This window comes from Bos mutus, chromosome 14 (genome assembly GCF_027580195.1).
Source record: "Bos mutus isolate GX-2022 chromosome 14, NWIPB_WYAK_1.1, whole genome shotgun sequence".
Taxonomy (NCBI): domain Eukaryota; kingdom Metazoa; phylum Chordata; class Mammalia; order Artiodactyla; family Bovidae; genus Bos; species Bos mutus.
Window position 1 is genome coordinate 56,088,319 of NC_091630.1, and position 144,179 is coordinate 56,232,497.

At 41.4% G+C, this 144,179-nt stretch overlaps 1 protein-coding gene across 3 annotated transcripts; it reads left to right on the plus strand.

Annotated features, from left to right (window-relative positions):
* Positions 1 to 16,693: 16,693 nt before the first annotated feature.
* On the plus strand, positions 16,694 to 101,604 carry CA8 (carbonic anhydrase 8). 3 transcript variants are annotated; one of them, XM_005889172.3, is made up of 9 exons: positions 16,694 to 17,099; positions 18,571 to 18,762; positions 28,874 to 28,998; positions 64,199 to 64,294; positions 69,368 to 69,430; positions 70,922 to 70,970; positions 71,665 to 71,777; positions 80,162 to 80,341; positions 98,067 to 101,604. In XM_005889172.3, exons 1-8 carry the CDS (start codon positions 17,000 to 17,002, stop codon positions 80,294 to 80,296), a joined length of 873 nt encoding a protein of 290 aa, XP_005889234.1. In that variant the 5' UTR covers positions 16,694 to 16,999; the 3' UTR covers positions 80,297 to 80,341; positions 98,067 to 101,604. The 3 variants fall into 3 exon arrangements, with proteins under 3 accessions (XP_005889234.1, XP_070238467.1, XP_070238466.1); XM_070382366.1 differs by having other exon boundaries at positions 80,162 to 80,318; XM_070382365.1 differs by lacking the exon at positions 98,067 to 101,604 and having other exon boundaries at positions 80,162 to 83,426.
* Positions 101,605 to 144,179: the final 42,575 nt, after the last annotated feature.

Genomic DNA, 144,179 nt, shown 5'->3' on the forward strand with positions numbered 1-144,179 from the left:
CCTATTAAAGTTTTAGAAGCATTTCCTGACAAACATATCAGGTTAAACTCAGGTTCTTATGGTGGCCTGGCACAGCAGTAAAAGTGTGGAAACTGAAGCTAGACAGTCCAAATCCTGTCTCCATCACTTGCAGTCTGAATCACACAGCTTTTTCAACTTCTCAGAGACTCGGTTTTCTCATCTGGAAAATGGGAATAACAGCACTACCCAATTGGATTGTTAATTGAATTAACAATGGCAGAATTCTTAGAATGGCATATAGTGATTCAGTGCCATATAAGTATTGTTTAAGTATATTGTTCTAAAGCTATGTAGGGCTTCCTAGGTGGTGCTAGTTGTAAAGAATCTGTCTGCAATGCAGGAGACTCAAGAGACTCAGGTTCGACCCTGGGTCAGAAAGATTCCCTGGAGCAGGGTATGGCAATCCACTCCAGTGTTCTTACCTGCAAAATCCCATGGATAAAGAAGCCTGGTGAGCTATATAGTCCATGGGTCACAAAGAGTCGGACACGACTTAGCAACTGAACAGTAACAACTTCAGGCACTTGAAAATAGCTGTGGATGGGATATCTAAAAGAGAAAATAGAATAAGCTCAGGATAACTTTGAAATAAATCTAAAAACCAGATGCACAGAGTCTTATACATACCTTTCTTAAGAGGTCGGGAGTCACAGAAACAAATGACATGAAAACTGTGACTGTATGTAAATCAGCCCCACCAGGTACTGAGGACCTGCTCTGTGCCAGCCAGTTGGCAGATGCAGAGCAGATTCACGGGGAAGCCAAAGAAGCTCGGCTCAGTGCCCCTCACTTCCATGGGGTCCCTGGCAAGGCCCTTGAAGGGGCTCTAGTAATTTTATAGTCTTAATTTTATATACTTTTTAGGAGGGTCATTTTATTGAAGTATAATATTACATAAGGGCATTAATAGCAGACAGTTCTGCATTGTCCTTCCTAAAGAGCAGACTGTGTAAGTTTCAGCAGTACATCACTGCAGCAGCCTCTGCTTGACCTCGTTTATAGCGAGGCCTCCTTTCTCTCCTCCTGCCTCTCATCCCACCTATGGAAGCAGACTTTGCTCACCAAATGCCTCCTTGAGTTCTGACTGAGTTATGAGAGACTTCTAGTATCCTGTTTACACCTTGATAGGCTTCCCAGGTAGCTCTAGTGGTAAAGAACCTGCCTGCCAATGCAGGAGACATAAGAGGTGTGAGTTCAATCCCTGGGTCAGGAAGATCCACTGGAGGAGGCATGGCAGCCCACTCCAGTATTCTTGCCTGGAGAACCCCATGGACCGAGGAGCCAGGTGGGCTATGGTCCATAGGGTCACAAGGAGTTGGAAGTGACTGAGCACGTAGTTGCACTTTGATAAAGATATAAATGATATGACAGTCATTTCTTCCGGCTGGAATAATGTACTCAAATTCTCAACATTAAAATTGAAGGGCATAGATGTAAAAAAAAAAAAAAATCTAGCATTTGAGCTATAAAATTAAAGGTACTGGGTGGTGGAAACTCAGCTAGAGTATCATCTGTGAAGAAAAGAATGAAGTGCTTTGATTCAGCAGTGCTAATGAGGTCACTAAAACGTCCTGGAGTTAGGAGAGATGGAGTAACCAGGCAAGCAGAGGAGGCCATGGTGCTTAGACAGCTTCCAGCGTGTCTTCCTGTGTGCTAGGAGTCCCGTTTCAGGAGTGTTACGGCATAATTTTTAAAACGGTAAAACCACAAAAATAAAATGAGTATGTGTCAAATATTTTGTTTAACTCATTAATTAAAATTCACTTAAAATAATATTTTTGAGTCATAGAGATTTACATTCTCAAGCTTTAGCCTCGTTGTTGTGTAGTTGCTAAGTTGGGTCTGACTCTGTTCAGTGAAATCAAGACTTTCAGGGTGGGACTCCAAAAGGTTCTGCCTTTCTCAAATTCTGTTAAAGTCTCCTCTGTTATATCATTATCTCGTCTTGAGCACCTAGTGTTTTATTTGCATTTGACTTTCAACAGCCAGTTACAGATTTCAATGAGACTAAGTAAACATTAACACAAGACTAAGTCAAAGGGTACTTTTATATTGTTACACTCTTATACAGGGCATTCAGTGATGGGACACAACTTTCCAGTGTGTGAGGCCTGGGAAGCATAAACAACCCAACTTCTTTTGGCTGTTGAAGCCCTGAATGTATCTCAATCTTTCTTGAAGCCATAGATTTTAAAAATTATATCATAATTTTTCAAAACTTATTAACTGTATAAAATAGGCCTTTTAATGTTTCCTAAAAATATTTTAATCTCTAAGAGGAGCTTTCTTAATTTTATTATTCCAGATATTGGCAAATAACAAACTGCATCTCATGTACTGACACCAAATCACTTCCCAACTGGAATGTATCTAGATTTCTCCTTGGGAACCTCAGTTAGGGTTTTGCCCACTGGTGCTTATCCAATGACTTTATCCACCCATATCCTCTTTCAACTTATGCTATCAAAACATGTATTTCTTGCACAAGTTTTTTGGTTTGCCCCCTCAAAAATCATCAGATCAGATCAGATCAGTTGCTCAGTCGTGTCCGACTCTTTGCGACCCCATGAATCGCAGCACGCCAGGCTGATATCAAAACAGTTATGAAAAGGGAGAAAAGGGAAAGGGGAGTTGCATTTCAGTCTTTTGGAAAAGGAGACAGGTTTGGGTAGTCTTGGTAGCCAAGAAGACCAAAGTTTCTTCTTAGAAGATACAAAGAAATACAGACCCTTACAGAGAAACAAATTGTTTCTTCTCCTTTGGAAGTTCTGACAGGCAGCAGGGTCATTTTCTCTTAGTCATCACAAATGCACAAGGTTTCCATCAACTGGAAACATAAATGGGCTTGGATGTGCTCGCTGGTTGGAACAGCAGGTTCCCATCAGGCTTCTGTTACAGAGAAAAGCTTATCCAAGCTGGGGAAATTCCCAAGGAGGACAAAACTTCAGTGGTTTTAAAAGATAAAAATGTAAAGACTTTCAAAATGTAATAAAATTTTATGAAGTGTTCTATCAAAAAGAACTGATTTAGTTGTACTGTGGCTCAGAGACTCCATGTAAGAATAGGACTTTGACCTTCAAAGTCTGTGATACATGAAACAATACAATTCAGTTACATTTGCTTGGAAGTGTTCCGAACCATTCTTAGCAGAGCCAGAATTTTCATTTTAGAGTCAAATTATGGACTTTCCAAAACATTTGTTCTGGTTTATTTTTAAAACGATGAAAATCTGGTCATGTGAGTCAGTTAACAAGCATTTTATTTGAGTACCTGACTCTTACTAAGTCTGGGAGATTCCAAGATGAACAAAATGTAGATATTGTCTTTTGGGAGCTTATACTCAAGTGCTGGAGAAAGATATGGAAGCAATGATGCTGGTGCAATTGCTTCAAGAATAGCACCTTCTTTGGAAAACTGTGGGAGGTGGGGGAAGGCTTCCTAGAAAGAAAGAATTTATTTTGTTCTTTTTGTGGCCATGTCACACAGCATGGGCATGTGGGATCTTTGTTCCTTGACGAGGGACTGAACCTGCATCCCCTACACTGGAAGCACAGAGTCTTAACCACTGGACCACCAGCAAGAAATAATTTGAGCAGAGTTTTGTAGATGGTGAGGAGGGGGAACAGGAAGATGAGCCAGACAGGTTCTCCATTTGGAGGGGGAAACACCACAGGCATTGTGAAAAACATGGACTGTTGTAAGAGTTACAGAAGAGCAACGCTGATTCAACCTAGCCGAGATAGATTCTGTGGAGTGCACACATGGGAGTTTTGAGAACATAGAACAATCAAGATACGGGGTTGGCCAAAAAGTTCATTCTGTTTTTTCTGTACTCTTTTTTGGAAAAACCTGAATGGACTTTTTGGCCAACCCAATAGACTTTAGGGTGGTGGTGGGGGATAGAGTTGGGAAGAGTGGGCAGCTAATAAGCAACTGCAGTAGTCAGGGTGAGAAACAGTGAGGTCTAATTAGCTAACATCTTGACACTATATGGTGTATATTGGTAGGAATTGAATACATTTTGAATGTCAAATGACTTTCTGAAAGACAGACTTTAGCTCCTCAGTGGTCAGGCAGTAGGTATTTACTGGTTGTCCAACCTGTTTCTTGATTCACAACCTTCTATTATGGGAATAATGGGAGCTATACGATCTCTGAAGCTAGCAGACTGTGTGTGTATCCTAATTTCACAGTTGTTGTTTCTGCTATTTTGGGAGAAGTTATATAAACTCTCTGAGCCTCAGTTTCCTTATCTGTCAAATAGTGGTAATGACATCACAGAATTGTCATAAGGATTAAATGAGTAAGTAAGTTCAATAGTATTTGACTTGTACTTGTCCACACTGCCTATTTCCCGCCCTGCTTTGGTGTGAAGTGTGGTTTTCCCATGTCTGCTTATAGGATTAACATTGATCGCATTTATTTAAGTGATAGCTATAAAAATGAATGAAATTGAGTCATTTGTAGTGGATGAGTCTAGAGTTTGTCATACAGAGCAAAGTGAGTCAGAAAAACAAATACATATTAACGAATATACATAGAGTCTAGAAAAATGGAATTAATGAGCCTATTTGCAGGGCAGAAATAGAAATGCAGACATAGAGAATGGACGTGTGGGCACAGTGGTGGGAGGAGAAGGACAGTAGCATTGACATGTATAAACTTTGCTGTTGTTTCTGTTATTCAGTTGCTCTATTGTGTCCAACTTTTTGCGATGTCATCGATTGCAGCCCGCCAGGCTCCATGGGGTTTTTTCAGGCAGGAGTACTCGAGTGGGTTGCCATTTCCTTCTCTAGGTGATCTTCCTGGACCAGAGATCAAACTCATACCTTCTGCATTGTCAGGTGGATTCTTTACCACTGACCCACCAGGGAAGCACCAATATATACAACACATATATATAACATGACCCCATGAACTATAGAGTACATGGAATTCTCCAGGCAAGAATACTGGAGTAGGTGGCCTTTTCCTTCTCCAGGGGCATCTTCCCCACCCAGGGATCAAACCCAGGTCTCCCGAATTTCTGGTGGATTTTTACCAGCTGAGCAACAAGGGAAGCCCTATATATAACACTTGCTAAGTCACTTCAGTCGTTTCTGACTCCGTGTGACCCCATAGACGGCAGCCCACCAGGCTCCCCCGTCCCTGAGATTCTCCAGGCAAGAACACTGGAGTGGGTTGCCATTTCCTTCTCCAATGCATGAAAGTGAAAAGTGAAAGTGAAGTCACTCAGTCAAGTCCGACCCTCAGCAACCCCATGGACTGCAGCCTTCCAGGCTCCTCCGTCCATGGGATTTTCCAGGCAGGAGTACTGGAGTGGGGTGCCATTGCCTTCTCCAATATATATATATATATATATATATAACACTACTGCCAGGGACCAGCCCCAGCTGATCCAGGGTATTCGAAGGAGAGACGGCCTAGGCGACTATTTATACGCTAATTAGAGATATAAAGAATAATAGAATGAGGATAGCTCAGTAGGAAAATTCAGTGGAGAAAAGAGGCTGAGTAGCTTGGTTTACGCGGGAGACCAATAAAACTTCAAGACAAGAAGTTTGCACCACTTACGTAGGCCGCAGGCGCCCTCTCGAATAGCGGAAGGTGCCTCACCCTAGACACCTTCTCAAGTGGGTCTTAGAAGCCCAGGCATAATTACTAAGCGTGGTGGGTTCCGCACTCCAGATGGAGACTCAGCTGGAAGTTAAAGGGAAGAATGACATGGGGAGACCAAGCGCTGGTGAGCAAGGCCCGTAGCTTTATTTTCAACAGGGGCTTATATACCCTAAGTTACACATAGAGGATAATAGGGGGTGCAAAGTCAGCAGTCTTTGATTCTTATCAAAAACCAGGGTTTCTTTCCTGCAAATTTATCGTATACAAATGGTTTAGGTGATTTACATCATCTTCTGGCCAGAAGGCCTACTAACATTTTATGACTCTTGACAAGGACTTATCAACAAAGACTTATTTTCTCTAAGAGTAATTATTTTAAGGTTTGGCGCCATCTTCCAAAGATAAAATTGCATTCCTATAGGGCGGATGTGTAATGGGTTTACAACAAAGGAAAGAATTTATTACCTTAAGGGTCTAAAGTTACTAACACCAAGGCCACTACTTATTTTTTCTATATACCAACTATTGATTAATACATATTCAAGGATACAATTTACGGGATGTGAAAACTTGGCAACAAGCATTGACTCATCAATGAAATCCTTTACTAGTCTTATTCTGACAGTTTCTAACTCTCTGAGAGGCTCTAAGCTATTTGAATATCTTAAGCTTCCCGTGCCTCTGGAGGCTGGGAGACTGTAAACAATCCTATGCATAGCTGCAGGAGTCCGGGTAAACTTGTCAGGCGAGTTAGAGAGCCATCTGAGGGGTTTGGATTTAAACACTCCTAATTGCCCAGGAATTTTATTAATTGGAGCTGTAAGTTAACTCTTTGACAGAGAGAGCGAGATGGTGGTAGGGGACAGCCCCCAGTAAAGTCAGAGGTGAGAGCACAAAGCAATAAAGTAGGCAGACTCTGGTTTTTTTGGGGGGTAGATGCTCGAGAATATCCGGGCGGACTCCTGAGGCTCAATCCCGCCTTTGCGTATGCCGAGCCTCCTTCCTCATGACCTTTGTCACGAGTGGAATGCCTCACCGGCTCCCGGCACACTACCATGTGTAAAATAGATAGCTAGTGGGAAGTTGTTGTATAGCACAGAGGGCTCAACTTGGTGCCCTGTGATGACCTAGAGGTGGGGGATAGGAGGGGAACGGAAAGGAGGTTCAGGAGGGAGGGATATACGAATACATACAGGTGATTTACGTTGTATGATAGAAACTAACACAACATTACAAAGCAATTATTTTCCAATGAAAAAATAAACATAACATTTAGAATTTTGGGCAGCCTTACAAATATGTAAATCATAGAGACATTCCTGAATATGAGTACAACAACAATAATAATAGCAAGATGGACAATAATCAAACTAATCATGACAATAATCAACTCAAATATAACATGATCTACAAAAATAGCCAGGTAATGTACACCAAATGTCAGTTTCTTATAATTACAACCACAATAATTACACTATTTGAGTGCTTATCAGTGGCAGATACAGTCCGTTTTGCTATAATGTGATACATGTGTTCCTAAAAAACACTGTGCTCTGCAAAATTGGCAAAAATAGTCACAAGGCTTCTGGGGAACATGGGGTTGGGGTACAACATTCAAACCCTTCATCAGGGACATACTGAAAAAAACCAAAGGAACTGAATAAAATGGAAGGAGATTTTTAACACTTGTTTAAGGTTAAGAAATGCATAAATGCTAAAAATAAGTGTGACATTTTAGCTTGGAAAAGACCTGACGCTTTTCTTGTGGAAGTGTTTGCAGCGTATGACTTACTTCGACGGGGTGAAAAGAAGGTCACCTGAAGTCTGATGGACAGCTGTCAGGTCAGATGTAGCTGGCCGATGTCTGAGTTTATGCGTGTATGGTCCCTACAAGTCTCAGGCCAACTGGGTGCGGTTTTTTCCGCTTCTGCCTCGTGTTTCTCACAGAAACGAAAGTGGCCTGAGCAAACAGGGACGTCTTGGTGTGCTCAAATTGTTCACTAATATGTCAATTCCATCGGAAAAAATCTGCATTTTCACAACAGTTATCCTATTAATACTAGGACTGACTGTTTTAGTTTAAGTCCTTTACCTATTTGAACTTAGGTGATCCTTCAACACCTGCTTTGGTTTGGTACTATTATTGTCTTCATTTTATTAATGAGGAAACTGAGGCAAAGAGAGCTTAAATGACTTGATCAAGATCAAAGCTTGTTACACAACACAGTCATTATACTATCCCACCTTCCAACATAGTATATTCTGCTCAGGATAATAATCTATTTAGTAAGATACTTGTCTCCATCAGAGTTTTCAAGAGTGTGTGCATATACATGCTCAGTCGTGTCCAACTCTTTGCAACCCCATGGACTGTAGCCTGCTAGGCCCCTCCGTCCATAGGATTTCCCAGGCAAAAGTACTGGAGTGGATTGCCATTTCCTTCTCCAGGGGATCTTCCCAATCCAGGGATCAAACCTGAGTTTTGTGACTCTCCTGCTTTGGCAGGCAGATTCTTTACCACTTGCCATTCAGGAAGCCCCTGTTAGATGAATTAAAGTGAAAGTGAAATCCCTCAGTCGTGTTCGACTCTTTGCGACCCCATGGACTGTAGCCTACGAGACTCCTCCATCCATGAAATTTTTCAGGCAAGAGAACTGGAGTGGGTTGCCATTTCCTTCTCCAGGGCATCTTCCCGACCCAGGGATCGAATCCATGTCTTCTGCATTGCAAGCAGATGCTTTTATCACCTGAGCCAGCAGGGAAGCTAGATCAACTAAGGAAGCACTTAATTTATATCCCATTGAGAGATGGTTGCAAATGTAAATGGATGAATAACTAATGACATTCTGAATGGGATTTTGGTAAAAGAGTGGCTAAAAACTGACTCTAAGGTAACAGGTAGGAAATGGGTATGGAATAAGTCTTGGCTATAGAGCTGGTTATACTTGGTTAACTCCTGCACTTGTTAGCTGTGTGAACAGGGCAAAGCACTTAATTCTCTGAGTTTCAGTTTCCTCATCAATAAAAAATACCTTTTGTCATATCATTATGAATTAATGAGCAAATCACATTACATATATAATATGTAAAAGGTGATTAGTAAATCTCCAGCTAATAAGAGACGACCCTGAAGTCCATGAGAAGAAATCAAATCAGTCAGCAGGGCAAGCTGGAGGTTGGAGCAGAGGCTAAGACAAATACAAGAACAGACAGGGGAGAGGTCAGAGGAGCAACAGAGATGGACCCATACATGGTCGCAGAATAACTTACACCTAATCAGAGTCTTAAATTATATACAGAATGTACAACACAAACAGTGAATCCTAATGTAAGCTATGGACTTTTGTTAATAATAACGTGTTATTATTGGCTCATCAATTGAAACAAATGTACCACCGAATACAAGATGCTAATAATAGGGGAAACCAGGCTGACGTGAGGGGGTAGGTGGCAACTGTCTGTACTTTCTGCTTAATTGTTTTGGAATAAAAACTGCTCAGAAAATAAAATCTATTAATTAAAAAAAGTTTTAGTTTTGCACGGCTCTTTTCCCAAGCTTCCTTCCTTAGCTTGCCTGATCCTTCTATTTTTAATACTCTTGACTCTGGCTGCCAAGACTGGTCTAGCACTTAATTTTCTGAGTTTCAGTTTCTTCATCTACTAAAAAACACCTTTTGTTATATTACTATGAATTAATGATCAAAATCACATTACACACACATAATAAGTCTTAGTTACTCTGTCATGTACAACTCTTTGTGACCCCATTGTCTGTAGCCCTTCAGCTTCCTCTGTCCATGGAATTCTCCAGGCAAGAGTACTGCAGTGGGTTGCCATTTCCTTCTCTAGGGGATCTTCTCAAACCAGGGTTTGAACCCGGGTCTCCCACATTGCAGGTAGACTCTTTACCAACTGAGCCACCAGGGAAGCTCCATATATAATATATGATTAGCAAATCATCAGCCCATGAGAGAGGATCCTGCAGTTTGCCCAGAGACAGGATGCAATAGAGCTGGCATGCAAATTTAAGTTGTCTGGCTGTTCTCCTGGTTGTGGAGACAGAGCATGGTGGCTGGGTTCACCAGCTCTGCAGGCAGGCAGTTTGGCCGTTCTGAGCATAGGTTCTAGAGAGAAACAGACCTTAGGTCACCCACCTCCTCTGTCTGTGACCACAGACCATCTGAGCCTTTCTTTTCTCATCTGAATGTGGGATGATATTATTGAAACTGTTATGAGAATTAAAGGAAACAGTCTATGAGAATGCTTGGCATAGTGTACGATACACTGTTACTGCTGTTTCAGTTCTTTATGCTGCATAATAAACCACCCTGAAGCTTAGTGGCTTTAAACAATGATTTATGATTTCTCACAAGTCTGTGGGTTAGACATTCCAGCAGGACTCAGACGGGCACTTTTCCTGCTCCACATATTGTCAGCTGGGGCCACTCACCTGGCTGTACTTGGCTGGGGCTACTAGGGGCTGGAAGGTCCTGCTCACCTGTGCCTTGGTATTGTCACGTGGCTAGCTTGGGCTTCCTTGCAGCAAAGCTGGCTCAGAGTAGAGTTTCTTCCATGATGACTGGTTCCTAACAGCAAAATTGGAATTGGCCAGTCCCCTCAGAGGCTAAGTCCTGAACTTGCCCAGGGTCATGCCACTACAGTCTCCTGGACAAAGCATATCACACAGCCAGCCTTGAGTTGGGGGAAGGGTAACAGGAGTTGCCCCTCATGTGCCTCAGGACAGGAGTGACAGCAGCCATTGCCGGAGATGATTGCAGTGCTCCAATATTCTCCTGTGAATTGCCCTGTCATTTTACACGACAAGCATAGCTGCATCTCCTACTGCCAACAGCATGTTGAGAGGCAGAGGGAGGTGTCACTGTTGTTGAGGGAACGGAAGTACAAGCATGGCCAGCGGGCTACTCTAACCTAGCCGCTGCATCATCCCTTCATGTCAAGAGGGCTCAATATATTTTTATTTTATTCTATTTATGTTTAATTTTATTTATATAATTTTGGCTGTGCCTTGTGGCTTGCAGGATCTTAGTTCCCCAATCAGGGATTGAACCTGGGTCTCAGCAGTGAAAGTGCTGCATCCTAACTACTGAACCGCCAGGGAATTCCCCTCAATACATGCTTAGTATTGTTGTTCTGCCAACAGTGTGTACCCACCTATCATCTATTTTGTATTTTATTTCATGTCATGAGACTATTTTGAGACTCTTTTTTAAAAAGTCACTAAAACAGAAACATAGAGACATACCATTTAAAAGTATCATTTTACCTTTTCACTGACAACACAGAAAACCTTCTATTAACACCTCAGAAAAAGAAAATAAACCTGATTGAAAAGTAAGCCCAGGCTGGCTTCTATATTCGAGTTTTTGCTGTTTGTTTTTCCTTTGCACTGGAATGCCCTTCTTACCTGGCTTCCTCCTCCCTTCTGTGGGCAAAAGAACACTTATTTATCTTGTAAAACCCAGCTCGCATGTCATTTCCTTTATGAAGCCCCTATTGACACACCTGCCACCAAGTAAACTTGGTCACTCCCTTCTTGCGGCTCCACTGCACCCTGAAAGCTTCCCCTGTAGCAAGCATAACTTTATTGCACTAACATATTGATAAAGGTTCATCAGAGGGAGCATGGGGGCTAATGTCTGAGTCCTGCCATGAGGGGATACAGAGAGAAATGAGACGAACCTCTTGCCATTGGGGAGCTCATTGTCTGTTGGGGCAGTTATACAATATTAATTTCAAACATGATCTTCATTTCAGGGCTAGAGATCTACACAGGGTTGTTAGGGACACACTTTAACCACTTGAGTAGGGGATATCAGTTGGCACAGTGGTAAAGAACCTGCCTGCCAATGCAGGAGACCCAAGAGACACGGGTTTGATCCCTGGGTCAGGCAGACCCCCTGGAGAAGGAAATGGCGACCTGCTCCAGTATTCTTGTCTGGAAAATCCCATGGACAGAGGAGCTTAGGAGGCTACAGTGCTTGGGATCACTCAGACACAACAGAGCACACACACACCATGACACAGTAGAGGCTATCATTTGGCAGACTACTAGGAAGGCTCTCTGCAGAAAGTGTTACCTGCTATAAAGAGAGATATGGAGCCATCAGTATAATGATCTCAGACGTCCCGACTTCAGCCCCTGTCATTTTGGAGGAAGCTTTGCATCCCAGGTGTGATTGGTGTGATCTCAGAGAAGTGCGGGGAGCAATGGCCCATGTTTACTGTAAGAGATGGGAGGGTTTCAATGTATAAGGATTTTCTCATGGTCTGGTAAGGATCCCACGTAGAGCCAGGGCTGCTAAAAAATTTGCAAGGAAGAGATAAGGGCATTGTTTAAGGCTGTTTGGTTTCCTTACAGGTCAGAGAAGCACTTTAACTACGAAAAAAAAAAAGAGAGAGAGACAGATGTAAAACAGCATTTGGGCCAATGAAGATTACCCTTGTACTTACCTGAATGACTGTAACAGTCAGCTTTTGCTAGGGTATGCTGCTGTAACAAACAGTCCCACAATCTCAGTGGTGTATTTCTCATTGACATTACGTGCTGACTTCAGAATGGCTGTGGTTCTGACCCCCATGTTTTTCATTCCAGGACCCAGACTGACTGAAGGAGCAGTGCTTTTCTTGGCCTGGGTCATCATGGGGCAGAGAGACAAACACAGTAACTCCTGAAGCTTCTATTGGGAAGTGGTATGTGCGCATCACTCATATTTAATTGGTCAAAGCAATGAGGTGCAATGTCACAGAAGGGACAAGAAAATGACAGGAATATAATTTACACAATTTACCACAGCTACACAGAACCCTAAGATTAAAAGCTGATGGTTCTGAAGACAAGAGACCAAGAATATATCATACAAATTAGACCGATAAGTGCAACCTGAAGCAGGAAAAATATGAGAGTAATCTGCTAAAGAAAGAAATATGAAAAAATCAAGGATTTCCCTGGTAGTCCAGTGGTTAAGAATCTGTCTCCCAATGGCAAGGGACTTGGGTTCTATCTGGGGTTGGGGAACTTAGATCCCACAATCTGCAGGGCAACTAAGCCTGCTCAGCCCAACTACTGAGGCCACATGCTCTAGAGCCTGTGCTCTGCGACTAGAGAAAGCCCAAGTGCTGCAATGAAGATCGAACCCACACCACCGCCCCCACCCCCCAAAAAAAGAATCAGAACTTGCCTAAAAAACAAAGCTTAAAAACTTCAGAAATCAAAAATGTATATAGTGAGGAAAATTTTGATGTCTTTACCGACAAACCAAAAATCAGACTAGCAAACAAAGCAACCAGAGAAGTGTGTTGCTTCAGACACAGGCCCACTGAAGCCCACCTGTTTTGAGGATCATGGATGCGTTTTGGCAGGTCACACAAGGCATTTAGAGGAGAAAATGGATCGAAAACAAGCACTTCCATGATTAGCATCATCGGTTGCGCTGGCAGTGCTACTCTGTCACGCAGTGGCCACCAAAAGCTCTACTCAGCTTTTTTGCTTTACCTCCAATGCTGTCTTTTCCCAGAAACTTTCCTTGATGACTCCTTTGTGTATGAATTGCATCTTCCTTAGATGTGATGGTACTTGTGTCTCTATTTAATATATTGCCTTTATTATAGTTAATGATTTACTTCTACCTCCTCACCCCCAAGACAACTGTGAATTCCTTGAGAGCAGAAACAGGATTTTATACATTTTAGGGTCTCCCATAGTGCCTAGTACAGAGAAGTGCGCACCAAGGAACACAAATCATGGTTGTTGAAGTTCAGAAATTGAGGATCTTGTTTGGAGTCTCTTGACAGGCAAATGCTAGCTCCATTCTTGAGGTGTTCCCAGAGCATACGTGCATAAAAGAAGAAGGTAATGATTGTTAATGACACTTCTAGGGCTCAAACTCACCAGTACAGTAAGAAAGCCTTGGTAAGATAGGCAAAAGGGGAGAATAGATTGGGAGCAAAGGGTTGTGTAAGTGAGAGGTTCTGTGAAACAATACCAGTATCTCTTTGTTCTTGTGCCATCAAGATTATTTTGTTCCTTTTAGGTGTTTCTATTTTTCTTTTCTTAGTATAAAATAGTAATTAGTTACATAGGTCTTAGTTTCAATAAATTGTTTTAGGATGTGGTTTGATCTCAGTTATGCAAACACTGGAAGAGAGCAATATACAGTTAATTTAAGGACTTAAATATATTAGGCTGAAATGCATTATAATGATACAGAGGGCTATGTAGAATACTTATGTTCATAATATAGAGCACGAATATTTTTAGACTTTCTGATATTAGGTTTAGGTGTGCTTGTTCTATTTTGTAAATCAAGGAATTGGCCTATATCTTTGATCTATGTGTTTAAGTTTTCATGGTGACAGATACCTTATAATAACTAGAAATAGAAATTCCATCTTTAGTGATAATACAGTATGGGGATCTGAGAAGAGAAGGTCTTAAGGTGCTATTAATTAGCAGAAATCTGAAGCACACAGTCTCAAAGCAATTAAGGCTGTTAATTGAATATGTGGATGCATGGTGGAATGGCTCATATGTTGTTGGGGAGGGTACCCTAGGCTGGCAGAGAGCAGTTACATTATACACATTAAGTTGAAAAATTCACAGAGAACAAATATGGGTAAATATACATTTGTCTAGTAGTTAACTGGATTTATGAATGGTGATACATTGTGGGGTATATGCAAATTTGTCTTTGAGAAGCAAAATCCAGCATTAACTATTCAATCTTTCAGCCTATCTGTGGGGAGATATGGCATATGACATATGGCATACCTTTTACTCACGGAAAACTGAGCTTTTCTAGGAGATTTTGCTGTCTTCTGGTTTGGCAAACATCTCTATAATTCACATGCTCCTTTAAATGAAATTGGTGGTCACACAATGGCTGCCACCTAGCATCCATGCAATTTTGGGGGCAGAGGGGAGTGGACATTGTTGATGAGCTCAAGGTCTCTAAGAGATCCTATTATCAAGATCCTCCTGGGTTCTTTGAGTTGCAGCATTTGATGAACCTATGAACCTACTTCTAAAAGGAAACTTAATTGAAATGCTCAAGACTGTGAAACTCATTATCAGACAAATGCAAATCAAAACCACAATGAGGTACCATTTCACGCCAGTGAGAATGGCTGCTATCCAAAAGTCTACAAGCAATAAATGCTGGAGAGGGTGTGGAGAAAAGGAAATCCTCTTACACGGTCGGTGGGAAGGCAAACTAGTACAGCCACTATGGAGAACAGTGTGGAGATTCCTTAAAAAACTGGAAACAGAACTGCCATATGACCCAGCAATCCCACTGCTGGGCATATACACCGAGGAAACCAGAATTGAAAGAGACACGTGTACCCCAATGTTCATCGCAGCACTGTTTACAATAACGAGGACATGGAAGCAACCTAGATGTCCATCAGCAGATGAATGGATAAGAAAGCCGTGGTACATATGCACAATGGAGTATTACTCAGCCACTAAAAAGAATACATTTGAATCAGTTTTAATGAGGTGGATGAAACTGGAGCCTATTATACAGAGTGAAGTAAGCCAGAAAGAAAAACACCAATACAGTATACTAATGCATATATATGGAATTTAGAAAGATGGTAATGATAACCCTGTATGCGAGACAGCAAAAGAGACACAGATGTATAGAGCAGTCTTTTGGACTCTGTGGGTGAGGGCAAGGGTGGGATGATATGGGAGAATGGCATTGAAACATGTAAATTATCACATGTGAAACGAATCGCCAGTCCAGTTTCGATGCATAATACAGGGTACTCGGGGCTGGTGCACTGGGATGACCCAGAAGGATGGGATGGGGAGGGAGGTGGGAGGGGGGGTTCAGGATGGGGAACACATGTACACCCATGGCGGATTCATGTCAACATGGCAAAACCACTACAATATTGTAAAGTAAAATGAATAAATAAATAAAACAGATAAAAAAAAACAGAAAGAGAAATAAAATGTTCTTTTTAGAAGAACTTAAGTAGAAAGTGGTTAATATTTGGGACAGTGCTCACTATTTTTTAAGGCTATATCTATCTCCCCCATTCCCCTCTGTCCCGTCCTCCCCATCCCCCACCCCCGCCGCCCCCGTGCATGCTCAGTCGTGTCCCAGTCTTTGTGACCTCATGGACTGTAGCCTGCCAGGCTCTTCTGTCCATGGGATTTCCCAGACAAGAATACTGGTGTGGGTTGTATTAGGCACACAGTCCTAAAAATGCGAGGTTAACCTGTCCTAGGTAGGAGGTTGAAGTCATTCACGCTGGATTGAGGAGCATATTCAAGAGATGACTTTTCGGAGCAGGAAAGTTCCTGTTTGTTATGTAATATGTGTGTTTCATTATTTACACGATTTCCCTGGGCGATTGGGAGCTGTGTACACAGCCAGCTGCGTCCGAAGCAGCAACCCAGGCTTGAAATAAAACTAAACAGCCTTCTTTTATTGCCTTTCACTCCTTATGCCTTTTTTAAATGGAAAAATTTCCCTAAATTACTTCTCTAGATAAAAACAATTTTTTTCCCTTAAATATTTGTAGGAACTATAGGCTTCCTGGAAAATTTTCTGTACTCGTTTCCACTGGTCTCTAAGGATGAATTAAATTAAAAAGTGAATATTCAATGATAAAGATTCGGAGCGGGAAAGTTTTTTGGTTTTGGTAAGGGGTTCTCAAGCCCTCTCTCATCGGGGTAATTCATTTCTCTTCTCCCGACCCCCTTCGTTCTTTGTGGTATTTCCTGGAGTCAATGACAATACATAAGGGTAGGGAGCCCTGGCCAAGGCTCTGCGCACTGGGTGCTCAGGGCAGACCCCGGGGTTCTAGAAGGAAGGCGCGGGAGCGGGGTGTGTGCGTGTTGCGGGGAAGAGGGGTCCGGTGTGTGTGTCGTTGGGGGCGGGGTCCGCCGTTTCCACGGCTTCGGCCCGGAGCCCCGGCCTTTCCCTGCGGTCCACCGCAGGCCCGGCCCGAGCGCAGGGGCGGTCCCTCCCGTGCCAGCCCCGCCCCGGTCGGGTTTATAACCTGCCTGCTCGCGCTCCTTGAGCCGCAGCTTCTCTTGCGCTCCTGCTGCAGTCGGGTCGAGAGTCCCCGGCCCGCCGCCCGAAAGACTTCCGCCTGGCACGCGCGCGTGCTCGCATCCACATTGCCCTTCACCGCACGCTGTCACACTCATCCCCGCTCACACTCATCACCCTCTCACACACGCGCGCTAACACTTACGGGAGCGCTCCCCCTGGAACGCGCGCTCACACTTCACCGCTCACACCCACTAGCGCCCCGGAGCGCTAGCCCTGCAGGGGCGCGCAGGCACCGCCGGCGAGAGCCCGAGGGGACTCACGGCCTCCCCATGGCTGACCTGAGCTTCATCGAAGATTCCGTGGCCTTCCCGGAGAAGGAGGAGGATGAGGAGGAAGAGGAGGAAGGTGTGGAGTGGGGCTACGAGGAAGGTAACCCGCTGCGCGTCCTGAGGCTGGCCCGCGGGGTGGGTCCCGCTGCTCTGGCGCGCTCCCCGCGCCTCCGCCGCCCCTCTTTCTCACGTGGGTCCCCGGCCCGTTTAGGGGCAGCAGGTGCTCCGGGTAGAGCGGGCTTCTCTGGGAGCCCGACCTTGGTGCCGGGCAGCGGTTGGCATCTGCCCCCGTCCGGTGGGCGAGCCCGAAGGCTGCGTTGGTGACAGTTCCATCTGGCTAGTAGCCAGAAGAGCAGCCTTAACTGTTACTGAACACCTTGAGAATGCAGCGTTACTGAAACTCTTATTTTCTTTATTTGAAAAAAAAAAAAATTCTTTGGTTTACAGCGTTGGGTTAGTTTCAGGAGTACAGCAAAGAGATTCAGTTATACAAACGCATATATTCACTCCTTTCCAGATTCTTGTCTCTTATCGCGTCCGTGAAACTGTTTCTTGCTTGCCTGCGGGGAGAAAGTATCTATTTGAGCTACTGAGTTTTCTAGAAGGATGCTGACACCTTTCAACTTTTTCTGAACAAGTCCTAAGTTTTTGGGCTGAATCAGTGGGCCTGGCAAGATGGGGATTGACCTTGTATAAAAAAGTTTAGTTTCCTAAAATGTATCCCTGAAGGTGTAGGACTCCTGATGGAGCTAACAACTGGTGCTGATGTTGACTACATATCTGCAACAAATGTAGAGTTTATAACTTGCATTATGCAAATATGGAAAGAGTATTATCTATATTTGCATGATATATATATGTATATAGGAGTATGTGTGTGTGTGCTCAGTTGCTAAGTGATGTCTGACTCTGCAACTTTATGGACCACAGCCTGCCAGGCTTCTCTGTCCATGGGATCTCCCAGGCAAGAATACAAGAGTGGGTTTCTATTTCCTTCTCCAGGGGATCTTCCCAACATAGGGACAGAACCTAGGGATCGCATGTCTCCTGCTTGGAAGGTGGATTCTTTACCACTGAGCCCCCCAGGAAGCCCTGTATATATGAATATGCACACTTCAAACTACTGTTTAAGAAATTTTTACTCACTAGCATTAGATTTTTATTTTTTGACTCACACTAGGAACACTGAAAGTTACAGGAATTTTCCAAGTACTTAACATAATTGCACTAATGAACAGAGGAAATTTTTGTGGTATTGTTTCTTTTTCCAATCACTTAAAGATGATCTGAATTTCCTAGAGCCATAAATTAGTACCTCTATGTAGGCAAATAGAACATTTTGTTAGTCTGGGACTCTGAATGTGATATTTGATAACATTCGATCATTCAACCTATGAATGCAAAAATGCACACACTTTGTTAATACCATGTCTTCTATAAAGCGACAGTAGTCATAGCTTTCTTAATAATGGCAAGGATCATAAACAATGTTTAAACTAGTTTTCACATGTTAAAGTTTGCTGTAACTTATTTTTTCAATCCATTCTAAGTTTGCTTCATTTTGTCCTCAGGTGTTGAGTGGGGCTTGGTGTTTCCGGATGCTAATGGAGAGTACCAGTCTCCGATTAACTTGAATTCAAGAGAAGCTCGATACGACCCCTCACTGCTGGATATCCGCCTCTCCCCGAATTATGTGGTCTGCCGGGACTGTGAGGTCGCCAATGACGGGCATACCATTCAGGTTATCCTGAAGTCGAAATCAGGTATTTTAGATGTTTCTGTGTGCTTCTTATTAAACTAGAGGTCATTGCCAAACTAATTTAGCTTGCAGGACCTTAATGGTAGGACTAACCTAGCTCTATTGTCAGGATACCTTTATATACTGTAGCATGCTTTTTGGGGGAATTATTTTCTGAAACATTTTGCAAGGATGAAATTATGAAGGTGTCAGTTGGTTGTCCCATGTTATATGATGTTATTGGAACAACCTTAGTTGGTCAAATTCCAGCTCTGTGAAATTTGAGGAAAAGTATATACAAATGTATGATGCTGAAGCTCCAGACAACTCATTGGTAAAGTCCTTGATGCTGGGAAAGATTGAGGGCAGAAGGAGAAGAGGGTGTCAGAGGATGAGATGGCTGGATAGCATCACCATGCAATGAACATGAACTTGGTCAAACTCCGGGAGATGGTCAGAGACAGAGAGGCCTGGAGTGCTGCAGTCCGTGGGGTCTCAAAGAGTTGGACATGACTGGGCGACTGAGCAACAACATACACAAGTATACGAATCTTCGTTTTGTCCAAAGTGTTAATTAGCTCAAATCATTTAGATAATTATAATTCTGTCTTACTGCTTTGTAAAACTGAAGATTAGCATTTATTGATATAATTTGGCATCCAAGATAGACTTTTCAAATTAAATTTACTATATTAATATATAATTATATATAATATAATTAATAGTAATATAAATGTAATTAATATGGCAAGAAGAATTTTAATTAATAGCAGTCAAAATCAGTCTCTAAACTCAGTGAAAGATTTAAATGGCAAACAAAGCTCTTACTTTTTATTTTTTTTAACTCTCTTCCTCCCTTTTGAACCTATTTGAGATGGATCTGAAATGTTTTTTAGAAAAACTATTGGATAATTGCCAAGGAAATTGCTTTTTTGCTTAAATATAGGGGGAGAGGAGAGCAGAATATTTTAAAATAAGCATTAATTTCTGGCTTTTCATAGTGAATACTAACTATACTCCATGGGAAGAATGTAAAATTAGGAATGTGTTGAAATATTGGGAAGTATTTAATAAACAGAGACCAACTGTACTCAAATTAATTCTGAATCGATAAATTTGATATTTCAAGCCATAAAATCTTTCAGTTTAATGTTAGACAGGGCAGGTATTGATTTCCAACTATGAATATTTTATTCATTGTGAATATTCCTGAGCTTTAATTTAGAGTCTTCCCAGCTACTCTGAGTCTAGACGAGGTATGGATATTTCCCAAAATAGAATCTAAGGTGTAGTCAAAGAGACAGAGTCAGATATAAACTCAAACTTAAGTCAGGTTTTTTGGGGGGGAGGGCTATGATGGGACATCATGTATTAATTTTAAAATACGTAATAAAATTATTGAATGCTGACTGTCCTGACATAAAAAACATATTAAGGTAATGTTGGTATTACACTGTAAAGTGTATTGGTTTATGTTGACATACTGTTTCATTTCTGTAAATAAACATTTACGTATCTATACAGCTAACATGCATTTCACATCAGGGCATCATGGTGACTGAGTGTTGGTTTGTATACAGATGGGTAAGATGGTTCTTGAAGATTCCTATTAATGACAACATAGTCCTCTATGGTGTCAGTGTAAATGCAACCTGGTGTTCTAAAAGTGTCACAAGAGTGTAGAGGAATGAACAAGTCCAAATGCTATCAATTAAGACAGTTTGTGTTCATTCCTGCTTGAAGATCAAATTTACTCCATCACATTGAGTTTGCCATGTTTTTTCTGGTGCCTTCTCAAGCATTCACAATTTTCTGTGGCCCCCTACTGCACCCCCAAACAGAGCCCATCAAGCATTGTTTCGACTTTTCTGCCCACACGGTCCTCCCCTGACCACTGAGGAAGAGTTGTCTGTGTTTCTGTCTGGGCCTGTTTTGGCGCACACACTCTGACCCCTTCCTCCATCCTCTTTGAAGACCTTGCTCCATCAGATGCCTGTCTCATTTCTTCCACTACAGTCAGTCATTTCTTCATTGTTTCTCCCTTTTCAGTGTTTCTCCATACTTAAAAAAAAAAAAGTAAGAAAGAAACATGTGTCTGGAGCAGTTTATATTTACCCAGGTTCTATCCTTGGGTCGGGAAGATCCCCTGGAGGAGGAAATGGCAAGCCACTCCAGTATTCTTGCCTGGAGAATCCCATGGACCGAGGAGCCTGGCAGGCTACAGCCTATGGGGTCACAAAGAGTTGGACCTGACTGAGCAACTGAGCACATGGAAGTTTTGCCCCTCATCGTCCCTGTATACTTAAATTATAGTTGTTATTTAAATTAGCTCAGTGTTTTTATTATTATGACTGTGCAAATATTGTTTCCAGCTGAGGCTATGTTGTTTCCTTTATTGAATAATGTGGGGGGCCCCACCCCTGGTGTTAGTGTATTTTTGTTTGATTTTTTGTTTATCCATCATGGTTTCATTTCCACACTCTCTGACGGCTGGCAGGCACATCTTCTCCCAAGACATTCAGAAAGTCCTTTGAAGTCCTTCTGCCCCTCATATCCACCCTTCTCTCCTCCAGCCCACCTGGACTGCCATTGCCTGCAGCATCCTAGATCTCAGGCCTAAGAAGTCCATTGACCGTCTGTGTGTTCAATCCCATGTTTGCTCGATGATGTGATCCTCTTTTGAGACTGTTGCCTCCTTTCAGAGAGTTTTTGGTTTATTCCCTCCCACAGTTCATCTCCTAGTAATTTGCTGAGAAGAAGGCCTTGTGAGAGTAAATATTTAGAAACCTCGTGTGTCTGTGTGCTGGTGCTTGGTGGGCCCCAAAATCAAAAGATAATTGTCTTTTATTTCTCAGGAACTTTCTTATATTATTTAATTGAGAAGTTTTCTGTTTTTTTCCTCTTTTTCCATTAACTCTTTTTTTTAGTCTTTTTTCTTCTATTTTGTTAGATTTCCTCAACTTATATCTTTCTATTAAACTTCTACTCTCTTGTATTTGTCTTCTAATTGTCGTATATTTATCTCTAATCTGTTCTTAAATTTTTAATTTCTAAAATGTGGTGCTTATTCTATGAATTTTAAAAATTAAAAAAAAAACTACCAGTGTTTATTTCTTGATTACAGGATCTTTTTTTCTGTTCTCCTGTGTTTCTGTTTTATTTTGGGGTTCTTCTTCTGTTTGTTTTGGTCTCTCTGTCTTATGCTGGAGGTTCTTCTCAAATGTCCAGTGATCTTTGGCTTTGTTCACGTTTAGTAATGGGTCTAAAAGTCGAGTTAGAGGCTCTGCATGTGGGCAGAGATTGAGGTCTGGTGGCTGTCACAGTAACGTCGTTATGTAGGAGCAGGCTGTGTTGTTGCAGGAGCCTTTGTAGGTTTATGGATTTCTCCGGGAAGCCGTGTGATGGCTCACACCTGGCTGTCCGTATTCTGGTTGTTGGTCGCAGGTGAAAAAAGAACCAGTGGGTACATCGACAGTTAATGAACCTACATTGACACCTCATCAACACCCAGAGTCCATAGTTTACATTAGGGTTTGCTCTTGGTGTTTTTGAGCTTGAACAAATGTTTAATGACATATGTCCACTATTGTAATATCACACAAAATGGTTTCACTGCCCTAAAACTTCTGTGTTCCTTTTGTTCTTCTGTCTCTTTCCCCAGCTCTTGGCGATCACAATACTGTGGCCATCCTTATACTGGCTCTGTAGTTTTGTGTTTTTCATGTCATGTGGTTGGAATCATACATTTTACAGGCTTCTGCTTGGCTTCTTTCACTTGGTAGGAATGCATTGAAGTTTCCTTGGATCCTGTTTTTTTTTTTTTTTCTGACCAATCCCCAGCACAAGTCCATGTCAAAGAGAAAAGGACTAAGAGTCCTCTTAATCCCGAGGAAGGCTTCATTGGCTGAGATTGGAAATGAAATCCCACTTTTAATAAAAAATTTGCAGAATAAGTACAATTAAAAATTTTTGGGGGGGGACTTCCCTGGTGGTCCAGTGGTTGAGTCTTCACTTCCAATGCAGGGAGTTGTGGGTTTGATCCCTGGTTGGGAAGCTAAGAGCCCACATACCTTGTGGCCAAAAAATCAAAACATAAAATGGAAACAGTACTGTAACAAATTCAATAAAGACTTTAAAAATGGTCGATATAAAAAGTCTTAAATGTTTTTTTGTTTTGTATTAAAAAAGAGTACAGAATTACTAAAAGAAGTTACAACAACTGTAGTATAATTTAAATACTTCCACTTATTAAGTGAAAGCTTCTAGCATAATCCTTATGGTGTAGTTTCCTTAGATAAGTGTGCTTAGTCGCTCAGTCATGTCCAACTCTTGAGACTGCATAGACTGTAGCCCGCCAGGCTCCTCTGTCCATGGGATTCTCCAGGCAAGAATACTGAAGTGGGTTGCCCTTTCCTTCTCCAGGGTATCTTCCTGACCCAGGAATCGAACCTGGGTCTCCTGCATTGCAGGCAGACTCTTTACTGACTGAGCTATGAGGGAAGCCCTTAATAACCCTATCTGGGGTTTTAAATTTGAGAGATGTCATGAGCACAAATATTTCACTCCAGACCTCTTGCTGGAAGTTCCCAAACCAAGGTCATTGATAAGCTCCTCATCCCATGATCAAAGGACCACTTTAAAATCCTTATAGTGCTTTAATTCTGCTGCATTTGCAGTGGGATTTTTGGAAACTCTTTCTCCTGTTGGTCTCTATGACGCACCAGCTCTGGATGTTTCTTCTTAATTTTGACTACCTTTCCTCTGCCAGTTCTTCATCCCCCATTATCATTAATTGATGGAATTTCTCAAAGTTTCTTCTTCGACCCTCTTCTTGAGAAGAAAATAGTCTGATTGTGTAGGTGATACAATAAGGCAGCAGATGAGATTAGGAAGGTGACTGAATCACAGATTCACTGAATGGGTTGACCCCCAGGAGGCCACCATTCCAGCCCCCGATCTCAGACCCTCTGGCCAGTAGCTGCATATCTTCAGCTTGAACAGCTCAGGAAAAGATATTCATGCCTCACTGAGAGAGGATCCATTTTGCTTTCGAGTGAAACCACATCAAAAAGTCCTGGGATCTCCGTCATCTCTTCTGTTGTGGAATTCTGGACCTATACAGAACACATGTAATTGTACTTTCTTCTTTTTTTTATTTTAAAAATTTTATTTTAATATGTATTTTTGGTTGTACTGGGTCCTCCTTGCTGCTTGCAGGCTTTCTGTGCTTGTGGCAGATGGGGCTACTGTCTAGTTGTGGCGCATGGGATTTTCATTGCGGTGGCTTCTCTTGTTGCAGAACACACACAGGCTGTAGGGCGTGCAGGCTCAGCAGCTGCGGCACACGGGTGTAGTCTCCCTGCAGCACGTGGGATCTTAGGCCTGGCATCGAACGTGTGTCCCTACGGTGGCAGGCGGGCTGGACCACCAGGGAGGTCCTGCAGTTGTACTTCCACATGACGTTCTTTAAAATACTGACTACAAGATCATACCATGAAATTGCTATTTTTCCTTTCCAGACATAATTAGTTCCTTCAGCTGGTCCTCAAATGATAGCCCTCCCTCCATGAATACATATTTATTGATCATTTACTACCTGAAATACAAATTATCTTATCTCTTCTTAGAGAAGTTCGTGTAAATGAGGACAACTAGGAGAGCAAAACTTGAATTTCTTTATGATCATATTTATTATTAGCTGACTCTGGGGGACTTAAATTATCTGGACTGTCATCTTCATCTGCTTCACTTTGCTTATAGACCCTGTTTAACTGGCCTCCTCTCCCTCTTGTTTGATGTTAGCACTGCATTTATGAGCTGATGATATTTATTCTTTAATGTGAAATAAAGCTATAGGTTAAAAGCTAAGGACTGTTAAACATATTGATTGTTGCTTTGAAGACTTCAAATGTTAAAAGAACTGATTAATACTATTTTTTTAGAATGTTTTATGAATACATTTGGGATTCCTTAAAAATTAAACTGAGGTCATAAGATCTTTAAACCTATTGAGAAGTGCTCTTTGATGACCTAGAGGGGAGGGAAGGGAGTGGGAGGGAGGCTGCAAAGGAAGGTGATATGTGTGTACTTACAGCTGATTCACATTGTTGTACAGCAGAATCTAATAGAACATTGTGAAGCAGTTATACTTCAATAAAAAATAAATTAAACTTATAGAGAGTGAACTTTAGGGACCTCTCATCCTTTGGGGGATGCATCAGGGGTCATTGGTGTTGGTCTTCCTGAATTTGGGGTCATGACTCCATCAGGCTCTGTCTCCCGGTCATGCTGTCTTTGTCTGGCTATGGCTGCAGCTTTCTCAACAGTTGGGCTTGCACTTTGCTGATCTACCATCTATGCAGACCTAGGAGTAGTATTTTAATCCCATTTTTTCTTTGGCTGTGCCTTGTGGTATGCAGGATCTTAGTTTCCAGACCAGGGATGGAACTGGTACCCCCTCTGCAGTAGAAACACAGAGTCCTAACCACAGGATCACCAGGAAAGTCCCAGACTTGGGAATAATATTTTAAAATGCAAAAATATTAGCCCACTGCTTAAAAACTAGTGATGATTCTCCAAGATAAACTCCAGCCTGTCTGCATGGCCTGCCATCTGCCCACCCCAGCCCGGCCAATTTCATACCTTGAGGCCTGCCTTTGGCCATTGGACAACTCTGACTTTATTCTCTTGGCACCCATTCTGGCCATTTCCCACCTCTGAGTCTTTCTGAGCCTCTTCTTTCTGCTTCTAAAGTATAGTTTCTCACTTCTACACTTAGCAAATGGCAACCCACTCCAGTACTCTTGCTTGGAAAATTCCACGGACCGAGGAGCCTGGTAGGCCACAGTCCATGGGGTCACAAAGAGTTGGACATGACTGAGTGACTTCACATAACATAACATAAGACTTGCTTAGCTGTCACCTCCTCCGTAAAGTCTTCCCTGACTTACTTTCTAACTGCTCGCCTCCCCCCACAACCCCCACCTTTGGTTTTGGCTTGGATCCTGCTGGGTTCTGACTGCCTTGTGCATTTTCCTCTGCTCTTATTTTTTTTTCTTTTTTACTTCTGTCCTTAGTCATGTCTGATTGTTTGCTACCCTTTGGATTGTAGCCCACCAGGCTCCTCTGTCCATAGTATTCTCCAGGCAAGAATAGCAACCCACTGGAGTGGGTTACTATTTCCTCCTCCAGGGGATCTTCCTGACCCAAGGATTGAACTCCTATCTACTGCATTGCAGGTGGATTCTTTACCTGCTGAGGCATTGGGGAAACCCCTTTCCCTTCTGCCCCGATGGAATCACTTTTAGTTCCTTCAGCACTGAGAATGCTTTGCCAGTGCAAGGCTATATCCTTCCTTTTACACACTCAGTGGTCAGCACATGGCCAGGCATGGAGTCCATCTCAAAACATGTGTGTTGAACTCGAATGAAATGAGGGGGACTCAACCTTTGAACTCTCTGGCAAATCTGTTTTCAGCAAAGGATTATAGAAGCTTAGATAGTTTCAGGGGAGTGTGTATGTGTCACGTCTCTATGGGATTCTCAAATTTTGCAGAAGCTTCTGAAAGGAACTCTTTTATGTCTATAAGTGTAATAGCCATGCCTATCAGAGAAAAAGCGTTCAAGACAACGGAGGTGGTAGCAATGGTAACAGTGTATCCTGTGTCCTTTTCACAAGTTTGTTATTCTCAGGAAATGCAGCACATCATCAGTGTGAGTTTCATGTTTCATTGTAATTTTATCGAACGTGATGATACCACAACTAATAAACCTGCCATCAGATCAGATCAGATCAGATCAGTTGCTCAGTCATGTCCGATTCTTTGCGACCCCATGAATCGCAGCACGCCAGGCCTCCCTGTCCATCACCAACTCCCGGAGTCCACTGAGACTCACGTCCATGGAGTCAGTGATGCCATAGAGTGACAAAATATCACTCAGCAAAATTTGATATTCATAAATGCAGGATAAGTGTTCTTCTCTTGGTATGACTAGTTTCTTGTAGAGCAAGTAAATGGTCCAAAGGAAGAATAATGCTTTGAGAGGATGCTGCCAGATGGGTGAAATAGAGCTGCTATTTATTTGTAGTCTGTAAACACAATCATTTGTGGGGGATGAACGGGTAATGCTTTTACCTGGAACCTCATAAAATTCTGAATTCAGGATATGTCAGTTTTTATGGCTTTGCATGGCCCTGTGATTTTAGTGTGGTTTAACTTTGGATTATTTGTCTGCAGCTTGAATGGTACCAGAACCAATTCTTGGCTGACAGATTCCCCTTTGTCACCTCTCCCTGGGGACCAGGCTTGGTTAAAACGCTTCCCTTCTTTGTGTTCCTTTCAACCCCATAGAATGAAAGACCCTGAGGATTTGGTTTCATTAGAATTTTCTTAAGCATGAGGACCATGTAATGACCAAAAGTGAAAGTGTTAGTTGTTCAGTCTTGTCTGACTCTTCGACTCCACCAGGCTCCTCTGTCCATGGGATGCTCTAGGCAAGAATACTGGAGTGGGTTGCCATTCCCTTCTCCAGGGGAACTTCTCCACCCAGGGGTAGAACTTGAGTCTCCCACATTACAGGCAGATTCTTTACTGTCTGAGCTACCGGGGAAGCCCTGTAATGACCAAATAAATATCACAGTAGAAGTCTGATCTTCATAAATATATACATTTGCATTTCATCCTAGCGGATGTAAGATCCATGAAGCCAGTGAGTTTTGTCTGTTTTGACAACATCCATGTCTCTTAAACACCATATACCTACTACAGTGTAGGTGATCAAAAAGTATTTGTTGAAGTATTTTTCAGTGAAACCCCTGTGGGCCCGGAACTTCTCCTCAATAAAACATACATCTGTGCAGTTTGGATTTTCAGGGCATTTAAAAATATCATCTCAATTTCCAAGTTTTAATCTGAGGAAATATTGGCCACTAGGCAGGTGGGAGGTACAGGTGAAGCTCAGAGCTCTCTTTTCTGCCCCTGAAGTCACTAGCAGGATCAGCTTCATCCGCTGCTGTAAGAAAATACTAGTGAACTGCTCTGTAACGGTTTCAGAAACTCTGTGTGTGTGTTTGTGTGTGTGTGTGTACCTGATGAAAATGTTTTGGGCAAAGGTATTTTTAATCCTTTTTGTTTCACAATGCTCCCGTTTCTTTTTGCTTAGCCTTGTGGAGCTAAGCCTCATCCAAGACAATTTTCTGCTCTTTTTTAAGAGTGGAGTGTTAGAATCGTGCCCCCCCCATCCCACCCCATGAATGCCCCAAAGCCTTAGGTCGGGTCATAGACACGTAGGGTGAAGGGTGCTTCCGTTTCAGATGGTGCAGGCTGGGGGGCAGCAAGCAGGAGACTGATCTCGATCTTAGGGAGACAGCAGCGAGCAGTGGCTTGAAGTGGGATCTTAGTTCCCTGTCCAGTGTTTTGTTGCTTCAAGACTAGATGTATTTTCCATCATCCTTCAGAGTGCCCTTGTTTGGGACAGAGTTCTAGGTTATCTCCAGAAGTGAGACACAGAGACAGGGACCCATAGAACTAAAATTTAACATTTTAAATATTGTGAATATTTTATCACAGTTTTATTTTATTTGCATTTATGTGACACTGGATGATAGATAGCTTTTTAAAAATTGTGATTTCATTGCTAAAAAACCAGGTTGGCTTAATAATAATTGGCTTCATGGGTAATTATGCCAGCTAACATCTGTTCTCTCAATTGAAAGTGTGCTTGTGTATGGATTATCTATAAACAATGTTTAATTTAGTGATAAGTCTATAGAAAATTATTGGTCAGTCTGAGACTCAGGTCATATTCTTGTCTCCTGATCAATGCTAAGTTTAAGTCTCAGGGGAAACTGTGATAGCTGCTGTGTTTATTTCCTGTCTGCTCCTATGCCTAAAATATATAAGAAGTTAACATATACATGTCATTCTCAAGTATTTTAGAGTTTCTGAATGTCTGCTGTATCAAGATGATAGTATGAATTCATCCCAAAGTAGTTATACTCTCCTCATTTTGGCTATGTGAATTTAATCTGTAGAATTTATGAGACCTCTTGGCAAAAAATGTCCCCAAATGTTTATAATGCTGTGCCAATGAATGTGTTTGAGATGTAATTAAGTAGAACTTATTTTCTTTTTCCAGTTCTATCAGGAGGTCCATTGCCTCAAGGACATGAATTTGAGCTGTATGAAGTTAGATTTCACTGGGGAAGAGAAAACCAGCGTGGTTCTGAGCACACAGTTAATTTCAAAGCTTTTCCCATGGAGGTAAGAAGAACAAATCAGCTTGAACAGCACTAAAACTTTGTTGTTCATGTAGAGTATTTGGTGATTTACTGAAAATGATTTAGTTTCCAAGTAGCTGTGTAGTTCTTGAATTTGATCAATTTGTATTAAAATAAAAAAGTCCTCAATAAGCTTTTGGCAGCAGAAGAAACTTCCCATTAGCCTTAATGGGCCTGGAGAATGCCCATGGGCTGTTGGTTACAAAGGTAATCTATGCTGTTAAGTTTCATCATTGTATTATTATTATTGTAAAAATTCTATAGATTCACCAGGTCACTTTTGTGGATACTATGAATGGATGATAAACAGAAAACAACTTTTGGAGAAACTTCAATGGTAATTAAAAGTCTAGTTTAGCTCTGATTAAAATTGGTGAGTTGATTTATTCATCTCAAGTAATTAGAGGGAGAGAGAGAGATTTGTAGAGAGTTATTTTGTCTGAAGAAGTCACTCTCCTACTTACCTTCTTAGTCAACTCCTGCTCTTCTTCAATATCTAGTTAGCATGTCATTTCTTTATGGGACTCTTTCTGAGTTCCTTCCCAAAGCAGAATTAATTTCTCCCTTCTCTGTGCTCCTAGTTTCCTTGATAGATGGCTGCTGAGGCATTGATCTCATGCATTGTAACCGTTAGTGTTTAAAGAGTCCTTCTCATTAACTGTGGGCTCTTGTTATGGATTGAAGTGTTTGTGATTTACCACTGCCCCCCTCAATTCATATGTTGGAAACTGTACCCCTTCATGCGATGATATTAGGGGGTGGAGCCTTTGGAAGGTGATTAGGATTAGAAGAGGCCATGAGGGTGGGGCCCTCATGAATGGAATTAGTGCCCTCGTGGACTCCAGAGGGAGCTTGCTTCTTCTTGCTCACTGCTGGGTGATGGACACAGGACCATCTCCAAGCCAGGAAGCAGGCTCTCACCAGGTACCCTGATTGTGGACTTCCCAGCCTCCAGTACTGTGAGAAATAAATTCTGTTGTTTAAGCTACCAGTCTATAGTAATTTGTTATTACAGCCCAAGCTAAGACAGTCTCCTTCTCACTCTCTGGGTTCCTTCCAACATTGAGTCCAGTGCCAGGAACATCGAGACAACGCATGTTGGTGCAGTTGACAGGATGCCTCTGTTGTTCATATTTCTTTCTATACGGACCAAAGTTCTCTCCTGGGAAATAGCCCATCAGTGACAAGTAATGGTATATGTGAGGGGCCATCAAAATGCCAGTCTTCCTATCATTCCCAGCTGCATGTACTGCAGTGTGGAATTGCTCATGACCAGATGCCACATTCATATCTACCTCATTGCCTGGAAATCACTACTGTTTATATAAGTGATACATATACCTTAAAGAATGAAATCAGAGAAAATATTTTTCAATGTTGCTTGAATAATCATTAAAGAAGTTTTATTTTGAAAGCTCAAAATATCCCTTCCTTAAAAAAACTCAGGGTCTTAAAGAAATATTAAATGAAAAAATATTATGTGTTTTGAGGATGGAGGGAAAAAACCAATTGCAGTGTGTTGAATAGCATGTGTGGTATGTGAAGTGAAGTGAAGTTGCTCAGTCGTGTCCGACTTTTTGCAACCCCATGGACTGTAGCCTACCAGGCTCCTCTGTCCATGGGATTTTCCAGGCAACAGTACTGGAGTGGACTGCCATTTCCTTCTCCAGGGAATCTTCCTGACCCAGGGATTGAATCTGGGTCTCCCACATTGTAGACAGACGCTTTACCGTCTGAGCCACTAGGGAAGTCCTAAGTGGTATGTGATACTGAGGACAATAACAGGAGATACTTCTTTAAGGCCTTGATGGGCGACGTTGGGTCTTCAAATGTTATCTTTCCTAGGGGCTTTTTTCCTCAGTGCCCACAGACATCCTCTCACGTCTAGTGCCTTGAAACAGTTCCACCCCATCTCTGTGTCACCTCTTGCTGCTGCCCTATCCCCATCCAATGTGAGAAGGAAGAGTTCATGCCAGAACATATGAAAGAAGAGAGAGGACCAAAGACAATTCCAAATAAATCTGCAGAGTAGCCGAGGGCTGTGGAGGGACAGGAAAACACTGGGCTGTCATCCTGCCCTCTTCTTTGTGTTTGAAAAGCTTCTCCATTTCAACCAGCCTTCAAAGATATATTGGTCTAATCAAAAATTTAGGGAGAGATGGGAGTCCTTGGAAAAGCACCAACTTCTGGATGAAGATTCAGTGACTTTGTGACACACAGAACTTACAGCCTTGGGGAGTTTTAATCGCTTAAGTGAGTCAGTGATATATGCTTTTCTCCCCAAAGTCAAAAAGAACTTCTGGATCAAATGTTCAGACTGGTCCTGCTACTTGATGAAAGTTTAACTGTCCTGGTCCATTAAGCGCAGGTAATGGTTTGTGCTGAGTGGAGATTAAATTCTGGTTTCGTTTCTGCAGAAATATTTTTATGTTTAGAATGATGGAATTACTGACTGTAATTTTTCCAAAAATAGATGATGAATAATATTTGAATTCTGTGTTATCCCAGATTATCTCTGATCCAGTCCTGAGAAAAGTACTTCTATAGGTCATCTGATGTTGGTTTTTAGTGCTGGGTCCTGATGAGTGTGTCAGTGCCGTGGGTTCACAGAGTTAGAGGGAGGTAACTGTGAGTCAGGTATGTTTTGTTTTGTTTTGTTTTAATGGAGGCTGTGAAGGGTAAGCTGGGTTTTCAGGAGGAGAGGGCTGACTCAGTGAAAGAGAGAAGGACTCCACTTAGAATAGTTGAGGAGGGAATGAGATGCCTAAGTGGAGATAGGTGGATAAATTGCCACCATCCCCCTGTCCTGAACTGCCATCCATTTGGAATATAAAGACATAGCCAAAGGAACAGTAGAGAGTGAGGGGACCAGGTACTGTTTGGGGTACATGATTTAAAAAAAATTTTCTAGGATACTTTTTCTATCTTATTTAAAGTTTAAGACTGACTTTAATCTCCAAAAGATATTTCAATATATATTTCCTTTTTGTTTATTTTACTTTAATTTAGATGGACGGTTTATTCAACAAACATTGTAAACAAATATTTACCTTGTCTGTTGCATATAACATGGGGATAGCTTTTAACGGCAATTCATCAAGCTTGCCTGTTGACTTTTAAAAATTATTTGTGTGTGCTCAATAATGTCCAGCTGTTTGTGACCTCCTGGACTATAGCCTACTGGGCTTCTTTGTCCATGGAGTTTTCCTGGCAAGAATACTGGAGTGGGCTGTCATTTCCTACTCCAGAGGATCTTCCCCACCCCAGAATTGAACCCTCATCTCTTGCGTCTCCTGCGTAGGCAGGAGGATTCTTTACCACTGTGCCACTTGGGAAGCCCGTTTAAAATGATAAATACAGGCCTAAAAGCAATCCTGAGTGTATGTTTGATACTACTAGTAGTCAGCCACATCACTTCAAAAATTAACGCAATTTGTGACATTAGACAATTTAAACTGCAGCTCTTGTGCTCAGCAAGATGGATCAAGCGTGTCCTTTCTGCTTTTCCTACTTGAGATTTGCAGTTTTCAGAAACACGCATGCTTTCACGGCTGCCTGACATTTCTTGCCATGTTTTCATCTTGTAAACCAAATTCCATTATGAAGACTCCAGATTTCTGCTTAAATGACAGTGCTTAACAAGAGAAAAGAAAATTGTGCTGCATTTTTCTTCCTGTTACCTAAAACATAATGGGTTTGCATGTATTAACTATTTTTACAAGCGTCTGGGTGATGTCTACCAGCTTGAATTCTTACCGTGTGGATATTTTGCGTCATGATATTTAATCAAGACAGCAAATGTGAGTAGAAGGTTGTTGGTTTAAGCCAAGTATGGGATCCAGTCAAATTAATTCCTGTCTGTTTGTCCTTCTCGTGGCTGTAGAAGCTTCGTATTTTCTTTGGACGTCATTGGATGTCTTAGCTCTTGATGATCAACTTTAATACTCTATGAATTTTGTGATTAGCTCTATCCTTGGTGCATCCACCATATCACTAGAATTATTTATTGTATTCATATTAATTTCGTTTCAAATCCAGTTAATGGAGGAACTTCCAGATATTTAAGTTCAAATTCAACTTTCAGGATATGAGTTGTGTTTTAGTCATTTTATATGTGGAGACCGTCATGTTCTTTGCCACTTCTAACATTTAACATTTGCCACTTAAACATTTAACTCCTGGTAAATTGCGATTAATCTTCACACAGGGATCACTACACTCATACTTTTATGGGAGAGTACATTCCAGGCATTCAGGTTTTGTGCCAGAGCAGCAAAATTAAGAAAAAATCTGGGGAATGGAGAGATCAATAGTATGGCTAAGTTTTATTTTTTTTCCTTCAAATAATAATATTAGCTCTCTGCTTTCCCTATCATTTTGCAAAGAGAGAATCTCTAATTTAATAACTAAATGTAGGAAGAGTAAGGTCTCAGGATAAACACCAGCCTATACGTTGAATAGACTGAACTTTTATTTATTTATTTTGATTTCACATTAGATATTTCTTTTAAAAAATTTATTTATTTGAATTGGAGGATAATTACTTTATAATAGCATGATGGTTTTTGCTATATATCAGTATGAGTCGGCCATAGGTATACATGTGTCCCCTCTATCCCGACCCGCACCTCACACCTCCCTCCCCGCTCCATCCCTCCAGGCTGTCACAGAGACTGGCTTTGGGTGCCTTGCATCACACATCACACTTGCACTGGCCATCTCTTTTACACATGGTAGTGCATATGTTTCAATGCAATTCTCTCAAATCATCCCACCCTCTCCTTCTCCCACTGAGTCCAAAAGTCTGTCCTTTACATCTGTGTCACCTTTGCTGCCCTGCATGTAGAATTGTCGGTACATGTTTTACAATGTGTGTTGATTTCTGTCATACAACAAGGTGAATCAGCTGTAATTATACGTATATTCTGTCCCTCTTAAGCCTCCCTCCCTTCCCCCCACCTCACCCCCCAGGTCATCACAGGGTACCTGGCTGGGCTCCCTGTGTTATACCACAACGTCTCACCAGCTATCTATCTACTGAACTTTAAAAAACCTCCCTGGGTTATTTCCATTTTCCTCATTTCACTACAGATGAATGGTGGTTTTATCAGAATGGGCACCGATCCTGCCCACACACCAGCAGGAGATCGGAGCTCGGGTTTGACTGTCGTCCCCTTTGGACCTAAAAGTTTACCCTTTGAGAGTGAATTATCCAGAGACACAGCTATTGTAGGGCCGACTCTTATCTTTATTTACACTATAGATAAAAGAAGCTCTTGCTCTGTGTACTCTCAAGGGCTCAGTGAGAACTGAGCTACATACCAGCTGTCTATGGAAAGTTGAGTGCATAAGATAAAGATCTGTTGTATGAAGCAGAAGTCCTTTTTTAAAATCAAAAAAAGAAAACCCAGCTTTTTGGCCACATGGTGTGGCATGGGATCTTAGTTTCCCGACCAGGGATTGAACTAGTGCCCCTTGTATTGAAAGCGAGGAGTCTTAACCACTGGATCCTCAGAGAAGTCCTGAGCAGAGTCTTCAGTTGTGAAGAGTCAGACCCTGGTTGTAAAATAGGCCAACAAAACACTATGAAGAATGTATCTTATAATAAAGTGCCAATCCTGAATATTATACCCCGTCCCCTCAATGCCCCAGATCTCCAGATATCCCACATTTCTTCTGTTGTTTTCAGGCAAACAGTAGTGTCTACCATTTAAGTGTTCTTTGAGTGAGTAACTCCTGACCTTTGGGTTGCTGCCTTTCAACTCACTTGCATATTCATTTGACAGAAAGATGTTGATTTTTATTCATTTCCTGAGGAGATAGCAAGAAGAGTTTCATTGGTTAATAGTGAACTGATGATCTTCTCAAGTTATTTGATTTCCACAGGCATCCCAAGTTGAGCTTTAAGTTTGTCAGTCTCTTCCAAAATAGACTTCCATCGACTTTCCAAGGAAGTATAACAGGACAACTTCAGTGAGTTAGACCATGGTGAGGATTAGACATACAAGGCATATGGTCAAATATTTTATTTGTAGGAAGAACTTTAGAGATCACCTAGAAAAGTTATACTGAAGTAACTTTCTAAACTCTTATTAACCTCAGAGAAATCTGAGGCTCCCAAAGGTTGAGGGTCACAGAGCACTTTATAGGAAACCATGATGTAGAAGCGTGTCCTTTGGTTAATTAAATGTTCCATTTAAGAATTATCCTTTACTACTGGTCTTGCCTTTGGTGACTTAGATGGAAGGAGACAACACCAGAGTCTATGTCCCCCTTTCCACTGCCCCTGGCATTTATGTCTGCATGCACCCACATTTAGATGTAGGCATGTTTTTGCTTTTTGGTTGTTTTTTTTTTTGGCTGTGCTCCAAGGCATGTGGGATCTTAGTTCCCAGACCAGGGATTGAACCTGCATCCCCAGCACTGAAAGGTGGATTCCTAACCACTGGACAGCCAGGGATGTCCAAGGTGGGCTTGTTTTAACCTTGCTCTATTCTAGTGAAACTGTGACCTTGTGCCTGGGCCTTATGGGCTATGAAGATAAAACTCAGAGGGCCTTTGTGAAGGTACAGGAGTCTCCAAGGAGCAACCTTGCAACCTCCTGAGAATTGGGGTGGATTTAATGGACCATCAACTCCCCCCACCCCTCCTGAGATGCTCCCAAAGATCTGGAGAGGAAGCTGATGTTGCAGGAAATGGCAAAGGACACGCAGGATCTGTGAACTGACTTCTGTTCTGAGAGATGCTTTTTTATTTTTTCACCAAAGCCAAGTCTTACTACGAAAAGAAGCTCTAGTTTGAGAGCAGTTTATTTGCCATGATAGTTAATACTTGGGATTGTGGTTGCTTTATGGGAAATAAAGGGAATCTTGCCAATAAGAAGAGTTAAGACTGACACTAAAGGAAGCAATTTCACATTTGAATGTTCAGCTTCTCTGGGTGGTGTTATCGTTTTGACCAGAAAAAATTCTCTCAACTATAATGATTATGATCATTTGGGTATCCAGGAATTATCCACAGGACTAGTAGATTGAGCCTCTTGGATAGTCAGATGGAAAAATTAGAACCTTGTGCTGTGGCCTCTTCAGTGGTCTTAATGGGGAACTCCCTCTCACATTTGGGTAAAGAAAAATAAAAACAGATTTTATATTTCCTGAATTCTAATGAACACTTGCCTTTTTAGTCCATAAAAATCATACCCCCTGCTCTGATTCAGCATGTTTATTTTTTTTTCCATTTATTAAAATGCATTTAGAGCAGAAATCTCAGTTTACTGAGTAGAAATTAAATTATAGTGCTGAACAAACAGAAATGTTCTTTTGGCTGCACCACGTGATATGGCAGTTTGCCATTTCCTCTTTGAAACAGAATTGTGTAAGGTTAACTTGACCTTAAAGTAGTTACTTTGAACCTACCTTCAATTTTACATTTATAAGGATTTCTCGTAGTAGATTATTCATTATCATTGTTTGAGAATGTATGGGAGGTTTTTCTTGCTAAACTAACTGAAAGAAGGATTAATATTGTAGCTGGTTTTACCATGTAAAGGCAAATTTGTGCAAAATAAAAATTAGTTCCTATAAATGAATATGATATATAATGTATTTATAGGTGGCTATATACTTGCTCCATGTAGACATTAAAAAAAATGTTTATTTATTTTTTTAATACAGAAGCTATCCTTTTTGGAGGGGGCTGTGCTGAGTCTTCCTTGCGGCACACGGGCTCTTTATTGCTGAGCGGAGATTTTCTCAAGTTGGGGTGAGCGGGGGCTACTCTGTAGTTGTGGTGCACAGGCTTCTCACTGTGGCGGCTTCTCTTGCTGCAGAGCATGGGCTCTAGGTGTGTGGGCTTCAGCAGTTGCAGCACGGGACTCAGTAGTTGTGGCTCAAGGGCTTAGTTGCCCCGAGGCACGTGGGATCTTGGATGAGGGATCAAACCTATGCCCCCTGAATTGGCAGGTGGATTCCTAACCACTGGGCCATGAGAAAGTCCTTAGAAATATTCAAAATTGGGTTCTAACAGATCTAATGGAGAAGGTAATGACAACCCACTCCAGTATTTTTGCTTGGAGAATCCCATGGATGGAGCCTGGTAGGCTGCAGTCCATGGGGTCGCTAAGAGTCAGACACGACTTCACTTTCACTTTTCACTTTCATGCATTGGAGAAGGAAATGGCAACCCACTTCAGTATTCTTGCCTGGAGAATCCCAGGGATGGAGGAGCCTGGTGGGCTGCTGTCTATGGGGTCGCACAGAATTGGACACGACTGAAGTGACTTAGCAGCAGCAGCAGATCTAAATCCTCTAGTAAAACACATATCCTCTTAAATAGCCTTCCAATAAAAAATAGACTCTTGTTTGCTCAAACTCATGTCCATTGAGTTGGTGATGCCATCCAACCATCTCATTCTGTGTCACCCTCTTCTCGTCCTGCCCTCAATCTTTCCCAGCATTGGAGTCTTTTCCAATGAGTTGGCTCTTCACATCAAGTGGCCAAAGAATTGGAGCTTCATCTTCAGCATAAGTCCTTTCAGTGAATGTTCAGAGTTGATTTCCTTTAGGATTGACTGGTTTGATCTCCTTACTGTCCAAGGGACTCTCAAGAGTCTTCTCTGGCACCACGGTTTGAAAGCATCAGTTCTTTGGTGCTCAGCGTTCTTATGTTTATATATCAGTCCAAATTTCCCAATTTATCCCTCTTCCCTCTTCCCCATTGGTAATCATAAGTTTATTTTCTATGTCTGTGACTCTACTTCTGTTTTTAAATAAGTTTATTTGTACCATTTTTTTAAGATTCCACGTGTGAGCAATGTAATATGTATCTTTCTTTGTCTGACTTAACTTCTCTCAGTATAATAACCTCTAAGTCCTTACATGTCACTGCAAATGGCTTTATTTTGTTCTTTTTATGGCTGAGTAATAGTCCATTGTATATGTGTACCACACCTTCTTTATCCATTCGTCTGTTGATAGACATTTAGATTGCTTCCATGTCCTGGCTACTGTAAATAGTTCTGCAGTGAACACTGGCCTATATCCTTTCAAATTTTAGTTTTCTCTGGATATATCTAGAGGAAGACTTTTGAAGGCATTTATTAGAAAGCAGATATGTTAAGATGTAGTTGATTGTCAGCCAGATGAAATGTTTGTCAACTAGTATGCAGAAGGCACTGTGCTAGGTACAACCCTATTACAGGTAGCTGTAGGCTAGCGTAAGTAGGATAACTTGGCCAACATTAGGATCAGTGAGAGACAGGACAGGAGAGTTTAGATGGTAGGGAAGAGTTGGGAAAGGTCTTTGTTCAGGAAAGCAACCGGAGAACTTGACTCCGGGGCTGCTGCCTCCAGTAACAGTGGAGCCTCGCGGGAGGGGTCAGGATGCTGTAGCTGGAAGTCAGAAAACTAGGATCCAAATGCAGGCTCTGCAGCCTTGAGCAAGCTAGTAAACTGCGTGCAGCCTTGATGTTCCTGTCCTTAGATGGGGCTTGAAACTAGATCAGAGGCTGTGCTGTGCTTAGTAGTTTAGTTGTGTCTGACTCTTTGTAACCCCATGTAGCCTGCCAGGAACTGCTGTCCATGGGAATTCTCCAGGCAAGAATACTGGAGTGGGTTGCCATGCCCTCCCCCCAGGGGATCTTCCTGAGTCGGGAATTGAACCCATGTCTCTCACACTGCACGGATTCTTTACTGTCTGAGCCACCAGGGAAGCCTAAGATCAGAGGCTGGCAAAGAGTAAACCCTTCAGTACGTATTTCCTATCATTAGGAAGAGATGGGGGATGTCATTGTGGTTGTGATGATAAAAATCTAGTGAAAATACCGTGAGAGCGAAACCAAAAGCTTTTTTTTTTTTTATTTCTACAGATAAGAAATGCAGAGACTATGAATGGAGAAAAAAGTTTGAAGTCTTTTTTTTTTTTCCTTTAAAACTCCTGTGTGCATGCTAAGTGCCATGGACTGTAGCCTGCCAGGCTTCTCTCTCCATGGAATTCTCCAGGCAAAAATACTTAAGTGGGTTGCCATGCCCTACTCCAGGGAATCTTCATGAACCAGGGATCGAACCCACATCTCTTACATCTCCTGCGTTGGCAGGCAGATTCTTTACCACTAGTGCTGTTGTAGCCACGAGTCCCAGGAAACAAACTCACTCAGAAGGACAATGCAGATAGTGGAGTGCAGTTTATCACACTGGAGGGCCCAAGGCAGAGTCTCCTCTCAGCCAAGGACTCCGACCAGTTTTTGTGAAAACCTTATATACCCGAAGTGTACATGCACAAATCCACCTCCCCAGATTGCCTGACAATCAAGGTTAACCTGTGATTCATATGCCTTAAGGCTAGGTAGTTAACAGTGGACAATTATCAATAGGCCTGTGGTCATACCCCAGTAAGCATAATAGAATGTATGATTCTATTCAGTTACACAGATAATTAGGGTATTCTTTTAGCAATGAAGAGCCCTGGGGCTCTTCCTTCCAGGGGGCCTGGTTTTCCAGTTGGTATGTCATTTCCATAGATACTGGACATATAGCTCAAAGTCCACAGTCTGGCCCAAGATGGAATCCCGCTTTCAAGATAGAACCTGTTCTATTTCCTCCTTCAGTGCCTCCCCTGAATATATCATCTTCTACAAGTCCAGTTAGTAGGACATTTCCTGGTCATTTTTCCTGACACATCTCTTTATGCTTGCTATATGTGCACATGCACTAGAATTTATATTATTGGCTTCTTTTGTAGTAAAAAGCAAGCAATTATTTCCTGCATAAAATAGTTGAGTAACAGTGTGATAAAACTTCTAATTGAATAGAAGGATGCTACGAGATTTTTAATTTCATGAGATCTTAATCAGTATAAAAACCGCCTACATTTTCCTAGTTTTTCTTTTTGGATTTAAGAGCGATAGATCAAAATGACACAGTAAAGTTATCAGTAAGATAATTTTGCCCTGGCCACTGCGTTGCTGTATTTGAATACATTTTTTTTTTTTCTTTTAGCTTCTTAAGGCTACACACAACAGAAACTCACTGTCTAATCTGGAGCAATGTACCATGAATCCTATGGGAAACTGGACTTTCTGATTCTGTTGTTCCCTAGCAGGAAGACTGCTCTGGTTGTAGTCACGTGTTTCGGGAAATAAACTCACTCAGAAGAACAATGCGGATAGTGGAATGCAGGTCATTACACTGGTGGACCCGAGGCAGAGTTTCCTCTCAGCCAAGGACCCCGACCAGTTTTTGTGAAAACCTTATATACCCTAAGCTTAGGTGCCCAAACCCACCTCCCCAAATTCCCTGAAACTAGTCTGAACAAAGGAAAAAGAAGTGTACAATCAAAGTTAACCGGTGATTCATTTGCCTTAGGCCTAGGTAGTTAACAATGGACAATTATCAATAGGCCTGTGGTCATACCCCAATAAGCATAATAGAATGTATGATTCTATTCGGTTACACAGATAATTAGGGTATTCTTTTAGGTGATGGAGAGCCCTGGGGCTCTTCCTTCTGGGGGCCTGGTTTTCCAGCTGGTATGTGGTTTCCATAGATACTGGGCGTATAGCTCAAAGTTCACAGTCTGGCCCAAGATGGAGTCCTGCTTTCAAGATAGAGCCTGTTCTGTTTCCTCCTTCTCGGTGACATGGATTGCCAGTCAAGGAGGGCTGCACTCTCATTCCATTCACCATGGTGCTGGCTGTCAGACTTCTCTATGGGTGTTTAACCTCAGTTCCTTCATTGTTACATAAGGGTGATGGAGTTTTTCCCACCTTTATGAAACTTAGCGAGAGGCTGTAAAAATTAATGGTGTGATACTGGAAGCATAATTCACTGAATATGGTGGTGGAAAATATTGTGTCAACTTATTCACAACCTAAAAATTGAGAGTTATGTTTTATTTGGTGGAAATTTTTAGGACTTCAAACTCAGGAGGCAGCATCTCAAGTGACCCTGAGAGAACTGCCCCAAAGAAATGAAGGCAGGAGCCAGGTTATATAGAAGTTTTGGAACAAAGAACAGGTAGCCTGAGTGTCAAAAGATGATTGTTAATTAAAGGAAAAGCAGATATCCCAAGTTAAGGACTTCAGTGCTTTTCTATGTATGGGAAGATGCAAGAGTCTGAGCTCACTGAAATTATTCCTTTGATTTGCACCTCAGCTCTCTCCGGCCAGTGTCCTACGTTTCACATCCTGAGTTGCCTCAGGGCTCACCTTAGGGAGTTGCTGCAGTCAGGTGGCTGCTAGAGGGCAGGTATTCTTTCCTTCTTGAGTTCCCTCAGGGCTCACCAGTTCACCATCCCTGGGGTGGCGCAATCGCTGATGCTGTAATGTCTTTGTTTACTGATATGGCAGGAAGTATTCCATTTCTCAATTGTTTTTAATTACAAAATCTGGTATTAAAGTGTTTCCTAAAAGCATTGTAAGGGCACAGTTAGCTCTGTTGGATGCAAATGTTGTAACTTGGGGCGGTACAGTTTTTTTTTTTCCCCTCTAAAAAACCTTGAAATGAGTAGATAAAAAGAAATCCAGATTTTAAACATTAAGTATAAAAGGAAAACATTTGTAATTTTTAGACCTGGCAAATGATGGACCTTTTTTCTTTTTTTTATCAATTAATGTTTTCACTTGGGAACCCTAAGGCAAGTGTATTTTCTAAACCCAGCTTACTGAATCACTTAGAACTCTGAATGAGAGAGATTATTCAGTGGAACCAATTTATTTGCCTTCAGAGTTAATGTACATCTCATGGATATTTCTTCTTGGGTCTATAAATTGGTGAGTTCTCCCGGGAGATCCTATAAAGAGATCGCTTCTCCCCAGCCTGAGCTCTGAGCAAATAGGAAGTAGGCATCGTTAGGGTCATCAGATAATGGAGAATAAAGCCTCACCTTTGTTGTAGATCAAGGACGTCAGAGATGTAGCTTAGTATGAGAGAGGGAAGGGTCGGCCAACTCAGTCATAGGCAGTGGGGCGGGGGGGGGGAGTGAGAAGGGAGGGAAAGAAGGTGGGTAAGGAGGTAGGGGTTGTGGGGAAGAGGTTCTAGGTTGCTTTATTAGCCTGCTTTCTAAGGGTAGCTCAAATTTCGTAAGAGGAATAAAGAGAAGGGAGGAGTTAGTTGAAGGGGTGGAAGACAGGTCAGCTTTGTTTAGGGAAAAATCTCTCTTTATGGGAACAAGGAACAGGGAAGAGGTATTTCCTGTTAATAAGACTAACTCTTCAAAATTCTCCCAAGTAGCCTTTACAGTTCTATGGCATTAGACACGAGCAAGAGACCAGCTGCATCTGGTGGTCGGTGAAGGAAGTCCGGCTTCCTTTTACTGAAGGTTTGTTCACTTAACCATCTGGGACCACATCCCTTCCTGCCTGTGCTCCATTATACCTAATGTAGTCCCACAGTTTTCTTCTTTCTAGAAGGAGTTGAGGACTTGGAGTGAGCAGGGATTTTGAAACATGTACAGGATTTATTTATTTATTTTTCTTTATAATTTACTTGGGTGGATTTTTACCCAATTCACCATCTCAGCTTGGACCAGCTTTTAAACCAAAGAGATGATGACAGTTTACAGATGCTTCACTTTTCAAAACTCGTGACCCATGCCCAGGACTTAAATTGTTAATCCTGTTCCGAATTTGCATTGTATGACTCTGGAAATATTTTTCAATAATTTTTAAACGCAAATATCACTTATCCACCTTGTTATGGAGAACAAATATTACAGATTTTTATCAGTGGGCATTGTTGCTAATGAACTTACCAGCCCTGATGTGCTTTGTGTTGCTAACCTTGCTGTTTTCTCGCTGATGTAGAACTTGACTGTATTAAAGAGCTTGACTGTGTTTGGTCAGTGGCTTGGGTCATAGTGGGGATAAAGGCTGTAGTGATCCTGCTGCCCTCTCCTCAGCTGAGCTCAGTGGGTTACTTTGTAGCTCGCGAGCAAGTGAAAAGAAAGATATTGCTAACGTTTGAGTCTGCTAGGAAGGCAAGATGGTAGAGTTGATGTATACCATTCAGTTAGCAGACATTGGTTAAGTGTTTGTATTTAAAGCCAGGCAGACCCAGAGAAAAAAATCCCTGATTCAGGCAGATCCCCTGGAAACAGGAATGGCAACCCACTCCAGTATTCTTGCCTGGGAAATCATCCCATGGACAGAGGAGCCTGGTGGGCCACAGTCCCTGGGGGTCACAAAGAATCAGACATGACTGAGAGACTAACACTTTCACACTTTTCTGTGAGAAACATAGAAGGTAAGAAGACAGGCTTTGTTGTTGTTTTATATTTTAATTTTATTGGAGTATAGTTGATTTACAGTGTTGTGTTAGTTTCAGGTGTATGGCAAAGTGATTCAGTGATACATACATTCCTTCTTTTTCAGATTCTTTTCTCATAGAGGTTATCACAGAATATTGAGTAGAGTTCCCTGTACTGTGTAGTAGGTCCTTGTTGGTTATCTACCCTGATATATTGTAATGTGTGTGTGCTCATCCCAAGCTCCAGATTTCTCTCTCCTGCCCACTTTTCCCCTTTGATGACCATAAGTCTGTTCTCAATATCTGTAAGTCTGTTTTTGCTTTGTAAATAAGTTCATCTGTATCTTAAAAAAAAAATATTAGATATCATGTATGAGTGATACATGATATGTGTCTTCATCTCATTTCATTTAGTATGATAATGCCTAAGACTACCCCTATTGCTACAAATAGCATTGTTTCATCCTTATGGCTGAGTAATACCCCATTGTATATGTATACCACATCTTCTTTATCCATTCATCTGGTTGGATGTTTAGGTTGCTTCCATGTCTTGGCTATTGTAAACAGTGTCACAGTGAACATTGGGGTGCGTGTATGCCTTTGGATTATGGTTTTCTATGGATACATGCCCAGGAGTGGGATTACTGTATCATACGGTAGTTCTGTTTTTAGTTTTTCAAGAAGCCTCCTTACTGTTTTTATAGTGGCTTCAGCAATTTACATTCCTACCAACGGTGTTGAAGGGTTCCTTTTTCTCCACACCTTCTCGCCAGCATTCATTGTTTGTAGTTTTTTTTGATGTCCGTTCTGACTGGTGTGAGGTGATTCCTCATTGTAGTTTTGACTGGCATTTCCCTGATAGTGATATTAAGCATCTTTTCACGTGCTTTACAGACATCTGTATGTTCTGCTTTGGAGAACTATTTAGATCTTCTGCCCATTTTTTGATTGAGTTGTTTGTTTTTTTGACATAGAGCTGTATCAGCTGTTTGTATATTTTGGAGGTTAATCCTTTGTCAGTTGTTTGATTTGCAAATATTTTCTCCCCTTATGTGGGTTTTCTTTTCATTTTGTTTATGGTTTCCTTTGCTGTGCAGAAGCTTTTAAGTTAATTAGGTCCGGTTTGTTTATTTTTGGTTTTAGGTACTGCTGTGATTTCTGTTAGAGTGTTCTGCCTTTGTTTTCCTAGATAGTGTTTGTTTTTAATGATGTTGTTGTCTGGTTGGAAGAGGCAGAATTAAGATAGAAACATGTGAAATGATGAACTTCCCCAGTGGCTCAGTGATAAATCATCCGCCTGCAAAGAAGGAGACACAGAGGACAAGGGCTCAATCCCTGGGTCGGGAATATCCCCTGGAGGAGGAAATGGCAATCACTCTACTATTCTTGCCAGGAAAATTCCATGGACAGAGGAGCCTGGCGGGCTAGAGTCCATGGGGTCATAATGAGTCCCACACGACTGAGCACACATGCATGCGGGGCACGCATGTGAGTTGATAACTCTAGAAAGGTTGTGAGTTTCCCTTGCGGCTCAGCTGGTAAAGAATCCACCTGCAATGTGGGAGATCTGAGTTCGATCCCTGGGTTGGGAAGATACTCTGGAGAAGGGAAAGGCTATCCACTACAGTATTCTGGCCTAGAGAATTCCATGGACTGTATAGTCCATGGGGTCTCAAAGAGTCAGACACGACTGAGCGACTTTCACTTTCAGAAAGGTTATACAACAACGAAAAACAGTTCATGATACTCATAGGAAACAATTCCTTCATGTTTGCTGCTGTGGTTGGTGCTGATATAGGATAATACATAATAAATAATCTAGGTCTAGAAGAACTTTCTATTTCCAAGAAGATGTGACCTATTAAAAATGCCTGTTATATAGGAAAATAGCTTTAAGGGATAAAATGTAAGTGGGGACACACATCATGGAATAATGGATTTTTGCTGCCCTCAGAGAAAACTGTGGGAAGGAGTGGATATTGGAAGTGGGCTTTTGATGGCTGGGCAGGAGTTTGCTGGATAAAAATGACACGGATGGAAAAAAAAAAAGAGGTGGGTATAAAGATGTAGGAGAGGACATGGGCTGGGGCTTGAGGAGTGATTGGAACAGCCAGCATGATGCTGTGAAATGGAACTCAAGTAATTGAAATAGTGATGGCACAATTAACAGGAAAGAGAGGGAGTCAGCAAGTGAGGGACCATGCTGGGGAGAAGCTAATAAAATTGGATTAATAAATGACATTATTTTAGCAAGTGCCATTTTATCCTCTTACTGCCTGCAGTGCTTTTAATCCCAGCATTCTTTCAAATTAAGTAAAGAACAGTAGTAATTGGGGTCACAGTTCTTTAAGAAATTGTGAAGATGCCCTTTGCTGAAGGTAGTGTGAAGAGGAAAATATTTGAAGCTGCACTAAACCTTGTGTAATTTGAGTCTTAATTAGAGCTAATATTTCTCTACACAATGGAAGAATGAGTTAAACTAAAGATGACTAGATTTCAGTTTTTACTTGTTAATTGGAGTTGATTTGTGTTCTCGAGGGAGAACATTTTCAGTGTTGGACTTTCCATTCCTTCTCTGTAGTCTGATGGTCTGAATTTGTTGATTTTCACAGGGTCGTGTGCATTTCTGTCCGGGTTTTCTGGGTAGCACCCACCAGAACCTCTCCACTTTGGTGTTTTTGAAAAATATTTATTTGGCTGTGTTGGATCTTAGTTGGGGTGCACAGGATCTTCATTGCAGTGCTCTGACTCTCTGGTTGTGGTAAAAGGACTTAGTTGCTCCTCGGTCTGTGGATATTAGTTCCCTGACCAGAAATCGAACTGGAGTCCCCGCATTGGAAGGCAGATTCTTAACCACTGAACCACCAGTGGAGTCCCCCATTGGTGGAGAAGGCAATGGCACCCCACTCCAGTACTCTTGCCTGGAAAATCCCATGGACGGAGGAGCCCTGTAGGCTGCAGTCCATGGGGTTGCTGAGAATCAGACACGACTGAGTGACTTCACTTTCATTTTTCACTTTCATGTGTTGGAGAAGGAAATGGCAACCCACTCTAGTGTTCTTGCCTGGAGAATCCCAGGGACAGGGGAGCCTGGTGGGCTGCCGTCTATGGGGTCGCACAGAGTCAGACACGACTGAAGCAACTTAGCAGCAGCAGTAGGAACCTCCTTGGAATTGCTGCATGTTGCTGTTGTGAGTTGCTGGTTCCAGAGTCTTTCTCTTCCTTGGTCACACTCTTTCTTTGGTATCACTTTTCAACATTGATGTCTATATCTCATCAGTGTGCCTGATGGCCTCTTCAGTTCAGTTCAGTCACTCAGTCGTGTCTGATTCTTTGTGACCCATAGACTGCATGATGGACAGGCCTCTCTGTCCATCACTAACTCCTGGAGTTTACTCAAACTCATGTCCATTGAGTTGGTGATACCATCCAACCACCTCATTCTGTGTCGTCCCCTTCTCCTCCTGACTTCAATCTTTCCCAGCATCAGAGTCTTTTCCAATGAGTCAGCTCTTTGCATCAGGTGGCCAAAGTATTAGAGTTTCAGCTTCAACATCAGTCCTTCCAATGAACACTCAGGACTGATCTCCTTTAGGATGGACTGGTTGGATCTCCTTGCAGTCCAAGGGACTCTCAAGAGTCTTCTCCAACATCACAGTTCAAAAGCATCAATTCTTCAGCATTCAGCCTTCTTTATGGCCCAACTCTCATATCCATACATGACTACTGGAAAAACCATAGCCTTGACTAGATGGACCTTTGTTGGCAAAGTAATGTCTCTGCTTTTTAATATGCTGTCTAGGTTGTTCATAATCCTTCCAAGGAGTAACCGTCTTTTAATTTCATGACTGCAGTCACCATCTGCAGTGATTTTGGAGCCCCCCAAAATAGTCTGCCACTGTTGCCACTGTTTCCCCATCTATTTGCCATGAAGTAATGGGACCGGATGCCATGATCTTCGTTTTCTGAATGTTGAGCTTTAAGCCAACTTTTTCACTCTCCTCTTTCACTTTCATCAAGAAGCTCTTTAGTTCTTCACTTTCTGCCATAAGGGTGGTGTCATCTGCATATCTGAGGTTATTGATATTTCTCCCGGCAATCTTGATTCCAGCTTGTGCTTCTTCCAGCCCAACGTTTCTCATGATGCACTCTGCCTAGAAGTTAAATAAGCAGGGTGACAATATACAGCCTTGACGTACTCCTTTTCCTATTTGGAACCAGTCTGTTGTTTCATGTCCAGTTCTAACTGTTGCTTCCTGACCTGCATACGGATTTCTCAAGAGGTGGGTCTGGTGGTCTGGTATTCCCATCTCTTGAAGAATTTTCCACAGTTTATTGTGATCCACACAGTCAAAGACTTTGGCATATTCAATAAAGCAGAAATAGATGTTTTTTCTGGAACTCTCTTGCTTTTAATGATCCAGTGGATGTTGGTAATTTGATCTCTGGTTCCTCTGCCTTTTCTAAAACCAGATTGACCATCTAGAAGTTTACGGTTCATGGTTGTTGAAGCCTGGCTTGGAGAATTTTGAGCATTGCTTTACTAGCGTGTGTTCTCTTAAGTTTCTGTATTTTAAAAATTAAAAGAAGTGGCAGAAGTAAGAAAGATACTGACTTTGAAAAAACAAATGAAGATGCTTCAGATTATGTGGCTATTTATACTTACATCCATCTCAATTTTAATGAAGACTTCATTTCAGAATTTGTGGGGGATCATATTTGTGCAAACACCATGGAAGTTTTCTTTGTATGATGAGAATTTGTCTTACTTTCGTTACTGATCCAGGTGAGCTAAAAACTTCTGGAGAACTAGACTTTTTGCTTCTTGATTCTAGTTAAATTTGAGCCCTGTTGGTAGGCAAAATTATCCTTGATTGTTTGAGTCTAATGTCAGAAACATGTAGGTGGCATCTCTTACTGAATAAATATTGAGCCCCGCGGGGACAAAGATTTGAGAGAATGGAGATGACTCTGCCTTTCTCTCCCTGACCTTGTTTTTAGAAGCGTGGGAAAGATAGTATGTGCAAAATGGGGATGACCAGCTACTATAATTTTCCGGGGGTGGGGGGAGGATGTGGGGGTGGGGAGGGGCAGGCGGATAACATTCAGTGAGCATGTACATAGTATTATTCTTGTCAAAAATGAATGGAGATTTTGAATGGGAGGCTTGGGAAGCACTGGGTGTTGTTAAATGATGTGGGGATACCAGGAGGGAAAGAGAATGGGGGGAAGATGTCTATATCAGCTGTGCACGTGTGCTAAGTCGCTTCAGCCTTGTCCGACTCTTTGCGACCCCATGGACTGTAACCTGTCAGGTTCCTCTGCCCATGGGGTTCTCTAGGCAAGCGTACTGGATTGGTTTGCCATTTCCTCCTCCAGGGGATCTTCCTGACCCAGGGATTGAACCCGAGTCTCTTGCATTAGCAGTCGAATTCTTTACCACAAAGCCTCCTAGGAAGCATCTCAGTGAGTACATAGATATATAAAAATATTTTGTTCATTAACATATTTCATTTCTCTGAAACATATATGCCATCTGTAATATATACTTTTAGGGAACATTTTTGTTTGTATTATTTGAATATCTATAGGTTTTTAGAGAATGAGTTGGATGGCCAAAATGCTAAGGGCTTGGAGTAGTAGGAAGTATATACCAGTTTAGACATCAGTGACTACACAGACCAGTCAATCAAGAGTGTTTTAAAGTAGAGACTCTAGCCAGTCCTGGAGAAGCTAGCCCAGGGGTGAAAATCCTCATTTCCTAATTGGTACCCCACATCTGCCCCCTTAGCCTTTAAAGCATTTCAGCTTTGCTGATTATACATTTTGGAATATGCGCAACACGTTATCATCTTGTTTTGGAAATCCTTTTCCCCTATGTCAATATGAACTGCATGAAATTGCAGTGCTTTGCCGTGTAAACGTAGGTGAAGTTTCCTATCTGAATTGTGCTTTTTCTGGTTCACACCCATTGATGTCTTTCCTGTTCCTAGTTGACCTTTTTTGACCTAGGCTGTTTTGGTCCAAGTTCCACCTCAATCAAGGAAATTGATACTTCACCTTATCATGGCATTGAAAAGGAACTTGGGCTCCGTGTTTTAGGTCAGTAGCAAGTCAAAATCCAGTTTTCTAGAATGGCCTTGAAAATGATTTGATTCGTGGTTGGTTCCCTAGAGCCCTGCTCTGTGTTGGCATCAGAGTCTTATGCTGAAGACTTACCTGGGAAGCACGGTCCCCTTTAATGAGCCCTGAGAAATGATGTGGTTTAGGATGAGTTTGCCAAAGAATGGTCCTTTGTCCAACTCTCTTGAGCAACGAGTGAGTTGGATCAATTTGTTAAGATTTTAAAGTAAATAACAAGACTTATATAAATAAGGAAGCACTTTGTGGGACTAGCATAGGTGTTGATATTTACAGAGCTTTTTTGTCCATGAGATTAGGGTAGCCTTTCTGTGTCCTCATCTAGTTGTGGGTAGGTGGGGAGAATGCCACCATTTCTTGGGGAATGGTTTTGGTAATACTCTGTTACATATATCTCTATGTATACATTTATTTGTGTAACTTGTCAAAGTTCACTCTTCTCACCATAATTCGAAGATTCAGGATGCTTCTTCTCTTGTGGCTCAGCTGGTAAAGAATCTGCCTGCCATGTGGGAGATCTGGGTTTGATCCCTGGGTTGGGAAGATCCCCTGGAGAAGGGAAAGGCTACCCATTCCAGTATTCTGGCCCAGAGAACTCCATGGACTGTACAGTCCATGGGATCTCAAAGAGTCGGACACGACTGAGTGACCTTCACTTTCATTTTTCATATTGTTGCAAAGTTTTATGTCTTTTGCATTATCTCATAGCCATGGAGTTAATGCAAGATTCAGTTTACTGCAGTCCTCAGGAAATTGTGGGGACTGTGTTAACACTTTTGAAGGTTGTCCATGTGCCAGGCATATGCCATATCTTATTTAATCATTAAAACATCTCTTAGAGGTAGATGTTATGTCTGTTTTTCAGCTGAATAATCAGGTCAAGAGGCATTAAATAAGCTGCCCAAGGTTACATTGGGAATGGCTGAGCCGTGGACCAACTACCGTTGTTTTCTGTATACAGTCTGTGCTTTCTCATATTTCTAATGAAATGGTCCTGATTTTTGCTCTAGATAATTGCCATTCAGAAAGTGAAAGCCTCTGAGTATGCTGTGTTCACAGATGAGTACCTTTTCAGGTACAGTGAGGAGTAAAATGGATTTTCTTTAACATTTTCAGATATATGCATTTTATTATAAATTGTAATCTTTTGAATATTGTAACTGGATTTAAAAAAAGCTTCCTGAAAATTAGATTATCAGACAGTGGACTGGGGTATGTAAAGTTTGAGGGTGAAAATTGGCAATGGTATTTCTCAAAGAAATGAAATAGTTCTGAATTTTAAATCCAATTAAAGTCACTTTTTATGCATTCTTACTACTAAAAAGAGCTTATTTCTGTAATTTTTATCATCAACTCACCTGAAACAGTTAATACATGATAAACCAAATTTGCCACACTTTTCCAAGATTATAGAAAGACATATTCTTTTAGTGCAAAGAGTTTGGACTGTTCCCAAAGAGTTTGGACAGGGAAACATCTCGGATGAACTTTCCTACTCAGGCAACATGACAGAACTGCAAGGTGAAGTCTTTAGTGAATTTGAAAAGCCAGCTTCAGAGGCAAAGAGGCAAGCTAGCTAAGAGACCTGGGCCATAATTCTAGCAATGGTCATGGATGTCTAAAGAAAGGAGTTGCTCCTAGGAAGAAGCTGGGTGGTTGGACCTGGGAGACTGTAAGGAGATGGAAAATGTCCAGACGTAATTCTTGGTTGTTTGTAAGGCAAGAGATGGACAGAAGAGTTTTCTGACTTGAGTCTGCTAACTGAGTTGGGAGCAGAGGGAGACAGAGGTCTGAGGGGTGGTGGAGGAACTTCAGTTATGAAATGCTGACTATAAAGTATCTCAGTAGGCAGTTAAGTAGCAGGATCTAGACTTGGGGTGGAGATTTTGGTTAAAGATGTTGACCTTGAAATCGTGGGCATCTAGATGACAAGTGAAGCCATAGGGTCACCCAGCAAGAATATTCTCAGTGAGAAGAGAAGAGGTGAAAGGATGGAGCCCTAATAGTGTCACCCCTCTGGGTGGTGGAGAGGGGTGTCAAGAGAAGGAAACCAGGAAAGAAAGCCAAGATGAAGCTGGGGTTGAGGAGAAGGAAACCTGCAGAGTGTGATGCACCGAGTACATAGAAAGGGGTGGTTCGAGAAGATCAGGAGGGTCTCAGATGCTCCAGGGCAGTCAGGTCAGCCCAAGCCCGATGTGTGAGGTAGAAGAGAGTCCGCATGGACTCAGGGAGAGCAGTGGCACTAAAGTGACAGGATGAGAGATGGATTTCGGTGGATCATGGGGGAAGTGGCGATGTGGAGAATAGAGAAGTTTTTGAAAAAATCTGCTGTGAAGAGAAAGTAGTAGGAAGGGATGTGAGGTCAAGGAAGTGTTTTTTTTTTTTTTTTAAGATGAGAAAAATCTGCACATATTTAAGTGATGATGACAAAGGAGCTAATAGAGAGGGAGGCTTGAGGCCAAAGACTCAAGGTCCATGGAGGGGGCGGGGAAGAACAGAGCAGAGGCAGATGTTGAGTAGGCCATGAGACCAGAGGAAGGAGACAGGGTGGAGAGGGAGCTGGAGGGAGATGCGGAGGCAGGAGGGGGGCCCTGGCAGGAAGGAGAGAGAGACGGTTCCTTTCGGATGATTTAATTTTCACTTCCAGGCAGGAGACTTTGGTGTTTGAATATTAATGGTGCTCACGAGGATGTAGGGCTGAATCCTCCTTGGTGCCATGGTTTTGAAATTTGGGAATTTAAGCACCTTTGGGCAGGACGCCGAGTTTCTGTTTTTTCATAGCTCCCTCCTCCCTGCTCCATTCCATCTTTTCCCCATTTATCAGCCTGCTTCCTGGAGGCCTTTGAATTGCTGACTGACTTTGGTGACCTGCTTTTCTATAAAGCATTATTAATTATCGTTAAACCTTAAGAAAGTAAATAGTGAGTTCAGGCAGTATAAAGAGAAAATAACCAAACGGAAGGTAGATAAGCACATCTTCCTTTTCAAAGACCGAGCTGTTTAAATACAGCCCTGCCCACCTTTCCACTGGCAGCTCCTCCTTCTCCCTCTGCTAATTGGCTCTCTCCAGCACATACCTGATACTCACCAGCAACTTTCCAAATGAGGTTCCTTGTTCCTGTAATGGCTTTATACGTGAGGTAGTCTGATCCCTCTTTTACAGCTGAGACCCCAGGGCTTAGGTAATTTTTGCAGGAGCTCATAGTGAGAAAGAGTGTTCATTCATACTGAGTGTGCGCTTGGCACCTTGTGCCCTTGGCAGTGGGCACAGCCTGGCTGGATTCTAGCTGCTTCCTGGGTAGTACACTCTCCATTCTTCCTTCCTGGTTTTTCTTGTCTCTACAGAGAACATTGTTTGTCGTTCCTCCATGTGTCTTGTGAATAATCATGCTGTGAGTTCCACTCTGATCAGTCTTCTCTTTGGAGGAAAGAGCTGGCGTAGAGGTGGTGGAGCCACCTGGGCCCGGCTCTGGCTCTGTCACTTGTCAGCTGTGCAGCCCCAGGCAGGCTACTCCCTCCTCTGTACCTCCATTCCCTTCTCATTCAGGTGTGGTGTTGGCAGCAGTCATAGCATCTACCATGGTGGAGATAAAAAGCAGAGACATTGCTTTGCCAACAAGGGTCAGTATAGTCAAAGCTATGGTTTTTCCAGTAGTCATGTATGAATGTGAGAGTTGGACCATAAAGAAGGCTGAGCACCAAAGAACTGATGCTTTTGAACTGTGGTGTTGGAGAAGACTCTTGAGAGTCCCTTGGATAGCAAGGAGATCAAACCAGTCAATCATAAAGGAAATCCACGCTGAATATTCATTGGAAGGACTGATGCTGAAGCTGAAGCTTCATTACTTTGGCCACCTGATGTGAAAAACTGATTCACTGGAAAAGACTCTGATGCTGTGAAAGGGGATGACAGAGGACGAGGTGGTACTTAGTGGACATGAGTTTGAGCAAGCTCCAGGAGATGGTGAAGGACAGGGAAGCCTGGCGTGCTGTAGTCCGTGGGATTGCAAGGGGTCGGACACGACTGAGTGACTGAACAACAACAACAACTGATGGAGATGATCATGGGGGCTGAGCAAGGTGATGTTTGCAAGGAAGGTGCCTAGCAGAGCAGATAGCACCAGTGCTCATTAAATAAACTGTTGTTGTTGTTTAGTTGCTAAATCGTGTCTGACTCTTTGAGACCCCATGGACTGTAGCCTACCAGGCTGTTCTGTCCATGGGATTTCCCAGGCAGGAATACTGGAGTGGGTTGCCATTTCTTTCTCTATGAGATATTCCTGACTTAGGGATCAAACCCAGTTCTCTTGCATCTCCTGCATTGGCAGGTGGGTTCTTTACCACTGAGCCACCTGGGAAGCCCCATAAAGTAAATACATATCCTCAGAGCATCCTCTGCCACTTACGGGCACAGGTACCCTTTCTGCTCATCTTTTTCTTCTGATGAGCTGTCAATTGCATAGTTTTATTTATTCACATCCTGGCTTCTTGTATAAAACTATTTGAGGTCTTTGTATTTCCAATGTTGAAAGCAGAGTACACGAAAATCCTTGATGTTACTGGTGCTCAGTAAATGTTTTAATAAATGCCATGGTTATTTCAGAGCTCTGTTGTCAAATGTGGTTTTCATTTGGGGGCAGAGGGGCTCGGATGACAGATGCAGTCTCTACATGACTTACATTCTATAATGCCAAGAGCCTTTGACATGGTCTCTTTACATTCTTTGCTTTATAGAATGACACATGAAATGCAGAGAATTTAAGTTACAGCCGCTTAATTGCAGCCATAACTCGAAAATAAGACAGAGGATATTTCTTGGAAAACCAAGAAACCAATGTCAATGAATCATGTTAATTGCTTCTGATCTCACATTAAATATAAAATATTTCAAAATGATGTATTTTTTTCTTTGATTCACATGACTGCTCCAGTGAGCCTTTCCCAACCTTTCACAGTGAATTGCTTTAAGTCAGCTTCTTTTTTTGCAGGGGAAAGAGTCATAACCACTCAAAGCTATAGTTTTTCCAGTAGTCATGTACGGATATGAGAGTTGGACGAAAAAGTAGGCTGAGCACCGAAGAACTGATACTTTCAAATTGTGATGTTGGAGAAGACTCTTGAGAGTCCCCTGGACTGCAAGGAGATCAAACCAGTCAATTCTAAAGGGAATCAACCCTAAATATTCATTGGAAGGACTATTCCTGAAACTGAAGCTCCAGTACTTTGACCATGTTTTTTTGAAGAGCTAACTCATTGGAAAAGACCCTGATGCTGGGAAGGATTGAGGGCAGGAGGAGAAGGAGGTGACAGAGGATGAAATTGTTGGATGGCATCACGGACTTAATGGACTTGAGTTTGAACCAACTCCAGGAGGTGGTGAAGGACAGGGAAGACTGGCGTGCTGAAGCCCATGGGGTTGCAAAGGGTCAGACACAACGTAGCAACTGAACAGCAACACCAGCCACACTACAATGCTCTGCTCCTAAGAGGGCAGCCAAATCAAAGTAAACAAAAGGAGATAAGCATTCAAAGAGGAAATCATTCTGCTTTGGAAAAAATCTTTTCATAAATTGCACGGAAGTAATGCTTTTCTTTTTTTAACATTAAAATAATTGAAATATAGTTGATTTACGAGTGCCATTTCAGACTGAGGTTTCTGAACCCTAAGAACATATAAATAGCTTTTGGTATTAATATATTAATAGATGAATTTGCTCTGAAATGTTCCAACACAGCCTCCTATTTCTCTTTTAATGATATCAGAAAGTATATAATTAAATTTAGGCAAACATAACAAGTAGGTGACAGAGATAGAACTTCAGATAATTTATTTTCCATTTCTTGCTTTACGTGCTTTGTCGCTATTCTGTCTACACCTTGAATGTCCTTCTCTGAATAATAACACTGTAATATATTGACAATGACATCTTAAGTGCCGGCACACCTGAAAATAATATACACTAAATCTCAATTTATCTACAGATGGATGACTGCACCGTATAATTAGGAGTGGCTCTGGAGGGAGGAGGTGCTTTCTTTGCTGTTTTTCAGTTATTCAGAGCTCTCATTTTGTTATTCAGACATTTCACTTTGTCTTCTTTCTTTATTAAAATTCCAGATTTTAAAAATACTTATATTTATTTATTTAGCTGTGCCAGGTCTTCGTTGTGGCATGTGGGATCTAGTTCTCTGACAAGGGATTGAACCTGGGCACCCTCCATTGGGAGTGTGGAGTCCTAGCCAGTGGACCGCCAAGGGAAGTTGGTGGGAAACAGTTTGACTAAAGATGTAACTTTCAGTTCTTCCCTAAATCTAGACTCATCCCTCTTTTGGGCAGTGGTTTAGGGTGGAAGCTCCAGTTCTCCCTTCCCCTTTGTATCTGGTGATTCATATTTGTCTTCATCTCCATCATCCCTATCTCTGATCTGTCTACCAGAAGCCTGTCAGGGAGTGGGGGCAGATTTTGGGTAAGTGGCATGACAGTGAGGCCAGCATTCCAAGTGAGTGGAACAGAAGTGGAATGGGGAGGGTGTCATGAGGGATCAGGAGTCACACTTGATTTGAATACTTGGAGGATAGTTATAATAGGACGGGGAAGGATAGGGTTAGAGAAATTTAAGTCCTGTATGGGTAGGCTTCCCTGATAGCTCAGATCGTAAAGAATCTGCCTGTGATATAGGAGACCTGGGTTCGATCCTTGGGTTGGGAAGATGCCCTGGAGAAAGGAATGGCAACCCACTCTAGTTTTCTTGCCTGGAGAATCCCATGGACAGAGGACCCTGGCTGGCTACAGTCTATCGGGTCACAAAGAGTCATACACAACTGAATGACTAACACTTTCACACTTACACTTTCATGGGTAGGAAATGAGGAAAGTAGATATTTTGAACAGAGAAATATGATGAGAGTGGTGTCAGAGACTGGTTGAACTTTTAAAAAAAATATTCACTTAAAATATTGTAATTTATTTATTTGGCTATGCCGATTGAGCTTTGAAATGCATTTGTGTTAGGGGTCAAGAGAGCCCTGGTGAGTTGAAGATAAAACAGTAGAGGTCCCCGGGCATTGGGAGCTCCATGGAGGAAACAGCAACAGGGACTGGATGTCAGTTTTGGAAATGCTCAGCTTGAGGAGACATGGAGCCATTGTAAAGGAAAACTGCATCAGGCATTGAAGGTAGAAGACGTGAACCTGTATGAATACAGGGCCGGGAGAGGAACATGTGAGTCATAATTGCCTTTTCAGTTTTTACTGCTTTTTCCATTCCTCACGATTTACTCTTTTGTACTTTAATGCTGGCATGTTATTTATGTTAATAATAAACCTCATTTATCTTGAAGATAGCTTTCTGTTAAGCTGCCACGAACTCTTCAAACTTATTTTTCTTGGTGACAAATAAATGATGATAAGGCTATGGCCTGTCACAGTTTCCTAACTTTGGACAAATTTATCCATTGCTGTGAGTTAAGTACATTAAGATGAACGTTTCACAGATTCTAATGGCCTAGTGGCATCATCAAGGCAGGAAATTGGAATTTGTGAGCTCTTTAGCAGAAGAGCAGACAGAGTTCCTCTAAAACAGTTAAACGAAGCTTTACAGTTTTTATCCTAGGTCAGATTTTTTAAATAGGAAGGGATGAGGGTCATGATGCTGAGAAAATAACAATAGGTTTTTGTTTGTCTTTTTTTTTTTTGGCTGTGCTGGCCCTTTCCTTGTGGACTTTCTCCAGTTGCAGCATGTGGGCCTCTTTTGTGGAGCATGAATTTAGTTGCATTTGGGATCTTAGTTCCCTGCCCAGGGATCAGACCTGTGTCCCTGCATTGGAAGGCGAGTTCTTAACCACTTGACCACCAGGGAAGTCCCTCAGTTGACTGATTTAAACCCTATCAGAGCTAAAAATATTGAATACCTTCATAGCTACATCTAGACTGGTACTTGACCAAGCAACTGGGCACCAGAGCCATGGTGTCACACAAAGTTAACCATCAGATACCCTTAGAAGGGGCTTCCCAGGTGATTCTAGTGGTAAAAAGCACCAATGAAGGAGACATATAAGAGATACGGGTTCAGTCCCTGGGTTGGGAAGATCCCCTGGAGGAGGGCATAGCAACCCACTCCAGTATTCTTGCCTGGAGAATCCCATGGACAGAGGAGCCTGTCGGGCTGCAGTCCACAGGGTCACAAAGAGTCAGACACAATTGAAGCAACTTAGCACAAAGGATGCACCCTTAGAATAATTTTCTGTCGGAACTTTTGTTGTAGCCACCTAGCTTATCTTCCCACCTCCCATGCCAAATACTTCCATCTATCCCTATTCTGCTAAGAAGACCTTTGAAGGAAAGATGTCAGTGTGGGGGAGTTTGGTTCTAAGCAGCATAAGTAATAATCATAGTCACTGCAATAATATATTGCTTTAACATTTCCCAAAGCACAGTTTTGATTAATCTTTAAACCTCTGTGCTATCTGAAGCCCTCTAACTTTCCAGCCCCATTACCCCCAAAGTGCTCTCAGTTCATCACAGGCACTGAAGCACAGTGACTTTGCTCTGTGAAACTGAACCAACACTAATATAAGGCAGAACAGAAGATGAATACTTACCAACCCTGGATACTCACTGGAAGGACTGATGCTGAAGCTGAAGCTCCAGTACTTTGGCCACCTAATGCGAAGAGCTGACTCATTGGAAAAGATGCTGATGCTGGACAAGATTGAGGGCAGGGGGAGCAGGGGGTGACAGAGGATGAGATGGCTGGATGGCATCACTGATTCAATGGATATGAACTTGGGCAAACTCTGGAAGATGGTAAGGGACAGAGAGGCCTGGCATGCTGCAGTTCATGGGGTCACAAAGAGTTGGATGCAACTGAGCAACTGAACAGCAACAAGAGGATAGGAATGAAGAAGGGGCCCTGGGAGATGATGAGTTGATGTGAGTAGTTCAAGATTTTCAGATCTGGAAAAACTTCATTAAGCTGGGGAGGAAGGAAAGGGGAAAATAGGCCGTGTTGGGGCTAAATTGGATCTTCTCTCCCCACCCTGCATCCCTCCATCCCTTGCCAACCAGTTCATGTGTTCAAGTCTTAGCTCCTGATATAGCAGAGTGTGATTGTATTTGCAGACAGGATCTCTACAGAGGTTATTAGACTAAAATGAGGTCATTGGGGCAGGCCCTAGTCCAGTGTAACTGGTGTCATTACACGAAGAGGGAATCTGGCCACAGACATGCACAGAAGAAAGACCATGTGGGTCACAGGGGGAAGGTGGGTGTTTGCAAGACCAAGGAGAGAGGCTTCAGGAGAAACCAACCCTGCCCACACCGTGAGCTTGGACATCAAGCCTCCAGAACTCTGAGAAAATAGATTTGGTGGTTAAGCCACTTAGTCTGCGGTCCTTTGTTATGGCAGCAAACTTACACAGGTTGGAGTGAGGCAGGGCTCAGGGAACACAGAGGGAGCTAAAGCCGAGAGGTGGCAAAAATGTAGAGTGTGTGATTGATGAGGACTGAGCATTTAAGTCAGCAGTAATAGTTAAACTGGTTTTCAGAATGTGCTGGAAATTTTCCTGGTACTTCAATTAACTATCTTCTAGTTTTGTGGAAAGGGGATCTCTGATTATGTTTTGTTTGGTCTTAATGAGGCAAAGCCATAAAGAGTCCACCTGCCAATGCAGGAGATGCTGGTTCAAACCCTGGGTTGGGAAGATACTCTGGAGAAGGAAATGGTAACCTACTCCAGTATTCTTGCCTGGAAAATCCCATGGACAGAGGAGCCTGGTGGGCTATAGCCCATGGAGTCGCAAAGAATCAGACACAGCTGAGCAACGAAACAACAAGAGAAAGCACCTCCACGAGAAGAGAGTTTCTCATAAATCCCAGACCAGAGCTTTGTTTCTAAAGCTTGGGTTCCTTGTGGACTGTGAAGGAAGACTCTGTTTTGCTCCTTAACTACCATCCCGTCTCCAGTCATTATTTAAGATCCAGATGGTAGGATGAAAGCCAGGTGGCAGAGATTCTCTTGCTGTTTTCGTTCTCTGTTATTTTACTGCTCACATGAAGGTCATAGCAATCTTCTGTTATCCTTTTTAGCTTGGGTTGGTGAAAGTGCCGGCATTTCCCTTAATTTTTCTTTTCTTTCTTTCTCTTCCTTTCTTCTTTTTTCCATACTCTGCAGCTTGGAGTATCTTAGTTCCCTGACCAGGGATTGAGCCCACTCTTGGCAGTGAAAGTGTGGAGTTCTAACCACTGAACTGCTAGGAAGTTCCCTCTTTCTTTCTATAATAGATTGTATTTTTTTTTAGAACAGTTTTAGATTTACAGGAAAATTATGAAAATAGTACAGAAAATTCTATAAAATTGGGCTTCCCAGGTGGCGCTAGTAGTAAAAGAGTGACCATGCAGGAGACAGAAGAGATGTGGGTTCAGTACTTGGGTTGGAAAGATCCCCTGGCGAAAGAAATGACAGCCCACTCCAGTATTCTTGCCTGGGACATCCCATGGACAGAGGAGTCTGGTGGGCTACAGTCCATGGGGTTGCAAAGAGTTGGGCACATGACTGAGCGACAGAAAGTTCATATCTAACTCAGATCCAGTTTCCCATGTTTTTAACATCTTGGTATGGCACATTGGTCGTAATTCGTTGTCCAGTCTTGATATGCTAAGTCCTTGTTTTATTGTTTCCTTCGTTTTCACCTAAAGTCCCTTTTCTGTTACAAGACCTCATCTGTAGCACCACATTACATTTACATTCTCCTGTTTCCCTGGATTCCTCTTGGCTGTGACATTTTCTCAGGCTATTTTTTTGTTTGTGATGACCTTGACAGTTTTGAGACATACTGGTCAGATATTTTGTAGAATATCCCTCTGTTAAGATTTGTCCGATGTTTTCTTCATGGTTACACTGGGGTTATGGGTTACTGGGAGGAAGAACATAGAGATAAAATGTCGTATTCATCATTCATGTCCAGGGTGCCTGTGTCAGCATATCTGATGACTTCTCATGTTGGTCTGCTCACCTGGCCCAGGTGGCATTGGCCATGTTTCTCCACTGTCAGGTATCCTGTACCATACTCTTTGAAATAAAATCACCATGAGCAGCACACACTCAAGGAGTGGGGACCCTCCATTTTTTAAACACAAAAACATGTGAAGTAGTTTTGGAAGAACGGGTGTGAGTGATGGGATGTTACTGAATTAGGAGGAGCGCCAAAGGAACAGAAAGGAAAACAGAAGAACTGAAAGCAGCCAACCTCAAAACATGCGTTTTTAGTTTGTTTCAGAAAAAAATGCTCCTTACTGTTACCATAAGAAATAAGAAAATCATTTATTTGAACTTTGTAATTTGTGAAATCAAGATAGATTTCAACCTTGGCCTTTTTTTCTTGTTGATTTTAATTATGGCAAACAGTTCTTATCTGTTCCACTGTACACTTATCTGTACCACTGGGACGCCAAAGATACTGTTGCAGCCAGAAATGGAAAGATTAAGTTGGTCTGTCTTTCCTTATTAATTGAAGAGTTATAGAACATTGCTTTCTTAAAGGCAGTGCCTTGACAGTTACATTTACTGGGCAGTCCAAGTTCAGTGCAAAGAAACAGAGGAAAACAATAGAATAAGAAAGACTAGAGATCTCTTCAAGAAAATTAGAGATACCAAGGGAGCATTTCATGCAAAGATGAATACAATAAAGGATAGAAACAGTATGGACCTAACAGAAGCAGAATATATTAAGAAGAGGTAGCAAGAATACACAGAATAGCTGTACAAAAAAGATCTTAATGACCCAGTAACCACAACTGTGTGATCACTCACCTAGAGCCAGACATCTTGGAGTACAAAGTCAAGTGGGCCTTAGGAAGCATCACTATGAACAAAACTAGTGGAGGTGATGGAATTCCAGCTGAGCTATTTCAAATCCTAGAAGATGATGCTGTAAAAGTGCTTCACTCAATATGCCAACAAATTTGAAAAACTCAGCAGTGGCCACAGGACTGGAAAAGGTGTTTTAATTCCAATCCCAAAGAAAAGCAGTGCCAAAGAATGTTCAAACTACCACACAGTTGCACTCATTTCATATGCTAGCAAAGTAACGTTCAAAATTCTTCAAGCTAGGCTTCAATAGTACGTGAGCTGAGAACTTCCAGATGTTCAAGCTGGATTTAGAAAAGGATTTAGAAGCAGAGATCAAATTGCCAACATCCATTGGATCATAGAAAAAGCAAGACAATTCCAGAAAAAACATCTACTTCTGCTTCATTGACTACGCTAAAGCCTTTGACTACGTGGATCACAACAAACTGGAAAATTCTTAAAGTGATGGGAATACCAGACCATCTCACCTGCCTCCTGAGAAACTCAGATGCAGGTCAAGAAGCAACAGTTAGAACCGGACGTGGATCAACAGGCTGGTTCCAAATAGGAAAAGGAGTACGTCAGGGCTGTATATTGTCACCCTACTTATTTACCTTCTATGCAGAGTACATCATGCGAAATGCCAGGCTGGATGAAGCACATGCTGGAATCAGGGAGAAAGCACATTGCCGGGAGAAATACCAATAACCTCAGATATGCAGAGGACACCACCCTTGTGGCAGAAAGCGAAGAAAAACTAAAGAGCCTCCTGATGAATGTGAAAGAGGAGAGTGAAAAAGCTGGCTTAAAACTCAGCATTCAGAAAACTAAGATCATGGCATCTGGTTCCATCACTTCATGGCAAATAGATAAGGAAACAGTGGAAACAGTGACAGACTTTATTTTCTTGGGCTCCAAAATCACTGCAGATGGTGACTGCAGCCATGAAATTAAAAGACGCTTACTCCTTGGAAGGAAAGTTATGACCAACCTAGACAGCATATTCAAAAGCAGAGACATTACTTTGCCAACAAAGGTCCGTTTAGTCAAGGCTATGGTTTTTCCAGTGGTCATGTATGGATGTGAGAGTTGGACCATAAAGAAGACTGAGTGCCGAAGAATTGATGCTTTTGAACTGTGGTGTTGGAAAAGACTCTTGAGAATCCCTTGGACTGTGAGGAGATCCAACCAGTCCATCCTAAAGGAGATCAGTCCTGAGTGTTCATTGAAAGGACTGATGCTGAAGCTGAAGCTGCTATACTTTGGCCTGCTGTGTAGAGCTGACTCATTAGGAAAAACCCTGATTCTGGGGAAGATTGAGGGTGGGAGGAGAAGGGGACAACAGAGGATGAGTTGGTTGGATGGCATCACGGACTCGACGGACATGAGTTTGAGCAAGCTCTGGGAGATGGTGAAGGACAGGGAAGCCTGGCGTGCTGCAGTCCATGGTGTTGTAGAGTCAGACACGACTGAGCGACTGAACAACAACAGCCAAGTTCATGAGAGCTTTTCATAGCCTGACCTGTCCTAGGTTCTTGTTTTTGTTGTTCAGTCACCAAATTGTGTCTGACTCTTTTCGACCCCATGGACTGCAACATATCTTTCTCCTCTGTCCTCCATTATCTCCCGGAGTCTGCTCAGATTCACGTCCATTGAGTCCGTGATGCTATCTAACCATCTCATCCTCTGCCGCTGCCATCTCCTGTTGCCTTCAGTCTTTGCCAACATCAGGGTCTTTTCCAATGAATGGACTCTTCACATCAAGTGGACAAGATATTGGAGCTTCACCTTCAGCATCAGTCCTTCCGATGAATATTCAGGGTTGATTTCCTTTAAGAATGACTGGTTTGATCTTGCAGTCCAAGAACTCTGAAGAGTCTTGTCCTGGGTTATTTCTATAAAATCATAGACAGAGGGCCTCATTACTTCCCTCTAGTGGTCAGCTTTATAATTTTGAATTCTAGCTGGGAAAACAAGAGAAGCTTCAAATTTAGAGCGATCTTCCTTGATAATTTTCCTTCATATTTTAATATGGACGCTAAAAGGACAAGGTGTCTGAATTTTAGTGTGTCTTTTTGGATGAATTCTTAAATGAGGCAGTGTTTTCAGGAGGTAAGTAATTATAACTTGATTAAAATGTAAAGCGATGATTAGTATTCTCGGCAGAAGGTTTGCCTAACTACTGTTATACTGAGAACCTCAGCGGCCATTTGATTTTAACCAGGGAGTTGAATTTGGCTTCTTTTAAGTGTTTTATCAGCCCTGTAGAAGCAAGTGCGTATTCTAGATAAACCTGGAAACCACAGAGCTCTATAGGGCTAAGAGTGAGAGAGTCCTCTAGAGTATTGTTTGACATTCCTTCACAGATAAAATTTTATCTGCAGTGCAGGAAATGCCCTTTTTTAAAAAAGAGCTCCACATTGGCATTCATTACTTTACCATGCTTTAAAAAATGATGCAGTGCTTTTCATAGGATGCTATCTCTTCATATTCTTAGAAAGTTGAACTAATTTACAGAATGTGAGACTGGCTTTGTGTCATTCTTGATGGAGATGGTGGGTGACACAGTCCTGGAGTGTATAGGTACAAATCCTTTCAATGAGTTCTTTGTGACCAGACCTGGAGTTTCATTTCAGGAAGAGCCAGAGGGGATGTCTCTAAGGAAGGCAACGAAATCAATTTGAAATCTGCAAGTCCCCTCAGATGTGCTCCTGATCAGGACAGAAGCAGAACTTGAGAGGCACTGAGCCCTGCTTCTGTTGAGAAGTAAGAAGGAAGGAATTCACACAGAGAACCAGGATTCAACCAGTCATCTCTTTGTATCTGTCTGTAATGCTGTTGTTGCATACCATACCATATGGATAGGGTCAAGGAGAAGTTGATATATCTTTGTTTTCCTAAACAGAAGTGCCTTTAGTAACGAGGTTGCCTCTCTGTCATTGCTCATCCAGCTCCACCTGATCCACTGGAACTCCACCTTGTTTGGCAGTATTGATGAGGCTGTGGGGAAGCCCCATGGAATCGCTATCATCGCTTTGTTTGTCCAGGTAAACGGTCTCCTGTTAAGATTACTACATTGTTCAGAGATGCTTCTTTTCTAATTCATTGTGCAGAAGGTTTTTTGTTCTCTCTCAGTTTTACTACTTAGAAGGGACATTAAGTGCTTATACAGAGAACATTGATAGTTTAAAAATAGAAAACTTGGGGCTTCCCTGGTAACTCAATGGTAAAGCATTTGCTTCCCAATACAGGAGACATAGGTCAATCCCTGGTCCCGGAAGATCCCATCTGCCTCAGACCATCTAAGCCCGTGTGCCACAACTATTGAGGCTATGCTCTAGGGCCTGGGAACAGCAACTTTTGAGCCCATGTGCTGCAACTACTGAAGCCCGAGGGCCTTATAGCCTGTGCTCTGTAAGAGAAGCCATGCCACGGCAGTGAGAGGCCTGGGGACCACAGCTTGAAGGTAGCCCCCACTCAGAGTAACTAGCGAAATCTGTGCAAAGACCCAGCACGGCCAAAAATAAAGAAATAAAATAAAGAAAAAGAAAATGTGGTCTCTGTGGATCAAGTTCAGCCATATTCACTGGTAGAAAATGGTTCAGTGTGTTATCAGAAATTTTTTTCAGAATGGCATTCAGAGTCATTGGAGAAATGAATGAGAAAATGTCTCCTAAAGGCAGAGTTCATTTTATTAATGAAAAAGAGTTTCAGGAAATGTTTTTGGACCCTGCCTCACTGAAAAATCTAAGAAAAGTCCATAGTATAATCGTGCAGTAGATTCCTTTAGCTATTTGTTATGAGTAATTTTTTTTCTAAGATGATTGGAAGAGCCTTGTAGAAAAACATGGATGAAATAAGACTGACAAAAACCTTGGTGGATATAGAGTTTAGATATGAACTCTTTGGTGGGCAAAGAACATTATATGCATTGAGTGAAATATACTCCTGGAGGAGGAAATGACAACCCACTCCAGTATCCTTGTCCGGAGAATCCCATGGACAGAGGAGCCTGGTGGGCTACAGTCCACGGGGTCGCAAAGAGTTGGACACAACTGAACATCTAACATACTTACAGTAAAATGTACAAATTGGACCGTATGCTTTCAAAGGTAAGATTTTAGTTTTTCAGGTGACTCTTTTAAACTTTGTCGTATCGTCTTCTTGATGCAATAAAAGATTTAGAGCTGAAAGAGACCCTGGAGGGGGTTCCCAGGTGGCTCAGTGGTAAAGAATCCTCCTGCCAATGCAGGGCATGAAGGAAGATCCATATTATCTATGTGACGATGCCTTTCTCAGGAAAGAGCAATATCACAGAAACTGAGCACAGATGTTCACGGAGGAAAGAAGGGCTGATCCTGAGTGTCAGCCGAGGCAGAGAGGAAAGGACCACATCTGGGCCTTGCACTTAGGTCAGAGGCTGGGAAAGCGGAGGGGAGGTCCAGGCAGTGAGGATGGACTTGGCTTTCAAGAAACTTGACTCAAAGACAGAAGGGGTGATAACTAGCGATGATGTGCCCAGCTAGGTTCAGTTTGTTTCGTTTTGAGATCCAAGGTGGGCCTGTGTTTTTATTCTGAGCAAAAAGAGCTGGTGCAGGACTTCCCTGGTGGTCCAGTGACTGAGACTCTGCACTCCCAGTGCAGGGGGTCCGAGTTTGATCCCAGGTTGGGCAACTAGATGCCGCATGCTGCAACTGAGAGTTTGCTTCCTGAAAAAAAAAAGATCCCTCATGCCACAGTGAAGATTGAAGATCCTTCCTATCCCAACTAAGACCCAGTGTAGACAAATAAATAATTACATATAAAAAAAAAAAACTAGTGCAGATGTAGTTTGAAAATACTGCAGGAAAGGAGATGATTGATGTAGAAGAGCCCCAGAGGAAGTGGGGGGTGTCAGATGAGAGTTATATGGATGCACTGACCCCGGACAGGAAGGGCCCACCCTTTCTCCAAAACAGAGGGCTAGGAGGAAAGGGTGGGCACCAATGGCAAGCACGTTTAGGTGAAGAAAGACAGGAAATTAGGGGAGTTCATGCCTGATGACCTGTATTATCTCCCAGACACGCACAGCAAAATTATTTATAGAGCAGAGGAAATGTGGGTGTGGGATTGAGTTTTGAAATAGCTCAGGAGGTGAATGACAACAGACTTGACTGTCAGGGTGGGAGACCAACTTGAAATTGAACATCACAGATAGTCTAGGACAGCAGACAGTGGGCTAGTCTCTTCATCCACTGTGAGGTGCAGAGAATTCTAGCAAATTAATTGTGGCATCGATGGGTTGCAGAGCAGTTGATTTAGGAGGGCAGAGGGACTAGAGGATGGAGAGATGTCTTCCAGGGTAGGCAGGAAAGGAAAGAGACAGAGCCAAGAGGGACCCCAGGGCTTGACTCCTTGTGATCAGTGAATAGGAAGAAAGAGAAGAGAGGAGAGGGATGGATGGGTGGGCAGGTACAGTCAGAGGGGATGGTCTGTGGAGTTGTGGGTGTCAGAGTGGAAACAAATCCAGGGCACATTCTCAGGATTGGTTGACAGAGGTGGGATGGAGCTGAGGGACATGGAGTGAGGGGTCAAGAGAGAGGCCAGGGAGGGCATAGGTCACACCCAGGGATGCTGAAGTCCTCTGGGGTGACTGCAGGAGGGAACGACCATTGGTTGTTACCAGTGGATCAGTGAGTGATAGTGGAGCCAGGATAGTATGGGAGGAGGGCAGTCCACTCAGAGGGGGCTGGCCTTGGGCTTGTGAAACAGAAGACCCATCAGAAGGTAACAGCCAGGCACTGGCCAGAGCTCTTAATCTCATCTTTGAGGGAGGCTGCACAGTGTCCACTCATAAGGCTTGGAGTGAAGACCTTGAGCAGATCCAAGGGGTTCACAGAGACCAGGAGGTGTCAGGGAGCTTGTCAAAGATGTGGCATCGTCCCATTCCAGAGGGTGTGGTGGGAAGTGAGGGGATTAGCCGTAGAAGTTGAAAAATTCAGGGCTTTGCAGGGCTGAGGTTCTCGGAGAGGAAACTGACCGGAGGGCTGGCATTCTGGGCAGTGGTGAAAGGTGGCGAAGGGCAGAGGTCAGAAGTTACCTAGTTGCGGGTGGACTCTTGGCCCCAGGTTGCGTTGTCACCCACACTGTTGTAGGATTTTAGGGACTGGGCTGTGCAGAGCATCATCTATATTTTCTTTTTGGTGGCTGTAACCTCTTCAGGCAGGACTTTGACAAAGAATGGAAGGAACGAGATGGAGCGATAGCTGGAATTGGCTGCAAAATATAGTTATGTCCACAAAGTATAGAACCTTTATAGATAGAAAGAGGCAGTAATAGTTATTAAATGCTGTATTTGATGCTGTGTGGCATTCTGAGTAAGAGTGATCTGGGTAATAATCACTGAGTTTCGATGCACCCTGCCCTATTCTAAGGTTTTTGTTTGACTGAGTCTTTTTTTCAACTCCGTCACTTTAGTCCTCCCTGCTGTATAGAGAAGAAAGCTGAAGGACAGAGAGGTTAGGTAAACTTGCTCAAGACTGAAAAGTGAGTCAAGGTCGGAACCCAGCATCCAATGCAAGTGACCTTGTTCCTGGGCCACTAAACTGTGTGGCCTCACAGTGTTCAGACGTGGGCTGTTCAGAGAATTATGCTCTGATCAGAGATGCGTGAAGTGACGACAAAGCCCACCTGTGGGTGTAAGCATCCAAATACTACATTTTGCTTAAACCAGTACAACAGAAAGTGGAAGTGTTAGTTGCTCAGTCATGTCTGACTCCTTGCAACCCCATGGACTGTAGCCTGCCAGGCGTCTCTGTCCATGGAATTTTCCAGGCAAGAATACTGGAGTGGGTAGGCATTTCCTTCTCTAGGTGATCTTCCTGATCTAGGGATTGAACCTGGGTCTCCCACAATGCAGGCAGATTCTTTACTGTCTGAGCCACCAATACAGCAAAGGAGTCTGTTTTTCCCTGAAAGTGGGGTGCAGGCATCTGCCTACAGGTCCACACTTTGACACCAAGGAGTACATTTTGCCTAAGATACACACACACACACACACACACAGAGTAACTTAAGAGAATTCATTTTTTATTTCTAGAGCCTATCTCAGGAATTGCAAACACTTGGAAAATATAATCTTGATTATTTGGAACTCATTGGCCTGTGTTAGGTTGTATGAGTTTCCTGTCGCACCTCTTTCCTTTGATCCCCTTTGACCTAGTGTTTTTCCAAGTTGGTTCACAATGGAGAGAAGCCGGGCGAGTGGACATGGTGACAGCTCTTGTAGGTCCTTGTGGATCATTCTCCAAAAATTTATGTGCAAAAGAAAAAGCAAACCATAACAGGGATTGTTTATCTGACATAAGTGGTCTCTGTTGTGACTGCCTTCCATTAGCATGGACAGAAACTGTTGAAACTTGACTGAAAAGTAGAAATGAGATTACACTTATAATTTTTAAAGTTAGAGTCAAGAATACCTCACATCATATTCTTTTTAAAATCTCAAATTCCTTGGGACATTTTATGCACTGAAAATATGTAATGATATATAATGCTTTAAAATAGAAAGCTACAAACAGCATATTCTTATTTATTTAAGAATAAATAGGAGATTACAGAGTTATGTCCAATGATAAGAAATAAGTGTCTCAATTTCAGTGACTTTAGCATATGAAATCACATACTTATTTTTTGGAGTTAATAAAAAATTTTCAACATGAATACAGTCATTATAATAATGATCTAGAAATGCTAAAAGTAAAAATAGAAGGCTTTGGGCGTGTGTGAATAGTTCTAATTTAGAAATATCCTCAAAACTTTTATGTTACAGTGTTATGTGATTAGATATATATATAAACATAAATATGTTAATAAATATATAAATATAAATGTGTAGGACAGTGGGTAAAATCTATACCTAGCAAGGTAAATTTAGAATAGATTCTTGGAAATGCCCAGGAACATATCTAATACTTTCTTGTACTTTAATTGCCTTTAGTAGATGTTGACCTATTTATTAAGAAGTAAGTCTTGTATTCCCAAGAAGGACTTTCAGGTGAACTTGAACTTCACTTCAGTTGGTTATTTTACTTACGTATTTAAATGCTTAGTAGCTATGGTTTATACTTTATACGTTGCAGATCGGAAAAGAGCACGTGGGCCTGAAGGCTGTGACTGAAATCCTCCAGGATATTCAGTATAAGGTAAGTCATTCTCTAAAAGAAAATAAAAATACTGGTTAGGTAAGAGCCTTCCATGTCTATCCTCAGGCTTGGAGATTCCCTAAAAGGACTCAGACAAGCCGTTAGTCTCCTGGTTGTGGTTTATTCCAGTGGAGGAATACAGATCAAAAAAAGTCAGCACAGTGAAAAGGTGGGTGGGGCGCAGTCCTGGAGAAACCAGGTACAAGCTCTCAGACGTGCCCTCCCAGTCGAGGTGCCTGGGGGCACAGCTGATTCTCCCAGCAGTGATGGCACAGCACTTGTGAAGCGCTGCTAGTCAGGGAAGTTTACCCGAGCCTTGGTGTCCAGGGATTTTATTGGGGGTCAGTTATGCCTGGGCAGTGCCTCAGGGACTGACCTCAGCTATGCTGACTCCAGCCCTCCAGCCCCCACCCTGAGCAAAACCAGGCTTCCACCATAAATTACTTTGTTGGGATAAACTTATCTGGTCCAACTGGTACAGCCTGCCCAAGGCCTCAGGCACACAGAGCCACTCTTATCAGGAGGCTTATTCCAAGGACTCAGAGACGATCTCCCAGGAGGCAGCCAAGGGCTAGGCTTGAAGACAGGACTTTTGGGGGGAATTGTTTAGGATTTGAGCAACCCAGGCCTCCTGTGTACATCTTTCTGCCCTCTGGATATAGGGAGGTAGTATAAATGAAAGAAATAAAAATTGTGGCGACCACACTTCAGAGTATTTATGTGAAAAGAGAAGCAACACAAGCTCACATAAGTCATAAGTGATACCTCCCTGAGAAGGTGACTTAAGGTTGATTTGCCCCAGTGGCTCAGCAGATAAAGAGTCTGCAGTACAGGAGACACAGGAGACCCAGGAGACCCAGGTTCGATCCTGGGTCAGGAAAATCTGGAGAAGGAAATGGCGACCCACTCCGGTATTCTGGAGTCCATGGGGTTGCAAAGAGTCGAACACGACTAAGCAACTGAGCATGTACCTACTGTGCTGCCAAGAAGGTTAGAAACTGAGAGCAGAGTTTCAGGAGGAAAGTCATTTCTAAAGACTCCCTGGGTCAAGGCCCACATCGCTACTCCAGGAGCAGGAAAGGCAGTGATGAGGGGCAGACGGACACTGGACGGACAATTTTAAGTTTCACACCAGGAATTATAGGGAAATTCCTGAGCTGTGGCCATAGCAAAAATAGTTACAGACTCAGAGCAGGAACGTCCTGTTGGAACCAAGCCGTGTCACTCCAGTGAGAAGACAGATTGACACACCCACAAACCTGTGGGGTCTGGCATTCAGAAAAGACTTCAGGGCTTTCGCTGGTGGGTTCAGTGATTAAGGATCCATGCTTCCACCGCAAGGGGCATGGGTTTGATCTCTGGTCAGGGAAGTAAGATCCCACATGTACAGTGTGGCCAAAAAGAAAAGACTTCAACCTCGATTTTTAGTGCTTATAAATGTTCTTATTCTAAAATTTTGTGTTAACGTGGGGTACATTTTCTTTTTTTCAGGGGAAGTCCAAAACAATACCCTGCTTTAATCCTAACACTTTATTACCAGGTAAGCATTTATTGGGTTGCATAGGGTGAATTTTAACTGTGGCTGTGACTGCATTGTTTTTCTCAGAATATACACAACTGTGTCTTACGAGTTAGTAAGCTTTCTTTATAATTAATGTTCTTTGTAGTTGTTACCAGTTTCAGATTGTTCTAAACTTGGGAGTAAACTTTTTGAGATAATAAACATTTTACCACTGAGCTTCCCTGGTGGCTCAGACAGTAAAGAATCCACCTGCAGTGCAGGAGATGAAGGTTTGATCCTTGAGTCGGAAAGAGCCCCTGGAGAAGGGAATGGCAACCCACTCCAGTATTCTTGCCAGTATTCTGTCCAGCCTGGTGGGCTACAGTCCATGAGGTCGTAAAGAGTTGGACACAATTGAGCACACACACACACACACACCTGGTATAGTATATCAAGTGTTTATATATCTAGTTTATATAACCATATTTAAATATGTATAGGAATTCATTGATACAAAATCACTATAAATAATAGAGGATACATCATGTTCTCCATTGATTGTTTTCTTCATATGATTAGTTTTAAAATATATATGTGAGGCTTCAGTTTAAAAATGACATCTTTCTGAGACATGTTATCTGGATGGTTTGTAAGTTTGAAAATGATTGTTGGACTCTTCCAAATTATTTTTCATTAACTCATCTTTCCGTGATTGGTCCATGTGGTGGCACAGATCCCTTGCTGCGTGATTACTGGGTCTATGAAGGCTCTCTCACCATCCCGCCCTGCAGCGAAGGTGTGACCTGGATATTATTCCGATACCCTCTGACAATATCCCAGCTACAGGTGAGAGGAGGGCTTTAACCTTCCAGGACGAAGTTTTGCATTAAAGGGTAAATTTTCTCTCTGTAAAAGGGAAATGTCTGTTTCATGTTCTTGCTCCTTTCGGCTCAATTAGATCAGTCACATCTCTTCAGATAAAGTTAAATGTCTCGAGCCAGTAAAAGCAGTTGAAAGGTTAAGGATGAACAAAACCCAGCTCCCATTTACCATCTGTACTTTAAAAGTCAGTTTTTATAGAGTAAATAGAAGTCAGTGAAATACCCAAACTATTCATTAGTCTAGTTACTGTTTCATGTGGGATTTCTCAGGTATTGGAGAGGAGAAAGTTCTTGGAGGTGAGGTGAGAACACTGGTTATTTCTGTAACTCACACTCGGGCTTTGTAATAGCTCTTTCTTGGCTTGTACAGGAAAATTCTGTATGGAGAGGGTGGGGGACCTAGAACGAATGCCCTGTAAAGTTCTGGATTGTTCTCTAGCCACTTTTGGTCTGCTGTCCCCCACCTTGGGTTCAGCATAGGTGCTCTAGATGCTAATGCAGCGTGTGAGGCACCAAGGTGAATTGTCACTGGGATGTCACTGGTGGGGCAGGATGCATGCTCACTACAATGTGTTTCAACATTGATTTTGACGTTATTAGTATCATAATATTTGATACTAAATGTACCATTTGTTAATGCTAAGAAGACAGCATTATTAATGATCACTCTCAAAGACTTAGGCAATATGCTAAATAAATAAGCCAAGTTTCCTTTAGAAATTCTTTGCAAACTATTATACCCCTTATATTTTATAACAAGTTCAAGTTTATTCACTATTCAGAAAAGCTTTCTTTTGTTTGTCCTTAAATCTTTAAAACACCTCTTTGAGCTCTGAACAATTTCTTCTTCTTTCTCTTTTTCTGAGGATTGACTTTAAAAGATACCCATTCAGCATCTTCATTGTTTCATTGTTTTAGAAGCTTTGATCACACCACCTTTGGGCCTTCCTGGTTTTCATATGACAAATCCCAATTCCTTTATCTGGTCAGTCTTTTTTTTTTCTTATGAGAAACTATTCCTGAGTGCCAACCAGACACAGAGGATCCAGAGATTAAAACACAGTGTTTATTCTTAAAAAGTTCACTGTGGAGTTGAGGAGGCACATGTTCATACAGGCAACTGTGTTGTGTCATGAGTAAGGTGCTCTGGAAACACACAGGGCAAAAACCCAGCTCAGACTGGAAGGTCCAGGGAATAACTCCTGAAAAATATTAGGAGTGAGTCTATTAAAGGAGAGGCAAGAAATTAGAAATTTGAGTTGAATGTTAAGAATAGAGGTTTGGACTAAAGAGATATAGACGAAATTTAACAGCAAAGATGGTAGCTGCTGTAACAGATATACCCCAAAGCTTCAGTGACTGGGGACTTCCCTGGTGGTCCAGTGGTCAGGACTTTGCATTCCAATGCAGGGAATGTGGGTTCTCTCCCTGGTTGGAGAGCTAAGATCCCACATGTTTCAGGGCCCAAAAAACCAAAGCATAAAACAGAAGCAATATTGTAATAAATTCAATAAAGATTTTAAAAATGGTCCACATCACAAAAATCTTAAAAAATTTTCAATGACTTATCACAGTAAGAATTTATTTTTTTTTTTACACTCTTAAAATCTAACAGATGTGTTTTTTCTTCACAGTCAAGGCTTTTCTCTGTGTAGCCACTCAGGAAATGGGGTTGCAAGACACTCTGCCATCTTTAATACCTCTCTTCTCTTAGGTGTGGGAATATAGTGAGCAGGAGGGGAAAACATGTGGAGGATCTGAAGGGAGACTGCTTTCTAAAGAGTAGACTGAGAAATGGAGAACACCATTTATGCTTCCATTCTATTGGCTGGAACTTAACCCACGGCCACACCTGGTTGTAGGGGAAGCTGAGAAGTGAATTCTAGCTTCGTGTCCAGGAAATAGAAATGAATTTGATGATCTGTTCAGCTCAAGTTGAGAAAGACAAGAGAGCCCAGCTGAATGCAAAACCTCAGTGCAGATGGAGGAGACAGGGAGTCAAGGGCTTGCCCATGGGCCTTGGGGACAGCCAGGAGGGAGTGATGTCCTGGGATCCAGGACAGGAGAGAGGATTTCCAAGTTGTGGAGAAGGGAGGTAAACAGTGACAGATGCTACAGAGAGTCTAAATAAGATGCGTGCATCTCATGCAGGTAGAAAATACAGTAAGTGCCCTACATACGAAGCTTTAGGTTGTGAACTTTCAAGATGCGAACGAGGTACTGCACTGTAAGGTTAAAAATGTTTTCTTTCTTGTGTTTGTTTATGTATTATTTCTGTGAAAAGTATAGACCTATTATAGAGCAGTACTATGTAGCCAGTTGTATTAGTTGGGTATACCTGGGCTAACTTTGTAGGACTTACAAACAAACTGGACTTCCCAACATGCTCTTGGAACAGAACTCTTTCCTATGTAGGGAACTTACTGTAACTATGCTTTATAAACATATGCCCAGGAGGCCACTGCTTGATTCTCACTCTTCACTTCTCTTTTTAAAGTTAATTCCATTTATGTATTTTATTATTTTGTCTGTGATGGGTCTCTGTTGCTATACATGGGCTTTCTCTAGTTGCAGTACAAGGGTTTCCCATTGCAATGGCATCTTTTGTTGCAGAGCACAGGCTCTAGGGGGCTCGGGTTTCAATAGTTACTGCATGTGGAGAAGAAGCCAGTAGTTCTGGTTCTTGGGCTCTAGAGTTGAGGCACTGTAGTCATGGCTCATGGATTTAGTTGCCTTTTGGCATGTGGGATTTTCCCGGACCAGGGATAAAACCCACATCCCCTGCATTGGCAGGCGGATTCTTACCCACAGCCAGGGAAATCTTCACGCTTGACTCTTGTTTCTTGCCCCAGTGTGTTCACTGGTGGATCTTGGTGCTTCTCTGTTGCTGAGCTTTGGCTTCTGTTCTCCAGTATCATTCCTCCACCATCCCTTTCTTTATGCTGTTCTGGCTGCTCTAGGTCCACACCCCAGCCCATCCAGCCAGTTTGCCATGGAGAAAGCCTTCATCTCTTTTCAGAGTTGCCATCATGCAAGAAAAGATTCATGAACAAGGAATGTCATTGCCAGTTAACTGAATCATTAACTGAAGTGAGATGTTTCTGTGGAGCACTGAGCTGAATGGGACCCGGGATAAGAGTTTCAACTGTGTTAGTCACAGCGGAGGGGTCAGACTGGCAGAGGAAACAGAAGCAGCTCAGGGTCTGCAGTCACATTTGTTCAGCAGTTTAGGGGCAATTTTCTAAAAATAGGTCAAATCTTTAATGAAAAATAAACTTTTCCTCTGTAACCACAGTAAATGTCTATTTATTGAAAGTCAATTTGAATGAACCTGGCTGAGCCACAGAAAATTCTCAGTTCCACTTAGAATTCCACAAAGGATTCTCTCGCTAGCACAGTATTGGGGATGTTAACCAATAGTCTGTAATGTGATGATTTACTTCCATGTCATCCAGTAAATTATGCAACAACCCAGAGGCAACTCATCATGCCTTTTGGTCTTGCAGGCTTCAAAGGGAGCCATCCCCCTGAGCGAGGTCAGTGACAAAGTCTAACCTTAACTCACTAAGTCGTGCTCCTCAATTACTGGGAAATAAGCTGTGTCTTCCTCAAAGGGAGCCAAAGCCAAAGGAATGTGTATTTGAAGGAATAATTTCAACTGCTCTTGGAAATGGATAACTTTCCAGTTTCTTTTCAAGAAAAGAAGATGTAGGTGCTGTTAGTGCAGAACTCCGTTGCAGCATCTGTTCAGAGAGCAGGAGTGTGGAAATGGACACACACACACTCACATGTACATTAAATTGCAATTTAGAGTGATTTAGGGGAAAAAATGATAATCTTAGGAGAAAATGAATCAGTTTGTCCTTGATTTGAATGTTTCACTGTTGCTGCTCATATAGTTCCAGAGAAAGCAGAGTCCAAAATAGAGAAGGTCCAGAGAGGCAGCAAAAATGAGAGGAACTAAGGGTAAAGGTGTGATTCTAGAATCAAAACCAAGAATTGAGAAGCCTCACCTTGTTGGGCTTGAAGAGGAGGAGAGAAACATAGAGACTGAGGCAGAGAGAGGATTGATATAGAAAATAACAAAAAGAATAGCAAATGGCAGGTGGATGGCTACTAAGTTGATTTTTTGAGAAACAAAGCTTTGTATTGAAGAAATAATGTGTCCTCTTATAGGGGTAACATATGTTACTAAGTAGCTGGGTGTTATGGGCTTCCCTGGTGGCTCAAACTTAAAGAATCTACCTGCCAATGCAGGAGATGCGAGTTCCATCCTCTGCCTGCTAGTCCAGGAGGAGGAGTTGGTACCTATAGTGTAGTATTGACAGCTGAGCCCAGCGTGAACCATTTACATCTTCCTGAGCACTAGAATCCTAGTGTCTGGGACTGGGAGCCCCTGGTTGGTCGGTTGACTTTTTCGTGTTGTTCTGGTTAGCAGACTGTATGCTACGGGAAGAAACCCACACAACTGGATGGATTTGGATAAGTGTAATTTAAAACATTTAAAAAAGTGATCTGTAACTATTGTCACTGGCTTGTCAGTGACAACGCAGGAGATGTGGGTTCGATCTCAGGGTTGGGAAGATCCTCTGGAGAAAGAAATGGCAACCCACTCCACTATAGTCCATGGGGTTGCAAAGAGTCGGACATGACTTAGCGAGTAAACAACAGCAGCAATTCATGTATTGTTATGAATTTCCTGGTGATAAAGGAAAATAAGATGAGAACAGGGACTTTTATGTGTTAGTTTTCTTTTAACATGATGACACATGAGATGTAAATCAAAACAAGTCTATTACAAAATGTGTGTAGGACCCCTGGAACTACTAAAAGCAATGTGTGCCAAACTTCAGACCCTAGAAATTAGCCTGTTAACTGCTGTCATGAAGAAAGCAGTTTTAAAGCTGAACTTTGAGTGAGCCATCAAGGTCAGACATCAGTGAAGGCTGGAATGAACGTTGTAGACCGGTGGGCGTGCCACCCAGTTCAGGGAACAGTGGCTGCTCAGCTTTCTACCTTCACGGGTGAGGACGTGTCTCCCAAGTGTTAAATCTCTCTCTTCTCCATCTCTCTCTTTTAAATTGGCTGAACACACATACCATGTTTAAGTAGAGGAGCATTAAAAATCGATGAACTCGTACATACTGATTGATAATGATGGCCCCTGTATGGCCCTGACATTTGAATTTAGCTGAAGACTTTTATCTCGGAATATTATTCTGCTTCTTTCTCACTCTGTCTCATTTTGGTGCAATAACAGAGTGCGCACTCGAAACCATTTGAAGTGACTAAAGGATTCTGAGGGGTGGTTACTTCAGAAAAATTGGCATTTCAGAGAGATGTGTTTTTTCCCCTATCTTTGTTGATGTTTGAAGTCTTCAAAGCATCACTCTGATCAGAGAAAAACATTTCTTGTGAAGCAGTTCTCTCTGAGAAGGCAATGATTGGAGACTGGCCGGCTGTTGACTCAGATCTCTTCTAGAAGAAGTCGTTTTCACAGAAGGTATTTCAGGCTGAGGCCTGGGGCTTGAAAGATTTAGCTTCAGTTCAGAATACGTAAATACAAAGTTAACTCAGCTTTGCAATAAGCTTCAGAGTCAATAAGAAATGGAGTATTTCTTGAAATACCTCGAGGCAGTCAAGTTTTGAGTCCACAGTGCTCAGTGGTGACCCTGTCCTGGGTTTATAGGTTCTGATTGCAGCTCTTACATATGATCACACACACAGGGAATGGGAGGAAAGAGAACCTTCTGTTTCTCAGTCAACTGGTTTATTATTTCTAGTCTCCTTTCTTGCGTACAACATTGTAGCTAAATAATCATCTCCAAATGCAGAAGCTTGGACTTCAGAAGTCATGTGGTTATTGATGAACATTCTCTGTGTGCTTGGAGCTGTGCTGAGTGTTCTCATGAATGATCTTATTTACCTCATATCACCCCGGAACACTGTTATCACCTTCATCTCTGTTATTCACAGGTGGAGACTGAGCTTGAAAAGGAAGAGCAGTTGGGTTGTTTGGGTCTTGGGTAGCAGAGACTGGACAAGAACCAGCCTTTGGATGCAGTCTGTCCTTGAGCTTCATCTTCTTTTTGAAAAATCATAGGCTCCTCTGACTAAGAAGTTTCCCTTTCACTCCATCTCAGGGAAATCTAAGAAAAATGCACCTCACAAATAATTATAAGGGATTCTCATGAAGACTTGGCTCTAGACATTTTTCAGGTGCAACAAGCAATATGAGTACTGCCATATTCCCTCCTGTAAACCCATGAGAAGGTCTAGTGAGAAACCATTATATAGATTAAAAATCTCATGGCTTATATGACTGGCACTTTTTTATATAAAAACAGCATGTGGATGTTATTTTAAAAAAACAGGACAATCCTAATAGGATCAGGGTTAACCCATTTAGGGAAATCAAACAGTGTTTGAAGAGATAGGAAAATAGAACTTTAGAAGGCAAATTTCTTTCCTTTTTATAATTCTATTTATTTATTCATGGCTGTGTTGGGTCTCCATTGCTGTGCAGGCTTTTCTCTAGTTGCAGCAAGCAGGGGCTGCTCTTCATTGCGGTGCAAGGGCTTCTCATTGTGGTGGCTTCTCTCGCTGTGTAGCACAGGCTCTGGGGTGCGCTGGCTTCAGCAGTTGCAGTTTCCGAGCCTTGGCGCGTAGGCTTGGTAGTTGTGGCACATGGGATTAGTTGCTCTGTGGCATGTGGGATCTTCCCGGGCCAGGGATAGAACCCGTGTCTCCTGCATTGGCAGGCAGTCTTTACTGCTGAGCCACCAGGGAAACTAGAAGTCAAATTTCTGACTTGGGTTCTGATCTAGCAAGCCATTTAATTTTTCCCAGCTCTGATTTCCAATTCATATGTGAGTGGATTGAATTAGAATCTTGTGAGATTTGACTCTTCTGGAGTCAGAGAACCTCTTAGGAGAATGCACCAGTGAAATTTTATAGGAGTCCCATGGGTCCTCTAAAGTCTGTGGATTTCTAGGTTTTTATTGGAACCCTGAATTAGTAACTATCATGTGGGTTTCCCCCTCATGATTGGATTAAGTCTGTGTCAGTGTTTTGTGAACCTTTGTGGGTAGAAGCCTCTGAGTCACAGACAGTGATGCTTTGGTCGATTGGTGCTATTCACGTCACATTTGCTCAATGTCCTGGGTTATATGCTGGCTCTAGGGTCTACTGATGACTAGAATTTCTGAAGAGGTGGCTGTGGGACTGGGAAGAGGGCACGTGGCCTTGGAATTGTCAGACCCAGATTATCTGGAATCTTCCTTAACCTGTCTGACCTCAGTTTCTCCTTTTGTGTAAAGAATGAAGAATGTCTCATGTGATTTTATGTGGCATTTAAAGGAAATAACAGATGATTTGACAAAGGTAAATCAACTGCTAGATGGCAGTGAGCTTGGCAAAAGCTCCTCACGTGTTTGCTGGTTGCTCAAACACTTCCAGTGGGTGGTGTCTGGCAGACTATGAGTTCTCAGGAGGTACAACTTGGCCAGTGAGGGAGACTGCCGTGAGCTGATGGGAATGGTCTCTTGGGACTGTGGTAACCAATAGTGCGTAACTGGAAACCACGGGATCTGGGGAGGCTGCCTGAGAAGGGAGATAAACTTGAAAATCACTGTTGTCACAGGAAGAAGATGGGCTTAAACTTTTGAAAAATCAGAGGCATTCTTTGCTCTTTGGAGGGCTCAACAAGCAGCAAAGGGAGTTTTTTGATGAAAAAGCCTCCATCTAATATATTTAACATATAATCAGTTAGCATATAGTAACACCATGATTCAGTATAGAGATATACTTGAGAAGCATTTCAGAACATTTCTTCATTTGTTCACTTTTTCTTATTATGTTACGGCAGACATGGAAGTTTTTTTTTTTTTAGGTATTACAGATTATCTCCTTTTTATTTTTATCTTTTTTATTTTTGGCCACAACAGGCAGCATGTCGGGATCTTAGTTCCCCTACCAGAGATAGAACCGGTGACCCCTGCATTGGAAGTATCGAATTCTAACCACTGGACTGCTAGAAATATCCCCATAAGAGCTATTTGAGAGAGATGTATATCCTTTTTGCATGAACAGATCCAGCAGGTTTTGACAGTTGTTTGGGTTTATCTGGAGGCCTTCCTATCTCTGCTTCTGTTGTCTTCTTTCCTCTTGTAGAGGTTGTGTCTAATGTCTTAGCTCTGGAAGAATGAACTCAGTTTTTCTCTTTTTCGAAGCTTAATTTTCTCTTTTTAAATGCTTGTAATTTATGCATATTTTAAGTTATCGATGAGATTCCCATCTTGCTTATGGCCGGTTGACAATTAATCTGTTCTGTTCTGCTTTTATTTTCAGATTGAAGAATTTCGAAGGCTGAGGACACACGTGAAGGGGGCAGAGCTCGTGGAGGGCTGTGACGGGATTTTGGGAGACAATTTTAGACCCACGCAGCCGCTCAGTGACAGAGTCATTAGAGCTGCGTTTCAGTAGCCAGAGAAAACAGGAGCTGAGAGTACGTGTGGGTACTTCATCTGGGTACGTGTGGATTAAATGAGGAAAACAGGCACACCGTTGAGCCTGCACGTGAAAGCAGCTCTCATGATGAACCTGTTAATTTTGCAATGTGAATGCACTTCATTGAAATTTAGGACACATTCTCAAGCCCCATTCATTACAAGTCAGGTGGTTTGTAAAAATTTCACACCCTTTAGGGAAAAATCTACATTCCTTATGTTTTTCCAGCAGTGCAGCCTTTCATTCTATTGATAGGTTTTGCTTTAATATCAGCTTTCATAAGGGAAGGCACTTGAGGCAGGGTAATGATGATACGCAAGTACTTCTTCTTTGGTACTTTGCTGTGTTGTCGTAGCTTGAAACTGCAGCTGTTATCTCCTGATGAATGGGGAGCATGAAGGAAGGGGCTGGGAGTTGTTGAGCCTCAAAGCTGGCCACTTGTCCAGTGCAGATTGGTCATCTTGCTTATTGGGGTAGGTAGTGAGGGTAGATCAGGCCAGAGTGATAATACTTACCCTGTGTAAGTGATTTTATTCGATAGATCAAGAAGCACTTGGTGATTATATAAATGCAGCATGTTTCTTTACTGATGGAATATTCTAATAATCTATACATTTTAATATATTGGATTCAATGTATGTGTTACTTACCCTTAAGGAGCTAACAAAATAAACATCACAAACAAGGAAAATATAAAATATATATAAATGCCTGTGTACTGGGTTACTTCTTCACTTTGTAGATTGACCAGGATCACATACCTAGGTCAGTGTGTTGCTATGAAACCGCTGCTTCCCGTGAGAGCAAAGTGCCTATTGGAACAGTTTCCGAGGAGTCAGCACAGAGCTCTGACTGTTTAGTGGTCTGTTGGGAGTGTGTCTTCTCACCCTATGTCAGTGTTCCAGTGGATGGGGGAGTCACAGAGGAACTGAAATCTCTGGCCTCCAGGAGCTCACAGTCTGGGACTTCCTTGGTGGTCCAGTGGTTAAGACTTACCTTCCTGGAAGAGTGTGTGGATTCGATCCTGGTCAGGGAGCTAAAATCCCACATTCCTCATGGCCAAAATAACAAAGTGTAAAACAGAGGCAATATTGTAACAAATTCAGTAAAGACTTCAGAAATGGTCCACATCAAAAAATATTTTAAAAAACAGAGCTTAAGCCTGAGATGGTGAGCAGGACAATGTAAAAACATTTCAAAAGTACAGTTACAAATTGTAATAAATTCTGTGAATGAGAAGAACAAAAAAGTGGAGTGGAGGAGATTTTGGCTAGAGGGAATATCTTTGCAAAGATCCTCGAGGGTCCCCTCTCTGTGGAGATGGTAAGACTTTGGTGCGCTGAGATACCTGAAAGAAGCCCCCTGAGTCTGCGGTGTGGAAATGAAAGGGAAAGTCAGGCGGGGCCCTGTCTTCAAGGGCTTTGTCAGCTGAGTTAGATGTCTTTATCTCATTGTCAATGTGTTGACGTCTAAGGGTTCTCAAGGGAGTGGCCTGACCCCTGTATATTCTCAGTAGATCACAGTGGCTGGAGAATGAATGGACTGGATTACTCTGGGCCAGGCTGGGGGAGTAGAAAGGTATTTTAGAAGTCCATTGGGTAACCAAGGTGCAAGGCATGGAAGCTTGGGTACCAGACTAGGAACAGTGCAGATGGAGAGAGGTTTATGTTTGTGAAAGAGTCTTGAAAGTGATATCTAGGGGTAAGTTGCATGTGAGTGAGAGGAGATGGAATTATCAATGATAACAGCTGGGGTTTGGGGCTTTAGAAACCGTAGGCAGAGTGACAACAGGGAAGCTGGATAGGTTCTGTCTGAGATGGAGAGATAGAGAGGACTGAGAGTGGCTTGTCAATCACAACAGTGGGTGGACCCGCCACGAAGGAAGCTGGAATTTCAAAAGTGGAGATCAGAAAAGAGGTCTGAACAGAATGTGGGAGTTGTGGGCATAGATTATGTGTGTCTGCATGTGTGTGTACAAATAATGTTCTAATAATACATGGGGATGACCTCACGTGTTCATAAAACCTTATGTGTTGCTTTATGATAAGTTAACCAAAGCACCAGGAAGTTAGGTCATTTGCCCAAAGTTGCTGAGCAGTGGAAGTGGAAGTTGGACTCGGGCAGCCTGACTGACAGAGCCCTCTGTCATAAGCAGTAAGGGTCAGAGATCAGGGAGCATCTCCACACTCGGGCCCTCAGGACAGCAGGAGGATGAGGGATGTAGGTTGCACAGGGCAGAAGTGGAGTTTGAAGGGAGGAGGCGGCGATACCTTGTAATGAATCAGCTTCCCCCTAGCTATCTGTTTTACTCATGGTAGTGTACATGTGGGGCTTCCCTGGCCGCTCAGCAGTAAAGAAGCTACCTGTAGCAAGGGACCGGGGTTCAGTCTCTGGATCGGGAAGATCCTCTGGAGCAAGGCACTCCTCCAGTATTCTCATACATATAGTGTTCAGTATGGAGTGGAGTGTACCCACTCCAGTATTCTTTCCTGGAGAATGCCATGGACAGAGAAGCCTCGTGGGCTGCAGCCCATGGGGTCACACAGAGTCGACACAACTGAAGTGACTCAGCAGCAGCAGCAGCAGCAGCAGCATCGGTGGCGTATATGTGTCAGTGCTGCTCTCTCACTTCATCCCACCGCCTCCTTTCCCCTTGCTGTGTCCACACCTTCATTCTCTAAGTCTGCGTCTCTATTCCTGACCTGCAAATAGATTAAGCTGTACCATTTTTCTAGATTCCATATATATGCATTAATGTATTTGTTTTTCTCCTTCTGACTGCACTCTGTATGACCATCTCTTGGTCTGTCCGTATCTCTACAGGTGACCCAGTTTCGTTCCAAATGAAGGCTTTTTTTTTTTTTAAACGAGAAATACTGGAACTTTCTATATGAGGGGTGGGGAATGAGCCAGTAGGTAGGCAGGGCTGAAGATGCTGTTTCTCGAGAGGCTAATCCTAGCAGTAAAGTCTGTGAAAAGTTGCCAGGGGATGGAATTCTAAGCACAAGTGGAGGTTGACTTTTGTTAAGGGAATAGACACGTTCCATGCATTCAGAGGAAGGAAGGAGGTGGTGGTTTATAGACAGCATTTTGTGACTTGCTTTACCGTTTAAGGGGGATTGGGGAAGAGCTGGGAGTCGGGGAGGGAAGCTGAAGAAGCTGGGAGCAGAGGGTGGGGGGAGGGGTGCAGGCAGGACTCATTGGAGGGCAGGCAGAGAGGCACAGTGAGGCTGGTGAGCATGAGTTTGTGAATTTATCCAGTGCAGGTTTGGTATACTCTTCTGTGAATATCAGTAACCATAAATGACATTTTTTATGAAATGAGATGATTGGCTTGAGTTTTTGATCCTTATCTTGCCCTCCATGCAAATTGCCTCTCTAAATATCTAAATAATCATCCCTATGTTATCTCTGTCTTACACACACACACACCCTTAAATGTTTATGAGGAGATTGCATCTATTTCAGATACATATGCTTCGTATTCATTGTATGATAAGAAGACAATGTGTAATTCTCAAAGTTTTCAATTAATTACAGTATAGATATTTTAAGAGAGAGGATGGATTGCTATCCTTGTCTTGGTGGCTGAGATTCCTGAAAGGGGGTCATTTTTCCCCAGATTCTTAAGAATGGTGAGAAATTCTCTCAAAGATGAGTTCACTTCTGACTGTATCCTTTCATGAATACATTTTTGATCCTTTTATCTTGAAATGTGTAATACAAATCTAGTCATACTTCTACATAAAAATTATATTGGGAAATCAGACTTATGGATGTGTGCTTTTTATTTGATATTTAATAATGCCCTAAGGCAGGTAATTCAAATTTTATTAAAGTGAAATGATTTGACAGTCAGACTTTGAATTTAATGCATGAATGTTTCATTTAAGCTCTTAGAACTGAGAAGGAAAAAAACTTTTTTTCTGATAGCTTTCTAAAAAAATGTTCAAAATAATTCAGATTTATTTTAGCTATGCTTTACTAAAATAACTTTAGTTTGGGGATTTAAAATGACATTCATTTTTACATGACGTGTCTAGACATCTGGAGGGTTTTGATAACCGAGACTTATTATTCCCATGAATTACCTGGGACTTTTTATATTACCATTTAAGAAGTATGAACTATGGTTTTGTACTTGTTTGAAGAGTTCACATGTAACTCATCCAGATCCAAGGCTAGTTCACATTTCTGGGAGCCAGTTTACCCATCGAACTTATGGGTGTAGGAGAACCAAACCGTAGGCACAACAAATCAGAAATAAGACCAAGCTTTCTGACCAGTTTCTTTGCTGCCCTTGGCATAATAATGTGACTTCAAAGACCCAGAAAGGGACTCTGCCCAAATATGTGGGTAAATTTGACACAGGGATCTTTCAGAAATACTTTTTTCTTCTTCCGTTTTTTCGTTTTCTAATCTATTGGGAGCACACTTACCATTTCCCCTTTTAAGGGAGGGAAAGGAGATGATCTAGAATTTTTTGACATTGGTTTTTACAGAAAACAATTATGATTAGCTATAGTTACTGCAAACATGTGTGCAGTTTAACAATATTTGAGTCACAGGGGATTCAGGCAAATATATGAACAGTCAGGATAGCTTTCTAAAAACGGACTCATATTTAATGAAACAAACAGGCAAGTAATTATTTCATTGGAAGGTTAGTATTATAGTGTTTGATGCTACCTGTGACATTTATTACATCTAAGAAGACGATGTTATAAATTGCAAAAGCACACATGGGGAAGAGTTGAGTACAGTCTGAACATGACTTCAGGTTCTGTCATAATATTGATATTAACCTTCAAATGAAATAATTACTTGCCTGTTTGTTTCATTAAATATTAGCCAATTATTAGAAAGCTATTCTGTTTAAAAATGTGCCTATTTCCCCTGTGACTCAGTTTAATTGTTAAGCAGAACACATGTTTACAGTAACTATAGTTAGTTATAATTATTTTCTGTAAAAACCAATGCCACAGAATTCTAATTAAGGGGAAACTATAAGTGTGCTCCAAATATATTAGAAAAAAAGAAAAAGGTAAGAAGAGAAAAGATAAGTAAGTATCTCTGAATGATTCTTGTGTCAAACTTACCCTCATATTTGGGCAGAGACCTTTTCTGGGTCTTCGAAGTCACATTCAGACTATACTGAATTCTTCCTCATGTATACTTTTGCAGTTAATAACGTTGTCTTCTTAAGTTTAATAAATACTATAGCTAGCATCAATTTCTTATCAGTTTTCTTTTATAACCTGACAAAGTTGGAGGTTAGAAAAGGCCAAGCCATTATGGAAAAGGAGGGGCTGTGTGGGGAGGGATAATGTCAACTCTGAATGACCAAGTAGGCAAAAGCTATTATCCTTCCAGGATAAATGGAAATCTCAGAGCCATATTTTTAGTCAATAGAACTTGGACTTGACTCACTCTAATAATTTAATATGATATACAGCATTAGGGTGAGAAATGAGAGCTCAATGGATATAGCTGTTTTCTATTTACTATATCATATAGAATTGTCCAAAAATGAATGAATTTCCTAAAGGACTTCAAAATGATTTCAAGAAAAGGCCTATTAAAATACCAAGGGTACTCAGCCCATCTATTATGTGTTTATTGTATGATATAAAAGTTGTTATTAACCCAAGAATGAAAAATATCAAAACTGTATAGACATTTCTTCAAGATGACCAAAGAAGGAAAATAATCCTTACTTCCATATCTGTCTCTTTTTTTGTGTGTATTGAAATGTTAATAATTTATTGAGGGTAAGATTGCTGAAATGATTTATCCCTCCCCCTTCACTTGAATTTAAACAAAATTGTATTTGGGAGGAAGAAAAGAAAACATTTTGCAGTCATGGGTCAGCTTTTATGTTGAACATTAATATGTTAGGATACCCTAAGTAGAGTAGATTTTGTTATTTTAAACTTCATATATTTTCCATAAGAAAGACACCAAGACCAGGTTCATCTCACCTAAACATGTTGTACTGTGTCTCTTTCCTCATGGATGCTCATTATTGGTATTTCCTCAAAGCAATTTTTAAATTTTGTTTTTCCAGTTTGGAGCTTATTAAGAAAAGATTATTCACAAAGAAGCATTCATTTCATTTTCCACTGTCAGTTCTTTCCAGCTCTTATTTTCCATGATGAAGTTCATAGATACTTTGTTGTTATTCAGTTGCTCAGTCATGTCTGACTCTTTGCAACCCCATGGACTGCAGCACGCCAGGCTTCCCTGTCCCTCGCCGTCTCCTGGAACTTGCTCAAATTCATGTCCATTGAATTGGTGATGCCATCCAAACATCTCGTCTTTTGTCGTCCCCTCTGTCAAAACTTAGGAAAGCATGTTTGTCATAACCCAGGAACTATGAAAACCCAGCACATAGAGAGACCTTGCCAGAGGGCACTTGCTGTTGGAGTCGTCATGGTTCAGCCTAGTGGGCCTCCTCTCTTTGTAGGTGAATCACCTACACCCTCAGCCTCTGTTACCCCGAATGCAGATAACCCTCATTTATATGCCTGCACCAGGGCTCCCTGTTAAGCTCTGGAATTGGATGCCCAGCTGTTTGCATGACTTTTCTTCTGCATGTGCCAAAGACCTATATACTGAGTTTCAGACTCAGTATATAAAAGATTGAATTTATGATCTTCCTTTTTTTTAAAAAAAATTCTTTTGTTTCTATTCAAATCCACTTGGTTACTTTTGTGTGTTTTTCAAAAAATATTGATTTTTATTTATTTATTTGACTGCGCCAGGGATTAGTTGCAGCACATGGGATCTCTTTTAGTTGTAGCATATGGGATCTAGTCCCCTGGCCAGGGATGCAACCCAGGCCCCCTGCATTGGGAGCATGGAGTCTTAGTCACTGGCCCACCAGAGAAGTGCCATGATCACGATTTGCAGACTAGCCTTTCTTCCAGTTTCCTCATGGTCCATCCATATTGCTGCAAATGACATTATTTCATTCTTTTTATGGCCGAGTAATATTCCATTGTGTATATGTAATACATCTTCTTTTCCATTCCTCTGTTGATGGACATTTAGAATGCTTCCACATCCTGGCTATTGTAAATAATGTGGCAGTGAAAACTGGGGTGGATGCATCTTTTTAAATTATATATGTATGTATCTTTTTGAACTATCTCTCAGTGTATGCCCAAGAGTGGGATTGCTGGGTCATATGGTAACTCATATGGAAAGCTCAGCAGCGGCCACAGGACTGGAAAAGGTCAGTTTTCATTCCAGTCCCAAAGGCAATGCCAAAGAATGTTCAAACTACCGCACAATTGCACTCATCTCACAGGCTAGTAAAGTGATGCTTAAAATTCTCCAGGCCAGGCTTCAGCAATATGTGAACCGTGAATTTCCAGATGTTCAAGCTGGATTTAGAAAAGGCAGAGGAACCAGAGATCAAATTGCCAACATCTGCTGGATCATGGAAAAAGCAAGAGAGTTCCAGAAAAACATCTATTTCTGCTTTATTGACTATGCCAAAGCCTTTGACTGTGTGGATCACAATAAACTGTGGAAAATTCTTCAAGAGATGGGAATACCAGACCACCTGACCTGCCTCTTAAGAAACCTGTATGCAGGTCAGGAAGCAACAGTTAGAACTGGACATGAAACAACAGACTGGTTCCAAATAGGAAAAGGAGTTCGTCAAGGCTGTATATTGTCACTCTGCTTATTTAACTTATATGCAGAGTACATCATGAGAAACACTGGGCTGGAGAAAGCACAAGCTGGAATCAAGATTGCCGGGAGAAATATCAATAACCTCATATATGCAGATGACACCACCCTTATGGCAGAAAGTGAAGAACTAGAGAGCCTCTGGATGAAAGTGAAAGTGGAGAGTGAAAAAGTTGGCTTAAAGGTCAGCATTCAGATAACAAAGATCATGGCATGTGGTCTCATCACTTCATGGGAAATAGATGGGGAAACAGTGGAAACAGTGGCTGACTTTATTTTTTGGGCTCCAAAATCACTGCAGATGGTGATTGCAGCCATGAAATTAAAAGACACTTGCTCCTTGGAAGGAAAGTTATGACCAACCTAGATAGCATATTCAAAAGCAGAGACATTACTTTGCCAACAAAGGTCTGTCTAGTCAAGGCTATGTTTTTTCCAGCGGTCATGTATGGATGTGAGAGTTGGACTATAAAGAAAGCTGAGTGCCGAAGAATTGATGCTTTTGAACTGTGGTGTTGGAGAAGAGTCTTGAGAGTTCCTTGGACTGCAAGGAGATCCAACCAGTCCATCCTAAAGGAGATCAGTCTTTAGTATTCGTTGGAAGGACTGATGTTGAAGCTGAAACTCCAATATTTTGGCCACCTGATGCAAAGAGCTGACTCATTTGAAAAGACTGTGATGCTGGGAAAGATCGAAGGCAGGAGGAGAAGGGAATGACAGAGGATGAGACGGTTGGATGGCATCACTGACTCGATGGACATGGGTTTGGGTAGACTCCCAGAGTTGGTGATGGACAGGGAGGCCTGGCGTGCTGTGGTTCATGGTGTCACAAAAAGTTGGACACGACTGAGCGACCGAACTGAACTGAACTGAACTGATGATAACTCTATTTTTAGTCTTTTAAGGAACCTTTGTATACATTCTCCATAGTGGCTGTACCAATTTACATTCCCACAAACAGTGCAGGAGGGTACCTTTTTCTTCACACTCCTCCCTTATTTACTGCTTGTAGTCTTTTTATGATGGCCATTCTGATCATTCTGATCCTTCAGTTTTAATTAAACAAACATGCCAGTTAAAACTAGTTTTGGTAGCATACAATGCTAAAATAGTCTAGACAATGCCCAATATCTTATACAGAATCTGAAATATTTGTTGGATAATATGGAGGTTTCTCCTATCAAGAGATTTGACACTATGTAATATCATTCTCAGGCTTCCCTGGTAGCTCAGCTGATAAAGAAACCGTCTGCATTGCAGGAGACCCTGGTTCAATCCCTGGGTGGGGAAGATCCCCTGGAGAAGGGATAGGCTACCCACTCCAGTATTAATGGGCTTCCCTGGCAGCTCAGATGGTTAAGAATCCACCTGCAATGTGGGAGACCTGGGTTTGATCCCTGGGTTGGGAAGATCTCCTGGAGGAGGGCATGGCAACTTACTCTAGTATTCTTGCCCAGAGAATCCCCATGGACAGAGGATCCTGATGGGCTACAGTCCATGAGGTCCAAAGAGTCGGACACGACTGAGCGATTAAGCACAGCAATACCATTCTCAGAATAAATTAATTGTTAAACTAATAAAACCATGTTGGTTTTGGATGAGTCTATTTTCTATCATGTCTGTATAGTCAAAGCTGTGATTTTTCCAGTATTCATTTACAGATGTGAGAGCTGGACCATAAAGCAAGCTGAGTGCTGAACAATTGATGATTTTGAACTGTGGCTCTGGAGAAGACTCTTGAGAGTCCCTTGGATTGCAAGGCGACCAAACCAGTCAATACTAAAGGAAATCAACCCTGAATATTTATTGGAAGAACTGATGCTGAAGCTGAAGCTCCAGTACTTTGGTCACCTAATGCAAAGAGCCAACTCTTCGGAAAAGACGCTGATGCTGGGAAAGATTGAAGGCAGGAGGACAAGGGAATGACAGAATATGAGATGCTTGGATGGCATCACAGACTCAATGGACATGAGTTTGAATAAACTCTGGGAGATGGTGACAGGGAAGTCTGTGGGGTCGCAAACAGACACGGCTTATCGACTGAAAAAAAACAAATTTTCTATTACATTGCTTCTTTAAATGCCTGCACAATTTCTGAATTCTTATACTTTTAGTGGTTAGAAACTCATAAGTTTTGAGGGCTTGTCTGTAGAATATATTTTCAAAGACATCTTAGAAGCATGGAGTTGAATTGGATCTCAGAAAGTTATTTAATCTAGTCTTCTGCCTGAAGAGGCCTTCAGCTAAATTATTACAGATGGTTGATTTCCATATCTAGGAACAAGCAAACAAACCTTCATTGTATGAGATAACTACTTCAGAGGTTTTTTATTTTAACTCCTGCATAATGCAAAAGGAAAAATAAAAACAAAAAACCTCAAGAAATAGTCTCCTGGTAAAGTATGAACTGAATTGGAGCACCATTTTGATAGTAATATTTTTTATGGTTTACCATAAATGAATATTTTTGATGAATGTATTCCAAGATTTATGTTTTTCTTGTGTTAGCAGCATGTGAGATTTCCAGTAACCTATATGGTACAGAGAAACTCATGTAATTTTTCACAAACACGAATGAATGTTGATTCTAATTTTAGTCAGGGTACAACCAATGGTTCTCTAATGGTATCTTTTATTTCAATAATAATTATATTTAGTGGGTCCCAGCAATAAAATCACTGTAATGAGGAATAAAAGATTGTAAATATGAATAACAGTGTTATTAATCATCTAAATTAGTCATTTATGGCACATTTCTGGACCTGAAATATTTCCATAGGAAATAATGCTAAAATCCACATTTACTTATAATTAGACATAATACAAACCTTCTCCTTAAAATAGTTGCTCAAATCCCAATTCAGCTTAATTTCATTGACTTTGATTTCTGGACTGAAAGCATTAAACTTGAACCTAGTGAAAAATGTGTAATATGTGCATTCGATTAAGAAGTAATTAGATACTCAATCACCCTTACAACACACTTGGGATTAGGGAAGAAGGAAGAAAAATGTGACTCACTGTTGTGTATAAAACAGTTTTGTTAATGAGTTGAGTGCTAATTGAGATTGAGAAAGTGTCAAAAAAGCATAAGGTAGATTGGCTTGGGAAGAACTTTAAAAGCTAAGTTTAGTGGTTTATGATACTTTGGTGCAGAAGAGTTGGATATGACTTAGCAGTTAAACAATAATAACATGTATGCAATATACAAAGCAACCTGATGTGTTCTTGAGTTTTGGTTAAAGTTTAAAAATGCGTTTATTATTTTATTTTGACTGTGCTGGGTCTTTGTTGCAGTTTACAGGCTTCTTGCGGCAGCTTCTCTTGTTGCGGAGCACGGTCTCTAGGTGTATGGGTGTCAGTACTTGCGGCTCCCAGTCTCTGGAGCACAAGCTTAGTACTTGTGGCACACAGGCTGAGTCGCTCGGCAGCACATGGGATCTTCCTGGACCAGGGATGGAACCCATGTCCCCTGCACTGGCAGGCAGATTTTTTACCATGAACCACCAGAGAAACCCTACACCTTCATTCTAAGTAACACATTCTAGTGAGCGATGACAGGAAAGAATGAACGCTGTTTTGTGTTTCAGACCCTGGGCTATATTTTATCTCATTTAATCCTCACATTGATCTCGTGAGTCATGTTCTTTCATTTCCATTTTAGAAATAAAGACCCTAAGTCAGAGGGGTTGAGTAACTTGCTCAGGTCACAGACAGTACACTGCAGACCCAAGGTTCACACCCAGGTAGGTTTCACTGCAAACCCTGAGCTCTTTTCACTGCACATTTCAAATAACAAAGGGCAGATAATCCTTGCATATCTTTGCCTCCTTATCTCTCTTTTAAAAAAATTTATTAATTTATTTATTGGCTGCACCACAAAGCATGTGGGATCTTAGCTTCTTGACCAGGGGGGATTGAACCTGTGCTTTATACATTAGAAGGTAGAGTCTTGACCACTGGACCACCAGGGAAGTCCTTCCTTATCTCTTTAGATAGGTTCCTAGGATTGAGATTTCTAGGGAAAAAGGACATCCAAGCTTTCATTTTTGGTATCACATTGCTAATATCCCCAGTTGGTGCTCAGTCACTCAGTCGTGTCTGACTCTTTGTGACCCCATGGACTGTAGGCAGCCAGGCTCCTCTGTCCATGGGATTTCCCAGGCAAGATACTGGAGTGGGTTGCCATTCTCTTCTCCAGGGAATCTTCCCAACCCAAGGACTGAACCCACGTCTCTTGTGTCTCCTGAATTGGCAAGTGGATTCTTTACCAATAGTGCCACCTGGGAAGCCCCAGTATCCCCTAAGTGTTAGCCTAATTTATGCTTGCATCATGGGTTCAAGGTGTTTTTGCCCTTTTAAAAATCAGTCACTTTATACTTTTCACCCCTTTCTCATCTCCTTTTTTACTCCTCACTGTCTTGAAATGTGTTCATCTCCATTACCTATTGAAATTTCTGTGGCAAGAGTCACTCTTTGATTTTCTTTCTGTTCTTTGTCCCTGTGTCTCCAAATAGAATACATGTTCGCGGCAGAAAATTCAAATAACACACAAAAGAATGAAGCAACAAGCGTCTCTCAAACCCTCCTCTCAGTGACGAGCACTGGGTTGAAAGTGGAGGCCCCCGGTGGCACAGCGGTGGATGGATGGCTTGGGTTCCATTCTGACTCCACCACCAGTTAGCTGTGTGACCTTGACAAAGTTACTGATGTCTCTGAGTCTAATTCTTTCTTTTAAAAAAATTCTTTAATATTTTTTATTGTAGTATAAAGACTCTGCTTTTGGAGATTTTTTACTGAATTATCTTACTTAAAGAGGGACACGGCAGTGGGTTATCAATTGGCTGAACCAAACTCCTTGGAACAAAGGTCAGCCAAGCAACTCTGCAACTTCTAAGAAGGACATGCGTGCACATGTGCTTTTTTATTTTTGAGAGCTTTTCAGGAAGTTCTTCAATGGTAATTTGATTTGCGCTCATTCCCTAGGGTGTCTTCATAGAAGATAATTTAAGGTTCAGAAATAGTCACATGAAAGATAGCATCTGTTATAATTATATTGAAATAGCTGATGACTTAGAAGACTTCTCAAGATTATGGCCTTACTTCAAGGTCTCATTATGAACAGTGATCATTGGGTAATAGAAAATTTCCTTTTATAGTTAAACTTTCTTATTATTTATATATAGATAAATGAGTATTTGGAAGAAGTCCTAAGGAGGGAGAAAGTCAGCCTGATTACCTTTGTATATTCCAAATGTCATTTCTTTAGATAATTATACCAGATAAATTAAAAAAAATTTTTTTTTACAATATTGTGTTGGTTTCTGCCATACAACAACGTGAATGAGCCATAATTATATATATATCCCCCTCCAGTTGAGCCTCCCTCTCCTTCCCCCATCCCAGCTCTCTAGGTGATCACAGAGCACAGAGCTGAGCTCCCTGTGTTTCATAGCAACTTCTCACCAGCTATCCGCTTTACACATGATAGCGTATATATGTTGATGCTATTTCTCCATTTGTCCCACTTTCTCCCTTCCCCACTGTGTCCACAAGTCCATTCTGTACATCTGTGTCACCTTTCCTTCCCTGCAAGTAAATTTATATTCTGATTACCAAATGATAGAATTATTAGAGAAAGTTTAGAAAATATACATGGAGAAGGCGATGGCACCCAACTCCAGTACTCTTGCCTGGAAAATCCCATGGACGGAGGAGCCTGGTAGGCTGTACTCCAAGGGGTCGTGAAGAGTCGGACACGACTGAGTGACTTCACTTTCACTTTTCACTTTCATGCATTGGAGAAGGAAATGGCAACCCACTCCAGTGTTCTTGCCTGGAGAATCCCAGGGACGGGGGAGCCTGTTGGGCTGCCATCTATGGGGTCGCACAGAGTCGGACACGACTGAAGCGACTTAGCAGCAGCAGCAGCAGAAAATATACAAATGCATAAAAAGGAGCTTATGTATCAAATCATGCTAATCCATTAAATAGAAAGGCTTTTAGTTTTGTTTCCACCATGAAGTGTGTTAAAATAACAGGAAAGAGTTTTTTTTTTTTTTAAGTGTCAAAACTTACAAGAATAGAGAAAGCAAAAGAAGAGACGGCAGGAATGGTATTTTGGAAGCAGGTGGTTGTGCGGGAATGGATTTATCACACACAAGGAACAAGGCTGTTTACATGACAGTATCTCTCAAAGTCCCAGGAATTGGTGGCAACGGATGTGTCTAGAAGTTGAAGGAGGCTCAAATCATCCGGACTTGTTAGTAGTTGTTGGAGAAGCAGTTACATCTCTAGGAGCCCTTCTAATCTGTGGTGAATCCCCGTAAGTCCTTATGCTGTGATGAAGGGAGAGTTCCTCTCTTAGAGCACTGAGGCTCGATTGAGGGTTGGGAAACCTTTCTGAAGACTGGGGGATTAAGTAACATCTTTATTGTGCACCTCCTCCCCTACTCATCCGTCAGTACCCTGGCAGGAAGACGTCTACTCAAACAGCAGATGTGCTTGACCAAAGTAATCCAAGAAAACAGATGTGGAATCCAGGAAACAGGAGATCCCCAGAATGATGGTGAAGTGAGGTGGCCAGCGTGGAGGGTGTGAGTCTGGATATTAGCAGGCGAGAAGGTTCTAGAAGAGCTTCCTCCAGAAATACAGAGTTGATAGACTGCATGATATGTCTTAACTTCTTGAGAGGAGAGTCAGACAATTGTAGGCAATTTGGGATTGAGTACTTAGGTGAGGAAAGCTTGAGATAACGATTCATTCCAGAGAAAACAAAAAGTTGTGCAAGAAAGGAAAATGAATGATGTATTAATACTGGTAGTTCAGCTCTGAATAATATTTTCGTGTTTGCTAAGTTACTTCAGTGGTGTCTGACTCTTTGCGACCCTGTGGACTGTAGCCTGCCAGGCTTCTCTGTAAACTGGAGTGGGTTTGAATTCCCTCCTCCAGAGAATTTTCCCAATCCAGGGATCAAACCTGCGTCTTTTATGTCTCCTGCATTCTCAGGTGGGTTCTTTACCATAACACCACCTGGGAAGCCGGATAATATTTACATCATCACAATAAAAGAAATTGAATATTGATCCAACCAAAATTGCTCTATACTGTATTGGGAGGTTGAAGGGAAGGGTTTACAGTGTGTGATGTGTGTGTGTGATGTGTGTGTGTGTGTGTGTGTGTCTAGAGGGGTGGTGGCTGACAGAAGGAAAAGAGGATCTGTCTATCTGTCTTTTGTCTAACTGATGTTTTGGACCATGGTAGCTTAATTTTTTTGCTTCCCTCATGGCTCAGATGGTAAAGAATCTACCTGCAATGCAGGAAACCCAGGTTTGATCTCTTGAGTTGGGAATATCCCTTGGAGGAGGGAACGGCAACCCACTCCATTATTCTTGCCTGGAGAATCCCCATGGACAGAGGAGCCTGGTGGGCTGCAGTCCATGGAATTGCAAAGAATTGGACACAACTGAGTGATTAAGCACAGCGCACACAGCTTAATTTTTAGAATAATTGGATATATTCTTAAAATGAAATTGAATTACTTTCATAAACTTGGAATCTCCACCTCTAGAACACCCTTTCCCAAATGTGTTCTGCAGAGCAGTGTTCCCTCGAGGTGTTTGTTAAATCAAGAGGTGACTGTTCCCGTACATTTGGGGAATCCTGAATATGATGTTTTCCTTTTGGAGATTAACAATGCACATTAGCGTATTAGAGACAGATGATTTTGTATGAAAGAATCATGTTTTACTCAATTTGATCAGAGTTTTCACTGTTTTTTTGACTATAGATCCATTTTTTCCCACCTAACTTCCAGAGTTATGTGAAACATATTTGAGCAAGTGGCAGGGGGGCCTACGGTTTATTTTCCTTTTTCAAAAAATTCATGCATGCTGACCTTTAGGCTTCCTTTAAAAAGCTCCAAAATTCTGAGGCTTGACAATGTGGATCATCAGTTAGTTTTATGTCAGTCACTTTGATTTATAATTTTTTGGGTTATAGTTGTCAAATGTATATATAAACAGCATCCTATTTTACCTTCAAAATCATATCTTTGAGGCATAATCTTAAAATATTTGATCATGGCTCACTATCTTATTTGAAATTTAATTTGGAAATATATACCCTAGCATTATTAATGTTTTCTAATAAATTGTTCTATATAGGGAATACCAGACCACCTGACCTGCCTCTTGAGAAACCTATATGCAGGTCAGGAAGCAACAGTTAGAACTGGACATAGAACAACAGACTGGTTCCAAATAGGAAAAGGAGTACATCAAGGCTATATATTGTCACTCTGCTTATTTAACTTATATGTGGAGTACATCATGAGAAAACATTGGGCTGGAGGAAGCACAAGCTGGAATCAAGATTGCCGGGAGAAATATCAATAACCTCAGATACACAGATGACACCACCCTTATGGCAGAAAGTGAAGAAGAACTAGAGAGCCTCTTGATGAAAGTGAAAGAAGAGAGTGAAAAAGTTGGCTTAAAGCTCAACATTCTGGAAAACTAAGATCATGGCGTCTGGTCCTATCACTTCATGGGAAATAGATGGGGAAACAGTGGAAACAGTGGCTGACTTTATTTTTCTGGGCTCCAAAATCACTGCAGATGGTGACTGCAGCCATGAAATTAAAAGACGCTTACTCCTTAGAAGGAAAGTTATGACCAACCTAGACAGCATCTTAAAAAGCAGAGATATTACTTTGCCAACAAAGGTCCGTCTAGTTAAGGCTATGGTTTTTCCAGCGGTCATGTATGGATGTGATAGTTGGAATATAAAGAAAGCCGAGTGCCGAAGAATTGATGCTTTTAAACTGTGGTGTTGGAGAAGACTCTTGAGGGTCCCTTGGACTGCAATGAGATCCAACCAGTCCATCTTAAGGGAGATCAGTCCTGGGTGTTCATTGGTAGGACTGATGTTGAAGCTGAAACTCCAATACTTTGGCCACCTGATGAGAAGAGCTGATTCATTTGAAAAGACCCTGATGCTGGGAGGGATTGAGGGCAGAAGGAGAAGGGGAAGACAGAGGATGAGATGGTTGGATGGCATCACCGACTCAATGGACATGGGTTTGGGTGGACTCCGGGAGTTGGTGATGGACACAGAGGCCTGGCATGCTGAGGTTCATGGGGTCACAAAGAGTCAAACACCACTGAACGACTGAAGTGAACTGAACTGATGTGAATATATACATACATGTGTGGTCATGTGTATGTACATATATACAAGGAAATCCATACATGTATCATGTATGAACAATTTTAAAGTATAGTTTATTAAAAAAGGAAATTGCGTAGTTTTTCTCTAGTTTTTTTTTTTTCTACAGTGAATGTTCTTACACATAAATTTTTATATAATTAGGTGATTGTATCTCTATCATAAGTTTCAAGAAGTGTAATTCTGGGTGAAAAGTATATGCATAATTTTAATAGATATTTGTTGCCCAAAAAACTGGACTAGTTCATGTTCAACAACTGTATGAACCAGTTGTGTTTCCCCAGCCCATCTGTTGTAACACGAGTAGATGTATTGAATGAAAATCTTAGCTGATATTATTTTCTAAATAAGAAGACTCTTAGTTATCTCAAAATGTCTGCTTGTTTCCTGTGTTATTCTGTATTTATTATTTCTTCATTTATTCAATAGAATTTGGGGACTAGGAAGAAGTGGTCTTTGTGCTTAGTTACCACCTGCAATTATTACACCCAAAATTAATGACAACAACTAAAAGCTTTATTTATTATTTTGCATGACATACAAATTTTTTGTTTAGAAAACAGTTCAAACATTCATTTATTTGGCTTGAAAATACATATTTCTATGAAATTTTGCATTAATAGATTCTGTCAAAGAAAGAAATGTGGAAAAATTGCAGAGGTGACAGACATGAGCATGAAGATATTTTTGAAATTTCCATGTTTTCTTACAAAACTTCTCATTGTTGCTGTCTCCTGTTGGACTGTAGAAAAGACTTTTCAGTTTGCTGTGGAAGAATATCAGTAACATAATTGACTCCTTCTTTTTTGCCTTGAAGGAGGAAGACAATGGTCCTATGGTGTTCTTGGATAAGAAACGGAAACTTTGAGCTGCAGCTTCGGTTTATCCTCAGAGCCTGCATTGTTTTCTTCGTCTAAGCCAACTGTGATGGACATCTGCGACAGTTCCCTGTACACGAGCTCTAATGAAATGTTAGAAATGGCTGTACATTCAAATGGAGCCCCATATTCTGTATCCACATCACTGCTGCTAGTATTCACATTTTTGCACTTACTGTTTATTGCTTATGTGTAGAGGAAATGAAACTAGTTTTCAGAGTTATTGTTAATATGAATGCATATATATCATGTATTAACACTGAGACAGGAAAAATACATTTCCAGCATTTGCAGTCCTTCATTTCCTGTCTCCAACAGAAAATTCACTCATTCGGAGAATAATGTAATTCTTGATAATAAAATGAAAGTTCTGATCAAGAGCAGCATACAGCTTCAAAATGGAATGTGAAGGATTAGTAAAAATCTTATCCTGTGTTACTTTTCAACCCTCATACCATGATTAATGTCAGGGTGATTTGTTATAAAACATAATTTGGGAGTTAATGCAAGAACATAATACTTACTTTATATATTACTTTCTTAGACGATTTAATTGAATATACGAATCTAATCGTACTTGACATATGAGAAGCTGTGGTTTCTAGAAATTTGAGAAAGGGGTAAGAAATAAATTGGATAAAAAGCAGATACTTTATTTTTATTTTATAGCTTTATTTTCCATAATAGAAACATAAATTTAATAGTATGGCATAATAATTAAGTGGTGTACATTTTATGTCTTTAAAATATTTTATTCTATAGGTTTCACATCAGTATATTGAGATATTTCTTTCGAAGATGATCAATGTCTTTATTTTAATTAATATTAAGTGCTACTGGCAAATTTAAGCGTATGCTTAGATGCAATTAGATGTGGCAGAACGAGATAATTTATGTAAAGCAGTAGAGTGCCTGGCACAAAGCTAGTACTTAGTACATGTTATTAGTCGTCATTATAATTATTCTTGTAAAACTAATGACTTCAGTAACATAGACCCAATTTTGAGGGATTTCATGATACAAAATATCAAAGTTAGAAATAATACAGATGGAATTAGGAAGTATGTGTTGAGAGATTTTAGATGTGTTGGGTGGAGGTTGTAATAATGAAAAGCATTAAATGCAAATAAAAAAAATCACACCAAATATCCCCGAAAATGGAAGCCAAGATGGTTCATGGTGGAGGCTTGGGCAGTGGAGTCATAGCTCTGGAGCTGTGGGTGGGGATAGTGGTTTGCATCTTGTGGATTGACTCTCCTGCTTTTCAAGCAGTGTTCTGGGTCAGGCGAAGCCTCTGGTTTTTGTGGCTTGTCTCGCCCAGCATGAAACTTCCACCCTATGAATAAGCTGAGGTTAAGGTGAGCAAGGTCCTGGTATTCTCAGTCTGCCTCTGAGTGGAAAACCTCTGCTCTGTGAGTGGGGGTTGGGTGGAGGAAGGGGGCTTAGGGGCTCTTGAAAGTTAGCCTCTGTAAACCTTTTAAGGATCCTTTGATTGAGGTTTGAGGGAAGAAGGAACCCCATCTTCCTGGCCATACCCACCTAAAATGGGTATTTAATCCTACTAAACTGGAATGAGTGTGTTTATGGCTCAGATTCCAAATAATCTTACTGAGATTCAGGAGAGTTTTCTTGAATACGTTTTTCTCCATTTGTTGCATGTCCTTAGGAAAATTTCTGGACACTTTGCATTTCTTCTCCTTTTTTTTTTAATTAAAGTTTTTCTTCTGGACTATTTTTGAAGTTTCTACTGAATTTGCAACAATATTGTTTCTTTCTTCTTTTTTTTAAATGTTTTTGTGTTTTGCCCATGAGGCATGTGGGATCTTAGCTTCCTGACCAGGGATTGAACCTGCACCTCCTGCATTGAAAGGCAAAATCTTAATCACTGGACCACTAGGGAAGTTCTCCCCTCACTTTTTAAAAAATGTCAGGTATGGTTATATCACTGGGAGCAGGCCTGTGGAGCTTCTCATGTGGCCATTCTGGCTATAATGCTCTGTCATCTAAGATGGTACATTACTGAAAAGCTTAGGCTGTCAAGTTCCTTTTGGAATTTTCACTTGAGTAAGCAAAATTGTGTGTCAAATACCATCATTGTGATTGAGGGTAGACTCATGCTTTTGGATACCTTAAAGTTTCTTGGAAGTGAAGTTGACATAACAATAATAGTCATTAACCTACTGTGTTTATTACTTACTCTGAAATTTTCTCCATTTTATTTTTCTATTTAATTAAGAGCAATTAATTAGTATGTGCTGATTAATGACTTTCAAGTCTGACCTCTACAAGACTGTGCCTCAAGATAGCATGTGCATGAAGAGGCACCCCAGAAACCTCATTTTCCTTAGAATGCATGCACTTCTGTTAGAGTATATTAATATAGCAGATATCGCTATGATAAAAAGCAACCTCTACTTTTTTTCATACAGAATATTATTTGTATCATAGTGTAGAGTATTATGTAAAAGATGAGGCATTCTACATCAATGATGTAACACAATCCCTAAAGAGAGGCTCACAGAAACATTTGTTCCTCTTGCTGCATTCCCTCCTTTGTTTAGAGGTGTTTTCTTCTGCTTTTTTTTTTTTTTTTTTTAATTTTTGGCAGTGTTGGGTCTTCATTGCGGTGCTCAAGGTCTTCTTTAGTTGGGGCACACTGTTCTAGTCGTCCCTGCAGTGTTATTCACCAGTCAGGGCTAGATGTGGGATCTTGGTCCCCTGACCAGGAATGGAAGCACATCCCCTGCCGTGGAACGTGGACTCTTAACCACTGGACCAGCAGGAAGTCTCTCCTGTGCCACTTCTGTGTGACCCTGGCAACTGACACTCAGGTCATGTAGTGGTAACACATGACCCTTCACATGGGTTTTTCTTTTTCTTTTTTTTTAAGAATAATAACAACATAGAAGAAAAAGTTTTATTGGAAACTTTATGTTGTGTTTGACTTATATTACACTTTAATAAAGTATACTAGAAATTTTCTAATTCTGGTTATATAGGAATACCCATTTGGGGATGATGCTATTGAGTTTTAAGAAACTTTTCAATTTCTAAAACTTCAATGAATCTGCATGAATGACTGACCTTGTAAGGCTTTTACACATCTACCATCCAATGCAACACTGTAGTTTTAGTGAGTCAATAAAATTAAGGAATTTCTTAGCGCTGCTCCAAAGACCTATATACGCTTGTGTCATTCCCTTTTGGTCTGGATTCATTTCCAGAATGACTCTACCGCAAAATTCCTTTGATAAACTTTGATTGCTTTCAATTTACATTGGAATTCAGTCAACTTCAATAGGAATTTTCTTCTGAAATTATATTAGAATCTGGCCCAAAGGGATTTAAAAAAAATGCATAATAAAGTCTATACATTGCATGAAAAACATGTTATCTTTTATAACATAAAGATGCTTCTTTGTGGCATAAAGAAAATCTGCAGTGTTATTATAGCAAAAGACTGGGATGAAAATTAACTCCTGGAAATTTCAATCATATTAAATAAATTTCCTAATAGAAGCTGTTTTCAGCAAATCTTGTTTGAATAAAATAATCTTAAGAAAATCTTTATAATTAACATGTTTCCCCTTACTCTTCTACTCATACTTAGAAATGATCTGTATATGATATAGTTCCAAAAATTCAAGAGATATGTTTGAGGCCCTATTAGACAATTCACTTGCGTGTCTAGTGAAGTCTCTTATAAGGATTTTGCCTCTTAAGCTCAATAGTTACGATGGTCAACCTCAAATTTTCATACATAACCAGAAACGTGAAGCAGTTTGGAAAATACAGGGACTAGGTAAGAAAAACCTATACTTCCACAGATCTTGGTTTTCTATATCCACAGAAAAGAAATGTGAATGCAGTTTTTCTTGTGGGTCAATTGGCTTTTCTAGGAGGAGGAATTAATGCTTCCAAAGCACCAAGGAGGTGATTTTCTCATTTACATAAGTGTGAGAAATGTTCTAGGTGGTACCCTCTTGTGCCAGATAAGTACAGGAGAGCAGTTAACTCCAAGGAGCCGGGTATCTCCCAGAGCCTGGGGCCACGCTTACTGTTAGTCCTTGCATGAAACTGTTTATTGGAAAACATTTCATGGACGTTGTGCTGCTGCTGCTGCTAAGTCACTTCAGTCATGTCCGACTCTGTGCGACCCCATAGACGGCAGCCCACCAGGCTCCACCGTGCCTGGGATTCTCCAGGCAAGAACACTGGAGTGGGTTGCCATTTCCTTCTCCAATGCATGAAAGTGAAAAGTGAAAGTGAAGTTGCTCAGTCGAGTCCGACTCTTCGCGACCTCATAGACTGCAGCCCACCAGGCTCCTCCATCCATGGGATTCTCCAGGCAAGAGTGCTGGAGTGGGGTGCCATTGTCTTCTTTGATGGATGTTGTACACCTATTATTTCTCAATGCAGTTCCCACCTTTGGGCTCCAGCCTTGCATCTCTCTGTTCTCAAAATCCCTTCCCACCCACTCCCCCCAGAAGACTAAACGGTCCATTCTTGCTAACGTCTACGTCCTTGGCAAGAGAACATGTATTTTCAAAACCATCCTTGGAGACCTTTTCTTATTTCTGAATTACCAACAATTGGTCTGTATTGTTTTTGCCATCTCATGCCTTTGTATTAGATATATTTTAGTCATCATAATCACTAGGTTGGGAGTTAGCTTAAAGGAGACAAATAACATTTAAGCCCAAAGAAGCTTTATATTTTCCTTTCTAAATCATATTTTAAAAACTGGCCACATAGGTTGATGTAATTGTTTTCTGGGGTTTCTTAATTCTGTCCTCTGATTTAACAAAGGGCAACTTTCTTTCCTATTTTTAACCAGAGAGAAAAATGTGTCAAGTATTCATATGGTCAAACCTATGCATCTGATGAAGAATTATTTTAATTTTGAATTCCTCTAGGATATTTCCAGCTTTCCTCAACAGTGTAAGTCTCCACAACCACCTTGGGAGGCAGAAGATGAGTAGCCGGAAGCTTGGTACAGCTTCTCCAGCTGATATGTGGGAAGAGAACCACAATAGTCAGTGGAGGCCAAGGGCACCTCCCGGGAGGATGTGGTGTCTAATAAGAGAATGTATCTGGGGTGGGTGCAGACATGAGAGAAGCCAAGTAAAGGAGCAGAGAATTGCAATGAAGCCAAACTCCCTGTGGAATGTGCAGATACACGTTGCTAACAGCTTAGATAATAGTTCAGTTATAAAACAGAGACCTAATTCTTTTTCAAGGCATATCCATAGTAATCTGATCCATATATTTGAGTTGTTCTGCAGAAACTAGGATTCTAACTCACCCCCTTGGAAGGTGGTGACTACACCCTCACCACAAGCTCATAGATTCCAGACTTGCTGGAACTGAAAGGCAAAGGATTAAGATTCATGAAACATTGCCCTGTTTTCTTACTACCACCCAATGAAAAGAAAGTCCACGAGCTGCAACCTTCAATCCCCAGACCCTTTAGAAACCCTTCCTTGAAAACAATCAGGTAGTTCAGGTCTTTTGGGCATGAGTTGCCCATTCTCCTTGCTTGGAGCCCTGTAATTAATGGACTATTTTCCTACACCATGGGGGCTTTCCTGGTGGCTCAGAGGTAAAGAATCCACCTGCCTATGTAGGAGACATGGGTTCAGTCCCTGGGTCAGGAAGATCCCACATGCCATGGAGCAACTAAGCCCTTGCACCACAACTATTGAGCCCGTGCTCTGGAGCCCAGGAACTGCGACCACTGAGCCTGCGTGCCCTGGTGCCCATGCTCTACTACAAGAGAAGCCACCACAGTGAGAAGCTGCTGCTAAGTCGCGTCAGTCGTGTCCGACTCTGTGCGACCTCATAGACATCAGCCCAACAGGCTCCTCTGTCCCTGGGATTCTCCAGGCAAGAACATGGAGTGGGTTGCCATTTCCTTCTCCAATGCATGAAAGTGCAAAGCGAAAGTGAAGTCGCTCAGTCATGTCCAATTCTTAGCGACCCCATGGACTATAGCCTTCCAGGCTCCTCTGTCCATGGGATTCTCCAGGCAAGAGTACTGGAGTGGGGTGCCATTGCCTTCTCCAAATGAGAAGCAGGTGTACTGTAACTAAAGAAGTTTCCCTGCAGCAGTGAAGACCCAGCACAGGCCAAAATAAATAAATAAAATTATAAAAAAAATAAGACATCTTTGAGGGCCAGATGGATGAGTAAAATATGCTCCTCAATTTTCCCATCCACACTGATAAATCCTACTTTGTCATAATGTCAGAACATTGAAGACAAATGAATGCAGTGCGTGGACCCTTCACTTCATCCTGGTGTATACAGAGACCTCTCAAACCTGCACAGATAGAGATTTCAGTTGTCCTCCTGCTACCAACCAAATGGATGACAGTAGCTGAACTTTCCAAAGTTTCTGCCTGAAAATATTCTAGCAAGAGAATCTGAAGCAAATAAAACAGATGGTCATTTGATTCATGTGAGTCATAAGCTGCAGTTTCCCTGGTGGGTCAAACGGTAAAGAATCTGCTTACAATATGGGAGACCCGGGTTCAATCTCTGGGTCAGGAAGATCCCCTGGAGAAGGGAATGGCTACCCACTCCAGTAGTCTTGCCTGGGAAATTCCACGGACAGAGGAGCCTGGTGGGCTACAGTCCATGGGGTTGCAAAGAGTCAGACATGACTAACACTTTCGCTGTCACGTAAGCTGTGGAATTCGATCTGGTTCTAGTGCATTAAAATTGTGATAGTTTTGTCTTAACTGGATTTTAGATGAATCGCTAAAAAAACGTCAGCAATTGCTGAATTAGTGAATTGCAAAGGTAAGAAGTGGGCAAGACTTTTGTCAGCAGCACACTGACTTCTGAATTAAGTGACAAGGAGGCTTGAGGACTTCTGAGACTGAAATTCCTGATTCCTTACACATTGGACAAGTCCCTCCGTGACAGGATGTCAGCTTGTGGGAGGTGATCCTCACACAAGTATGAGGTAACAGTAGTCCTTTTAGTTCTGCCCCCTCCACATTCCTAATTAATCATACCATATTGGACCACTGCTTTATTTTTCTCCTTTTTATATTTATATTAAAAACCCCCAATGTATAGTATCACCATTGACAAGGTTTCTTAATATACACATTCCATTTATTTTCATGACCGCTTAGGACCAGTGAAATTTATGTAGCAACATATTATTATCTGCCTTTCAACTTCTATCTATCAGAAATATTTAACAAATGTCCCCATTGTTTATTATAAAACTATCCCTGAAGCACAGTGCTTTCATACTTGCATCTAACTGGTGCATTGTCTGTTTTTTGGAGATGCAGAGATTTCTGGAGAGCAGTCCTCTGACATGGCTCCCTAAATGATGGAGAGAGAGGATTATTACTCACTGGGATGCCGCCTGGGATGATGGTCTGGCTCACTCAAAAGCAGAAAATAGAATAAAATGAGGTTTATGTGTTGTTGGGGTCAGAAAAGCCCATTACGATGATTTCGTTTGATGCTTGTCATCTAGTCTGTTGCTGTCATTTAGTGACTAAGTCATGTCCGACTCTTTTGTGACCCCATGGACTGTAGCACGGTAGGCCCCTCTGTCTAAGGGATTTTTCAGACAAGAATTGGAGTGGTTTGCTATTTCCTCCTCCGTGGTACCTTTCCCACCCCGGGATCAAACATGAGTCTCCTGCACTGGAGGCAGATTCTTTAACATTGAGCCACTAAGGAAGCCCCCACCTAGTCCTTAGCTGTCTCTAGTACAATGCCGGTCCTGATGCAGATTGTTTTGTTTTGTTTTGTTTTGGAGAGTGGGTATCTGGATCCACAAATGCATGGGCATTTGGGCAGTAGGAAGGGTACATGGAGGGTGGTGTGGATGGCACGGGAAAGTGGGCAAAATCAAGGGCAACAATGAAGCCCCTCTCCCTTATTTGCATCTCTTCTTCCTCTTTTGCTGCAAATTAAATATGGTTGCTAACGTCTAATATTTTCCCTTAACAGTGAGGGGGACAGGGTACAAATCTGCTATTCATTTATTCAACAAACACTTTTACTGATGTCTTACTGTGTGTCAGTTACTGTGCTGGTGCAAAGAAAACTCAAAACTTGCCCAGAACACACCCAATTAGAATTCAAAAAGCCACAGGAGTGGCACAAGAGTTCAGAAGAGAAAAAAAGACTATCCCGAGGTGGACAGCATGTTTATGGAGAAGGTGTCATAGGACTTAAAAGGTGGTGCGGCAGGTGAGAGGAAGGGGTCCAGGCGTGCAAAACAGTAGGAGAAAAGGTGTGAAGAAAGCGAAGCCAGTGACCCGATACAGAGTCGGTGCATGAAGCATTATAGATGAATTAAAATACCTACAAGAGAGTGGAGAGATGTTATGATAACAGGCAGGATGAAAGAGTCAGCCTGAGGACTTTGAGAGTGAGATGATGATGTTACACCTTTATTTATGGGAGACCAGCTCAGTTAATAATCTGCTTGCAATGCGGGAGACCTGGGTTCGAAAAAGATCCCCTGGAGAAGGGAAAAGCTACCCATTCCAGTATCCTGGCCTGGAGAATTCCATGGACTGTTCAGTCCATGGGGTTTCAAAGAGTTGGACATGACTGAGCAACTTTCTTTCACGCGATCCATTATGCATGTTAATTATGGAGTCCTTGAGTAGCAGGCACTGGAATAGACCCTAGAAAGACTGGAGATAAATGATGCACCCACATCCTTCAACTAGAGGCAGCAGCAAGACTCAGAGAGGTTCGACCATGAGGTTGATGTCTCCTGGAGGTTACCCCATGTGTAATTCATCATGGACTGGAATGGTGTAAAACTGGGGGTTGACAAGCATGTCACCCAAAGGTATGAGCATAGAGTGAGAGGTCAGGGCCAAGAAGCAAAACAGAGAAACAGACAAGACAGGACAGTGCCTGCTCTACCTGCTGGCTTGAGAGCCAGTGCCTGAAGCTGCTTCCTGTATCACATCTTCGCCTCTTCATCTAACAAATAGGTGTGAGTGAGCTGCTGTCCTCAGCTTACTGTTGGGGGAGAGTCATTTGCAAGTTTTTTACATGACTCCTCAGGCTCTAAGAGATATGAAATAGCTCTCTGTCTTGTGAAATGTCTTGCTTGTAAATTGTCCCTAAAAGAACTGCACTGTGTTCCTGTCTGATTCTCCCAGGTAGTGTTGAAGCGCCTCAAAGGTAAGGACTGTGTTTCCAGACTCTCTGACAGATTCCCACTGTGTGTCTTCCCCCCACATCCTTGTTGGCTGACAGATTTCCCAGTAACACAAAAGATTCTGAACTTGCACCAGACACAAGCCAGCCTCAGTAACAACTAACTTCAGATTTACCTATCTTTTTGGAAATGCAAAATAGACCTCTGTGTGTGTCTTCCTCCAGCTTTTCTTAACTCTCATTGCTAAATTCATGATTTCGTGGTAAAAAAAAAAAAAAAAGCCCCTGGAAAACAGCCAGTAAATTCTTGGTGTTTAATATTATCCTAAAGGCAAGCATCTTTCTCTTTCCAACTTGCTGACAACACAATTGTTAGGGGTCATGCACTCAAAATGGGTGTGTCTTCTTGGTAAAAAATAATACACATGTGGTTGTCCTAGCAGTTCCTGATCCTGTTTCTATTTTCTACACTTTCTCTAAGAGGATGTCTGGGTCAGCTCTGACACACCCAGACCCTTCAACTCTGTCTTAACATCCTGGACTGCTGCCAGTCTCCTTTCTCCAGACGAAGCAGCATAAGACCAATCTACGAGGACTTTGGAGCTGGGTGTCTACAAGGCCAGGTGAGTTGGTGTGCACTGGGTGGGCCTCTGCCCGCACATTGAGAGTTGAGGGTACCAGCTGGTGGATTGGGTGGATCCCCAGGCTGAGCAGGGTTCCAGCTTAGGAGATGCAGGGCAGCCCCAAGAGAACTGGTAAACCCTCCTGGGCCACTGGCCTGGCCCATTCCTCACTTTGGCAGTTTCATCATCTTCTAACTTCTTTTTTGTTTGTTTTCAAACAGCTCTCCTTTTGAATATTTTTACTCCTTTAAAAGCTGATTTATTCTATCTGCTTTATGCCACATGAGTGCTTTTTCATTTAGTGTAAGCTGGTGCACTTTCTCATTTTGATGGGGCTTTGTCTTCAGAATTAATTTCAGTCATTTCTTCTTCTCTTCATATCTTTAGCAACTTACAAACATTTTTTGAAAGATCAGTTTATATGATTTATTGGATCTTTAAAAAACCATTGCTATCTCTTCCTATTCCATAATTATTTTACTTAAAAGGCTATTTTTCTTATTCAGATGTGAACATAAAAAACAATATGTATCTCTGTTTACATAGTACATATGGGATATTAAAAAAAAAAAGAATCAGGTGGTTGTGTCCACATATATTTCAGTGGGTTTTCTTCAGCCTTTGCAACTACAAAAGCAATACTATTATTTTTGTTTTACCTTAAACCTACCAGAGAAAAGAAGAGTGTTACATAGTGTTTCAATTAGCTTAGTCTTTCTTTCTCCAGTGGTAACAAGTGTGTTGCCGGGAAGCCTTCTCTAGTAGTGCTGGAGTGATGAAGCGTGCCTGGTACATGGCATTGCTTGCAATGACATCTTTTTCTGCACAAGTGTCCTGGAATCACTGTGGATGGAGAGCCTGTCTTCAAAGGACGGCCTACTGTGATTCATAATTCTGGTCCTGCAACAGTAGGCAGAGCCGCCTGAGACAAAAAGCCTTTTCCAGCTTTGCAGGAATCATCACTCAAGCATTTAAAACATGGAGTCTCTTCTACCAGCGCAAAGCACTCCTGTTCATGTTAATGAAAGTCACACATTTTCCCTCAAAGCCAGAAAGGATGCTTCCATCTTTCCCCAGAAATCCTAGATGATAAAGAAAGAGTATCTGTAACTTCTTTCTTTTTATCGTGGAGCCGAAGGGAATAATGAAGCTTAGAGAGAAGCTGGCAACACTTAAAATCAAGCTCTCTGTTTGTTGACAACAGAAAAATAACTTAGTGCCAGAGCCTAAATGCAAATGTCTCCCTCCATGCTTGATAATTTTCAGGTTTCTCTTTCCTTTTTCACTTTGAAAGGAAAAGAAAAATCGTTTTGATTTTTAAAGGATAAAACAGATTTTTAAAAACATTTAACAGACACTAGCAGCTCATTCTCCCATTAATTCAAATCAAGCATTCTTATTGATAGAATCTGAGAAAAAGAGGAGATAAAACACAATAGATGAAAGACACAGGTGGAAATAGCAGCAGCATAATAGTCCTGTTCTCTGGCTCTTAAGGCAGCAGATTCTACCATTCTTCTTAAGCTAAACTACCCCTGATGTTGGAGGGTTGAGTGCAATGAAAATGCTTCATTTTCAAAGAATTAGCAAGATCATTAGCAAATCCTTATAACCAAGAGTAGTACAAAGAATTGACAATAGAGCAGTGTCATGTAGCATTGGTCTTCTAAGGACTCATTTTATGTTTCAATTTTCTTTGTCAATCCACATGGTGAATTCTATTCACTTTGAGAATGTAGGGGTAGTTCAGTAGGGCTTCCCAGGCGGCTCTAGTGATAAAGAACCCACCTGCCAATGCAGGAGACATAAGAGACGTGGGTATGTTGTTCAAAATATAAGAGGCTGTATGTGCAGGAAAGGACATGGGTTTGGATCTTAGAACACAGACTCAAGTTTATTTAGTCAGTAAATACTTACGTACTACTCATTCCAGTGCTCAGCCTCGAATGGTTATGGAATCTTGAATATTCAACTTAGTTTTTCTGAGTATATTTCTGTGGAATATACTCTCCCACCTAGCAAAGTTGCCAAGATCTTCTTGTTATTTAGTCATTAAGTCGTGTCCAGCTCTTTGTGACTCCATGGACTATAGCCTGCCAGCCTGTCCATGGGATTTCCCAGGCAAGAATACTGGCGTGGGTTGCCATTCCCTTCTCCAGAGGATGTTCCCAACCCAGGGATCAAACCTGAGTCTCCTGTGTTGCAGATGGGTTCTTTACCGCTGAGCCACCAGGGAAGTCCAAGGTCTTACCTCCTCCATAAAGTGACTCAGAGAGGGCAGTCTAAACACTCAACCCCCGTGGCCACTGTGATTAATTTGGGATGGGCCCATGGCCTGAGGGTTTCCCAAATGGCTTAGTGGTAAAGAACTTGCCTGCCAATGCAAAAGACACGAGAGATGCTGGCTCGATCCCTGATTTTGGGAAGATTCCCCTAGAGGAGGGCATGGTAACCACTCCAGTATGCTTACCTGTGAAATCCCATGGATAGAAGAGCCTGGTAGCCTACAGCAATGGGGTCACAAAGAGTCAGACGTGACTGAAGTGACTGAGCACGCATGGCCTGAACTGAGCCAGTCTGAGAATTTTGCTGGAGTTTCCTGGACAGAGGAGTGAGACAGCTGCTCACGATCGCCAGTTATGAGGATGGTAACTTAGTTTTCACGTGCCTGTGTACTCAGCCGCTCTAGTTGTATCTGACTCTTTGTGACCTCACGGACTGTAGTCTGCCAGGCTCCTCAGCCCATGGGATTTCCCAGGCAAGAATACCGGAGTGGGTTTCCATTTCCTTCTCCAGAGGATCTTCCCAACCTGCATTGCAGGAGGGTTCTTTACCAACTGAGCCACCAGGGAAACCACGTAGAGAGTAAATTTTAAGCCACAGAGGAGGAGGTCTGTGGAGCTGTAAAGAGTCCACACAAGAGAGCTCTGGTAATGTGCTTTGAGTTGCTGTATCTAAGCTTACTGGATCCAGTTCTGGATATTTTAGTTCCATGGAATTAAAGGACTTCAGAATGAGCCTCTCCAAAATATGCCACTCTGGTACGTGGATTATTCTAAGCTGAAGATGACCAAGGTCCAAAAGGCTCAGAAAGAGCTTTTTACATCCCCCTTAACTGACTAAAGGATTTAAATAGAGGGCCTGGTCTAGGAACTGTCTGCTCCCGGTGAAGCAGCTAGAATGCTCATACATTAACGGTGGGAATGAAAAATGGTACTGCCACTGTGGGAAGTCTGGTAGTTTCTCCACGACAAAGGATAGCACATATCTATATGAATATTTGTACACACATATTCGTATCATGTTTGTGACAGCCCCAGACAGGAAATGGTCCAAATGTACATCAACAAGTAAATGTAAAAATGAACTGTGGTATATCCACATAAAGCTTCCCTGGTGGCTCAGTGGTAAAGAACCCTCCTGCCAATGCGGGAGACAGGGGTTTGGTCCCCAGGTCAGAAGATCCCCTGCAGATGAAAGTGGCAAGCCCCTCCAGTGCTCTTGCCTGGAGAATTCCATGGACAGAGGAGCCTGCTGGGCTGTGGTCCATGGGGTTGCAAAGAGCTGAACATGACCGAGTGACTAGACAACAAAAACAATGTCCCCATAAAGGAATACTATTTAGGAATAAATGGACTGCACTCATGATATACACAAAATGAGAAATTTCAAAGTAATTATGTGAAATGAAACAAGCTGAGTAAAAGGACAGATAAACAAACAAGAAAAGAAAACCGTCAGCAGAGAGAACCGCAAAGGATGCGGGCCAGGTGTGGTGAGCAGGAGGGAGTCGGCAGTGCCTGTGTCCCCTTGAGTGTGTATGGCATGTGTGTCCCATTGTCTCTCCCTGGCACGGCAAACATTTGTTTACCAAACGTGGTCTCTTCCTATCTCCCTGTGAACCACCTTCCTCCCTTTTGAAGTCCCAGCTTCCCGTCCCCACCGCCCCCCACTCCCCCCACCCCAGCCTCCTTAGCTCAGGATGGAAGATAAGCTTCAATTGCCTGACTGCCTTTGACCCTTTCATGTCTTTGTGAGCCTATCATACATTGGAAATTACATCTGCTTTTCTCCTGTTAATCTATCTCATGTCAGTTTAATTCGATCAGCCAAAAGAACTTATAAGTATAGAGGAAAATTTTTCAAGTTTTTTCTACCCCCCCCCCCCACTTTTTATTGTTTCATTTTGTTTAGACTAGTTTGAGTCTTGACGAGGACATTTTGGTTCTTTGCTGGTAAAGCTAGAATAATAGTAGTATTTTCCTTAAAGATTTCTTGTGATCTTCTCTCCATCTTCTCTTTATTACCAAGCCCTACTGAAATCATCGCTAAATTCTCATGCTTTGAGTATCTTTTTACTTTTATTTTCCTTTTGAACAATAAATCTGTAAGTTTGAAGTTTAGAGAAAGTTAAAAGAATGGTAATAAAATTAAAAACATGTATTTTCTCACCATAAAGAATTAACAATAAAGAAAACTTGTCGTATTAGCTCAGCCTGTTTGTCAAAAATGTGAAACATGGTATGAAGTAGAAATCTTCCCTTTAGCCACCAAAGATGTCATCAATGTCCACCTTTGTGTCTGTTTGAGAAATTTTGTAACATACAGCATTTAAACATTTTGGTACTGTAGGAAAGATTATGATACAGCATTAAAACCTTAGAATTCTTTTGGGGGTAGAGTCCTGTTGATGCTAACATTCTCTTCACATTTTCAGCACTGACAGCAGTGTCTTTGTTGGCCAAGTGTTCAAAATTTCTTTCTCCATCCTTCCCCTCAATTACCCCACCCTTCCACATGTCCCCTGCCCCTCCTCACAGACACAGTTATAAGCCAGCCTCCCATCCTTTTAATGTTTTTCCTGGTGCAGTTGCTCAGAGAATGTATATACATATTGCTTTCCTGTGACACTTGCCTCAGAAATAGCAAAAATAAATCTGATGGAAAAAAGTCATAAAGAAAGATCTATTCTTTATAATGCCAGCTATCAGGCTGATATGAATGACTCACACTCAGGAAGTGACAAGTAATGTATAGTCATTTTTGAAACAGAAATGACTAATCTTTAACCCTTGACCAACCAGCTCATTGCAGAAAGATTTTCTTGGTATTCCCTAAGTGAGGGGCAGTAGACAGCCTACCCAATGCAGGGCATATCCATTCCCTTATATGTCAGATCTTATCACTGAATATTTTATAATGAGAGACAGGAATTTAAGCAAATATTTGAAGGAACAAAAGGAGATAACAGTCAAGTGACGGGGTGAGGAGGAGGAGGAAGAAAACCTTAGATGCCAACAGTTTTTGTCCTGGGATTTGATTGGGTTAAAAACTCTCAGACACAAATAGACAAAATATTGTATTTTTACATTTGTGTGTATGCATTTCAGTCATTTCTGTCGTGCCCAGCTCTTTGCGACCCCATGGACTACAGCCCACCAGGCTCTTCTGTAGATGGGATTCTCCAGGCAAGAATGCTTTCTTAGTAATTAATTGTGCTAATGCAGCCTATGATTAAACTTGTAAGCTGTTTAAAGTGTTAATTGCTTAGTTGTATTCGACTCTTAGCAACCCCATGAACTGTACCCCACCAGCCTCCTCGTCTATGAGATTTTCCAGGCAAGAGTACTGGAGTGCGTAGCCATTCCCTTCTCCAGGGAAAATTCCCAACCCAGGGATTGAACCCAGGTCTCTTGCATTGCAGGCAGATTCTTTACCATCTGAGCCACCAGGGAAGTTCTTTAGATAGGTTTAAATGTAGGCTGCATTAGCACTATTAAATCCTAAGAAAGCATAAAAGAGTACCTACTGCAGGACTTCCACTTCTTCCCAGGAAGAATTAAATGCTTTAGAAGCTGCTCTTCTTTCATAAAACCTAGAAAACTGGACTGTGAGCCCAAGAGAAGGAAAACAATGGACTGAGCCCTTGCTTGAAGCAGTTTCCAGGCTGTGGTAGAGGGTGGGAGGACATACATGGAGCTGGTGGCTTACTGACTTAGGGAGACAGAGATGGCAGTTTGGGGAGGCTGATGCAGTCACACTTCATGGGCAGAGGGCCAGGAAAATTAGAGAGTGCTGGAGATCTGCAGAGGGTTCCTTCTGAGTCTTTGGCTAAATACTCATTTGCACATGTAGGAGGTGAATTTACAGAAGCCAAGAAAAGAGCCACCAGGAAGCAGTAGACCAAAGGATTCTAGGAGCTCACACAGGACTGGGGAGAGTTCATGGTCTTCGCAACCTGCATGAAGAAATTTGGTATGACATGCTGCTGCTGCTACCAAGTCGCTTCAGTCGTGTCCAACTCTGGGCGACCCCATAAATGGCAGCCCACAAACTCTCCCGTCCCTGGGATCCTCCAGGCAAGAGTACTGGAGTGGGTTGCCATTTCCTTCACCAGTGCATGAAAGTGAAAAGTGAAAGTGAAGTCACTCAGTCGTGTCTGACTCTTTGTGATCCCATGGATGGCAGCCTACCAGGCTCCTCCGTCCATGGAAGTTTCCAGGCAAGAGTACTGGAGTGGGTTGCATTGCCTTTTCCTGGTATGACATGGGGTATTGGCAAAATTCTCCCAGGGGTTACACCATCATCTCAGGGCTAAATTACTCCTAGAGTCATCTTCTCTGGGCTCACTGATAAAGATTAGCAACAAGCCTTGAAGGGCTCAAAATGGTGTACAAGTGAAAGTGCCAGAGAAGCAAATACTCATTAAAAGAAAACAAACAAACAAAAATCTGAATGACATAACCCTCACAGTGATAAGTAAATGATAAAGAAGTTACTTTGTTTGCAGATAAGCAGGAAACTACACCCAATACCCAGAGGAAAATCAGCACCAAAAATGACAGAGAGAAAGAAATTAGGAGACAAGGATCTTAAGACAACATTTATAAATCTTAAATATGCTCAAGGATATAAAAGAAAACATGGAAAAGATCAGGAAAGAAATGATAAACATGATAAAGGACCAAAGGAAACTTTGAGAGGTGAAAAATACGATACATATACACACAAAAATAGACTGAATGAGATTAACATCAGATCAGACACAGCAATCACGGAATTAAAAGAAACCTGCTCCTGGGAAGAAAAGCTATGACAAACCTAGACAGTGTATTAAAAAGCAGAGACATCACTTTGCAGACAAGGTCTATATAGTGAAAGCTATGATTTTTCCAGTAGTCATGGATGGATGTGAGTGTTAGATTATAAAGAAGGCTGAGCGCTGAAGAATTGATACTTTCAAATTGTGGTGCTGGAGAAGATTCTTGAGAGTCCCTTGGACAGCAAGGAGATCAAACCAGTCAATCCTAAAGGAAATCAGCCCTGAATATTTACTGGAAGAACTAATGCTGAAGCTGAAGCTCCAATACTTTGGTCACCTAATGCAAAGAGCCAACTCTTTGGAAAAGACTGTGATGCTGGCAAAGAATGGAGGCAGAAGAAGGGAACGACAGAGGATGAGAGGGTTGGATGGCATCACTGACTCAATAGGCATGAGCTTTAGCAAACTCCAGGAGATGATGAGGGACAGGGAAGCCTGGTGTTCTGCAGTTCATAGGGTCCCAAAAAGTCTCACATGGCTTGGCCACTGAACATCGGCAACAGCATTGCCTACATTTAAACATTATTTTAAATCTTTTTGTTACTCCGTGTTTCACTCAGCTAATTTCTTCTAACCTATCTTCTGTTTCACTAACTCTTCAGCTGGATGTCTTGTGAAAACTCTCCCACTGAGTTCTTAATTTCAGTTACTATATTTTCAGCTTTAAACTTTATACTTGATTTTTCTCCAAACCATCTAAGTCACTGTGTAACAGTTTCCATTATGCTGTGGATAATTTTAACCTTGGCTTATAATAAATTACTTATTTTGTAGTTCGATAATTCTACTATCTAGAGTTCCTAAAGGAAATTAGTCCCGAATATTCATTTGGAGGACTGATACTGAAGCTCCAATACATTGGCCACCTGATGCAAAGAACTGACTCATTGGAAACGATTCTGATGTTGGAAATGATTGAAGGCAGGAGGAGAAGTGGATGACGGAGAATGAGATGGTTGAATGGCATCACTGACTCAATGGACAAGAGTTTGAGCAAGCTCAGGGAGTTGGTGATAGACAGTGAAGCCTGGTGTGCTGCAGTCCATGGGATTGCAAAGAGTTGGACATGACTGAGCTACTGAACTGAGAGTTCCTATGCATCCATTTCAGTTTTCGGTAATTTCTGCTGATTCTTATATATAGGGTCTTGTGTTTTCAGCTGTTTAGTTACCTTTTACCTTGTTTAACATCTGAAATTATAGGAATAATCTGAGGTCCCAGATGATATAAACTTTTCTTGAATATCTTTAGGGTACTTATTAAATTATAAAAATTTTTGATCTATCTACAAAATTTGTGAGCTTCAAATTAATGTGATTCCATTGTATTGTTGAAAAGTTTATGTGTATCTCTACCTTAATCTATCTATTCATATCATTAAAAGCTTTAAATAGGGGAAATTAACTTGATCTAATAGCTAACTCTGGACCAAGCGTTTGTATCCCTGATTTTTGCATATTTCATTAGAACTGATTTTATTGATGTTCTAGTTTCCCTTTTAAGCTTCTTGTTGTATACTGTGAACAATAAAAAAATTATTCCAGATATAATATTCTGAGTCACCTGACCTTCATAGTCTTAATTGATTAGTAAATGTATTTATATTGTCTGAATTTAAGATTAATGTTCTTTTTAAAAAGTGAATTTCTACACATGGTTTCTTTCTGTTCCTACTATCTTAAAATATGAGATGCAAATAATGGGACAGCCACGTTACATTTGCACAAGAACAGTCATACTATATTACACTGTAATTTGTCCTGATTATATTGTTGGCCTCGTACAGAATCTATGAGATTTTGATCACAGTGATACAGTTCCCTGGAGATTATAGCCAATAGCTACCTGCTTGATATTATAGAATATTGTAGATAAAAGAAATAAGTTTTTAAAAGTTACTTTGATATAATTTGAGTTTATTAACTATTAAGCATGGAATTCATTCTTTTCTAGGAACCGCCAATAATTGTGCCTCCTTGAATTCAATATTCATTCCAACAAGAAGATAAAACCAAATTGCAGCAAGTCATAGAAGTTCCCTTTTCATTTTCGTTTCTTGCCAGACTATTATCTTACTTTATTTTAACTCTTTCTTCAACTTTATTACTTCTAACTGAAAGTATCTCACAGTTATCCCTCTGATTATAGCATTGTTCCTTTGGGGAAAATGAGGCTTTGCATTATACTATTTTCCCAAGTGCTTCTAGGATTAGAAATATATTACTCAAATAAGTAGCACACATGTAGGTTTACTTAAAATTTCTTTCTTTTGTAACATAGGAATAAAATATTGGCCTATTTATAACTGGACCACCAGATATATTTTCCTTTTTCTGCAGGGAATGCAATCATACCCAGACTTTAGATATAAGAGCAGATAATGAGAGAATTAACATTATTTGAATCTATTACCTTTCTTTCTGCCCAAACCTCTTTTCTTCATTATATTACCATCTCCTAGTGGAGATTATATTGAAACAAAACAAAATGAAAGAAAAATGAGATAAAATGCAGAAATGGATTTTCCCTTCATTCTCATATAAGGAAACTGCATTTTGCTCTACTCTGAAAAGAAAGTAATTTAATTTTTCTTTGATTTTTATTTTCTTATTTATTGAGTGGAGTAGTAATTTCTCACTTCAGTTTTTTTAAAGCTTTTTTTGGTTGAGGTGGGAGGAAGCAGAGATAACCATATCATTTTCATTATCTTTCTCAAAAATTCAAATACTTTTTCACTTTCAACTTAAGATCATTTAATCATTCACATCAACTTAAGATCATTTTAATGCTTCTGTTATTTCAAAACAATGATCTCTGGACTGAAGTTCTGAGGGGTATAAAACGGAGGGGAGAAGAAAAGAACAAGGTAGCTATCTGAAGCATCTTAGACTAAGATTATATTTCATTAGATTTCTTAAGCTCCTTCACTATGTACAATTCACTGAATGTTCAAGATGGAGGCGGACCTGCCTCCCTGGGTGAGGAGACCAGATGCCAGTTTGAGCGCCTGAACCTCAGCACCATGCAGCACCCAACTTCTGGGTTTTGTGATCTGGTCTTCATGTTGGATTTAACAGTTAACACACTTGAAACCCTTTGAGTACTTTGACCAAACTATTGTAGTACTAAATTAGATATCACACATACTTATCAAAAGGTGGAGATTATATTATGGTGTCTGTATCAATTAGCTGAAAATACAAGACAGTCTTTTTTAAGAACCAAATTCCTTCTCTGTGTGGAAGGAATACAATTAGTCTGTTTTTCTTCTTCCCTGGTTAACCTTGCTGCATCCTACCTATTGTCTATAGAAGTCAGTGTGCCTTCATCTGATTGGTACTGAATACATCTTGAAACTTTCAACTCCATCTGAGTTCTTTCATAAATACAACATTGATTTCACATTTGGTGCTGCTAAAACTTTTGCTGTTTGGGATTTCCCTGGTGGTCCAGTGGTTAAGACTTTGCTTTCTAACGCAGGGGATGTGAGTTCAATTCCTGCTGTTGCTGACATAGAAATTTTAAATAACATCAAGAGTGCATGGTAGCATTCCAAGGACTTTTAAATGCCATTCAGGACCTTGCTGATTCTGGAGTCTCTGAATAATACAGATAGAGTATTTTTATTTCTTATTTAAAAATAGTTCTAACTATACAAGTCAAAAAAAGGAGCATGGCTAGAGTCAGTAATACGTTAGAGCCATTTTATATGGGCTTGGAAGATATAACTGTTAAAATAGTAGCTTTTGAAGCCATAAAATTATTCATGGTGGATGGATTTATTCCTCAGAAACCAGTAGACACTACAGTGGGAGATGTGTGTGCTAAGTTGCTTCAGTCATGTCCAACTCTTTGTGACCTCAGGGACTCCCACCAAGCACCTCTCTATCCATGGGATTCTCCAGGCAAGAATAGTGGAGTGGGCTGCCATTTCTTCCTCCAGGATCTTCCTGATCCAGGGATCGAACCCACGTCCTGTATATCTCCTGCATGGGCAGGCAGGTTCTGTACCACTGACGCCACCTGGGAAGCCCCAGTGGGAGAGTTGGTTGTCAAATCCGTAGCAGACAGCACTGGCTGGAGTCCTTTTGTTAAGGATCCTTAACACATGTTGCGTCTCCCCAGCTCTCAAGATGTACCCACTACCATCCATTTAGGAAGCATCTCCCACATTATTTTCTGTGTGTTTACATAATTTAGGGTTCCTGGATGAAATATATAATTTTGTTAGCATTTTTCCTATTTATTTTTTAAAGTGCGGCAATTTACTCTTTGGTAGCTTGTTTTTCTCCCCACTCAACAAAATCTTGGGTCTCTCTCCTTTTTTAATACTATCTCATGTATCATATACATAGTATATATATACTATCAAATAGTGTAACTTATTTAGTAATTGCTCTGTTTGTGAATGGGCTTCCCTTGTGGCTCAGCTGGTAAAGAATCCACCTGCAATGTGGGAGACCTGGGTTTGACCCCTGGGTTGGGAAGATCCCCTGGAAAGGGTAAAAGCTACCCACTCCAGTATTCTGGTCTGGAGAATTCCATGGACTGTATATTCCATGGGGTTGTGAAGAGTTGGACACCGCCGAGTGACTTTCACTTCATTTTGCTATTTATGAATATGGGCAGAGTTGTCAAGTTTTTACCTTGATAAACATTGCAGCAACAAATGTCCATATACCTATTTTCTGGCTGCAGTATTTCTAGGATAAATAATGACACTTGGAATTTCTGGACTTAATGGTCTAAGCATTTATAATTTTAATATAAACTGTAAAATTCTTTCCAAAGATGCTATAATAATTCACAGCTCTGTCAGCAGTGAATGGCCACCCAGTTTTTCTAATCTTGACCTAGACTTAATCAGTGTACATTTCCTAATGTAATGGTTAAAATGTGACCATTTTAATTTGTGTTTCCTTGATCTCTGTGTACATTTAACATAGTTTCATATTTATTATTTGTTTTCAGGAAAAAAGCTGTCTGGTGCTTTCCTTACTTCACTATTTTTTGGGGCTTTTTTCCCTAATCAGTTTGTAGATCATAATCTGGATATTAATCCTACGTCATGTATTACGGTTTGAGTATTCTCTTACAGGGTCCTTTCATAGTATTGCTTTTCAACTTTAATCTTTTTATTCTACGTTAATGTTCAGTTCACAGAAAAGTTGCAAAGGTTGTACGGTGTGGTCCTATATACCCCTCACCCACTTTCCCCTATTGTTAACCCTTCAACTTACTGTAGCACATTTGTCACAATGAAAGAATCCATACTGGTATATTATTATGAACTAAATCCATACTTAATTCATGCTTCCCTGGTGGCTCAGTGGTAAAGAATTCACCTGCCAACATAGGAGATGTGCATTTGATCCCTGGGTTGGGAAGATCCTCTGGAGAGGAAATGGCAACCCACTCCAGTATTCTTGCCTGGAGAGTCCCACGGACAGAGGAGCCTGGTGGACAACAGTTCATGGGGTTGCACAGAGTCAGACACGACTAAGCGACTAAACAGCAACAACAACATCAACACACTGAGTTCACGTTTGATTAGTTCTCACCAGTGCTCTTTTCCTGCTGCACTTTTCCATTCAGGACACCAGGCTGCATTAGTCATCAAGTCTCCTTGGCCTCCTCTGGATGTGACATGTTCGCAGGCTTCCCCCACCTTCTTTCTCTGATAACCTTGACAATTTTGAGGAATACTGGGCATGTATTTTGTAGAACCTCCCTCAGTTTTACAAAATAGAATTTTGTTTGTCTGATAGGTTTCCCTAGTTTGACTGGGATGATGTTTTGGGGAAGGAGACCACAGAGGGGAGGCAACATCTCACCATAGGATAAAGGCGCCATGCTCTTCCCGACTCATCCCTGACGATGGCAGCCTTCATCTCCTGGAGACGGGAATGTTAGAAGTAGGAAGTAATCATACCTCTGATTTTTGCTTTTTTTCTATAAAAATTGAATATTGGCTGAATAAGAGCTAATTGGCACAAAAAGAGAAATCAGAATATAGGTATTTAATTTGCTGAATAATCCCAAGTACTTGCATGTTAAATATTTATAAAGTTTGTTGTTTTTATGAGTTTATTTATGAAAGATGGATTATGCCCATGAGATTACACTGGGTAAACTTTCTCTAAGGCTATTTGGTTAAGAGAGTTTCCTCTGTTTTGTTTTTTAATGGTAAACAATATAACAGGAAATAAACAGAATAAAGACTAGTACAGTGCATATTGCATTTATAATAGTATAAATTTGCAATTACATCTAATGGCCAACATTAAGTACAGTGTATTATTCAAATTGCTCTTCAGTATAAATTATGCCAATGATTAAATTTACGGTGGTAGCTATGAGATGTAAACTAAATATTGTGACATTCTTTAATTGAAATAGATGCTTGTACTTCAATTAATGGCAATTTTTTAGGTCATTAACTCTAGAAATTTGTTTTTATAGTCTATTCAGAATTCTACAGTCAAATGAATTGAGACTCAGGCAGCATGGGTTTATTAAAAACAAATCAATGTCACATAACCCTGAACACATTTTGGGAATATAATGATAAGATATCACATAAAATTTGCAATGCAAAGGAGTAAAAGTGTCTATTTCTGTCTCTTCTAAATCTTTTTATGTCAAATATGTCTACTTCTTTCCAAATAATGGTTTATGGACAAGAGATATCTAGACCTTATGGTGTGAGTTTTGCTCTCCTATTGTTTAACCCACCTGAGACTTCTTCATTAGCCTTGATAAAAATGCAGCCACATATTAACTTCCAGTACAGAGTAGGTTGTGCCAAAGGGGACTAGGTCATGGGTGTCATCTGGAGGGAAGAGCAGGGTCTTTATAAAGTGTCTTACAAAACTTTACTGAACCCTTGCCATTTCACTTTGGCAGCTTGTAAAACATTTATTTATTTTTAATTGAGGGATAATTACTTTACAATATTATCTTGATTTCTGCCATACATCAATGTGAATCAGCGATAGGTACACATATGCCCCCTCACTCTTGAACCTCCCTCCCACCTCTCACCCCATCCCTCTCCTCTAGGTTGTCACAGAGCACTGGCTTTGAGTTCCCTATGTCATACAGCAAATTCCCACTGGCTAAATATTTTACACTGGTAATTGATGTATACGTTTCAATGCGACTCTCTCAATTCATCCCACCCTTTCCTTCCCCTACTGTGTCCAAAGTCTGTTCTCTACGTCTGCGTCTCTGATGTTGTCCTGCAAATAGGTTCATCGGTACCATCTTTCTAGATTCTATATATATATGCGTTATTTGTTTTTCTCTTTCTGACTTACTTCATTCTGTATAGTAGGCTCTAGATTCATCCACCTCATTAGAAATGAGTCAAATGCAACTTTAAATGGAATAAACTTCCTGAAGGACATTGAGCCAAGTATCAATGTTTAAGTGATCTATCTCAAAATAGGGCCCAAGGACCCATACCAAGAGCACCTTGAATACACATTAAAATGCAAGCCTGCTGAATCAGATGCTTAGGAATTGGGGTGGTGCCTCCATGTTTCCCATTTCTCTAGGTATCCTTATGCAAACTGAAGTTCAAAGTCCACTGTTGTGGAGGGTACTGTTTTATTTATAATATGTGCCAGAGAGTAAGAATGAATACATGACCTTCTCAAGTAGAAAGATCTTCTGACCAAATACAGTGTCAGGATAAGCTGTTTTGCCTTTCCGAGGATGTCCTCTTCCACGTAACTTGTCTTGTCTTTGCTCCTTTAACCCTCTGTGGTCATCAGCTGTGTCATTCCACCTTACAGTTACTCTCTAGTAGTAGGTTGTATTAGGGGCTTCCCAGGTGGTGGTAGTCTAGTGCCGGGAGCGGGCATATTGCATATTGAGTGCAGCACTTTCCACAGCATCATCTTTCAGGATCTGGAATAGCTCAACTGGAATTCTATCACTGCCGGGAGCCAGCGTGAGGAGCTCCACCCGTGACAAAGGTCATGAGGAAGGAGGCTCGGCATACGCAAAGGCGGGATCGAGCCTCAGGAGTCCCCCTGGAAATTCTCGAGCATTTACACCCAAAACCAGAGTCTGCCTACTTTCTGCTTTGTGCTTTCACCTACACTTCTGACTTTACGGGGGGCTGTCCCCCACTACCTCTCTGAAAAAAGAGTTAGATTACAGCTCCAGTTAATAATTCCTGGGTGTGACAGTGTTTAACCTACAAACTCCTTTGGAAGTCCTCTAGCCTACCTGAATAGGTTTTTCCGGCCACATGTGATTGTTCAGAGCCTCCCAACTGTGAGAGGCAGGAGATGTTCTAAACTGTCTAAACACAGATTCTTTTGAGTAGTTAAAAGATTGATTAGAAATTGTATTGGTGAAGGGATTTTCACTTGTTGGGCCAATGTTTGCTGCTAAGTTTCCATATCCCTTACCTGCTGTGTCCCTGGCAGTGTATTGATTAATATAATTGGTGTAAGTAGTAGCTTTAATGTTTGTAACCTGGGACCCTTGAGTTAATTCTTTTTCTTGTTATAGCCCACCACACCTTTGCTCTGTAGGAATGCAACTTTATCTAATGCTTTTGGAGGATGGCTCCTGACCAATCACCTTTAGAGAAAAATAAGTTTTCTGAAGAAAGGGTCTTAAAATGTTAACAGGCCTCCGGGCCAAAAGATGATGCAAATCACCTAAGCTTTTGCATATGATAAGTTTGCAGGAAGAAAGCCTGGCTTGCTGCATGACTCTACCCCTTCCCCCATTTTCCTCTATGCATAACTTAAGGTATAAAAACTACTTTGGAAAATAAAGTGCGGGCCGTGTTCACCGAAACTTGGTCTCCCCATGTCGTTCTTTCTCTTACCTTCTGGCTGAATTATTCAGCCTCTTTTCTTCACTGAATTTTCCTACTGAGCTATCCTTATTTCAGCCTCTTTTCTCCACTGAATTTCCTCACTGAGCTATCCTCATTCTATTACTCTTTATATCTTTGATAAATATTTAAATAAATAGGTCGCCTATGCCGTCTCTCCTTCGAATACCCTGAATCAGCCGGGGCTGGACCCTGGCAGTCTAGTGGTAAGGAACCTGCCTGCCAAGGCAGGAGACATTAAGAGATGTGACATTAAGAGATCACCTGGAGGAGGGCATGACAACTCACTCCAGTATTCTTGCTTGGAGAATCCCATGGATAGGGGAGCCTGGCAGGATACAGTCCATGCGGTCGCAAAAAGTCGGACCCGACTGAACATGCACACATGAACTTGGTTGTAACCTCCTTGAGAGTAGGACTCGTGTGATATCTTCCTTGCATCCCTATTGCACCTATTTCTTTGAGGGTACAAGAATATTTGATGATCTGAATTGGGAAAACAATTAGCTAATTAGGTGGAGACAAAGTATTATTGTTGTTAGACATTTGTATTACTATCAGGTCCAATGATGAATTACGATAAATGACACTGAAAACAGCAGGCATTGTTCCTGCCCACCAGAAAGTAATACAATCAGTTCTCCTGATTATTTCTTAACATTTCTCTAATATTTTCCTAGCTTAATTCCAGGGCAAATCTCTTTTGTCACTTTGCTTTACATTTATATAACAGTTTCTTCCCAGCCCTGAGGGATATTTCCAGGCACACATAGTAATGTTCTTTAGGCATAGGAGAACCAGTGTTTGTATTAAAAGTATACTGACTTTTATATATGTATTTATGGTTATTTAGGTAATAATAAGGGGCATCCCAGGTGGCAGAGTGGTAGAGAATCTGCATGCTAATGCAGGAGACACAAGAGACATGGGTTTGATTGCTGGGTCAGGAAAATCCCCTGGAGGAGGGCATAGCAACCCACTTCAGTGTTCTTGCCCGGAAAATTCCATAGTAGTTTGGCAAGCTACAGTGAATGGGGTCACAAAGACTCAGACATGACTGAGCACATACACTCAAACACACAGGTAATAATAATAATAAAGCGTCAGGAAAACATATTAAAGATGCTTAATTCATTCTCACCTTGTGATAACAGGTGAGTAGGTGCTGATTTCTACATCTCGTCTCTTATGTGCTAGAAAATTATGAGATCTCCTTCCCTATAACCCCTCAATGAACAAAAAAATACTTTTTTCTGTTGTTGTTTCTTGGGTTTGAGGATGGGCGGTGGTGAGGGGAGCAAGGCTGAAAAATACTGTGGTTGTGTTTTTTCTGATTTCATCAGTCCAGGCCACACAACCGTCTAGTGAATGGCAAGATGGGGAAGGTAGCTGCCTTTTATAGGTCACCTGCCTCCTGGCGATGTCATCACACAGGGAATTACTGCTTTGTAAATCTAATGTTTTGTAGTCACTAACACACTGAGCAGTGTATTCAAACCCAGCGCTTCCTACAGGGTGGCTCCGTCTAGTGCTGGTGTCTTGCCCTTGGTCTCAGCTCCTGGAACATAAGGTGTGACCTTCCTCCCTGGCTCTCTCTGAGTGCTCAGTCTCTAGGCTTTGCTCTGGTGTGGACTCTGGTGTCCTGAAGGACTCGAATTCTCAGGTAAGAATACTGGAGTGTGTTGCCAGTTTCTCCTCCAGAGGATCTTCTCAACCCAGGGATTGAATCCAGGTCTCCTGCATTGCAGGCAGATTCTTTACCATCTGAGCTACCAGGGAAGCCCTCTTTGACACTGTAGTGTTCTTATTTTCAACTTATGATTGCCTTAAGTTCAATGTTCCAGTCTGTGAATGGGAAGAGGGTATTCATATTTACCTTTTTACATCCTGAAAGATTTACAAAGGAAACAGTTACAGAGTAATTCCTGTGGACGATGACCTCCATGGGAGCCAGCTGATGCATGAAACATCAGTACCATGGCATTCAACAGATAGTCATGTGCCACGTTCTTTAAACTTTACATTAATCAAAATCATTAAAGAAATTAGTCATACCAGCCAGCCTCATTAGTTTTAATTCATTCTATGATGTGTAATAAAATACAGAGAACACGTGCCTGTATCAGGAGGCGTGATGCTCTCAGTCGCTCTCATCACTGGTTTAAATGAATGCTGCTGCTAAGCTGCTAAGTCGCTTCAGTCGTGTCCGACTCTGTGCGACCCCATAGACGGCAGCCCACCAAGGCTCCCCTGTCCCTGGGATTCTCCAGGCAAGAACACTGGAGAGGGTTGCCATTTTCTTCTCCAATGCATGAAAGTGAAAGTGAAGTTGCTCAGTCGTGTCCGACCCTTAGCGACCCCACGGACTGCAGCCCACCAGGCTCCTCTGTCCATGGGATTTTCCAGGCAAGAGTACTGGAGTGGGGTGCCACTGCCTTCTCCTAAATGAATGCTGATTCTCACCTAATTCGCAGGTTTTGTTTGCCAATAAGCTTAATTAATTCATAATTGATGCCTTAGCCCTTCCTTCCCCAGAAAGACTTTCATTGTTTACCAATTTCTATAATTTACCGTTGGGAAAAAAAAAAACAGTCTCTATAGTGTTTGCAGCTTTGAAACAAAGCATGAAGACTGTAGCCATGGAGAGAAGGAATGTCGCCTAGCAGCTCTGGAATCTCAAATTGTTGAAATCAGACAGTTTAGACTTTAATTTTCATGACTAAGAAACCCAAGCAATGCATTTTGTTTATCTCTGTGGAATAATGTTTCATTTTTTATTTATGCAAATTTGTTTTTTTCTTAGCTTCATAAAGGTGTAATTGACAAATAAAATGGCTTGTATTTAAAATGTACAATGCGGGACTTCCCTGGCGGTCCAGTGGTTAAGATTCCACACTTCCACTATCGTGGGCACAGTTTCCTTCCCTGCTTGGGGCGCTCATATCCTGCATGTTGTGTGGGGTGGCCAAAATAAAAAAGTACAACCTGATGATGTGATATGGTATACATTGTGAAATGATTACCACCACAGAGTTAGACATAGTTACCATTGTGTGTGTGTGTCTGTGTAGTGAGAACCCTTATGATCAACTTGTTTAGCAAAATTTCAAGTAGACAATCCAGTATCATTAACTATAGTCACCATATTGCACATTAGATTTTCAAAACGTATTCATCTCATAACTGGAAGTTTGTACCCTTTGACAAACATCCCTCATCCCCCAAACTCTGGCAACCCCCATTCTACTCTCTGTTTCTATGAGTTTGACTTTTTCTTGCTGCTACTGCTGCTAAGTCACTTCAGTCATGTCCGACTCTGTGTGACCCCATAGTCGGCAGCCAACCAGGCTCCCCCATCCCTGGGATTCTCCAGGCAAGAACACTGGAGTGGGTTGCCATTTCCTTCTCCAGGGTGTGAAAGTGAAAAGTGAAAGTGAAGTCGCTCAGTCGTGTCCGACTCTTAGCGACACCATGGACTGCAGCCCACCAGGCTCCTCCATCCATGGGATTTTCCAGGCAAGAGTACTGGAGTGGGGTGCCATTGCCTTCTCCGACTTTTTCTTAGTGTGGAGTAATTTTTAATGCTCAACTTTGTGGAATAATATTTTATCTTTGTGGAACTTTGCACATGAGAACTTTTTTTTTTTTCAAAAGTTTTGTGGAACTTTTGAAAAACCAGCTTGTAAGGTCTCTTTGCTTTTCACTTTCAGATTTACACCTGTGATAGAAAAAAAGTGGGAAATAAGTCCTCTGATGAGATATTGCCACTATGTGTTAAGAGCTTTGACGGCAGAGAGACTAAAGCAAGTGGCCTGGGAGTGGAAATATCTTGAAAGCAGCAGGTATTTCTATCATTATTATGTGTCCAGGGACGTGTTGATTGTGTGGAATGGGGCAGTGACCCTCTAATTGTGTTGAAACCGATGATTCCCGTTATCACCACCAGAGGATGTTCTAAGCACGTTTTTTGTCAGAGCAGCTCACGTTGACTGCAATAGCCCATCCTTTCAACAGAGGTAGAAGAACGACTCTGAGGCTGTGGAAAATCTCAATGTCAACAGCAGCTCATAAAAGGGAAAGAACATGGCACGAGCTGTGTGTTTGGAAAAGTCTGAGGCGTTTAGCCCAACCGTTCTTGAATCATTACCATGATACTGACAAGCAAAGATATTTCTGAGAAAGCTGTCAGATTTAGCCCTCGACTGCATGGTTAATAGAGAAAAGAGCCAGGTTACCCACATTTCAATTCTTTCTGAGCTTTGGGCAAGCAGCCATTTTTGTTATTAGATTAAAAAAAAAATCTTGTGGTGAGACTAGTATAGGAAGAGAGACAGGGAAGAGAATAAAGGAGATATTTTTAGGGGAATTTTAGTGTCACGTTCTTTAGATAAGGAGGGGGTAGGATGGGGAAATATGGCTTACAGTCACCTCAAAAATAAGCTATAAAATGCAGTCAGAAGAATAGCAAGAACACCTGTTGTAGATAAGAACTTTAAAAACTGGTATTGCAAAGCAAAGTCTGCTATCAAATGTCAAAACTACTTGGAGATTGAATCTCATGCCAGCCCAGAAGGAGACACAGTGAAGCTGAAAAGCAACAGGCCATCAGTTTACCTCATTATGTTAATTATAGCCTTTTTTGCATGCTGGGAGTACACTTGAGAATACATGATATATATGAAAAAGGGTAAGTGTATTATGTTATTGGAGGTAAATCATATGTGTGCCTGTGTGTACGTCCGTGTGTGTGTGTGTGTGTATGTCTACACGCAATCAATAAAGAGCACAAAAAGTGTTTTTCAAATAAAATATAAATATTTCAAAGGCCAATCACTGCTTTTAATAAAAAGATGCTATTTATTTAGATAAGAATACTTCACATGAGATCTACCCTTTAAGCAGATTTTTATTTTATTTATTTATCTTTTTGGCCATGCCACGTGGCATGTAGGATCTTAGTTCCCTGACTAGGCATCAAATCCATGCCCCTTACACAGGAAGCAGAATCTTAACTGCTGGACTCCCAGGCAAGTCCCTCTTAACAGACTTTTAGACATACAATACAGTGCTACCTGTAGGTACAGAATTGTACAGCAGACCTCTAGAACTTATTCACCTTGAAAAACAGAGTTTATGTCCACTGATTAGCAACTCCGCATATTCCATCTCCCCAGACCCTTGTAACCACCATTCCAGTCTCTGAGTCTATGATTTTGACTGCTGTAGACAACTTACATGCCTGGAGTCATGCAGTATTTGTCCTTTTGTGCCTATTTTGCTTATTTCACTTAGTGTAAGGTCTTCTACGCAGGTTGTCACGTGTGGCAAGATTTCCTTCTTTTTTAAGGCCAAAGAGTATTCCATTGTCTACCCATTTTATTTATCCATTCATCCATTGATGAACCTTCAGATTATTTCATCTTGGCTATTATGAACATAACTTCAATATATTTATTATTATTATAAGGTTTGATTTAGTTTTTACGAGATTCTTATAGTAGAATAGTAAAATGATTGGTATAATCTTAGTGACAACTACAATTCTTAGAGCGAAAACAATTGGCACCTGGAACCTTTTAGGCATAGAATCCCGTGGGCCTGTGACTCTGTGTACAAGTCAAGGTCACGGTTGTTGTCTCCTGGGCCTTGGAGGGAATCACAGATGTTTTCTTCCTGGGAATCCTGGGATGCAGTGTCACCATCTAGTGTCTGGGCTTCCACTGCTGCACTAGTTACCTCCTACTCATTGGTTTGTTACTAATTTGTGAACACTGGCCATCCAGACAATGGGGGACTGTGGTAGCTCACAGGGTTACTGTGGAAATAAAAGAAAATAACAAAGTTAATGTGAGTAGTACATGTCTGGCTCATAACAGGCACTGAATGAGCACCAATTACTATTATTTCATTATTTCTATCTCTTGTTTGCCAGAGACAAATCCCAAAAGAGACCACATTCAGAGCCAAACTCCACTGAGTTTGGAAGGAAAGCAGAAGCTCTCGTCTTCAGAAAGTTTGAAGAATCACCTGAATTAATTCGAATGAAAATCTCATGAGATCCCTTCTGGTTTCCTCCCTAAGGTGCATTGCACCAAAATCATTGATTATATCATTAAATTGTGTGTGTGTGATCAGTCACTCAGTCCTGTCCAGCTCTTTGTGACTTTATAGACTATAGCCCACCAGGCTCCTCTGTCCATGGAATTCTCCAGGCAAGAATACTGGAATAGGTTGCCCTTGTCCAGGGGATCTTCCTGACCTAAGGATTGAATCCAGGTCTCTTACGTCACCTGCATTGGCAGGTGGGTTCTTTACCACTAGCACCTTCTGGGAAGCCTCATCATTTAATTGTTACCCCCGATGAGAATTCTGGATTGGCTGATTTGTATCAAAGGGGTATTAGTACCCCCTTTGCAAAGGTGACATTATCAGCTGTAAATCTTGGTTTACTGGGACCAGTGAGATCACCCAAGATGATAAAATAGGACTTGCCTGGGATCACCTAGGAGGTGATGCTTTTAGAAAAACACGTGAAGTGACCAAGTGAAAGGACAGAACAAATGGAAGAGAGAGATTAAAACAAAACAAAACAAGTAAAACTTCCCCTCTGCCCAGTGTGAGTCTGGTAATGAACTAGATTATGGTGTTGATATTTACTATTTTTATGCAATTCAGTTCTCTTAAAAAAATATTTCAGAAGCCATCAGGGAACAATATCTGTACTTTGTTACTACTTATCAGAACCAAAGTCATTTATCAAGTCTTTTGCTTCACATTCTTCTTCAATTTATTTCCTAAAATTATGCTAGTTATATAAAACTCACTGTAAACAAGGAGTTGCTAGATTTTACCAGAACTCTACGTGAAGGTTAAGTCTCCAATAAAAATGCTATAGGAAAAAGAATTTGGGTCTCAAATGAAGGACAGATATTACTTTGTATTTTGGTAGGAAGTCAAATTTAAAAGCTAACCTTTTTGACATAAGCACATAAATTTGAAAGGAATTTGGGACATGACTTCTTGATTTATGGACGTGTATACACAAGTAACTTCACTTTGCCTTCTCCCTACTTCAGTGTTTCTCTGTAACTTCCTCTACGGTCTCTTTATTCTCATTTCCAAGTCTAGATAATCTTCTTTGACAAGCCCCATGCTCTTGTTTCTGTTCACTCCTCTTTTCTTGACCAGATTGTTTTCTCTCTCCTATCTGTGGTCTCTCTCTCTTTATTGGTTTCTCTCCCTCAACCATCAAGCCATCTTGAGCATAACCTGCAAATGTCCTAGAATACCGTCTATGGACCTTATGGCCTCCTTGTTTTATCCTTACAGTCACCCTCCAGCATAAGGACAAAGTAATCAAAGTGGGCCTGCACTTCAGAACCACAGAACACAAGGGTCCAAGTCTGGCAAGACAGACTCTATCTATGTCAAGAAGCATAGAGTCGAGTAGACAGATGTGTAAATGTGCTGGGTTGCTGAGACCTGTGGGTGTAAGCTGTCTGAAAGGACTCATTGTATTCCCAGAGTTAGAGGAGGTGAGATCTGCTAAAAGATGAGCTGGTATTAGCCAAGTGGGTAGTGGCAGCAACAAGGAGGACTTTCCTTGTGCAGGTACAAGTAAGATGTGAATTGGAAAGAGCATGAAGCAACAGGTGTGTAGAGAAAACCACAAGTGATTCTGTGTCACTGGAGTGTAATGTATTAATACAAAGGACGGTGTTCAGTAAGGAGCAAGGTTGAGACGTGGCCAATGGAACTCTTTTTTCAGGCATCTAATGGATCTTTAAGAAGTGTGCAATCTCAGCAATTTCCTTTGCATTTTCTCAATTGGGGCTTTATTGCCTAGGCAGACTTTATATAAGATGGACTTTTCACTAAGTCTCCTTTCCCAATATATTGTATCTTTGGGTAGTGTAGTCTTTCCATGATGATCTGCTGATCAGAGTGTTAATGTGTGACTAGTGTCAAAGAACCCACCTGCCAATGCAGGGGACATAAAAGATACAGGTTCGACCCCTGGGTCAGGAAGATCCCTGGAGAAGGGCATGACAACCCATTCCAGTATTCTTGCCTGGAGAATCCCATGGACAGGAGAATCCCATGGACAGGGGAACCTGGCAGGCTACAGTCCATAGGGTTGCAAAGAGTCGGATATGACAAGCGACTGAGCACATAGTGCAATGTGTGACTAGCTTCCAGACCAGGGACTGTCAGATGCACCTTCAGTACCATTCTCCCTGTCTTTAGTAATGGCACTGCAGGTGTGTGGCTGTCGTGAGAGACCCATGTCCCAGTGTCTCCTGCCTGTTGTTGTGTTCTGTGGGACTGGGTTCTGCACTGTGGTGTGCATAAGCAGAAGAGATGCTGCCATATGTCCAGACCATCACTCTAAAGAGGGATGTGCATACACCTCTCTGGCCCTTCCCACTGGCTGGGTGATAGGAAGACCTGGAGCAGCTGTTCTGCTTTAGAGAGAGAAACTGCATGCTGACCAGGGCAGGGGCTCCCAGCCCACTCTGGAACATTCTTCCTTGACCTGTTTAATGAAAGGGAAATGTGGTTCAGTACAACCCATGTTTGGGTCTCTGTTATAGCTAAGTAGCCTGTTTTGTAACTAATATTATCACAAAGTGCTATAATCGGTTTTAAAACATGGACTTAAAATTATACAGAAGTTTTAGGAATGTTCAGGAAAGACTGTCTCAATTTAAAGCACTTTCCCCAATGTTGGGCATCACAGATACACAGATGTGTTGATGGAACAGGTCTATTCAGGCAATGGGGTCCTATAACTTAACTCCTCAAACTGCAAACTCTATCTGTGAGGCACCTCACAGAATAACTGCCTGTATACTTCAAATACACTTCAAATTGCTCCTTGGAAGAAGAATTATGATAAATCTAGACAGCATATTAAAAAGCAGAGACATCACTTTGCAGACAAAGGTCCGTATGGTCAAAGCTATGGTTTTTCCAGTCGTCACGTATGGATGTGAGAATTGGACTTTAAAAAAGGCTGAGTGCTGAAGAACTGATGTTTTTGAATAGTGCCGCTGGGAAGACTCTTCAGAGTTCCTTGGACAGCAAGGAGATCAAACCAGTCGATCCTAAAGGAAATCAACTCTGAATATTCATTGGAAGGATTAATGCTGAAGCTCCAATACTTTGACCACTTGATGCAAAGAGTCAATTCACTGGAAAAGACCCTGATGCTGGGAAAGATTGAGGGCAGGAGAAGAAGGTGACAGAGGATGAGGTAGTTGGAAGGCATCATGGACTCATTGAACATGAGTTTGAGCAAGCTCCAAGAGACAGTGAAGGACAGGGAAGCCTGGCGGGCTACAGACCTTGGGGTCGCAGAGAGTCAGACATGACTTAGCAACTGAACAATAGTAACATACTTCAAAAATATCAAGGGCAAGAAATACGAAGCAAGTCTCAGGAACTATTTCAGATTAAAGGAAACAACTAAATGCATGTATGGTCATGGATGAGGAGAAAAGAGCTGTAGGGGCTACTCTTGGAACTATTGGTAAAATTTGAGCATGGACTGTCTCTTAGGTAGCTCATTTATGAAAATATTGATCTTGATAACAGCATTGTGCTAATATAAGAAAATATCCTTTTTCTTAGAGAATGCTAAAGTTTTAAGTTTAAAGCATCATGATGTCTACAACTCACTCAAATGGTTCAGAAAAAAATATGCACACATAGATATGTATACAAGGGGTTTCCTAAGTGGCCCTAGTGGTAAAGACCCCTTTTGCCAATGCAGGAGACTATAAGAGATGCAGGTTCGATCCCTGGGTTGGGAAGATTCCCCTGGAGGAGGGCATGACAACCCACTCTGATATTCTTGCCTGGAGAATCCCACAGACAGAGAAGCCTGGTGGGTTACAGTCCATAGAGTTGCATGTCCAAAGACTCAGACATGACTGAAGTGTCTTAGCATGCCCGCATATATATGCAAACACATAAGAATGCCATAGGCAGAGAGAGAGAGAATGATAAAGCAAATGCATTAAACAAATGTAAACAATTGAAGAGTTGAGGTGGTAATGTGTAGTATACATACCAGGAACTTTTCTGTAAGCCAAAATAGGGAAAAAGAAATGAGTATAATTTTCTCCTCCTCAATCATCAACAATAACATCAGTAGTCACATACTTGTATTTGAACACTGCCTGCCAGTTAAATTTTGGTGTTGGCAAAACTTGGCTGGGTGGTCAAGCACGTGACCCTGCATTTTGGACCAGTTTCCAATGTTGCAAATTTTCCCTGAAGCAAATTTGTCAAAATAATTGTGGGATAAGCTCCCATTTTAGAAGTTGGCAAAACAGACCTATTCTCCCATCTTTTATCAAAGAACAGATGTAGATTTTGGGTCTGCAGGGTAGGTAGAATTAGAGGCTGATACTAAGCGTGGAGTAAAAATTTAATTAGTGTGGTTTTGGTGACATGTATATTTACCCAAATAAGGGACATGCTCCAAAATAGATGCGTGTACACTTCCACTTCAAAAACACTGGGAGGGAGGTGGTGTCAGAGTTGAGTGTTAAGATCATCGTTACACCAGTAAAGCTATTCTAAGTCAGAAACTTTTGTAATCCAGTAATGCTTATTGTTCCACTTATTGTTGAAAAGAGACAACACTGATGCATTCACAGGCCAAATACCTAAGTGATTATTTCTTAGATGCATGCTAAGTCACTTTAGTCTTGTCTGAGTCTTTGCAACTGTATGGATTGTAGCCCACCAGGCTCCTCTTTTCACTGGGATTCTCCAGGCAAGAATCCCTTCCCTAGGGGATCGTCCTGACCCAAGGATCAAACTTGTGTCTCCTGAATTGCAGGCAGATTCTTTACCATCTGAGACACCAGGGAAAGCTTGCAATATGAAAGTATATGATGTCAACAGATTGTACATATTAAACTCTCATAATGTTATCTGTCAATTATATCTCAATAATGCTGGGGAAAAAGTTACAAGCATGTAGTAATTTTTAGGACAACTCAAATAAATATAAACTTTGTTTTACTTTCTGGTCAAATATCATGTTAGTTAGCAGTTTCAAGTGGGATTTGGGAAAATTTATTACTCATGCCTCTTTCCTCCTGGCTTCATGCAAAGTTATTCTATAGCAATTTTTAATAAAATGCTAATGTGTTCATAGTTGGTAATCACCCCCATCTCTTCCAGCACAGCGCTCTTGGGTAGTATCTGTGCAAGAGAACAGCGATCAGGCTTGAAACCTCTCTTCTGAGTCTGAACCAGGATCACTGGATCTGAGTCATCTACTGGCTGCAGGGAGGCAGGAATGAAAGGTGGTCTCAGGGCATGGGTGCTGTCTTCTCCTCCTGGGAAGAAAAGCCCAAGCAACGTCTTGTATTTTGGCCAGGGAAATCTGTTTATCTGAGGGCAAGAAGGCTAGAAAAGTACATTGGGATGAGGGCAAAAGTTCCCTTTTAAACACGCCACACTGTCTTTATTAGAGATTTGTTGGGTGGGTTATAGAGCTCCCCTGGTGGCTCAGATGGTAAAGCATCTGCCCGCAATGTGGGAGACCTGGGTTCGATCCCTGTGTTGGGAAGATCTCCTGGAGAAGGAAATGGCAACCCACTCCAGTATTCTTGCCTGGAGAATCCCACGGACGGAGGAGCATGGTAGGCTACAGTCCACGTGATTGCAAAGAGTCGGACACAACTGAGCGACTTCATTTTCACTTTATAGTTCTCTACGGTTGTAAGGTCCTTGTGAGTAGAATTCATGTCTTAACACATTTTTGTATTATCTCTATCTATTGTAATAGAGACACGTTTGCTGATTGATCGACGTTGATTGCTTTATGCTTTAGATGACAGTTTTTAGAAGGATTTTAAGATCTCCAGGTGCCTCTAGGACATGATTATAAACATCAATTTCCACTGACTCAATACAAGGACTCAAGTCTTAGTTAATAGACATTTCCAGATGAAGTAGTTTTTACAGGACTATAGCATGGAATATGAATAGTTTTACAGTATCTGTGTTGTTATGGAGCAACATTATCCAATCAGTTTGGTTCAGTCGCTCAGTCGTGTCCGACTCTTTGCAACCCCATGAACTGCAGCATGTCAGGCCTTCCTGTCCATCACCAACTCCCAGAGTTCACCCAAACTCATGTCCATCGAGTTGGTGGTGCCATCTAGCCATCTCATCCTCTGTCGTCCCCTTCTCCTCCTGCCCCCAATCCCTCCCTTTTCCAATGAGTCAACTCTTCGCATGAGGTGGCCAAAGTATTGGAGTTTCAGCTTTAACATCAGTCCTTCCAAAGAAATCCCAGGACTGATCTCCTTTAAAATGGACTGGTTGGATCTCCTTGCAGTCCAAGAAACTCTCAAAAGTCTTCTCCAACACCACAGTTCAAAAGCATCAATACTTCGGCGCTCAGCTTTCTTCACAGTCCAACTCTCACATCCATACATGACCACAGGAAAAACCATAGCCTTGACTAGATGGACCTATGTTGGCAAAGTGTCTCTGCTTTTCAATATGCTATCTAGGTTGGTCATAACTTTCCTTCCAAGGAGTAAGTGTCTTTTAATTTCATGGCTGCAATCACCATCTGCAGTGATTTTGGAGCCCAAAAAAATAAAGTCTGACACTGTTTCCACTGTTTTCCCACCTATTTCCCATGAAGTGATGGGACCAGATACCATGATCTTAGTTTCTGACTGTTGAGCTTTAAGTCAACTTTTTCACTCTCCTCTTTCACTTTCATCAAGAAGCTTTTTAATTCCTCTTCACTTTCTGCCATAAGGGTGGTGTCATCTGCATATCTGAGGTTATTGATATTTTTCCCGGCAATCTTGATTCCAGCTTGTGCTTCTTCCAGTCCAGCGTTTCTCATGATGTACTCTGCATATAACTTAAATAAGCAGGGTGACAATATACAGCCTTGACGTACTCCTTTTCCTATTTGGAACCAGTCTGTTGTTCCATGTCCAGTTCTAACTGTTGCTTCCTGACCTGCATATAGGTTTCTCAAGAGGCAGATCAGGTGGTCTGCCTTGAAGAATTTTCTTCAAGAATCTCTTGAAGAATTTTCCACAGTTTATTGTGATCCACACAGTCAAAGGCTTTGGCATAGTCAATAAAGCAGAAATAGGTGTTTTTCTGGAACTCTTGCTTTTTCGATGATCCAGCGGATGTTGGCAATTTGGTCTCTGGTTCCTCTACCTTTTCTAAAACCAGCTTGAACATCTGGAAGTTCATGGTTCACATATTGCTGAAGCCTGGCTTGGAGAATTTTGAGCATTACTTTACTACCATGTGAGATGAGTACAATTGTGCAGTAGTTTGAGCCTTCTTTGGCATTGCCTTTCTTTGGGATTGGAATGAAAACTGACCTTTTCCAGTCCTGTGGCCACTGCTGAGTTTCCCAAATTTGCTGGCATATTGAGTGCAGCACTTTCACAGCATCATCTTCCAGGATTTGAAATAGCTCAACTGGAATTCCATCACCTCCACTAGCTTTGTTTGTAGTGATGCTTTCTAGGGCCCACTTGACTTCACATTCCAGGATGTCTGGCTCTAGGTGAGTGATCACACCATCGAGATTATCTTGGTTGTGAAGATCTTTTTTGTACAGTTCTTCTGTGTATCCTTGCCACCTCTTCTTAATATCTTCTGCTTCTGTTAGGTCCATACCATTTCTGTCCTTCATCGAGCCCATCTTTGCATGAAATGTTCTCTTTGTATCTCTAATTTTCTTGAAGAGATCTCTAGTCTTTCCCATTCTGTTGTTTTCCTCTGTTTCTTTGCATTGATTGCTGAGGAAGGCTTTCTTATTTCTCCTTGTTATTCTTTGGAACTCTGCATTCAGATGCTTATATCTTTGCTTTTCTCCTTTGCTTTTTGTTTCTCTTCTTTTCACAGCTATTTGTAAGACCTCCCCAGACAGCCATTTTGCTTTTTTGCATTTCTTTTCTATGGGGATGGTCTTGATCCCTGTCTCCTGTACAATGTCGTGAACCTCTGTCCGTAGTTCATCCAATAGCATAAAGCTAATGAATTAATTACCCCCAATAAAGTACAGTGCTAGCTGTTTTTGAGCTACTTTAATATGCAACCCACTCCAGTGTTCTTGCCTGGAGAATCCCAAGGATGGGGGAACCTGGTGGGCTGCCGTCTATGGGATCGCACAGAGTTGAACACGACTGAAGCGACTTATCAGCAATATGAGGTTTATACTGCAGGATGACTTAGCAAAAAGAAAATTATTCTTGTTGAGGGACAACTTTTTGGAGATTGTGTTCAATACAATTTTTTTTTTTTTTTTGTAAGAGTCTCATGAAGCCATTAGCTTTATAATTACATAGTTACCTGTTCCAAAGATCACACATTTACCGAGAGGCATCCAGAAGATGTTTTGAAGGTATTTTGTTCATCCATTAGCCTAAAACTCTTTCCATTCATGATTATTTAGTAAGTTTTTATGGTTATAAATATAATAAATACCCAACAAATAGATGAATACTCACCAAATATTTATTGAATGGATTCATTGTTCTCCCTTGAAGAACTGACTTAAAAAAAAAGTTTCCATGAATATCTGATCCTATTTGTTCCCTCAACAGCTTTTTATTTGACCTCAGGGTCAATTCATTAATCTCAGTGATAAAAATTGTGGAGAATCAGATTGAATCACACGGACCCAAAATTTCCAAGGAATTCTACTCTTGGTCAAATCACTTTCTAATAGACTAACATTGTCCTCTGTTCCCTGGTTAACAGAAGGACATCATGGACATATTCATAAGTTAGGAAATCCAGTAAGCATATCCTGTTCAGTGGTAAGAACAAAGTGATAAGTAGCAAGCTGGTGAATGATGGACAGACTTACAATGGGCGTATTCTAGACTCTAGTTGGAAATTTACTCCCTCCTTAATTTATTAGTTTACATGGGTATATTTGTTGCTATTTATTTAATGTTTTAAATAAACAGAATGACTTACTAACTAAGTCCCTCCTTGACTTATTAACCAGACATTTCTGTCCATGGGATTTCTCAGGCAAGAATACTGGAGTGGGTTGCCATTTCTTTCTCCAGGGGATCTTCCCAATCCGAGGACTGAACCCACATCTTCTGCTTGGGAGGCAGATTCTTTACACTGAGCTACCTGGGAAACCCTTTACTTGGGCATATTTATTGTTTTTTATTTATTAATAACATTCTCTATGATAAGTAAGTAGGATACAGCAGTGATGAGCCTACATTCTAGCAATAAACCTGAAGTAAGGCAGAGTTTTACTAAATTGTAATTGTGTTTCTGGAGTGCTATTTCTTGAAGTTCTTTTGAGTTCTTTGTTGTCTTTTCTCAGGTCCAATGCTCCTCTAAGAACTTTTATTTTGTGCTTGTAAAATGAAGATACTTAAAACAGAATCACAAAAATAACGTACAAATACTCTGGACTTTGTAGGTGACTACTTCACAGTCAAGCATGTCCATATACTTTCATTGTCTGTGAATATATTTACTTTTAGACAAAACCAAAGGTTTCACACTGATATCATTGCCCTTTGGAGGTCCAAAGTCATATACTTCTAGGTCCCAGATATCTGAATTTGAAAAATGTAACTTTAGAATAAAACACTTGCAAAGAATTCCACAGTCCTCTCAGGTCAGAGAAACACTGTCTATTCCTTACTTTGGTAGGGAAAGGATTAGTTAAAAGAAGTGTTAGCCATTAGTACCATAGATGCTGAGTGATGTTACCATTGGGATTAGCTAGATGAGAATGGCTGTAAGTGTTGTTGAGTGAAATAATCACATCTACCCGAGAGGCTGTGTTATTGGTTCAGTTACTAGGGATTGTATACACATCAAGAAGAACTTCACCATGATAAGGTGACTTGCGGTGCTATGTATGATAAAGGGAACAAGGAATCTGTTTCCTGAGTACCAAAAGGAGCTTTTATTTTATTTTTTGGCCATGAAGTGTGGCTTGTGGGATCTTAGTTCCCCAACTAGGGATTGAACCTAGGCAGCAAAGTGAAACTGGAGTCCTAACCTCTAAACCACCAGGGAATTCCCCCAGAAGAAGCTTTAAAAAAAAAATCCCCAAAGAAGATTTTAATTTTAGATTCCCAAATAGGTGAATTTTGAAAAGTAGACATTTAAGAAAATGGTTTGGTCTCAAGATGATTCCAAATGAATTTTTCCTCAAGCACATTCTTCTAGATTTTTTTCCCTGCATAGACATTTAATCTGCATGCTTCTGATTTATTTACTCCTGACTCATCAAAGTCTGTTTTTAAAGTGTTCTTTGATGTCTAAGGAACCTAAATAACTTTTGTAAGAAATGTTTAAGTCTGGAAATCGTGTTTGCAGTACAAAATAAAACATGCATAAGCCAGTTTGAATTGCCATAAATACCACTCTGATAATCTGCTATGAGGCTGTTTATAATCATCTTGTGACTGACTTGCTCCTTGGATAGAGGCAAACTTGAGTCAAGAAGCATAAAACCTGCATTCTTTTCCTGCCTCCCCACTAAAGATACAATGGGGCGCTATCTTCAAATGTGAAATATTTTATTTGCAATCAAACTCAAACCGCTGTTTCATTTCTTTAAAAAATGATTATCCAGTAGTTTCTATATCACTGATATTGGGAAGATGACAGATCTGAAATTTTTAACTATTAATAGAAAAGAATAATCTAATTTCTTGAATTTTGGAGTAGCTAAGTTTAGCTTGGGTTTCCCGGGTGGCTCAGTGGTAAAGAATCTGCCTGCAATGCAGGAGACATAAAAGATGTGGGTTCAGGCCCTGTGTCAGGAAGATCCCCTGAAGGAAGAAGTGGCAACCCACTCCAGTATTCTTGCCTGAAAAATCCATGGATAGAGGAGTGTGGCAGGCTACTGAGTCCAAAATCACGACTGAATGACTGAGCACGCACACATATTCTACTGAAATAGTAATATTTACTAATAACAAGTGAGCACTTACTATAGAGTAAACATTTCCCATAAATTGCCTAATTTACCAATGTAGAAATCTGATACAATACTCTTACTATCCCCGTTTTACAAATTAAACATATTGGGTCTGAGATCAGTTAAGTAACTTGCATAAAGACAATTGCGCAGAGGCAGAATGGAACACAGGCAGTCTTATCCAAGGACTATGCCTTCATCAGATGGCTGTTTCTCTCTCCTCTCTGTGTACATTTCAAAATTAATTTCCTCAATTGGGTTCTACATTCCCTTGAGTCCTTGGTGCTTGAGTTTTACTTTGGAATAATAATAATAATGATAATCTACACTGTTAATAAATCCCTCTAGTTTATGTAGCAGATTCACACGTGGTGTCTCTTCTTGGATCCTATGACTATCCTCTGAGCTAGACAGGAAAGATATTATCAGCAAAATCACCCAGTGGAGAAGATATTCAGCATAAAGGAGGAAACCATTATTTTTGCATGTGAGAAAAACAATGTCACCCTGATTTTAAATGTCACCCCAATTTTGAAAATAGCCTCTGGCTTCTCCGTGAAATCACTGGAATGAATGGTAGAAGACAAGTAGCCCTCCTGTGCATGAATAAACCATGAAATATATTTGACAATAAAATTTTCAATTAATGTGGAAATATTTGCTCTGAGTCTCAGCTCTTGAGGATTTAAGTCTTGGCCAAATATTAAAAATATGTTTTATTTCATTGCACAAAGTACCTTGCAGAAGATTAGATTCCTGAGAAACTAAAAACTGCTATTTTTTGAGAATCCTGAATATGAATTAAGCTGATGGATGGGCCATGTTGGGAGAACTGGTTTCTTTGAGACATTAAATAGCCTTTACCCTTGCTCAGTGTGGCTCTGTTAGAGAAACAGTGGCTTTTACCACAACTGACTCTTAGATGATAGTTTTCTCAGGTCTCTTGATTCCTTGTGGAACCCTCAATTCAGTGATGCAGCCAAAAAATAATAAAATTTTTAAAAAGGAAGTGGATCAAAGATTTTTGACCAAAGCCTTTATATAGAATTGTGTACTTAAAGAAAATTTCTGTGTGATATCACAGACAGATACACAGTAACACATTTTAGATTATTTTAAAGATTGCAGGGTAGGTATTTTATTGTGTACAGTGATAAAATGGAAGACTATGCAACAATCAAAGTGAATGAAGCTGAACCCCATGGATCATGATGGATTAATGTGGAAACAGAATGTTGAGTGAAAAAAAGAACAAGATGCAGATGTATATTTATAGTATACCAGTTCTGTGAAGCATTAGTCGCTCAGTTGCGTCCAACTCTTTGTGACCCATAGACTGTATGTAGCCTGCCAGGATCCTCTGTCCGTGGAATTCTCCAGGCAAGAATATGGGAGTGGGTTGCCATTCCCTTCTGCAGGGGATTTTCCCGACCCAGGGACTAAACCTGGGTCTCCTGCATTGCAGGTGGATTCTTCACCGTCTGAACCACCAGGGAAGTTTGCTGTTGTCCATGGGGTCACAAAGAGTCAGACACGACTTAGCAACCAATCAACAAGTTCTGTGAAGATAGTAACATGTAAGAGTGCCTGATTGTTTTATGTAGCTAAAATATAAATGTGTCTGTGATAAAGATAAACATTAAATTCAGGGTAGTGATTGGTCCCTCCACTTCCCTGGTGGTTCAAGGGATGACGAGGGAAGGTAGGAGGTGGGACTTGGGTTCTAATCGGAAAGTTCCATATTGCGGCACAAGTGATGCTGTGCAGCCCTGGATCTAGCCTTTGAAGGTACAGAAACTCCTGCTTTTGTGCTTGGGGACACAGCTTCCATGCTGTAAGGAAGCTCAGACTGTCTTGCTGGAGAGAGAGGCCACTTGAGGATGCTGTGGAGGGACAGACACAATATAGGGGAGACTTCCTGAACCTCCCAGACCATGACTGAGGCCAGCCTTTATCACACGGAGCAGAAGAAACACAGGCTACCTGCAGAATCTAGATCAATTTTCATTCATCGTTTTAACACAGTAAGTTTTAGAGGGGTTTGTTACTCAGCGATTGATAACTGAAATGGTCAGGTAGTTTGTATCGTCTTTGATAGGAGACTATGAAATGGTAAGAAACTATGTAGAATTCATGAGGACAGGCTTTCTCTCCTCTCCCTAATGTTATCTTTATTCCATGTGCACATCAGATTTTAATTTTATTCTGCTTCTAACGGGCTTATTCCCATATCTGTGCTTATTTTTAAACACATAAACCCCAATTTTCAGTCTAGAATGATTTTGCTTCATGTCTGCCTGAGTTAGCATTATCTTTGGGGGAAATTCTTTACTCAGAGAGCCTGAGAACAATTACATTGCTTGTGGATTCCAGCCGTGCAATGCTTTTAGAGGTATATTCTTAGTAGTGCATTTGCAGCGTTTATTGGGAATAAAATTGATAAAATCTAATGATGATCTCTTTCAAACATTTATTTGGTAAAATCTGCAGGTATGGGGGGCCAATACGGTGACAGAATAATTGCTGAGTCACTGTCAGGCATTGCTCTATTTAATGTCTGCAATTTCGCACAAGCCAAGCGGAACTAATCAAAATATTGAAGGTAGGTTCTTGCTGCTAATGCTCCCCCAACCCTTACCAAGAGAACTGTTTACAAGGCCAAAAATATGACTTTATATATCGTGAGTGAATTGGATTTTTAAAATAATAAACTGTGGTTGAAATGAAGCAATCATTCTTTCTAAAGAGAACTATTAGTGATGTTTTCAGTGATTAAGTTCTGATTGTGCCTGAAGCTGGTCCATTTGGGGGTAACACAAGCATAGGCTTAAGCAACTCCATCATTTTTAAACTCATTTTGGATACATTTACCTGTTTTTCACAACAAAATCTCTCTGTGTATATGTGAGAGCTTCTGTATGAAGGGTGGTGGGCTTCCTCTGACATCCTCTTCTTATGTGTGTCCCTCCCAGCCAGGACTAACCCCATAGGGTGGTGGGGACTGGGAGAGGTAACCTCAACTGGCCTCTTCATTCTTGCCTGTTACCCTCTTGTTGACCTTCCTCCCAGATACTCTTGGTGCTTGCCAGCCTCGTCCTTGACCCCTAACATTTTCCAATCAGATCCTCATTCTTACTCAGTCCTTTCCCCAGAATATTCTTGGTCCTTACATTAGAATTCAGCCAACTTGTCTTCTTTTCTTTTTCTTCTTCTTCTTTTTTTAAACTTTTCTTTTTGTATTGGGGTATAGCCTATTAACAATGTTGTGATGGTTTCAGGTGAGCAGTGAAGAGACTTAGTCATACATATACATGTATCCATTCTCCCCCA

Bases quoted from the DNA above. Each gene is read 5' to 3' on its own strand.
- CA8 (XM_005889172.3), top strand. From the start codon at position 17,000: ATGGCTGACCTGAGCTTCATCGAAGATTCCGTGGCCTTCCCGGAGAAG. The intron at 18,763-28,873 runs GTATTTTAGATG...TTCTTTTTCCAG, and splicing joins TATCCTGAAGTCGAAATCAG to TTCTATCAGGAGGTCCATTG. The intron at 28,999-64,198 runs GTAAGAAGAACA...TTGCTCATCCAG, and splicing joins TCAAAGCTTTTCCCATGGAG to CTCCACCTGATCCACTGGAA.